Source organism: Ictalurus punctatus, chromosome 2 (assembly GCF_001660625.3).
Source record: "Ictalurus punctatus breed USDA103 chromosome 2, Coco_2.0, whole genome shotgun sequence".
Lineage (NCBI taxonomy): Eukaryota > Metazoa > Chordata > Actinopteri > Siluriformes > Ictaluridae > Ictalurus > Ictalurus punctatus.
In genome coordinates this window covers 6,765,207-6,887,903 of record NC_030417.2, presented here as the reverse complement: position 1 = coordinate 6,887,903, position 122,697 = coordinate 6,765,207, and the positions used below count along the sequence as shown (strand labels likewise).

Genomic DNA, 122,697 nt, shown 5'->3' with positions numbered 1-122,697 from the left:
GGTTTTTTAGCGAGTCTAATCTGGCCTTTCTGTTATTGAGTGTTACCAGTGGTTTGCATCTTGAAGTAAACGATCTGTATTTATATTCATGAAGGCGTCTCTTGATTGTAGAATTTAACAATGATATGCCTACGTCCTCCAGAGTGTTCTTGACTTGGCTAGATGTTGTGAAGCTGTTTTTCTTCACCAAGGAAAGAATTCTGCGATCATCCACTTTAGTTGTCTTCTGTGGTCTTCCAGGCCTTTTGGTGCTGCTGAGCTTGCCAGTTCCTTCTTTATAAGAACGTACCAAAGTTTCTGCTATCTCTCTGATAGGTCTGTTTTTGCTTTTTCAGCCTAATGATGGCCTCCTTCACTTGCACCGAAACCTCTTTGGACCACATATTGAAAGATCCCATTAAATATGTTTTATATAAAATATACATGAAATAAACACGAGGGAGACGTAGTATGAGTAATATGTAATCTTACTGAGAATTCTCTGGGCTGGTGGACTGTTTGAACGGATGTTTACCTAAGACACAACACACAGATAAGCAAGGTGTAAACCATACATGTATTTGATTAGTGCGGCAGGCCTCAGAGCGTAGGTGGATGGTCAACTAAGACACACACACACACACACACACACACACACACACACACACACACACACACACACACAGGCCTATGCCACCACGCACACACATACAGAAGGAAAACAGAACATTATAAGAATAATAAAAGGAGTATTAAGATATTATAAGGACAATATAATGATATTATGAAGTAGGGAGTACAGTAAACCACTTGCAAGCATATATACCATATATATATATATATATATATATATATATATATATATATATATATATATATATATATATATATATAAATAAAACAGAAATGTAGAGCAAATATGAAAGGAAATTATAAACCAGAAATACAGAAAAATGTGAAAGAAACTTACTCATAATATACTTGGAGGTGGGGAAGAGTCTTGTCTCACGAGAAAAAGTCAGGAGTAATACAGACGAAGGCCTTAATTTTTAAGAGAGAACCAAGAGGGGCCATTTATAAGGGTAGTTGAGTCGTTACACCCGCGAGATAACTGTGAGACCAAGGTCTCTCCGAAATGTTGTCTCGTACCTCTTTCAAACATAATGGTGTTCGGAAAAGGCTCTTTTCAAAACATACTGGTAATTTTGATAAGCCCTTTCTAAAACAGAATGGTAATTTTGATGAGCTCTTTCTAAAACACATTGGTATCTGGGTCATCCTGACCCTAAGAAAACTGTATAAATAGTTTTTAGATCATCCTTGGGACGTCTCAACTGTGTGGATCTCGTGTGGTGGAATGGAACGAATAAACCTGGACCCTTGCTTCTTCTCACTCACGGCTGGTGTCTTATTTTTCTTTCTCCAATTGAATATGTGAGTATCTGTTTCTATGTTAAGTGTCTTCAGGTAATAGGCAAAATTTGGGCCAGCAAATACCAAAGGCAAATCTAACACTTGGAATCAACTCCAGGCCTTTTATCTCCTTAATTTATCACGACATAATGAGGGCTCAGGCCGTACTTGGCCATGAAACTGCTTATCAGTCAATTGTTAAATTACTTTTGAGCCTGTGAAAATGGAGGGACTCTGTTTTACTGACTAAAGTTTTCTTTTTGCCTAATGTGTTTGCATATAATGTGGTTTTCAAAGAATGAGGAAGAGGTTGGGTGTGCCCTTAGTGCAATACAAAACATTACAGACTAGCTTACAACTGTTTTTAAAGAAAATTGTTTCATTTCAAATTTCAAGATGTATTCTTTATTCAAGGCAATCATTAAAGTGTATTTTAAAAAATGAAATTATCATTAAAGTAAAATGTTCATTTTTGCTAGCCTACTTTTTTTTCCAAGTTAATGCAGCACGTTGGTGCAGGTTATTTGTTGGTACCTCGAATAATGAAGGCTATAGCAGGAGGCAGAGCTTTCTTTTTTAAAGCACCACAGTTATGGAACAGCCTTCCAATTAGTGTTCGGGACTCAGACACAGTCTCAGTGTTTAAGTCAAGGCTTAAAGGAGCAGATCTGGAGAGCTCACGGGCATAGAGCGTTGTCGTGAACCGAGATGTTTGGATATCGGACTTTTAGTTGCCGGAGTCCCTGCTTACATTCTGCACACATTGTACATTGTCCTTAACCATTACAGGACAATAAGCATAATCTCACCCTCTCTCTCTCTGTCGAGCTATACATGCTACTCCTGAGATACCAGTGATCCTGACCCCTTCTGCTCTCCAGACCTGCCTGATCCATCCTGATGCCCTACTTCTGGTTGGAGTTCTTATCAATTGGAAATCACATGCTGCTGCTGAGGATGGCCTCACATGGTGCAGCCTAAAAACATGAAAATGACTTTGGACCACAATTCATATGAACAGCTATGCTAGGATGGCTTAGGACTAAAACTGCTATGCCACAAACAGTTTTGCACTCAAGTCTCCATTAGTGAACATTGGAGATGTTCAACAAAACAGACTTCATGTAAAAACTGTAATGAATTTTCCTGGTTACACAACTGCACTATTTGGTCATGTAGTACACAGTTTATTTATAATCGCACTATGCAGTGTCACCCAGATGAGGATAGATTCCCTTTTAAGTCTGGTACCTCTCAAGGTTTCTTCCTCATATCGTCTCAAGGAGTCCCCCCCCCCCCCCCCCCCCCACGTGTGATGTGTGCATATGTGTTCTATATCTCGAACTGTAAAATCACAAAACTATCACACCTGTAAATCCATGTTTTGTACACATGTAGGATTAATATACATATGTAAACAATAAGCTTTATTTTATAGAGCACCTTTAAAAGCAGCTTCTCAAAGCACTATACACTAAATAAGCAGCACACAGAAAAAAATTAATCAAATCGATAGTTCATAACATGGCAAATGTTTAATATTTCACCAAACAAAATAAATGCAGAAATTCATTTGGTCACTGATCAAAAATGACATTGCTCATCAAAACCATATCAGATCATTTCTAAACTACTAATCCTGTACAACTCAGACTGACGAAAATGGTTAGTAAATGAAAATTTAACAGATCCTAAATAAAACACCGTATCATCCCAGTAAAGAAAGGGTAAACATTTTACCATAACGATTCATTTCATTAGAAATAAAACCCTTAGAATCATAGTAAAAATCCCTGATAACTACTCCTACTACTTTTTAAAATAGTGTTAATGGTGCTTATTATTTTCAAATTGAACAAAGGATGAACCAGGGTAGAAAGGAAGCACGTTGTCCCCGTGTTGTAATTTCAGCCGCGTTATTGTAAACTCCTCCCGTTTGAAACATTAATCCCTACTCCTCGAACCATGGAGGTACATCTGAAGGTGTGATAACATTACAATTGCTGTGAATCATAAATCATTTCCTTTTAAACATGGGGGGGGAAAAAAAGAAATTCAGGCATTTTGAATGCCTGAATTTGAAATGAAAGGATCAAATCACAGTAAAGTAGCCTTAAGGGACTGTAATTAGCAAGAAGCCTTTTCCATTGTAAGACTCAGAAAGTATCCTGAGGATGTTATTCTGTAACCTACTTTTACACAAAATTATACTATCCAAAAAGGGTTATCATTGGGAAAATACAACCATACATGTATAAATGTGTCCAAAAAAGCAGCTAGCTATTCACAGAAATGAGGGAATAGGAATACACTACACTTCGTTTACTAAGAATTTGTACATTTACTGACATTTATACCACAGTGATGTCGAATTCTTGAATTTGACTGGTGAGATATACATCGATTACTGTTCCAGCAGAGCACGGCTGGAAAATCCCACGTTGATATGAATGTGCTCGTTGTTTTACGTTGTTTCTATAGTAACAACTGAAAAAGGGGCTTATATGGTAGACATTTCTGTGTAGAGATGTTTATTTAACATTGTTGGAAGGAGTCTCCAGTGCCAGTGCTTTGTAACCGCCAGTCTTCAGGATGTTATGACAATCTCAGTGTTATGACAAGAACAAACTGGTTTCCATGCATCCATAGCAACAAAAGGTTACTATAAATCATACAACAAGTCGGTCTTTAATAAATAAAAGCTGTTGGCATTGCTTCGGTATGAGAGGAATAAAACACTTCAGGACGTGCTGTTAAGAGAAGAATCATCTTTGGGGTGTTAACTTTAGCTATACTTCGAGACAGGCCCCATCACATCAACCTGTCATTGGTTATTTTCCAGTAACATCATGCCCAGTCGTGTTTTATTCATTACTTATCATATCATATCTTTAAGTGTGGATATTTTCCACAAATAATAATAATAATAATAATAATAATAATGTGCTGCTTTTTCAAATTCCTCACTCAAGCACACTTCGAGTGCAATGGGTTTAACATTTGTGCTACAAACCCTATATTGTGTTGCAGCAAGACAGGTGGCATTCTTCAAATGATCTTCACTTACGAGCGATGTCATAATTGGCCACAAACCAATCACAGGTCTCCTTCATGGCTGAGGAAAGAGAGTAGCAGCTGTAAAATCCACTTCGCCACATTTGCCAGCATGTACTATGAGGCATGAACGTGTATGCACTGTGCATGAACGAAAGTGAACATGAAGCAGTGGCTGATACACTGACTATATGCAGCATAGTGGTGCTTGAAAGTTTGTCACCCCTTTAGAGTTTTCTATCTATATCTATGCATAAATAAGTGCATAAATATGACCTAAAACCTCATCAGATTTTCAGACAAGTCCTAAAAGTAGACAAAGAGAACCCAATTAAACAAATGACAAGAATATTATACTTGGTCATTTATTTATTGAGGGAAATGATCTAATATAACATGTCTGTGAGTGGCCAAAGTATGTGAACCTCTAGGATTAGCAGTTAATTTGAAGGTGAAATTAGAGTCAGGTCAGTGGTTTTCAATCAATGGGATGATGATCAGGTGTGAGTGAGCACCCTGTTTTATTTAAAGAACAGGGATCTATCAGAGTCTGATCCTCACAACACATTTGTTTGTGGAACGATGGCACGAACAAAAAATTTTTTTGAGGACCTTTGAGGAAGAGTTGTTGATGCTCAACAGGCATCAACAACTAAGAGTTTGGACTCCACCAATCCACAGTCAGACAGATTGTGTATACATGGAGGAAATTCAAGACCATTATTCCCCTCCCCAGTAGTGTTGACCAATAAAGATCACTCCAAGAGCAAGATGTGTAATAGTCCACAAGGTCACAAAGGAACCCAGGGTAACTTCTAAGCAACTAAACACCTCCGTCACGTTAGCTGTTAAAGCACATCAATGTTAAACGTTGATGGAGTCCATCATCAGAAGAACACCGAACAACAATGGTGTGTACAACTATGGCAGGGTTGCAAGGAGAACGCCACTGCTCTCCAAAACGAAAATTGCTGCTCTTCTGCAGTTTACTAAAAGATCATGTGGACATGCCAGAAGGCTGATGGAAAAATGTGACCAAAACAGAACTTTTGGTTTAAATGAGAAGTGTTATCTTTGGAGAAAGAAAAATACTGTATTGCAGCATAAGAACCTTATACTGATCCCATCTGTGAAATATGATGGTGGTAGTTTCATGGTTTGGACCGGTTTTGCTGTATTCTGAATTATACCAGCAAATTCTACAGGAAAATGTCAGGACTCCTTTTCATGAACTGAATCTCAAGAGAAAGTGGGTCATGCAGCAAGACAAAGACCCTAAGCACACAAGTCATTCTACTAAAGAACGGTTAAAGAAGAATAAAGTTAATGTTTTTGAACGGCCAAGTAAAAGTCCTGACCTTAATCCAATAGAAATGTTGTGGAAGAACCTGAAGCAAGCAGTTCATGCGAGGAAACCCACCAACATCCCAGAGCTGAAGCTGTTCTATACTGAGGAACGGGCAAAAATTCCTCCAAGCTGATGTGCAGGACTGATCGACAGTTACCACAAATGTTTAGCTTTCAAGGGGGTCATAGATATGTAATATTGGATCACTTTCCTCAATAAATAATTGATCAAGTATAGTATTTTTGTCTCATTCGTTGAATTTGGTTCTCTACATTTAGGACTTTTAGGGTTTGAAAATCTGATGATATTTTAGGTCATATTTACACAGAAATACAGAGAATTCTGTATGTAGTAGATTCTGATCGCGTGTCAAACAAAATATTCTGATCTTTCTGTCATGTAATAAAAAAAACAAACAAACAAGGAAAATCTAATAACATTAATAGCTGGCTATTGTTATCAACTATGAACAACAGTTCCATAACAAACATCCCCAGCTTACTCAGCAACATTACATAGAAAGCTTTACACACAGCTCTACATGGAATCTGGTTAATCCTGTTATTAACTCGAGTGACATAGCTGAGATCAAAACACCAAAACAGATACAGATAATAGAGCTGTGCTGCACCCCTAATACGTACTCTTGTCTGTGTCTTTCTGTATGTGGTTTTTACCTTTGTGGAAAGGAGTGAAGCTGAAGTCAGGAAGGTACTTGCGGAGTTTAGCGTTGCTGGCTGTTTTCTTGAACTGTCCATCAGCTTTACTTGTATCATACTGAACATCAAGGTCAAGGTCAAGTCTCAATATGAGCTAGGTGGCTGCTGAAATCAGATCAGCACTTGATACAGTCATTACACAGAGATCAAGGAAAAATTTGCTTATTGTGCCTGAAGACGTGGTTCTATAACTGGATCTTAGACTTAGACTGGTGATGAAGCATGAGTATCAGTTGTGCGATACTTCTCAGAGGAAGAACGTGTTAGACTTCGAAGACATTGTTCCTCTGAGACACGTGATGCCAACCAACCACATCTTTTTTTTTTTAAACTCGTAGTGTTCATGGGTGGCGTACACACGCTCTGAGGAAAGTGTTATCTGCCTTCTTTCTCATACATGAGCTCACAGATGCCCATTATAAGCTAGTGTCTCAGGGGAAAGAGAGCATGCCATCACTCCCACCCAGAAATCACAGCCAATTTTGCTCCCTTGGCTCACGTTGACATTATTGGGATTCAAACTCAGTCTTTTGCACATTCGTTCACCTCGTCATGTGCGAGTTTCAATGGGTAAAAGGATACAACAACTTCCCCTTTGAACCCCAAAGTTTTGACAACTGCATCCGCAGCTTCCTTGATGGACACTTCATCCTCCTCTCCAACTGCACATGTATGTGTGTGAAACACAGAGAGCGAAAGAGAGAGAGAAACACAATTACAGATTCATAATCTCATGGCACCAGCTATCATTTAGAAGACAAATAATATATTGGAAACACCGACACTTATACAATATAATCACCTCAGAGATTAAACACGTGTGTATAAAGTGTTTACCTGACAATATGATTGGCTCCACCTCATCATATTCTCTGAGAACCCAAAGAAAGAGTCGAGCCAAATCAAGCGAATAAATAAACTGCCGTCGTGGATGGCCAGAACCCCAGACATGCAAGGCTGTCCCCTCCTCTATAAAAAAAAGAAAAGAAAAAAGAAAGCTTCATGAAACAGACTTTACATTATATACATTAATTTCTTCTAATAAGCAGGCTTCATTTGCTCTTGCAGTGAGAATGTGTTCTTATTTCTATTTAAACAGTGTTACAAGCACTAACAATGCTAAACTGTTGAAAAAATATATAAACTTTTATCACAATGGACAGTAATTTCTGGATGTAATCAAACGTTATTAAATCTCTAGAAACAAACAAAGATACCCAAATCGTATTGTCATGCTTATGTGCTAAAGCACAGATGTCGTTTGCAAGACATACATCAACACGTCTGCCAAAGGAGCTTTATAGTTTCTAGGTGTGGTTGTTTTTCAATGCCAATGAAAGGATTTCACACTGAATCATGAGACTTAATAACTAGATCTCTAGTAAACAAAACAAATAATCCTTGTCCTGTGGATTGTTGATTCACTACAGAACAGTCAAAGTAAGGATATAGGACTTGCTCAATTCTCAAATCTGATTTACTCTAACAAGACTGCTCTGACAAGAGTTATGGCTATAATTCAACTGACAGGTTTACATTAATGTGCTCATTCCTATATGAAACATCTCGTTCATATTCGAAGTGTATGCTAGATGCTTTACAGAATATAAATCTAAGACCTCAGATCAGACAAATAAACACATTAAAAAACTAATGGTTGCTCATTTCTTTGTCGTGAAGCATATGATTGAGCAGAATGGGTGTCACGCTTCAGTGTCCTTTAAAAATATGAATTTGGCAATATCTTGGATTACTCTGCTGTACCATTCGCGCTCCGTGTGCATCCAGACTAATCATACCAGCCAAGGATGCAAAATTGTCCCGATTTCTTTTTGCAACTGCTACTGAAGCTCTGTCGATTGCACTCAAAACATTAAACCGATCAGCCATAACATTAAAACTACCTGCCTTATAGAAAGAAAACGTGATTAATCAGACCAGGCCACTTTCTCCCATCTTCTTCGTCCAGATCTGACGCTCACGAGCCCGTTGTAGGCGCTTTCGGAAGTGGACAGGGCTCAACGTGGGCACTCTGACAGGTCTGCAGCTCCGCCGCAAGCTGTGATGCACTGTGTATTCTGACACCTTTCTATCATAATCAGCATGAACATTTTCAGCAGTTTGTGACACAGTAGCTCTGTGGGATCGGATCGGACCGGACAGGCTAGCCTTCGCTCCTAACGTGCATCAATGAGCTTTTGGGCGGCCCATGACCATGTCGCCAATTCACTGGTTGTCCTTCCTTCGACCACTTTTGAAAGGTACGAACCACTGCATACCAGGAACACCCCACAAGACCTGCTGTTTTGGAGATGCTCTGACCCAGTCGTCTAGCCATCACCATTTGGCCCTTGTCAAAGTCGCTCAGATCTTTACGCTTGCCCATTTTTCTGCTTCCAACACATCGACTTCGAGAACGGACTGTTCACTTGCTGCCTAATATATCCCACCCCTTGCCCCATGCCACTGTAATGAGATAGTCACTGTTATTCAGTTCACCTGTCAGTGGTTTTAATGTTATGGCTGATGGCTGTAATAAACGGTATTAGGAGAGGGGGTATGGAACATCGTGTATCTTTATACGCAGATGATCTTTTGCTTTATTTAAGTGGCCTTTTATACCACCACACAGTTTAATGCTCTAATCTGTTGGACAGAAGGTGCATGTATGAAGCTGAACATAATCTAAAACTAACAACACACAGATTTAAAACAGGTTGTTGTTTAACATGCAAGACTTATAACCATTGATATGGTGAAGTATTTTGTCTGGATTTACAGAAGGAGTTTCGGTTGGAAGCGCGCTCGGTAATGCTTTCTGTTTTGCCTGTAAAATGAGGCTGTGCTTTGTGTGAGTGTTTGGTACGTGTGGGTGTGAATGCATTAGTGAGTGAGTGCAAGAGAGCGAGAAAGAGAGAGAGAGCAAGAGGTGATACAGTGTGCATTATTTAGGTCCTCTGTTATTCCTTAGTTATCAAGCTGTTCTGTAGTTTTGTCAATATTAAATCAATTTGGACCTTTTTCTGGTTATAAACTCAACCCACAAAAAAAACTAATTTTTTATTTTTAAATAATTTTTAAAAAAGCGCAATTAAATGTACCACATTTTCCTGCTTTTCCCACTCTCCAAACTGTTACAGCCTGGAGAAACGCTCACCCTCGTATTTGTTAATAAAAGGTCTGATGTCAGTGCTATATTCTCAATTGATGTCTTCAAGAGATCACAATTTAGTGAAAACTAAAGTCACTTACACAAAATTATTGGATGAGAGTACTAGAAAGAGTTCATTCCTCATCATTGTGCAACCAACTAGGACTTATTCGGTTTAAAGCTGTACACAGTGTTCATTCAAGCAAAGCCAGGATATGCTGGCGTGGATCCTAGTTCAGATGCTCCTTTTCTCCAGCTAATTTATAATTCAGGACTTTGCGCTTCTTTTTTTTTTTTGTCTTTAGGAAAGAGAGGGGGAAAAGAGGCTGGTGAGGGAACGGCTGCTTATAGCAGCTATAATGTAATAGATAATGGGAACCAGCTGACTCGGGGACCAGTTGACTTAAATATGAATATAAACTACAAGCTATAAACCATGCTCCATCATGTCTTTGCAACTGCCGCAAGTCATTAGAAGGATCTGGGTTTGTCTACCTATTGTTTACCTATTATTAAGTATTAAGCACCAACCAAACTGATTAAAAAGTAAATAATAACCACATCAAGATTAATAATAGTATATTTACATTACTAATAATATTAGTAATTATGTATCCAGACGTTACTGGCTTCCTCTTAAACTTCAGAAGGACACGCTGAAGTTTTATACTAAATAGGGTGAGATTTTCACATTATTCTGAATTCAAACTTGCAGAGAGATAGAATATGTATGCAACGCATGTTAGTATTTCTTACTCTGTGCTATGTAGGTCTTGTGTATAAGTCCTGGGAGAACATGGCCATCCTCTATGTTGAAGTTGTCATGGGGACCAAACACATTTGTAGGGATAACAGCAGTGTACTTTCGACCATACTGTTTAAAATATGCCCTGCACAAAACACACAGGAAATATGATTATGTATTAACATTTAACTATGTACTATAACGTGCCATGTTTATAAAAATAAAAAATAATAATTACAGTAGTAAAACAAAGCAATGTACTAGAACACAACCTGTTCCTTAATGTGATCTTTCTGTTGGTCTCTGGTGTTAATCTGAATAGTGCCTACACAGTTTTACCAGGAATCATCAGATCAAGCGAGGGTATGAACACAGTGCGTTGCATAACTATTAGCCCACACACTCAACAAAGCTGGGCTTTAGAAGAAAGCCTTTAAATGAAAAAAGCCATTTCTGAGAAATGAAGTACTGTAATAGAGACTCAACAATTTGGAAAATCTGGTTTGTTGAGACCAAAATGAACTGTTTCACCTTGCCACAAAGCATTATGCTAGGCGGCAACCCCCCGCCCCGCCCCCACGGTGAATCATGGTATGGTAGCATCATGTTGTGGAGATGCTATTCATCAGCAGGGACTAGGAACCTGGGCAGGCTTAACAGATGGATAGAGCAAAGTACAGGGCAATCTGATAAGAAACACTTTTCCAGGTTGAAGGAAAATTGACACTGGAGCAGAGCATCACCTGCCAATGAGACAACGACCCTAAGCCAGCCTACTGCCCAAGCTACAACGGAGTGGCTGAAAACTGATAACCGGAATGTTTCGCAATGGCTCAACCGAAATCCAGTCCTCAATCCAACTGAGAATCTGAGACGCCCTGTCTCTGCGATGTCGGCCTAGTTAGTGTAAATTGTTCGCATTGTTGAGGGAAAAAAAAATCTGCCATAAAACATTCTAACACATGATACAGCCTTCAGAGTTCCCTGATGCACTCAGCTACAAAAGCAACATCTAATTACTCACTTGTTGTGGACATCAATCATTCGTTTAGCATAAGAATAACCGAAGTTAGATTCATGAGGAGGACCAGTGTGAATCTGATGGAGAGACAAATAAGATTCAGTTAAATTAACACAGTCTCACATACAGTACAACAGTCGCCAATCTCAAAACACCACATGAAGACAATTCGCTCTCTGAAACGGTAATCAAATTCATTTTGATCTAATAAAATCCATAGAAAACCACACACTTCCAGGAGACAAGAAAACATTTAATCACCAGTAAGATGATTCAAAATTTACCAAGAAAAAGACTAAATAAATAAATAAATAAATAAATTCAGCAGTCTCTGAATCAAAGATCAAATCTAGTCATTTAGTCAGATTTCTGTTTACTGAAAAAAAAGAAAACATGTACAAACCATAGTCTCATCAATGGGGTAAGTGGTTTTGTCTGGGAAGATGCAGGTGGATAGGCAGGACACAACTTTTTGCACGCCAAACTCATGAGATGTGTGCAGCACATTGTCATTTATGTAGACGTTGTTTCTCTGAAAGACAATGTAATCGGTGAACATATATATTTTTAGCCTTCACTATTTTTTAAAGCTATTTATAATGGAAATACCTACCAATGATCGTAAAACGTGTGTGTGTGTGTGTGTGTGTACAGCGGGGGAAATAAGTATTGAACGCGCCAACTTTTCTTTCAGTAAATATATTTCCAATGAGGTTATTCACATGAAATTTTCACCAGACTTCAGTATTAACTCAAGACGTCTGGAAATAAAAGAATTCACAACATTAAAGTCCATAAATAAAGTTATGTGTAATAAAGTGGAATGATCAAGGACTGGTCAAATTTAGTACAAAAGTACAGGAACTCAAAGAACTGGTTTTTCATTAATGGCACACATTAGTACCACATTGGATTTCAAGGGTTTTCCTAAATTCATCCTTGTATACAATTTGAAAGATGATGGCATTGTTCTTGGTGGCGGTGCATATGCTCAGAAGAACATTTTGTTCACGCAATATTTACGACCAATATCATAATCTTACATTAAGATGCGTTTTGAAAAAAAGGCCAGTGTTGAGAACTAGATGGATTTGTGGATTCTGGATTATATTGTAAATTAAACCCTGCCTGGGAAGCCAAAAGGTTTCCTGAGGTTATTTTGGCTTTAGGTGTAGCATTAATTAGCTGCATTAATAACAAGTTAATGTAAATAAGGATAGTAAGAGAAACGTGTGTGTGTGTGTGTGTGTCTTACCCAAAAGTTAAGGTTCTGACTCATGTTTTTAAAGAGGCCGCCCACCATGGCTGCCAGATGAACGACGTGTGTTGGGCGGTGTTTCTGAAACACCGCTTTTGTCTCAGCTACATCCCTAAACCAAGAAGAGAACTGTTTTCGGCCCAAGCACAGAACAAGAACATGCTCCTTTTTGATCGTGGAATTTTCCATTGTACAGTTTCACAAACAGAAATGGTCTTGAGATGGCAGTTCCTCAAGATACAGCACTGAGGGGACCGTGAGCAAGAATGTATTTGCATTTGTTTGAATCTTTTATGCGTGTCGTCTTAGTAAACTTGCACAAGGAGCTGTTCCCGGTTGAACCAAGTTAGTTCATACAGAGTGTTTACAGATTTTTAGGCTAACTTTGGCTCAACCCGGAACAGCTCCTTGTGTAAGCTTACTAAGACGGCACTTATAAAGGGTTCAAACAAATGCAAATACATTCGTGCTCACGGTGCACACAGTGCTGTCTTGAGGAACTGCCCTTTGGATTGGAAAGTAACACTGTTCCTTTCACATGCAAAAATGATCCTCAGGGCCATTTCCAAATGCCAAATTTTGATCTCATCTCATACAACTGTGTTTGGAATTTAAAAAAATTAATAAATAAAAAAAGACGTTTACATTAAGTTGGCATCTTTGGATGAAAGGAAGATCCATGTTTCTCCTTCTCTTGCTCCTCCTTCCTCTTGCAACACTTGCTCTATGGCTTTGCCCACCAGACCAGTGCCTCCTGTCACCATCACACGCATTTTCCCAGCTTCTCCCTCCATCTAACGTAAAAAAAGTTAAACAGATTCGGTGGACTTAATCAAGAGTTAAAGGCCTTTGACAAACTGAACCTTAAACACAGTTTCCAAACCAAAATAACCGGATTTATTGAACAGCATTCTAGTATATATTCCACAACGATGTCTAATTTGTACATCAGAGGACGTCCGGCGGCGTCACGAGTAAAGAAACAGCGTGAATTACAGGGTCAGAGAAAATCTAGTCAAATAACAAAATTTACTCGAAAGGCAGGTCACATCTTTGTCTTTACAGAGCTACCAATGCAGAGAAAGAACGAGACAGAACGAAGATGTAAATTAAGTAAAATAAGAAAAGAACGTAGTTTCAGCACACGTCGAAAAAAGAACAATCAGTGCTTGATGAAGTACGTAAACTTATAAAAAAAAAAAACACACTGAAGCATCTGCCCATACCCAAAAAACTCTTTCAAGACTGGAATCGAGCAGGATAGGTTTTGGAAAGAACAGCAGCCTGGAAAGAGAACTCAGTTAAATGTGAGGATCATGTTTCGTTTTAGACTTTAAAAAGAGAAAAAAGTGTAGTGATGTAAATATTAGTCTTGCTTTTATGCTCGTACACATTTAACTTAAAACTGCGAGTTATGAATGCATTCTGATTTTGTGTCTAATTTGTTTTTTTTGGTGCGACTTGGCATCGAGAGTGCCATGTGAAGGTTATGCAGGAAGCACAACAGCTTCTCAAACACACTGCAGGTGCCATCAAGATACGAGTTACATCCAAGGCCATCTGTGCTAACCAAATCTTGTTTTTGTTTTCAAAGACGAACTCTGTGCTCTAGAAGTAGCTTTCCGTGCCGTATGTGGCCATGCTTTATTACTGCAACAAAGAGAAGCTGAGGTCTTTGTTCTCTAAGCAACTGCAAGTCTGATGCTACCTGACCCACAGTGAGATTGTGGGAATCTCTTGGGGAATACATTCTAAGCTTGTGATAGAGCTTAATAAAGAATATCTCGCTTGAGCAACTGGATTCTCTGTAATGTCTATTTGACAGTCACTCCAGGATTTTGCGATCGCAGAAATTAACCCAAAATCAAGCGTGCTCTGCAATATTCGGAGGAGCTTGCAATTTCTCAAAATTACCGCAGATTTTCTGCACATTTGGGCCAAGACGAGTCATGTGACCTCATCACAACTGACGTTCAGTCAGAGCCCTCTTTGATTCACACGCGTCGAACATGAGTACAGCTAAAAGGTCTCGTTTACCAACAAACATCACTGAGAAAGAGCGTGCAAAACAATTTCATGGAATTGCAATTTTATTCAAATGACACAGTTGTAAATCAACAGAAGCAGGATTAATGGTTTAAAAGTAAGAATATTTGGAACCATTTTGTTCCTTACTTCCTCACAGAAGTCCTGTCGGATTAGCACAGGTTTAACCAGATGACTAGCAGTAGCTGTGAAGTTGATTAGCATTTATAAAAATCTCCCTAAAATACTGTGTTAAACGGTAAATAGCATATGCTATAAAACAGAATCAAATATTGTGTGTGTGTATTTATAGCTTAGATCAATGTATAAGTTTCATACAATGTCTATGTTTGGTTTTATGGGGACAAACTGCACCATAAGTAATAAATACATGACATCCTGTGTGTGCGATTAAACAGTATATCGTGTATGCGAATGCCATTTTAGTAGAAGAGATGACACTGGGTTGTTCTTTCCCCTGTTGCTGTGTCTTTTGAAAATGTGATTATTAGCATGAGGTTAATGAAAGACCAATTCAGTTATATTCAGTCATATTGATACATATGAACATGTCACCCTCCATGCTCCAATTTCCTGAAAGCTTCGAAATCTTTTCGATAATTTACTGGATTTGATCAATTCTAAGGCTTGATAATAAATTAGCATTGTAACAAACAGGGGGTTTAGATTTAGAATAAAGGTGCTTACTATGTATTTATTGAGTTTATGATTTACATCACACATTAACTTAACGTAATTTAGATATAAAATTGTAAATGACTGATTTAAATGTTAGCCTTAACATACATTATATCACATTTTACAGGTATTACTGTACTGTACAGTACTACTACCACCACCACCACCACCACCACTACTACTTATAATAATGCTTGTATAAAATAAAATTGAGCCTACATCTTTTAAATATGAACCAAGTATTTGTATTGAATGCCCAGTTAAATAAACAACTTCTCTTCCATCTTCCGTGATCTTTTATAAAAGGATTGTTTTATATCATATTTTCCTAAAAAAGTGCATAAAAACCCATATACATTTAATCACAAGGAGTCCTACCTTTACGTGTATCCTCTGATAATCACACCTAAACTACCGCGCTGCCACGTCTCACCTGTGGGTTGGCCCGGGCTCACGTGTGGCCATGTGTATGTTACTGCCAGGGGTCACGTGTGCCGTGTGTGTGTTACTGCCACCTACTGGCTATACTGTCCTATGGCCTTATTACAAAGAATAACAACGGATTCCCAGGATAATACTAGTTGGTCAGAATAAAGAAAATAAAGATTTGCTCACATTATGAGCAAATCATGAACACTACTGGTCTGGTATGTCCTTTGCTTTGCATACCAGCTGCAGGCTCAGGCTCTTACTGCCAGAAACCGTAGTAGAGCCAGGGGCGTCCACATCAAAATACCTGAGGGATGGTGTATTATTTCAGTAAAAGGCCAAAGATTTCTGTGTGAATGAAAAGAAACACAGAGCTCCAAAGGGTGAATGTAATTTTAGTCGAATGACTGCAGCAAGGTATCAGGTTCAGGGATTCAACAAAGCACCCTAAAAAACACCGGGGTAAAAACAACCCAAATCGGGTTATTTTTAACCCAATGGCTGGGTAAATATAGGACAGAACACATTTTGAGCTAAACTAACTCATTAAGTTGGGTTGCTCATTTTACACTAAACAAATAATCGAACACAATCTGCTTTGCAAAGGAAAACTCGACTCTCAGAAAGCGATTTTCTCACAAACGCAGCTGTGAGAAAACGCAGCAACTTCCTCTTCCAAACCAACAGACGGCGCTATCGGTCAATTTACACCAGTCTCCCGAGAAGCATTACATCATTCCACAGTACAGTGCAGGTAAATGTGTATTTATTTGTTTGTAATTTTGATGCAAAGAATTAATCGTGTGTCGATACAGCTTACAATCATACACATACAATACGTAGGCTATAATCCCAAGCAATTGTATACACATAAACAGTAACAGAAGCTTGTGCCAAGAAGAAGAAGAAAAAAGGAAAAGATTGAAATTAGGATAATTGGCGCATAAAGTTGTTATAACCATCAAATAAAACGCGAAAATATATTGAGCTTGTGTTAAGCACAGACCTTATTTCAGGATTTAATAAAAAATAAAAAAAAGCCAATGCTTTAGTTAGAAAATCGCTTTTTTTTTGACTGACAATACCATGTCGGAAGACTGGTTTCAAAAGTTCTGTGTTTAATATAAGCGAGTTTGTCATTATACTGTGTTGTAGTTGTGTTTTTTATAATAATAATAATAATAATAATAATAATAATAATAATGAACCCACCAAGCAATTGCCACTAAATCTGAAGTGAGGCATTCATAAACGCGGGGGAAACACACCCCTTCCACTGCGACCACGCCCCCGGTGATACCGTTTTTGTCACATGTAGATTAACCCGTGGGGAAATTCCCTCACTGTCACCTCCCTAATAGACTTTGAAGTAAACTACTCAAATAAATAATATATTTAAGATGAAAACGTCATATTTTGATCAAAGGAGACGTTTAAAACATCCCAAAAAACCCCAGAGTGACCAATTTACAACCCAGTGAGCATTACAGACAAGTAATCCGAAGCTAAGGAAATAGCGGTGTCTTTAATGTCGTGTAAACTGCACTGTCATCATACATTTCAGCTTTTTATAGTGTACAGTAAGGGTTTTATGGGTAAATATATTGATACGAACCTTGTTTCTCTAAATAAATGGTCTGTCCGTGTGAAAACCGCTACCTCTACCTGAAGCCTTGTTTCTACTTCCGCCACCGACTGCGCGCGCACCTCCCCGAATGGATAAGGCGTTTATTCTTGACGCGCTTGCTGTTGTAAATACTTTTTGAAACGGAAGGGGGCGACTCGGAGTAACCGTCCTATGAACCAACAGGACGTAGCTGAGAGAGGAAGAAGTAACGCACCATAATAATGCTGACAAACATGAATGCTGAGGAGGAGGAGGAGGAGTTGTTGTGATCTAAAAGACGGAGGACAAGAAGATGGAATGTCCGTCCATTAAATACCACCTTCAAATATGAGAACATGTAGAAAACTCTATTGAACAACTTCTTTTTTTTTTTTATCCCCCCCCTTTTATTAAATATGGACATTAACTTTCATTAAATAGACTTCTTATTTATTGTAGGCCCATTTTGTAAATGTTAGCAATTACTGTAGACATAAGCAAAAAGGGCAAATCCTGCAAATGTTTTCATTCCAGCCAAGCAGGAGGCACACCTGATTCCACCTGTTTAATCAGTTGATCTTGGCTTTCAATACACTCAGGTGTGGCTTCTGCTTGGTCGGAATGAAAACCTGCACCCACACCGGCCATTTCCGGATAAGAACGAACACCTCTGTTCTGTAGTATATCTAGTCCACCTGGTTAGCTCATCCCACCTGAAGTGTCAAATCTATGGAATCCAAACCTGCCAAAATAAGAAATGACTAAATATATAAATAAATCTACAAAGAAATGTAATGATAAAGAATGTACTTATAAAAAAAATAAAGAAGGCAGTGGTAGCTCAGTAGTTAAAACGTTGGGATACTGATCAGAAGGTCATGAGCTCAAACCCTTTTGCAACCACTGTTGGGCCCTTGAGCAAGGCCCTTAACCTTCAACTGCTCAGATGTATAAATTAAATAAATGTAAGTCACTCTGGATAAGGCTGTCTGACAAATGCCATAAATGTAAAGAAATATAATAAATAAATGTTTACACTTTTATTTCCTTACACTTTTATGTATTATTGTATTTTTTCCACATTTTTAAATTATTTATTTATTTCCAATTATCTATTTCCATATTTATGTATTTATATATGTATTTATTTATATATTTGTACATTTATTTATTTTTACATTAATTTATTTCTATATTTCTTTGCCCATAGAGTAAAAAGGGGGCGTGTTTTATTCAGACATAGTGCTGGCATAGGCATGAGCGAAACTCTGAGGCCACATTGAGAGCTTGTGGTTTGATAAAATGGGTGCTTCTCGATACTCAAATTGACACTTCCTCATTTCCTCGCTCCTCCGTCCTCCAGCATGTGAGCTGGAAATCGATCGACGTCAACCATCTTGAAGGACATCTAAATTCTCGAATTGCACCGCGAGGAGGCGAGGAACGAGGAGTGAGGAAGCGAGGAAGCTTCCAGAGGAGCTAGGTGCGAGGATACACAGGTGTATCCTATGCAGAAGTGTTTCTTTTCGAAAAAACCTGATGCACGTATAAATTCCCACCTCCTTTATATCTGCCACAGTCAAAGCTGCGATAATTCATGTATTGTTTATTCATGAATTGTTGAATAACCCAGACATTTCATGTAATATCAGTGCATTTTGCTTTATTAAGAATCTTGTTATAAACCAAAATCAAACAACATAGCGGCAGATCCCTGGTGCCTGTACCATGAAGCCGGTTTAGGTGGCTAGCCGGAAAGTTACAATTTAGTTTGTGCCAACCCTGAGTTTTAGGTACCATGAAAGTGGCTCGGCTTTTACCGGGGTTCATCGCCATAGTAACTTACACTCCATGTCTAACCTGCGCTGGGGCAGCTGATGTTCTTGGTGAGAGAACTCAAACCCAACTTGGACCAATCACGGTGGCTTAGTGCACGTTCGCCTCAAATCTCCAGGGTCGGTGTTTGATTCCCACCGTGGCCCTGTGTGTGTGGAGTTTGCATGTTCTCCCCGTGCTGCGGGGGTTTCCTCCGGGTACTCCGGTTTCCTCCCCCAGTCCAAAGACATGCATGGTAGGCTGATTGGCATGTCCAAAGTGCCGGTAGTGTATGAATGGGTGTGTGAATGTGTATGTGAGTGTACCCTGCGATGGATTAGCACTCTGTCCAGGGTGTACCCCGCCCTGTGCCCGATGCTCCCTGGGATAGACTCCAGGTTCCTGAAGAGAATAAGCGGTATAGAAGATGGATGGAACTAATTCAACTCCCCAGCGCAAACTGTAAGAAGAGCACATACTCTTTATAAGAACATACATACTCTTTATCCCGGACATGGCCTTAAAAAACATCCGGTCTGGATTTTGAAAATGTCAGATCTTTAACAGATAACTGATAACAGTCAATGTGACACGGAGACACGTGCACGTGACATTTCAATGAAGTCTACGCAAGCATATTGATTACGTTTGTGTTTCCTAATTTTGCATGTGATGTGACAAATGCTTAAAATATAATGCTCTTGGATCCATATGCATTGTAGGCACAGTGAAGCATTATCACAACTCCTCACACTATCATGTTTGAGCTCATTCTGTTCTGTTGTCTGTACATCATAACCGTGTGTCAGAAAGCCAAGATGTCTGTTTTTAATACTTGTTAACTATACTATTTTTATATACAGGTGTCAGTTTATCTACACAATGTTTTAGAAATAGTTGGAGACTCTGTTAAGGCCTCTATTATTGTAACGTAGCATCGACTGAAGGACATTAGTGTAAACACGTAAATAAAATGTAAATAAGGGCAAATGGAGACTAAATCTGAAATGAGATGTTCATCAAGCACATATGAGTGCTATGGTCAGGTATTTGTCAAACAAACCTATTATAAAAGCTTTAGATTAAACAGACCCAATCCATCAATCTTCTATACCGCTTATCCTTATCCTTATCAATCCATCTTGCTTATTCTTACTTGTTGTACTTACTCTAACTTATCCTACAGGTTCGCGGGGAACCTGGAGCCTGTCCCAGGGAGTATGGGGCACAAGGCAGGGTACACCCTGGACAGGGTGCCAATCCATCGCAGAGCACAATCATATACGCAATCACACACTACAGACCCTTTGGACATGCCAGTCAGCCTACCATGCTTTGGACTGTGGGGAAAACCAAAGTACACAGAGGAAACCCTGCAGCACGGGGGAGCCGCGGGAATCAAACCCCCAACCCTGGTGGTGTGAGGCAAACGTGCTAACCACTAAGCCAGATCAATACCGTATAATGTCCAATATTGTCCAAAAAGTGTTACTGATTGTACTGATGGAATCTAAGTGTAATAAAATGATATAATGTTGTATGTTTTATGCATGTTTCCGTGTGTGTGTGTGTGTGTTTGAACAGATTAAGGATCGATCACATTCCAAGTTTTTGAATTTGTTTATTAAACAATGTTCAGACAGACTTACCCTAACTTACAGAGTCACCATCAGATCTCAGACCAAAAGGAGGGAGAGGGGATTTCAGCCTGATTTCATGAACAATAAAAGCAATAATGCAAGACAGACCCGTGAGCAGGCTAACGTTCCAGCAGTGATCTACAGTATATTTCTTCCCTGTCTGTGTCCCAGGTAAACTTTGTTTGTGTGTGTGTGGGTGTCTGTGTGTGTGTGTGTGTGTGTGTGTGTGTGTGTGTGTGTGTGTGTGTGTGTGTGTGTGTGTGTATTGGAACATGTGTGGTAATGTTTTTTGTGTGCTCTCTGAGTATATAGTGATCTGCCCAGTGTTTTATCTTTTTCTCAGCTCAGAGCATTCTCAATTAGACACGATTCAAATCGACTCCCTTTATTTCAATCACAATTAAAATTGTTTCGATTTACTACAATGAGAAGCAAACCTAAGTTTTTTTTTGTTTGTTTTTTTTTGTAAAGTTTCACTATTCCTTTATTCGACTTTGTGTTTACTTCTTTTATGGATTTTATATATATATATATATTTTTTTAAATATCTTTTTATATATTTTATGATGGTATAGATGAAGGTGAACATTATATCCATGACATTCCATGTGCAGATAAGTGACCCAAAAAAACTTCTGAATATTTGTTTTTATTGTCTGCCTTACTCCCTCTGCCTCTCCCTCCATCTTCCATCCTTCTACTTCACTCTACATTGCTTCTCCTGAAGGGAAGTGAGGACATAGTGCAAGGCGATGTGTTATATCAGTATTAAAAGCACCAGGCCTAATCAGTGTGTATGTGTGTGTGTTGGGGGTCTGGGGCTGTGTAAACTATGAATATATGTGATTGTTAAGATCATGTAAGTTGGTGTGGTGACAATTTCCATTAAGGAAAACTACTAAGTGGAACATATTGTTCATACATGTGCATACACACAGACATTCACACTCGACATGAGGCTGACAATTTGTTTCAAAAGGCAGTAGTAATAAACCCCTGTTAAAATAAATACAAAAAAAAATAAATTAATTATATAAAAGCAAGTAGACTGTTGTAGACAGTTATATAGGTCAGTCAGATTAAAAAAACCACACACATGTCCACACAACATTCAACAGACAAACACACAAGACAGTGCTATACACTCACATCTCCAATCAAACACATTTAGAAATGATAAAAGGGGCTAAAATGGAATGTATGTGTTGTCTTCTAAGTGTGTCTGTATGTGTTTGTACGTAAAAGAGATTCAATTTGTGCTTTTGTAAGTGTGAGTGTGTGTCAGTGCAGTAATTAGGGTTCGTGCCTCCTGTTCTACATCTGACTATACAGACTGGCTTTTGCTTGTCTGTGAATTACGTTAAAAAATTTTTTGTGTAATTGTTATGTATGTGTGGTGAATATGTCAGGGTATATATGTGTGTGTTGTAGCATACGTGTGTATGTGTATGTGTATACGTGTGTGTGTGTGTAAATAAGGTGGACTATAGAATTCCATCCATGAAGCTAGTATCGAGGTGCTGAATGAGGACCCGGATAAAGCTCATCTCTTTGCGGGTGTTCTCAAAAATGATGCGCGGGTCATCAGAGAGACATCGCAGGCAGTTGGGGGCCATCACCATTGCCAAGTTACTCACGTCCATTTTAGTGATAGAAACATTGGCGGGCTGAGCAAAAACCTGTACAAGAAATCAGAGAAACCAGGCAGTTATTATTAGGCATGGCACTTCTAGGGCAGTGTTGCCTCAACGGTTAAGGTTCTGTACTTCCAATGAACAAGACCCTTAATTCTTTCTGCTCCAGGGGTGCTGACCCCGTGCTCTGACCCCAGCTTCCCAACAAGGGTCAGTAATATATATGTAACCGATAGAGCATGCTTCTTCTCTTCTTCTTTTGGACAACAGACTGCACTGAGAGCAACGATACAGAAATACACAGCCAGATAGAGACATAATGAGAAGGAGTTGTGTTGTAACCAAATGACCAATTATATGTGGTTGCTGGGACTACGGTTGCTGCGATGGCCTTGGGACTGCAATTACCACATACAGTTTTGGACTCAGGTCTCCTTTGGTGATCAGTGGACTAGTTCATCAAACAGACTTCATGTAAAAACCATAATGAACTTCCCTTAACTTTCACACTATCCGTCATTACAAAGATGAGGACGGGTTCCCGTCTGAGTCAGGTTCCTCTCAAGGTTTCTTCCTCATATCATCTTAGGGAGTTTTTCCTTGCCACCGGTTCTCTCAATAGGGATAAATTCACACACTTAAAAACTGTATCCTGTGTTTATATATTTCTGTAAAGCTGCTTTGAGACAATGTCCATTGTTAAAAGCGCTATACAAATAAAATTGAACTGAACTGAAAAATGATCTCTCTACAGTACTGTACTGCATATAAGACAAATGATTTTGTATTTACTGATACACAGCCAACCTCACCATGCTTAATGCTGATACAGAGCATTTCAAGAGTATGCGCCGAAACAGCGTGAACTCTATTGTATCGTACATATAAAGTTTATTTACGTACGCTAAGGATTTATATACATCATCATTTTCATATCATCTTTAGAGACCAGGCCTAAATGTGAGGCATTAAAGGAAGCTCATGTGAGCGAGACAGTGTTAAATCATAAAACATAACTTGAGGGAGGTCATCAGACCTACAGTGCTGATAAGTGCAATTTGAGAATGTTCCTGCTATCCTAATAGCATTCATACTGCTGAGTGTTGTGTCAATAGACTTACTATATTAATAAGGGAATGTTACTTCGTGAATAGATTCGGATAGATTTCTATGGAGCATCACCAGACATGATCTCTAACGAGAATTCCAGTCTAGAGGCCATCTTTGAAGAACTGTCCACAGGCTTTCCCTCTAGAACCAGCCCCAACGTCCAGAGGAGTAAAAACATCTTAAAAATGAATATTTAACTAAACCTTGTTCTTCGTATACATAACACACTTACATGCTTAACTGGTGTCTTCATCTGGTGATTTTCCAGCCATTCTGGTTTAAATTAATTTACACACAAATAATAGAAAATGCAGAAGGAGAGATGGTTTCTGCACAGCAAGCTTTGATCGAAACACTGATTAAAATATAAGCTCAACTGTTCCATGTCACATGACTAAAAGATGTCTGAAAATGATACTTCACAATAATTCGCACAGTGGCATTTAGGGTTTGAAAACACCACTACGCCTACAGATTTAGAACACAAGATTTATCGAGGTAAAACCTACGACAGCACAGACGCACCCTTTTTTGATTTCACAGATAGCAAGAGAGCGCAAACTGGAAAGACTGGTGTGCACCGCACATTTCTCTCAAGACAGTACTGAGAACACAGTTGCAAGCAATTGATTTAGAGGTTTCACTGCATTACATTTACATTTACATTTATTCATTTAGGAGACGCTTTTATCCAAATGAGGAAATACAAGCAAAGTGATATATCAAGTGGAGAACAATACAAGTAGTGCTACTATACACGAATTATAATTGAGTTTTAGAAAAGCAAAGTGCGCAGAGTCGAGGTGTAAGAGCCAGAGTAGGGTTTTTTATAGGATAATGTGGGGTTGGCGTTGGCGTTAAACAAGGTTCCAGTTGTAGAGCCTTTAGTTTAAAGATGTCTGCTTGTAATGATGTCTCCTTAAGCATGAAATTAGCTAGGTAATTTACTTGAGTAAACTAACATTCTACAAACCTCACTGGTTCTTGAATCCTGACTTAAGTAATTAAGCTACTGCTGATAAACTGTACTATAAATAGTACAGCCTAAAGAAAACTCACACAGTCTTCTTGACACCCTCACAGTTGAATATTCTGCTTGATCTTCCTCATGTTCAGTGCATTCAGTAAACCATGGGGGGGTCTTCTTATGAATGTTTCTAAGAATCTAGTGGGAGATCAACCCCATATCATAATACTCTCACTCACGTACTTAACTGTGGGCATGGTGGTGTTCTTGGATAGTTCATACGTGCAGCCCTTCTTTCTCCAAATATGACAAGCTGAATTTTTGACAAAGAGTTCTATTTTTTATTTCCAAAAGAGTTCTGGTTTGTCTAAATACTCATGTGCAAATTTGTAGACTTGGAACTCTGTGCTTCTTTTCTTTTCCCTGAGGAGTAGGAACAGAGATGTTTGCTGTGCAGTTCACTGCATATTGTTCTCTGTGTAACTGTTTTTCCTGCTGCTTTCGTGTCATCCTGCAACTCTTTTTGAGTGACTTTTGGCTTCTCTGTTACCTTCTTTATCTTTAGATTGAGGGCGCTGTGAAATCTTGCATGGCGCATCTGTCCAGGGACAATTAGTTGTGACCCAAAGGATTGGTGAAACGTTAGGGGTGGTCAGAATTTCTTTGGGAATGAGCATGAGTGGTAAAAAAAAAAACAAAACAAAAAAAAAAAAAACTATTGTCCCTAACGATAAACTGTCAGTGTGGAGTTTTGTATGGCCTCCTCATGTCAACTTCAGGTCCACTAAGATCTTCTTTTAATACTTTTCTTTTAAAACTTTCAAGAATAAACTCACCAGACTCATGGCAACCTGCAGTTCTTGCCTGGTGTCCCACTGAAGCTAAACAGGGTTAAGTGTGGCCAGTATGTGGATGGGAGACCTCCTGGGGAAAGCTAAGGTTGATGCTGGAAGTGATATTAGTGAGCCAGCAGGGGGTGCTCACCATGTGGTCTGTGTGAGGCCTAATATCCCTGTCACTATAATGTAAACACAACACGGTCATTTGGATGAGGTTAAACTGAGGCCCTGACTCTCTGTAGTCATTAAAAATCCCAGGACAATTCTCCTTAAGAGTAGGAGTATACCCCAGTGTCCTGGTGAATTTCCCTCATTGGCCCTTATCTGTCATGAGCTCCTAATAATCTCCATCCGTGAATTGGCTACATCACACTCTCCTCTCCACCAATAGCTGGTGTGTGGTGAGCGTTCTGGTGCACTATGGCTGCATCATCCAGGTGGATGCTACACACTGGTGGTGGTTGAAGAGTTTTCCCGCCATACGACGTAAAGCACTATATAAAATGTAACAGTAACTAAACTTGCTGCTGTGAATGCCATGGATACTGAGCGTCAATCTTTTTCATTTAATGGCAGTAGTAGTTTATACTCGACATTTGTAATTGCATACATCTGAGATTTCTGACAGAAAAGAAAGCTATAAGGTCAGTTATATTTATAGGCATAGTAGGCCAAATGGATTTCCTTTTAAAATGGTGTCCTTTTAGTGCAATACAGATTTTACTTACAGCAGCAGTACAGTTATTTTTAAATAATTGAACTAAAAGAAAGACTGACCTGTAAGAAACGGATGAGGTAGCAGAGCACCAGTTTGTTGATGTGAGGAAGGTTATGGATGACACTGACAGCAGCTTCAGGACTGTCATAGTTAGAGATGCATTCTTCATAGTACTCATGAGGAATTACTGGATCCTCCAATTCCCTGTACCACAGCTTCAACAATGATGCTAATGAGAAAGATAGAGGAAGGACGAATTTTTTTTTTGTTAACAATTAAGTTTGTTCATTGAATTAAAAAAAGTCAGAAGTGATACTATGTAAGATAATGTTACTTCATTGAATTAAAAAAAAGTCAGAAGTGATACTATGTAAGGTAATGTTACTATACAGACAGTGAGGGGGATATAAGTATTTGGACACCACAATTCTCCAAGCGTGCGAGGGTCATTCTGATGGAGATTGGTTAGGCCATGCAAGCCCTTTCTTGAGCTATTTTGTCTGTATTTTTGGGGCTGTTGTCTTCTTGAAACATCCATCTTCTCCCAAGATTCAGCTTCTTGGCTGATGAGATTAAATTCTCCTCTAATACATTCCTCTATTCACATTTCATTTGTTGATGCTTAATGCCCCAGTACAGTTTGCAGAGAAGCAGTTCCGTATCATGATACTACCACCACCATGCTTCACTGTGGGTATGGTGTTCTTACGCACAACCCTACTTACTCAGAAAATGACGAGCTGAATTATTGCTAAAGAGTTCTTCTTTTGTTTCATCTGACCGAATAATTGTTGATTCTGCTGCTTTCAGGTCATCCTGCAACTCTTTTTGAGTGACTGATGGCTTCTTTCTTACCTTCCTTATCATTAGTCTGAGAGCGTGTTGTGAAATCTTGCGTAGCGCACCTGTTAGTCGTGCTTCGATGAAATGTGCATCTGAATATTATCAAACCAATTGTACTGACGGAGTTGTTACAATCTTTGCTATTGCTATTTATTCTTTGTGGCATGCTGCTGTGCGATACGTTCATCTCCAATAAGAAATAAATAACTATAAAAAAAAATATATATAGATTGTAGTGTATTGAGTTGTATGTAAACTCAGGAATAAGCACTGTTTGGCCACTCTAGAGATGATCTCTGGGTTAGTATTTGGTTGGCCAGTTCATTGTCCAATGAACTGTCATTGTTACGGTTGCGCAGGAAACCCAAAGAAGAACTGCCTAGCGTAGTATCAAAAACACAACATAGACTGTAGATATTATATATATCATTCAAATAAACTAGCAAAACATGACTAGAAAATTCAACTCCGTTTAAGCCTAAGCTTTACTTTCTTCGTGTTCTGTAGACGTAGAGAGGGTTTGTTTCTTCTCTTCCTATAATGCACTTGGAGATTGGGCTATTTATATTCTGTGGGAAATGGAGCACTGCAATTGCCCAAGGCTAAAAGCGTGTGTGTTTCTATGTGTGTGTGCCTGTCTATGTGTGTTCATATTAAAAAGAGAAGTGTGCGTGTGTGTGTGTGTGTCTGTGTCTGCGTGTGTGTGTGTGTGTGTGTGTGTGTGTGTGTGTGTGTGTGTGTGTGTGCCAAACTCTGTGGATGATCTGTGTATATAAGAGTAGGTATTTGTACTTAAATTTGTGTTTAAATAGACAGACAGTTATTTTCCTTCTATGATGGATGGATAATAGCAATATAAAAACAATGAATAACTATCATTTCACTTGGTGCGTTATTTTTAATTATTATTATTATTATTTTTTTAGCTTTAACGATAACCTGTTGATTTCTTACTTAACATTTGAGAATATATCAGAATATACCTGGAATGTGTGGGTCCTCCAAGCCGGTTGGTATTTTCCACTGGTCCACTTGCAACTTCAGTGCATTTACCTCGTCTATATCTCCAGGCACCCTGCCAGACAGATTCACAAACACTTCGTAACACAAGCCTTGTAGCATTTGTAACACTTTTTGTCCTAGATACAATGCTATATATTTTCATTCATTCGTTCATTCATTCATCCATCTTGAGTAAAAGCTTTAGCTTGCTCAGGGTTGCGGTGGATCCAGAGACTATCAGCTATATTTTATTCCCTCTCTATTAGTGTGCAAGAGAAACAAGCAATTATAAATGACCTATTGCAGCGAGCTGTCATATCACGGCAAACCAGTGACTACATTTCCCATCCTGCATTGCAACCTACAAACATGGCCGCCATGGACTGCAATTCCCAGAACACTTATTCATTCTAATCGCGCACACCTGCATCCAATCTCACACACTCATTCCACAGTATAAAGAGATTGCTTTCTAACAATGTCTTTGCGAAGTATTAGTGTTATCATTTTACCAAGCAATTATACCCTGTTCCTTGTTTTGTTTCATGGTTCTTGTTCTTGTTCTCATTCTCGATTTTAGCCTTGCCCAGTTTATGCCTGTTTGCCAATCACCTGACTCTTTGTCTGTTTCGTGACCTTGCTATTGTCTTCTGTTTTGGATTTGTCTGCCTGTCTCTCTTTCATTAAACTCTTATCTGCATTTTCATCTGTCCTAGCATCCTTTACATTTATTATGTGACATGAGCCTTTAAAGAAATTAAAGACTAACATACAACAAGCTAAAAACAGGAAAAACAAGCTTGCAGAATATCTTTGGCATGTTGACTTCCAGCTGGAAGAACCTGCCAAGTAATTTCCTTATAAAATTGAACAACAGTGTACCAAAGAGAATTTGAAAGTGTGTAGTGGCCATGCCAAGTATTGATTTGATTGATTGAAGTTTTTTTTAAAAATTGTGTATATTTTATGTTTGCTATATTTTCGATGTATCTTTGCCATACAGAATTCTTTCCATACCCAAGTGATGCCGAGTGATGATTAGTTTTGTAATGTTGTGTTGGTAATAAAAACTAGCTTAAATCATAAAACGCTTCATAGTACAAAAGGAATGTACAGATTGTTTGTTCACTCATTCATTGGTAAATGGTCTGAATGAAAGAGCTACTTACATAGCTCTTTTTTTTAACCTTAGCGGTTCCAAAGCGCTTTACACTGTGTCTCATTCAAGCATTCACACACTCACACCACAGTGGTAGCAGAGCTGTCATGCAAGGCACTAACTTGCCATCGGGAGCAACTTGGGGTTCAGTGTCTTGCCCAAGGACACTTCGGTATGTGGTGTCATGTGGGCCATGAATTGAACTGCCAACCCTACGATTAATGGACAACCCTCACTACCACCTGAGCCACAGTAACCCATGGAATCCGTTCATTCCGTGACCAGTTAGTGCCACGTTGTTTTTAGATTATGTATGATGGTTTTGTATGGTATGTATGATGATCTTCACATCTCACCTGAAGATACCTTCAGTTTGGTCTCCGTTTAAGCCTAATACTTCCTCTGACAGACGGGTCTGTACCCACGGCAGCTGTCGGTCAGGGTAGCGCTCCTTCTGCATTGCCATCACTTCTTCCAGAGAAGAGCCAAACATAGAAGGGTTAAAGATGGCATTCCGAGCATAAGCTACTTCCTCGATACAAGGCTTTTTCAAACCCTGCAGTGGATGGATAGATAGATAGATAGATAGATAGATAGATAGATAGATAGATAGATAGATAGATAGAGAAAGAGGACTTCTTAGCAATGCCTCCTGAGAACACATACTGGCATTTCATGAGGGCAGCTGGCATAAATACACAAGGCAATTAAACTTCTCACGCACACTCAGGCCTAGATACACACATACACTCATATGCATGTATAGGATGTATATAAATCTACAGACACCCTATATAAATATACACTGTATGTCCAAAGTTATATGGACGTCTGACCATGACCCCCATTTTGCCACAATTTGGAGGCACATGAATGTCTAGAATGTATATGTATGCTTTAGCATTACGAGTTCCCTTCACTGGAACTAAGCATCCCAAACCTGTTCCAGTATGACAATGCTCTTGTGCATGAAGACATGGTTTGCAAAGGTTGGAGTGGAGGAACTCGAGTGGCCTGCACAGAGCCCTGACCTCAACCCCAATGGACACTTTTTTCTTTTACACAAGAATAATGCTTCGGTCAAAAGCAAAAAGGAAGGGGAAGGATACATCTGGAGACAAGATCTTCACAGTAGATGAATTTAATTTGCAGAAAGTTCTTCAGATGGAGAACTATGGGTGTGTAGTCGGAGTTCTGTTTCTGTCTAAATGAATGTGTGAAAGCCTACCCAATGACATGGTTTGCCAAAGTTCAAGTGGAAGAACTCGAGAGCCCTGATCTCAACCCCACTCACCTGACCTCACTAATGCTCTTGTGGCTGAATGAACACAAATCCTCACAGCCACGCTCCAAAATCTAGTGGAAAGCCTTCCCAGGAAAGTGGAGGTTATTATAACAGCAAATGTTGGGCCAACTCCATATTAATGCCTTTGGAATGGGATGTTCAACAAGCACATATGGGGGTCATGATCAGGTCTCCACATACTTTTAGTCATATAGTGTATATGTATATATGAACCAAAATGATGGACCACAAATGAGGAACACAATACATGAAATAAAAATTGCTGTTTCAGAGCTTTTTCTCCCTGTCCCTTAGGACACCAGTACGATAGGATCTGGAAAAAAAAATCATTTTGGAGACATTCTCCTTTTAATTTTTACAGCTCAATACTTCCAGGAAAACGATCAAACATTTCCTGCTGATTCATAGAAACATCAACAAATGGAATCAAATCATAGCTATGATGCTATTTTATGGGGCCTTTAACTCTCAAGCACTACTGAAGGTAAAGAAACATGCTAAAGATAAATAAATAAATACAATTGCAAAGGAAAAAGTAGAAAGAATTGAAGGCACCAACCTTTTTCGCTCCAGTCAACGCAGCTTTCTGTAATTTGCGGTAACAATACTTCGCATAGCTGCTGACAGCCACTCCTATAGATACATGCGTATACACCGATACTGGTTATTATGGCAAAAAATGAGACGTTATGGCTTTTTCTGCAAAATCAAAATATTTTGATCAACATCTTTATTAAGTGTGCATAAGTATGTGTCTGGGTCCTACCTTTGGTGTCGTTCAGTGGGTCAATGTGCCTGTAAATGTAACCTTCCAGGTAGTTGTGGAAGCGCGGTGTAGGAGGAAAGAAGGCCAGACAGATGGCCATGAGCTCCCAGCCCCTCTGTAAGCTGTCATAACGGAAGTTCTCGGTGGTCTGTCGGCACAGCTGAATGTAAAGCTCATCACGGAGGCCTTGGTTGCTCCAGCCACGCACTGCAATCTCCAGAGCCACAACCAGAGGCTCACCTTTGCCCCTCCTGTCCCCCATGTAGGTCTGGATGTGCTTGAAGAGCTCCACGGCCTCACGCTTGACTGTACGGTCCATTGTGTGGATCATGGGCTTTTTGATAGGCTCGCTGCTCCAGGCCAGCATGTTTGCAATAGACACCTTTCTTCTGAACAGACCCTGACAGATGGAGATAGGATAAGATTAGTGTATAGATATTAGGCACATGCCAATGGTATGGTAATGTTGTTTGTACCTTTTGGGCAGCATTTAAATAACATTTGGTACTCAGTCAGCGATATCATGCTGGTGGCTTTACATACAATGCTACCTTCCAATTCGTCCAAATAAGAAAAATCCTTATGCAACCTTTCAGCTTTTATTACTATGATTTTTTTTTTTTTTTTATCTCAGGTACACCCTCTGTCCCGAAGAACTACATTATCTGCATTGACTGCTGTAATATATAATATAATCACATGTATGGAGGGCAAGTACCTGTGTGTGTTTGCTGAAATGCTTAGATGCCCAGTTCTCAATGTCAGTCTCAGAAGAGGGCTTTCGCAGGGAGAATTCTGGAAACACACCACAACTGGCACTGGGCATCATATTCCGAGCGTTCCGACTCGCCTCAAACTGTGAGCATGCACCAAGATCTTCCGACTGAGAGAGAGAGAAAGAGAGAGAGAGATGACGCAGTTATAAACAGCATTATAAAGAAATGCAATGCAAGGTGTGTCTGAACCTCAATCTGCAGCAAGACACAGAAGAGAGAGCGAGAGAAAGAGACAGAGGAGGCGGTGGAGACGGAGCTCAACAAGAGGCAGCCTCAGGGCTGAAGCAGGTCAAAGCCTGAGTTTTTAAAATAAGTCATAAAAAAGCATTCTGGAGCAACAATTCATCCCTCGCCTTCAGATTGAAAGCCTATGAAACAATGATATTCCTCTGCATACAGCTCTATCTGTTAAATAATGGCAGAGGCTTCATTATGAATGCTTCAGCATATTTTTTTTTGCTATAATTCCTGATGGCAGCAAATAATAGCAGACATACTGTAGACTACACAGAACTGTACATTTCAAAACAACACATAAAGCAGGAATATCTCTTAATAGCACCCCCAACTGTTTTGCTTCCTGAATTCTTTTGAATTATTTTGCGAATATACCATTCATGAACCTGATATTTTTAAGGTTCTATCGGTGTAACAGCCACCCTTTGTACTTTCACCAGTAACCACCAGAGTGCACCATCACTGGACTTCTGAGCAGTATGCAAAACCACGTAAACCTAGCTTGACTGCTCACTCTGTTTAAACAGCTTGTGTGATATGTGTCTTTGTGAAGTCTTTCCACAGTTTCTGAGTCTTTTTTTTTTTTCATCTGAGATATTGTTGTGAACTTGCTTTGCCCTTTTTATTCCTTTCCTGGCCTTGGATTTTTCAACCCCCTTTTTTTTTTTATCTGGAAATGACTAGAATCTGAGTCAGACTAACCTCTGATATGTCTGTCTACTCCTTAATAAACTTTGGATCTATCCCTGTTTCTGGGAATTCATTACAGAAGTTTTTTCCACAATATGTCCCTAGATATAGCAAGGATGTTCTGGTGCTACAGTGAGGAAATTTTTTTTACCATCGTCAACAGAACGATTATGTTTATATTGTGGTTAATGTTGTCATCTCTTACATGGTTCCTCCTGCTGCTAGACCAACGTTTAATAAATAATTATCATCTGAGTCAGCCTAACCTCTGATATGTCTGTTTGCTCCTTAATAAACTGCGTTTAGAACTATTCCTTTTCCTGGACATTCATTATTACAATCTGATATTTTGGTTAAAAATGAGTTCAGGTATGTAGGAATATAATTCATTTAGGCTTCAATAATCCATCCACAGATCCATTTTCTATACCACTTATCTTTCAGGGTCACGGGGAAACCTGGAGCTTATCCCAGGGAGCATGGCGCACAGGGCGGGGTACACCCTGGACAGGGTGCCAATCCATCGCAGGGTACACTCACATACACATTCACACACCCATTCATACACTACGGACAATTTGGACATGCCAATCAGCCTACCATGCATGTCTTTGGACTGGGGGAGGAAACGAGTACCCGGAGGAAACCCCCACAGCACGGGGAGAACATGTAAACTCCGCACACACAGGGCCACGGTGGGAATCGAACTCCCGACCCTGGAGGTGTGAGGAGAATGCACTAACCACTAAACCACTGTGCGCCCCAGCTTCAATAATAAAAATTTTAATTCAATAATAAAAGTAGGTAGCAACGAATTTCATTAGCGATTAGTTGGACTACGTTATTAAGCACGCTGTGCCATGCTACATCACTTCTCTGAGACTAAAAATGCATTTGATGGAAATGTCAAGTCACCATGGAGAAAACAAAACAACCAAAGTCGTCTAAAGTATGGGAACTCTTTACATTACACTACACTATTGATCTCATGACAGTAAAAAGGTCCCTGGTTGAACCATGCTTATTAATCAACATTCTTTTAAATTCCTTCGAATATACATTATTATGGTCTCCCCATAATATGTGAAATACAGTTGCTAAAAAAAAAAGTCTACACACATCTGTTCAAAGAGCAGGTTTTTGTGATGTAATTTTTTTTTTTTTAACTAGGTTAAAGCTTAGTTAAATCATTTTCACCATGATTGTGAAATTGCAGCATATAAATATGAAGTGACAAACACCCAGAAATGTTTTTTTTCGGGGAAAAACAAAAACCTCCAATACCCAGCTTGCATAAGAGTGCACATTCTTTTATATTAGGAATGTGGCAGTGTTCAGAATCAACCAATCACATTCAAACTCATGTTAAATATTAATCAGTATACATCTGCGATCAATTCAAGTGATTGATTAACCGCAAATAAAGCTGTTCCTACAGGATTATAGGAGTTTACAAAGCAGCTACGGGATCTCATTGTTGAAAAATATCAATCAAGAGAGGGTTACAACATATCTTTTTTCCAAGGCATTTGATATACTATGGAACACTGTAAAGACAATAATTAACAAGTAAGCACAGAACATCCCTCTAAAATTGATGAGAAGATCAGGAGACAACTGGTCAGGGAGGCTGTCAAGAGGTCTTCAGCAACATTAAAAGAACTGCAGCTATTTCTGGCAAGTACTACTCCCTACACATGACAACAATCTCCCGAATTCTTCCTATCTCTGGGATAGGGTGACAAGACGGAAGCCTTTTTTGTCCCTTTTGCGTCCTTATGGACATCTTTGTCTTTTTTCATTTTTCAAAAAAATTATTTTGTCTCTGTTAATGCAAACAGCATAACTTTTGCAAAAGGTGTGTATTTTTATTGGAATTTTAATATTTCACCCTCATTTGCTTTCATAAATCTATTTTAAACAAGCTACACAAAATAGTTACACTCAGGACCTCTAGGGAAAAAATGTCCCCATTGAAACCCATTCAAACTGCAATATTTAATCCCTGTGACGTTTAAGCATAAAATCATGCATTCTGTGTTAATAGGATTTTTAAATAGGTTTCAAACCATTTTTTTTTAAATGTTCTGAAATTTGTATTATTTTCTCAGGTTTAGCCTCATGGGCAACATACATGCTTTTTTTTTCTGATTCTGCTGTATTATAGAGCGCTGCAGACCAGCTGAATAAATGATGCAGCTATAACTGTGTGGGTGTGTTGATGGTTTGTATGTGTGTACTGAAAATGCTGGGTGTGTGTGAACAATTTGAAAGAAATTATATTGTGCTGGAAATCACAAATCCCACCCCATGTATATGAGACAAAGAAGGTTACTGAGCTTTGAAGATTTTTTGCATTATATAAAGAAACCGGTGTTTAAAGGGTTAAAATTCTGAAAATGAATGTTTGGTAATTATGATCAGAACTGATGCCAGTGAAAGTAGAAAAAAACAGTAATATATAATATTTCTATGACAGTTTTTTTGACATGGACATTTTTGTCCTTTATGGACCTGAGTGGTATGTTTTTATTTATTTATTTATTTATTCATTTATTTATTATTTTTAATCTGACTCTACATAAAAAATATGAATGCATCAAAATGAACATTGCTGTTAATCATTGACATATCCAAGACTTAATCATTGACATATCCAGAATTGTTTTCTTTGATTAGCATTTAGTATATGGAAAATAATTACCATTTCTTTTTTTCATAAAAAAAAAAAACAAAAAACATCTGTGGCATTATGTAAACAAACCAGCATTTAAAGGGTTACACTTCTGAGGTTTGGTAATTATGATTAGAACTGATGCTGGTAAAAACAAATCGACATCAGTGAAAGTGGAAAAAAATATTAATATATATAATATTTTTATGACAGTTTTTGGACATGGACATTTTTGTCCTCTATGGACCTATGTGTAAATTTTTTTTTAATTAACGAAAGTGTTAACCAAAAAATAAATATGCAATACATTACAAATAGGTTCTAACATGATTTAACTTAGTTTCATTTCTTTTACATCATAAAAACCTGCCATTTTAACTGGGATGTGTTGACTTTTTTTTTATATAAACGTACTACAAACGTAGCCTAATGAACATAATAAATGTAAATGAATGATGTGCAACTCTTGATCAATGCTCTAGCAAAATGTTCTCTGTTGATTTATTTGTTTAATAAGCAATTTCAGGCCCACGAGGCTATGCCATCTCATTTGTTTTTCCTCCTGCTAGTTCTCCGTCTTGTTTTCACAACCACCGAACGAATCAAGATTTGATTAGAGCATTAAGCATGAATGCATGGACAGAATGCAAGTACAGTATGATATTGTGGACACTCTAAATGTACGTATATGTGAATACGTGCAAGTTACTAAGAGAGAAGACGAGGTAATGTCAACGTCTGAAGTAAATCCTTATAGCAGCTCACCGCAGTCAAGGCTGTAGAAAGTGAAGTGTTTATACTATAGGAGCTGAGTGTGTGTGGATGTAGTATATTCGAACTACACAACATTCCTAATTTACAAGAATTAACTAGAAACAAACTTTCTGAAAGTTGTAGAAAAAATGTAGAAAAAATGACATGAATGTGGTCAGATTGACCTTCTAATTCAGTATCTAAAGATGATATGATTACTACTGCAGGACTCTAGCACTGACCATAGACAGGATTGTGTGTGTGTGTGTGAGAAAGAGCGAAAAATGCTGGGAACGCTGGAACGTCAGATAAAAGCTCTAAAATGAAAAGACACTAATGAATGCCTGGCACGACAAACAGTGCCTTGAAATGAGCCTCTGATTTTCCACACCTCTTCCAGTCTAGGGTCTGGTCCATAGAGTGTGTATTTTGTGTGTGCGTTTATTGGATATTTGTCATATAGCTAAAAATGTGCACTAAAAATGTGCACTAAAAATTCTAGTCCTTTAACGTTTGAATAATTAAAAAATAGAAAAGAAAGCATCCCTAGTAATGGATAGCATGATGTACACGTGTAATGTAAATGTATTTGCGGAGAACAAATGATTATTGGGATAAGAACATGAATTGAAATTTGCTTATGTGCAGTTTTTCTGTGTTATACCTGTGAAGGATGCAGGTAAGGCTCTGGTGATGCCAGGTTGGTTTGTACAGACAGACTCTTCTCTAACAGCGTTTGAGGAAATGCAAGTCTGTCTAATGTAGTACGTTTCCAGTGGCCATCCTGCTGGGCTAGAGCTTCATCTTCGCTGAATGCCCGCACCACAGGCCCTGGCAGTGGCAAAGGTGTCGCGCCATCGCTTTCATAACCGTCCTTAGTACCACCTCCCAAGGCACCACCTCCTCGCTGTTGCATGAGCTGCTGGGCTTCCCAGGCGAGTCGTGCTTGTGTGAGTACTGCTCCTACTCCCACCCCAATACTCTCTCCCTCCCCTCCAGGCAACGAGGGCTTGCGATTTTTACGTTTTCGATTAGCGCCACCACCATCATGGCTGTGCTGTAGTGTAAAAGAGCCACCATAACACATTCCAGCAGGTAGACCACCCTGTGCAGCCTTTCCATAGCTTAAAAATCGATCTGTTGTCCGGAACCTGGGAGAGGAGCCAGATTGTTCTACATACACAAGCTGCTTGACATATTCCCGCCCTGCTGCGCTGTACTCCCGCCCACCAGAGCTATAATCACGCCCACCAGAGCTGTAGTCCTGTCCACCAGAGCTATAATCACGCCCACCAGAGCTGTAGTCCTGTCCACCAGAGCTATAGTCCCGCCCTGCAGAACTATAATCCCGCCCACTAAAACTGTAGTCCCGCTCTGCCTGGTTGGAGATCTTCTCAGGAGTGGAGCCTCTTTGTCTAGTCAACACCAGCTGACCATAAGGGGATGGGCTTTGTTTAGGAGAATGGTAAATGCCAGGCTTGCGTGCTGGCGACCTATCGGAGGCATAAAGGCCAGGGTCACAATGCATATCAGTGGGTGGTTCTTCATAAATGGGTGGGGACTGATACTCAGAAGGAGGCTCCTCATAGAGTGGGGGTTCATAAGCATAGCGTGGCGAAGGAGGCTGAGAGTCACCGGAACAACGCCGTTGAGTTCCGCCAAAGTCGGCTCTCTTCAAAAAGGGAGACTGTGATTGCCGACGGTCAGGCAAAGCATGGGGTGTGGTTTCTGCCTCAGGCAGGGTGTTACTAGATGAGCGTCTGGAGCGTGGGGAAGAGCTGGAGTATCCGTTACCCTGTGACAGGAAACTGGGCTCCCTGTCGGATACTTTAATCAACATCCTGTCCTTACTTGTCGTCCCCCATCTGAAACTGTTCAATAAGGAGAGACAAAGACATTTTCACAATTACATCATTTACTTATGACACAATATATGCTGAAAAGTATGTGGACACCTGAACATCACACCCATACGTTGCCACAAATTTGTACGCACACAATTGACGACAATGTTTTTGTATGTTGAAGCATTACAAGTTCTCTTCACTGGAACTAAGAGGAAGAACCAAACATGTTCCAGCCGGACAATACCCCTGTACACACAGCGACACGGTTTGCCAAAGTTGATGAAGAAGAACTCACGTGTCCTGCACAGAGCCCTAACCTCAACCACACTGAATACCTTTGGGCTGAGCTGGAACACCGAGTACACCCCAAACCCCCTCGCCTGACATCAGTGTCTGATCTCACTAACGCTCTTATGGCTCAATGAGCACAGATCCCCACAGCCACATGCCAAAATCTAGTGGAAAACCTTCCCAGAAGAGTGGAGGTTATTATAACAGTAAATCCGGAATGGATCGTTCAACAAGTACATATGGGTGTGACTGGTCAGGTGTCCACAATCCTCTGGCCATATAGTGTAACAATGATATTATGTTCTAGATTTATAAGCTTACTTTAATCAAAGATTTGTGCTACGTTGCTTTTAGCATGATTTCATCTGGGTCTGATTTATAAACTGTCCTAGCACATCCCAATTCACCCTCATATACATCTAATTTACACAAAACACCGTAACCTATACAGGTGTATTGATATTAAGTCAATAAAAATAATTCAGCAACAGTTATCCTAGATCTGAGCAAGTGGGGAAAATACATTTTAATGAACCCGAGGTTGGTGCAAATAATGATGTTCTTTTCGGACGCAACAAAAAAGCTTGAGAAATGAAACCAACTGAAGTGTTAACACACTTTCAACAGAGGAAGGGATGGTTCAGTATGTTTGTCCTTTGCAATACTTCGTTTTTACTGAAATTAATGGGATCGTGTAGATGAACATAGACAATAAATTGTACTGTTTACTTTTTGTATAAGTTATAGAATTAAAAGTACTTGTAAAGAAAATGATACGTTTAGAAAGCACTGTTTATGGCTATGTTATTATTCATTTTAATACCTGAATAAGCCAAATTAAGCTGAAGCCTCATTTCTAAATACTTACAAAGAAAAAACAAAAAAAGCAAATCCCTTATATAAGGTAAATAAAATGCTGAAAGAAATGGATTGGATTAAACGGAATAAAACCATGTCTGGCTTTTTCTGGGTTGATATGAATTGAGGTAATCATTTGTGTGTGATGCATTTCTCTGAGCTGCCTGCTTGTCAAATAAAACCACGCATCCAGGTCAGAGCTTCATGGTGGCTCTTGTACTTGAATGCACCGATTTCTCAACTGTAGAACTGACAAGCTTATAAAGATGCACAACCGAGACGTTTACACATTAGCAATTACAAACGACATGACTGAAACAAAACCCGATATCTACAGCTATTTTAGTACAATTGTGCAATTGTGATTATTAATGTTGTTTCATTTTTACTGTTATTACTTATATTAGCTCTACTTGTCTTGCTATAATTATTGGTACTGATTTTAATCATTTAATTACAAATGAAGCATTTTTCAGGTCGTTCAAATGTTACTTTCAAGTTTACACACACTCTGACCAGACTGTTCTTGGAAATTTGTGCATGTTAATTTTACCATATACAACTTTGATGAAACAGGGCCATTGTCTATACAAATCCAAGAGTTCTTGCCAGGGATTAAAGTGTATAGAACAAGCCTTTGCCTCTTGGTATTAAAGTAAAGCAGTGAAACAGTAGTCTAAAATCAATTCAACACTCTCTTACAGCCTGAGAACTCCCCATGACCAGACCTGCTGACACAGCCAAGACTGTGTCAGTGTGTGTGTGTGTGTGTGTGTGTGTGCTTCATTTAGAAGTTGGGCAGCTCATCTCTCATGCACGCTCCCTCTCTTTCTAATTACATTTTTTTCCTCAAGAAAGAACCTCCTAGAAAGGGACCAGTGTTACACTCTGGTCATAAATAATTCATGGTATCTGAGCTGCTAATCAATTTACACATTCTTTCTCCCTCAATCTCGCGCTATTCTGTCGCCCACAATCGGCAACCCCCTCCTGTTTCCTGAATCTTTATAAAAGCATTGAAGCAAATAAAATTTCAAGTCCACCAACTAAATTGCAGACTACGTGTAGCATATTTGTATCTGTACAGTGCCCTCCACTAATAATGGCACCCTTGGTAAAGAAGGCTGTGAAAAATTGTCTTTACTGTTGAACCTTTTCATCTTTTGTTCAAAAACTTCACAAAAAATACTCCGCTGTCATGGATATCAAACAACTGCGAACACAAGACGGGTTTATCAAAAAATAATCTTTGTTAAATATAGGTTTGCAACAATTATTGGCACCCCTATGGATTCAGATGAGAAAAATGTATTTGAAGTATATTCCCATTGATATTTAAAAAAAAAATAGTACACCTGGGTGTCAAGGAACAGAAAATTGTTCAACCATGAGTTCCTGTTTCACAGGGGTATAAATATGAGGTAACACATAGGCCAAATTCCCTTAGTCATTTATAACAATGGGTAAGACCAAGGAATATCGCTGTGATGTGCAGCAAAAGGTTACTGAGCTGTGGAAGTGGCTATAAGAAAATTGCACAAGCATTGAAAATGCCCATTTCCACCATCAGGGCAATAATTAAAATGTTATGTATCAACCTGGAATTGGACGTGTGTCTATATTGTCTCAACACACTGTGAAAGGACGGTTCGAGTGAACAAAAAATCTCCAAGGATCACAGCTGTGTAGAAGTTAGTTGTGTCTTGGGGTCAGAAGGTCTCCAAAACTACAATTTGAAGTCACCTACATCAACACAAATTTCAAGAAAAAAGTCTCTACTCTCATCCAAAAACAAACTCGAGTGTCTTCAGTTTGCCAGACACTACTGGAACTTCAAATGGGATCGGGTTCTATGGTCAGATGAAACCAAAATAGAGCTTTTTGGCAATAAACACCAGAGGTGGTTTTGGTGCACACAGAGAGGTAGCCATATGGAAAAGTACCTCATGCCCACGGTTAAATATGGAGGTGGATCTTTAATGTTTTGGGGCTGTTTTTCTGCCAGAGGACCTGGACATTTTGTTAGGATACATGACATCATGGATTCCTGAAAACCTGACTGTCTCTGCCAGAAAGCTTAAAATGGGCCGTGGTTAGATCTTCCAGCAGGACAATGATCCAAAACATACATCAAAATCAACACAAAAATGGTTTACTGACCACAAAATCAAGGTCCTGCCATGGCCATCCCAGTCCCCTGACCTGAACCCATAGAAAACCTGTGGGGTGAACTGAAGAGGAGAGTCCACCAGCGTGGACCTTGAAATGTGAAGGATCCGGAGAGATTCTGTATGGAGGAACGGTCTCAGACCGCTTGCCATGTATTCTCCAACCTCATCAGGCATTATAGGAGAAGACTCAGAGCTGTTATCTTGGCAAAGGGAGGTAGCACAAAGTATTGACTAAAAGGGTGTTGCTGCCCTAGCCTGCCTTGCTCCCGCCTCCCAGGATGACATCACTGAGTGGCGGCCATATCTGAAGAGGAAGAAGATATATTCTATATTCACAATTCTATATTCGATATTCACAGTTCTATATTCTGACTGCTGTTCTGGGTTCTGACTCTTGCCTGGGAGGTTGACTGTGATTTTGGTTGTTCCTGTATCTGGTTGTGTATACTCTTCACCAGTGTATACACGTTTGCTTGGTTCACTGGCGGTAGGGGTGTGGCTGCCATTTCTTTTGGGAGAGGGTCCTTTTGTCTCTGTTTTTGGCTTAGGCCGTTAGGGAAGTATTTGTATTTTCTTTGTTATTTAATTTTTAGGTACGCTAGCTACCTATCCATAGAATCCTTTAGTTTATTATTTTGGCTTTGGCCCACCCTGAAGTTATGCCTGGTTTGGTTCTTTGTAGAGTTGTATGTATATAATCCTGTGTTTTACAATACACCACAATTTTGTTTTGAACAACCTTGTTGTGTTGTTATTCCTGGCTCCCTCATTTTTAAAGGTCAAATTCCATTTGAATCCCGAGCTGGTTACTCTGTGCGGCCTAACCTAGACTGGGCCATAACAGTGTCAGTAATTGTTGCACAACTATATTTAACAAAGATTTTTTTTAGTAAACCCGTGTTTTGTGTGCAATTGTTTGATATCCATGAGAGCCGAGTATTTTTGTGAATTTTTTAAACAAAAGATCAAAAGGTTATAAAATAAAGACAATTGTTCACAGTGTTCTTTGCTCATATTTACCAAGAGTGCCAATAACAGTGGAGGGAACTGTATGTATTTACTACTCAAAATATGTTTTCATTTGGATTTAAACTGGATATGGGCGTGGCCTGTATGGGAAGGTTTTTGTTTTAACACTGGAAAAAGAAGTTATTTTTCATAGTCAACAATAGCCATCTAATAATCTTTTTAATGTATCTACTGTTTCTTATGTCTGAACATTTTGGGCTACTGTCAAGTCTTTTTGGTGTCAGCAAAATTCCCACCCAAATAATCACACAAAAACATTTGCTCAGGCATAAGATGCATTTTTCTACTTTATATCAGTCTCTTCATAGGAACAAGTGAACAATTCTGATTTGCAGTATGATTCTGCAATACATGGATAATATACGCAGAAACTGGCAACCCTGAAGTTACGCTGTGCACAGAGCTGCATATCTCTGTTGGTTTCTCCACAAAAAAAATTACTTAATTATTTTAAACTTCTACATCGTGCCCGTTTTTTCGTCATATTTAAATAATCATCTTCCATCATCAATAAAAATATTATCAGAAAATAATGTGTGCATTATAATGAAATGCTTCTTAAACAACTCCAGAAACGGACATAAATCTGATCAAATATTATTAGATGGTTATTGTTGTCAAAAGTTTACATACCCTTGATTCTTAATACCATGTGTTGTTACCCGGATGATCAACAACTGTTTTTTGTTTTGTGATTGTTGCTCATGAGTCCATATATACACAAAATAATAATTTACACCGATCATCTTGTTCACAAGTTTACCCCCCCCCCCCCCGACTCTTAATGTATTATGCCACCTTCTTGTGCGTCGGTGAATGTTTGCACCTTATGTAATAGTCGTGTATGAGTCCCTCAGTCGTCCTCAGTGTGAAAAGATGGATCTGAACATCATATACTTGCTGTTGGAAAGGAGTCAAATATGCAGATGATGTTGGAAAAGCAAAGAATGTGCAGGACCTGGAGGATTTTTCAGAAGAACAGTGGGCAGTTTAACTGCTCAGGACAAACAAGGGACTCATGAACAACTCTCACAAAACATAAACACAATCGTTGATCATCCAGGTAACAACACACACAGTATTAATAATCAAGGGTATGTAAACTTTTGAAATGGTTCATTTAGTATAAATTCAGTTAGTACTGTATCTTGTAGACTATATGTAAATATATGTTATGTGAAATAGCTTATTCAGGGCTGGACTAAATAAACAACAAAATGCTGTTTTTATGATCCCTCTTAATTTTTTTTTAAATTATGAAAATTTAGCAAATTCTGCAATGTAAATTTGAGCACAACTGTATATACACATATACACACGTGGTGAGAGTCGCATTGTTTTAAATAAGGCTACTAGTTTGCTTATATTTTAGGAAACGGAGCCAACTAGATTCATTACATAATATCGTGGGCAATCAAAATCAGGTACAATCAAAAATAATAACTGTAAAGTATAGCTGACCAATTATTCACTCGAGCGATGAGGATCTGTCAGTTTCAAAAATCACAGACAGTGCTGCCAATTTTCCCCAGTGTTTTCCAGTGTTTTTGGGGGGCAGAGTGGTGGGGGGCCATGTCCATGTTGGGTTTAAATCCAAATACAGATACAATTATTTGATGCACTAAACATACAGATACAGATCATGTCAGATACAGGTAGTATTTGGGAAATGTCTCACTCCCTGACTGATAACAGATCTGTCGTCTATCTACTCAGACTGAATTTCAGCCAAACAAAGCAATTTTAAAAAGTATATGCCGAATAAAGTGTATACCGGTTTGAATTATTGTTCTTGAGTGTTTGATTTTAGGATTTAAAGAGTTGTCTGCTGTCGTTTTCTTTTCTCTCTTCTCTCTCGCTCTCTGTCTCACCTCTCTCCTTCCTCTCTGGGTGCCGTTTTATCCTCCTGCTCTTGTGACGAGGTGGTGCTGACAGCGCTGCGAGCAGGGCTGCTGTCAGCTGATCCACTGATCACCGAAGCAACAGGAAGCGGTGTGTCTGTGTTCTGCTTGAGCGTCTGGAGCTTGGCGAGGGGAATGATGTCGCATCCATGTGGGCGGTGCCAGACAGTGCGTTGGGTAGAGGCATTGTAATAGTAGAAGCGTGAGGTGTTGGAGTCGAACAGTTCCCACCACTGGTCTGGGCCGCTGCGTTTGATGTGCACACCAGCTGGCGCATCCCACACACATTCGCCCGTCAGCAGGTTGGCGTACATGCGTTCACGTGTGCGAGGTTCAATGATCTCCACCCATTCCAACCTGAACACATCAAATCATAAGCCATGAAAAGCCCATTTATAAAAATTCATGATAATGGAACACACAAAAGGAAGAGCCAGCTAAATTTAGTACAATTTAAGATGAAGGATGGGGAAAAGGGGAGTGAGTCACCCATCAATTGGGTTGATGATGTGATGCAGTCTGTTTCTGTGAAACAGAAATTTTTTTGGCCTTTTTTAAAAAATGTAAATGCATAATAAGACAAAACATATCTAGTATATCTGTACAGTATGAACCCACCTTGCATTTATCTTTTTATACATTAGTTATCATTCATTACTTAGTTGAGTCAAAATATCATGTGGGGTGACCATTATCTAAGCATTAGTGCAATTTTGAAATTGCTCTAAAAAATTAATTTTTCTTTTGGCATATTTGTAATTTAAAGCTCGTAATTCAAATAATTTTTTTTTTTAAATTCAATTAAATAACAAAAGGTGACATCATTGGTGGTGACACGCCAAAGCATCTGCGTAAACATCAGTGGAAAACAGTGGAAATCTAATTATATCTATATTTTTCTATATGTAAATCTATATTTTTATTGCCAATTTTATAATAGACGTTGTACCCCGCCTTGTGCCCAATGCTCCCTGGGATAGGCTCCAGGTTCCCCGCGACCCTGAAAAGAAGTAAGCGGTTGAAGATGGATGGATGGATGGATGGATGGATAAAGCATTAGCTGCACTGCTACACTGTTATGGACTGAATAGTGGAGATATGTACTGGTAGTGGTGATATGTAAATGGGAGTCATAACTGTATATAATTAAAGGGCTGTTTTTGCAGCTGAGTTTCTAGGATTGAGAGTGAAAGAATGTTTACCAGGACCTCAACCTCTTATTTAAACAAACAAACAAACAAACAAACAAATAAAAAACAGAAAGGGCTTATTAACTTTCTTCTGTTTTGTCATATACCATGCATTTAAAATTGGCTATTTAAAATATAATTTATTCTCCAATATTGTACATGACTGTTTTAGATATCAGTGAAGAAAAAAGACCTTCAAATGACCTGCTAAAGACTGACAGAAAGAAACACAGAGAGAAATGCTTGTATATTATATATATATATATATATATATATATATATATATATATATATATATATATATATATATATATATATATATATATATAAAACACAAATGTAAAGAAAGTTTAAAGTTTGTGGTTTAGGAAATATTTGTCTATGATATTTCAGACGTGGTTTAATCTGTTTGTTGTATTGAATTTATTGTTTATTGATCTTTCTTTAACTGTGCATGCTCTTCTCATCATGTGGTGTAACCAATAATTGCAATAACCATATTGACATTACACACAAAACACCTATATTCTGTGGCTGAAATATTAAGCACTGATAAAGTATGCTGAAGTGGATATTGATCTTGTACATTTTTAAATCAGTTTTATGGGTAAAAAAAAAAAAAAAAAATCTGAAGTGTACGAACACTTATCGGACAAAAACAAAAGTTCCTGACTTACCCAAATCAAACTTCATGCCTGCATGTTTTTCATCTGTTCTTTTAATAATTTGTATAATTTTAAAGCATATTAAGAAAATGCATTATTTGTAGGGTAAATCAAGGTTGTACCACATGATCATTTTTAAGACTGTGGCCAATTAATGTTAATAAAAACTGCTAAATTTGCATACGTTTATGTTCTTATACAAATGAATGTGTACACCATATTCCAAATCTTTCAGCAATTGTCAAATGTATGCTTGATTTTTATATCTTAAAATGTGACCTTTCAAAATCCTTATTCATCATGACTCAAATACACAGGCACACACACTCACACAGTATGAGTCATGGGAGAACTACTAGGGTTGTCCTGCTCAGGTCTTTTCAGAACCTGCACCCACCTGATACTATCGTAAACAGTGAATCCTTTCTCTTATGTGTGCATTAGTGTATATTCACTGGTTTTGTTTGTTAATCTGTGCAGTTCCATCAATCACCTGATGATCAAGACAAATCCCTCAATATAATTTTTCCAATCCCTTAATGAAATCTCATTTGTACTGGCTAACGTGAGCATTAAAAATTGATGAAAAGTGTTTTTGGGAAGCCAGACAGAGGGTAATTTAATCCTGCTGGATGTCTAAAGTGTATTTCCTCTCTATCTACTGCATGTGCAGCAGTGAGCGCATGCGGAATATAGTCTGGTAATCAATATACTGTGACCTAGTGACAGGCAATACAATTAGATTTTTTTTTTTTTTTTTAAAGTTGACGAATACTTACACATGCCGCCAGATCTATATTTCATTAACCATGCATATACAATGGACTAATCTTGTCAAAGATCATTTTATCTGATATCACTGCATCCCCATGTTAACATTAAGAAAACGACTAACTAACAAACACTAGATGTCAAGGTTTTCAGTTCAAACACAAGCATGTACACATTTATACTTTATCATTTCTATTTTAAAAATGTACTTTTAAATTGGTCCGGGAACTCCATTGTCACTTCATGTTTCTACCATCAAAATAAATCACAGTAAAGGATATCTAGACACTTGAGCAGATTTTGTAGACACTTCAACAGATGGACTTGTGTGTGAAAGGTCTTGTTTGTGTAACTTTGTGTATTTCTCAGAACTTTTAACACACCTATATTGATTGCTGAAAAACAATGCACTTACTACCACACTCTAATTTTCTTTTCCCAACTGCAAACTCAGCATCATGAGTACTATCAAGTTTCCAACATCTCAGTGCATAAGGATAAACTTTTTTATCTCCATTTCTGTCATCAAACTAGCTAAATCCAGTTTAAAAACCAGACTCACCAGCCATATCATCTTTATTCAAATATGTCTCTTAGACAATATCAATCTTAAACAAATAATCAAATCAAATAATAACCCTACTACAGGTCAATGCAATCCACTCTCTCGCCAAATATAGCAGAACAATTTTGAGAGAAATCATCTGTAACTGTGTAAACGTGGTGAAAAAAAATGGACTGTTTTAAAATGAAAGAGGGTACTGATTGTGATCTCTGTTTTAAATGCTGTGGTTTAATCCACAAACTCAATTCATTCATCTCCCTGTTTATGAGAAAACTGAAAAACCAAGAAGATTGCCGCACTTAAGAAGACTTGTGAAAGCTACAACGCAAAAATCTGCATGTTCTACCTGCTCATTATATTTATATCCACAAGATCGATCCTTAATCAAAGTATTAACTGCTATTGAAGACAGTAAGGATTTTTTCCCTGTTGGCTGAGGCTGCATTATTCTGCATTCGAGGCGATGTGTAATGTAACAGGTAAAAACCACCGAAAATTCTCCCTCAACTTGTTAACTACCATTTCCTTCTCTGTTACCATAAAACTTCACATCAACATGGCCACTCACACTTTGAACACTATAAAGTTCCCCTTCTCTACTTTTAAATGAGTTTTTAGCAGTATTGGCTTTAGAGGAGTTAATATACAGACATATTACTTGGCTAAATATATAACATTGACATACTAATCACTGTTTTGAGAAAGTAATCATCGACATAAGAGTTATCACTAATGTAAGCTGGCTAGCTTGTCATTAACACTACTCGCTATTGTCCGCTGTTGTTGCTGTTCTGCAATTTCACCCCAGAATGTTGCATGTACGTTTAAAGGTCACTACAGTAGAACAGAACCAATAGCCAGTCGGGCCTGTAACTGTAAAGGTGAAGTTAAAGTAGATTTATATGAGCTTTACGTTCTAACAGAGCAAGCAAAAGACACACTTTTATGTAGACGTCCATGGTTTTTTTTTCACTGTGCACATCGAACATCCCAAGGTGAGAAGTGAAGTTATTACAGCTTGCAAATTAACACTTACCACTTCTCAAGTCAATGATTTATGAAAGTCAATGAATACCTCTAAATATAATCCCACTAAATCATTCATAACATCTTTTTTTTTATCAATACCTTGGAAGGAAAAATGGAGAACAGAAGCTCAATCCAGCAGATAATGGTGATACCGCTGATGCTAGTTTCTGTCTTTTCCCCAAAATACACAGACACCAATCCTGTATGTCTCATTATACTGTATTTGCACGGTAGTTGCACTTTTTTAAATTTTATTATTCCCTTTTTTTTTTTCAAATAATCATTTGTTAATAAACTTTTGGAACAGGATTTCAAGTTAGTCATTTGGAGTGACTGAAAGATGACTGCAGTGCAGTTTGGACCAGCCACGGATACACTTGACTTTCATAACAATGTAACATAACTTTTATTTCGTGAAAGCCTAAACATGTACGTATATTAAAACAGAGACATTCTTGCTGCCCAAATTCAGTCCCAACCCAAAATAACGCTAAATACATTAGCTGTGAGCTTACCAAGCCATGTTAATTGTTTAACACCTCCGACAATCACTGCTGTCTCACCATCAAACACTCAGACTTTCTTGGTCTCACTATCAGAAGCCGAAGTGTACAAGAGTCTGAGTTGCGATAATGGAAGGCCAAAGCGGTCACATAGAAACAAAACACAGTTTTGTATGAAATTTTAAAAATATGAATCCTAATTGATTAGTTTATTACATAATGTATATGCTTTAATAAATGCATTCTTTATAGTTCTCGATTGCATTAATGCAGATTGCATACATTATCTATTAAATAAATGATATTACATTGATAAAGTAGATTTTTCTATGTAGTAAACCAAAACCTAGTTGCCTCTGCCAGTAGGTTAAGACTTGTCAATAAAATAGTTCAGAACATCCATAGTTCAAACAAATTACCAGAGAGGGTTGTGGGAAAGTCTATGTTTTGTAATCTCATATGAACAAACCAAATGTTATAAATAAGATTGGAATGTTCTGCATAAAACAAGATTCTCCAATATCCTTGTATAGACATTACAGAAAGAGACAAACTTGGTAACCATGATGACTTGGTAACCATGACACGAAGACTGTTTTATTCTGGTACTTTATGGTAGCTATGTTTGACTTTTTACAAGTATAAGGTTGATTTTGTTTTTGTCATATCCACAGCGAAGCACTGTGAGCTGTAAAAGGCTATACAGTATGTGCAATAAAGGAGAGAGATGAGGATTTGGTTGCTGATAGCTGATTAAGTGCAGATAGAGTATAAAGTATAAAGTGGTGGTGAGTTAATGGATGTTAATGCGCGAGAGGGACTGGGTGAGACTTTACAGGCTGGCATAAAACTCTTCTGAAGTCTGATTGTCTGCCAGGCACAGGAGTGTGAATGGGGTGTTAGGGGAAGGATAGGATCCTATCCATACGAAGGATAGCCCTTTGAGGGTGGGTAGGCCACTGTCCAGCATAGATGTGGAGCATGCAGGAACCAGTGGTGGCTTGTATCTTCTTTTTTTATATGAGCAATTCAACAAATGTTAAACTTCTTAAAGTCCTCATTTACAACTCCAATCATTTTAAATTCTTCTAAAATATGAATCCCTTTTTGCGTGACCAGTGATTTAAAAAAAAAAAAAAAAAAGCCACTATTTGAGAGATATAAGCTGAATTTCTTTTGATGCGCTCACTGCCCCACCAAGCTTCCATAGAGTTGTTATTACACCCAGTGGTCAAAAATGAGAACTGCAACAAGAGCTAATAGAAGCCCACTGAGACAGGATTCACGCTGCCCAACGCTCGGGGGAGGAGCAACGGAGACACATATTTGCCAGAGTTTAAAAATACAACACACTTGCCAAGATATTGTTTAATAGCAAACGATTGGAATTAAATCTAATAAATTACAGAAAAAAGGCAAAGTGTAAGCACAGTGTGTCTGTGATGTACAGAACCATTTCTACTGTAAGATATGTAGCCTATGCCTATGTGCACGGTGGCTTAGTGGTTACCACGTTCGCCTCACACCTGCAGGGTTGGGGGTTCGATTCCTGCCTGTGTGTGTAGAGTTTGCATGTTCTACCTGTGCGGCGGGGGTTTTCTCCGGGTACTCTAGTTTCCTCCCCCAGTCCAATGATATGATTGGCATGTCCAAAGTGTCCATAGTGTATGTGATTGTGCCCTGCGATGGACTGGCACCCTGTCCAGGCTGTACCCTGTCTTGTGCCCCATACTTCCTGTAGGATAAGTGATATAGAAAATGGATGGATAGCCTATATTGCAAAGATTGAGAGAGGGAAAGGGAGATTATTGAGTGAATAATGTCTGTACATCAGATATAAGTAAGAAATATTTCCCCACAGAAGTGCTGAGAAAAAGAAGAAAAATGTGTCTCTCTTTTCCAGTACCTAATTTTATTGATTTATTTTGCTATATTCAGGTCATTTGTGTGGTTTTTGAGATGTTTGAAATGGGCTGTACATCTTGCTGAAACCGGTAAACCCTGGTAAATTATATTACCTCGAACACTGTTGAACAAAGGTACATCTAAACCCGCCTGAAACAACAGACTGTATAGACTGTATGCTAGATAGTAGTCTATAGCATATTGTAAGTCAGGTGTGATAGCGTCTCGACTTAATTTTGTTTGAGGGTATGTCATTATTAATGTCATCCTGCAACACGTAAATCTATGGGCATGAGTCGCTCATGGCACAAACATAATTAAAGTGAAAATGAGATTTTTCTTTTTTATGTCGAAGGCATGGAGAAGAAACAGAATGCGTATGACATTTAGTTAAATGACATTTAGTTAATGTAGTCCTACAAGGGAAAGGAATATTGAATGCTGGTCAGAACACATTAGCTGTGACTTTTGAATTTTCAGGTTATCATTTCTGATGGTGTAGAGGTGAATCACATTCAACTGCAAGCAACAGAGCCGGTCTGTGACCTCCGTAGTTTAATGTTTAACAGGCGACAACAAAAAAGCCGCAAAGAGGGTGCCAAAAAAGACATAAACTGGCAGCATGACAGTGACCTTGTCAGTGACGACGTTTACATGGACAGCAGTAATCTAATTATTGACCTTATTCTGAATAAGACAATATTCAGATTAAGGTGTTTACATGAGTCGCTTTTAGAATACTTCTTTCATGTAGCCGTTTTACATGTTATAGAACATTACGTCATTACGTCATTATGTCCCCACGCCACGCCGTCCGACGTCCCTCCAGAATTTCACGTATCAACATACAGTTCATCTTTGTTATGGTACCGTATACAGTTCTGGGTGTTTTTATTTTTAATTTCCGTTAAGTGCAGTTAATTATTTGTCATATTTAAGTGCAGTTAATTATTTGTCACGCTGTACGTGCAAATAGACGACTGCTTGAAACCGTGGGCTGCGTCCCAAACCGCGTACTTACCTACTATATAGTAGCTGAGATACATGTATTTCACCTACTATATAGTGGTGGGACGGTTTGGGACACAGCCGTGCTCTCGTTTGCCGTCAAACGGTTGAGCGCTGCCGTGTGTGTATGTGTCCTGTCGCAAAATGCGGTGAACACGCTCACACGATGTTAATAGTGTGATTAAGGTGTGTACATGTCTCTAATACATGTCGATAATGCGACTAAAACAGGAATACTCCACACGCCTTAATTCCATTTGTGTTTACTTCGCGTATGACTTTATTTGGATTTAGGTAATAAAAAATTGCTGTTTACATGGTAGTTTCTTAATCAATCGTCTTAACCGCGTTAACCGCGTTGGATTATTTTTGCCCATGTAAACGTACTGAGTGTTATTTTTTGTAGACACTGATTTTACATGGTACAGGAGTAGACTTGCTTAACCAGATCGCAATTTTGCTGGTGTTCATTTGTGTGTCATGTCTTTTGTTGTGGTCTGTGCATGTCTGGTATGGAAAGGGGGTGGATGTCATGTTAAACACCCCCCTGAAATATATTCCAGGTCCAAATGCTTATTCCTGGATGGTTAACATAACACACATAACATAGCACAGCTGATTATACATGTCTTTTCAATTCAAGAGTTTATTTTCATAGTAAAAGTGGCAGTTACACTGTACAGTGAACAGAAATGTTATGATCATTACAGCACAATTACTGCACATTCAACGTCCGTTAACATTTTCATGCAGTAATTGTGATGTTTTCATGTTCGTAACTATAGTAAGAAACTGGATTAACCAATCAGGATGGGATCAGATCTGACTACACTCTGGGTTGAAGGATATCTAGGTGACATCCAATGAAATACCAAAGGTTTAGAAAAAGTAACAGTAGATCTAATTTTATATGATAAAAAAAATAATTTTCTTATATTACACATATTGTTACTTGAATCATTTTCAGTGGAACTGTCATAAAGGTATTTTCTATCAACGTTATTAATTTTGATGCCACACAAAACAAATCGATTTAATTGTACAGATCAAGCAGTGATTTTTATTTGCTACCGCAAGAGTTTTTTTTTTTTTTGGTGACTGTTGCGGCCAAAAACGTTTGATTTTGCTGCGACTTTTAACAAAAATTTGTGATGCAACTTGCGGAGTTTTTTGTGCTTTGTTGCTGTGAAATCGCAATTGCACAAACTTTGTTTTGCACGGTCTTTCGCAGTGATGTTTGTTGGTAAATGAGACCTTTTAGCTGTACTCGTTTTCGACGCACGTGAATCGAAGATAGCTTTGGCTGAATGCACGTTGTGACGACGTCACATGACGTGTCTCGGCCCAAATCTGTGGAAAAATTTGCTGTGATTTAGAAAAACTGTAAGTTCCTCCTAATATTGCTGAGCTTGCTTGATTTTGTGTTCATTTCTGCGATCGCAAAAACGCTAAGTCCTGGAGAGACTGTCCTATAGAGGGCACTACGACAAAATTCATCAGACAAAAATGATACAAAAGGTCTTTCTCTGTTGGAAATAAACCTAGCAAAAGCAAGCACAAGACGATTCTGTAAGTTAAACTACTTTTTTTTTTTTTTTTTTAAATCATCGTCATCAGCCCTTCTTTATTATCAATCATTAGATTAGAATTTTGGGAAATTTGTATGCGTCACACAAGAGCTCTGATATGTCAAACGCCATGCCCCAACTTCAGGTACAAAAATAAGTCTAGCTGCACAGTGACTGGCAGGAGGTGCAGCCAATCAGGAGAGAGCGAGAGAGAGAGAGAGAGAGAGAGAGCACAAGTGCAAGAGGGCAAACAAAGCAAACTGGAGTAAGAGAATAAAGTAGTGTCAGAGAAAAAAAGAATTCAGGATTGATATATTTAAGGCAGATCAAAAATACAGATTTATTCACTGACTTGCACTGGTGAAGGACATTCGGCTGATTTATCCTTACATGTTGGGACCAACTGACATTTGACATATCCAAAGTGTTTTCATTTACTGTTAAATTCAATTTAAAAAATCAACATAGCATAAATAGCTACGTACAAATGCTATGCTACACACGCAATGACGATATAATAGGTGTCTGACAATATATGTTACAACAGTGAAGATGAAAAGAAAAAAAAAAACAATGAAGCAAAAAAAAAGCATCCCCAAGGAACTTTGTGTGTGTGTGTGTGTGTGTGTGTGAAATGGAGTCACCAACAGAAACGAATGCGTTACTCAGAAATCCCTGTGGATTAAAGGAATAAAAGAATTAATTAATGCTCACATTTATGGGCAGAATTAGACTACATTATTCTTTCTAAGCAATTAAATGTGCCACCAGCTAAAAATAGGATTGCAGTGCAATTCCCTGGGTGAATGGATGAACCTATGCGTGTGACTAAATATAAGTTTCTTGCTCGGAGATTCACTTAAACATTCATAAGTCTGAGGCTATCTAAGTAAAAGAAGAAGAACTGATATGAGCCTTTAAAACAGCGGAGACTATACTGAGCTGAAAAACACAACCTTTCCCAGGGCTTCCTTAAAACGTTAGCGCTTACGATCCATAACAGGTTCAAGGGAATCACGGGAAACTGCTGCTTAAATAGTCAAGCTTCTTTCAAGCCTGCATTGCAAAAACAATATCTAAAGCTCTGTTGCGTAGCAGATGTGACAAATGCTCATGATATCTGGCTCCAACGTGGCATTCCAGAGACATTCAAGACCTAAAAATGGTGACCATCTGCTTTGTGCATGGGTCCAAAAATCCAACTGTGCAACTTGGAACGTCTGCCTCACTTCAAATAGCCACGTCGCATCGGTGAGAATGTGATTATTACATTCGAGATGCCTTTAGATTAGTACACGTTGTAGACGCTTTTACCGGTTAGTACGTTCAGGATGCCTAGTCGTGTCTATTTGCCACCTCCTACTCATGCATGCTGTGGTATACGAATTAAGGTGGAAAAATCCTTGGCATTTTGCACAGATTTGAGGCTATGCTTGGTGCGTGAACTGCTGGGAGGAACAGAACATGGAAGCACAGATCTAGTTTTGGAAAGAGATACTGTATGTAGCAGCTGCAATCTCTATTTCGAGTATTTAATGCAGTCATACAGAAAATGTGGCCTATAAATTCCTTATCATTTAAAGTGTGACTATAGAAATAATTGACAGATCTGATTTTTGCCACTAAATCAACAGTAATACAGTATAAATTCTAGCCTGTCTAGAAAAAAATCAGACACTGCATATCCAGGCATATGCATTATTATTATTTGTTTGTCGCATCAAGGTGTGTACCGTGTGTGTATTTGTTTCGTGATGCCGACGGGTCCGAATTCATTCTGTCACATGTACATGCTGCCGTGCTCTTATGTATTCTGATTAAAAGAGGCTCTTTGCAATGAATCGTGACAAATTTCAGAAGAAAACAAAGCATGGAACTGACACATGAAAATGATACACATTTGAGGAAACATTAGCACACTACTAGTGATGTATCCTGATGAAATCTATTCAGTAAGCAAACTGAACAGTGTGTAATGTGCATAGCAGGTGTTTCAAGCGTTGCGGCGCTGAGAGGGAGCCAAGTGTGAAGCTTTGTTTGCTTCCTAGTGTGCTGGCTCCTACACATTTTCTTTTCTCAATAACACAGATACGTTAAGTATACTGAAAACATCAAGACAAAAGTGTGTATGACTCATGCATCTGATCTCTTACTGCTGTACAATGTTTATGGATACATTTGCATGCATGAGATTAATATCGTGTCTGAATGCACAATGACTCCACAACACTTCTAATAGTGGTGAATAGTATTATTATTCTTGTTTTATGCCTAATCACATAACGTGGCAAAGGGACTACCAATGAAAATTCGCCTTCGGACTAACTTGGGTACGTTTACATTCATGAATGTTGATTAATGCACACTGTCCCTTTTGAAATAAATAAATAAATAAATAGAAAATAGTAGAAACACAAATACATTATATGCCCAAAAGTATGTAACACCTGACCACCACACACATATGTAGTTCCTCCTCAAACTACTGCCACAAAGCTCAAAGTACACAATTGGATGGAAAGTCTTTGTATGCTGTAGCGTTACAATTTCACTTCAATGGAGCTGAAATGTCCAAATCTTTTCCAGCATGACAACAGCTCCATGAAGACATGGTTTCCCAAGATTGGAGTGGAAAAACTTAAGTGTCCTGCAAAGAGCCCTGACTGTACACCTTTGGGATGAACTGGAATGCCGACTGTACCCCAGACCTCCTCACCCGACATCACTCTCTTATAGCTGAATGAACACAAATCCCCACAGCCACACAGCCACTAGTGGAAAGCCTTCTCAGAACAATGGGGGGTTATTATAATAGGAAAGGAGGACTAAATCTGGAATGGGACGTTCAACAAGCAGATATGTTATGATCAGGTGTCCACAATCTTTTGGCAGTATCATGTATGTATAGTTAAGTAATATACAGTATGTTTTTGGCAATATTGTGTATATTATACTCAACTGCAACCTGTCAAAGGAAGCATGATCTCGTTCTTAAACAAAAAAATGGTGTAAAAGTGGGTTGCAATATGTTAAGTACTCGCTAATTAAACACTCTAATTAAAAAACAATTATGAGTATCAGTTATGATCATAGCCTCTGGCTGTTCCACAATCATCTTAATATAGGAGACTAGCACTAAGACATTTTACTCAACGGGAATCCATTATGAAAGATGTACTTCTGGGCTGCATTAATTCAATGATCCACTTGTTGTGAATTATTGAACTTGTGTTTTGTAATTCAGGACACTTTTGCCAAGATGATGGACATGATCGATGCCCAAATTATTTGGGCAAATTATTTGGGACAGAGAGAATCTTCAACAAGCACTTAAAGTGCCTTGCCCAGGGTAGTGATACACAAAGCATGACTCACTGGCTAGGGAAAGACAGTAATACTGACGCTTTATGATCCCCCTGTGATGCTGCATTCTCGCAGTGGGGAGTGAAGCAAACGCCAGACATGGTTTCTTATCTCTCTGGGAATAAAAACGTAAACTTCTTGGTTGTAGGCTGGTTTTAAAGCTGCATTGGCAATATTGACACAGCTGATCGTATGGAGACCTAACTCTCTGCGTAGTGCGTCCACCCGAGAGAGTGACTGGGCTATTCCACACAATGTTCCACTTTTGTTGGAGCGGTTATGTAAATGGTAAGTGGTCTGCACTTATATAGCGCTTTTATCCAAAGCGCTGTACACTGTGACTCATTCACCCATTCACACACTCACACCAATAGTAGCAGAGCTGCCATGTAAGGTGCTAACTTGCCATCGGGAGCAATTGGGGTTCAGTGTCTTGCCCAAGGACACTTCGGTATGTGGAGTCACGTGAGCCGGGAATCAAACCGTCAACCCGATGATTAGTGGGCAACCCGCTCTACCACCTGACCCACAGCCGCCCATTTTCATTCAAGAGCACATTGAAGCTATGCTCTGATCATAGTGAACACTTCCTGGCTGCAGAAATAGTAGTGCTGAGAATAAAATATTTTGAATATAGTCTTGTATTTTGTATAAATGTACAATAAACCAAATATAAGATTATTAAACTGATTAAACTTTACAAAAATAAAATAAAATAATAACTAATAATAATTTCAAGCTTGAAATAGTCTTGTTCTATAGGCAGGTGCTCATTTTAAGCATTTATTTCTAGAAAGAAGCAAAATAGCAAAATTACATTTTGATGTAATGAGAATATGAACATTTAAAGCTTGACATTAGTACAAATGACTAGAAATTGGTTTACTAATCTTATATTTGGTTTGTTGTGATCTTATCATAGGATATAGTAAACATATTTGCCTATATTCAGCTGATATTTGTACTTGATATCATTGTTTTACAGCATGGACTGGTTATTTTCCCCACTCCCGCCCACTCACAAAGGAATTTTCCACTTCCACGAACACTCTTGACCAATCCCACCCACTCCTGCAGTATTTTATACCACCCACAATTTAAAGCACAATGACCCAGACCAGGATAAAGCATCTACAATAGCATATTAATCTTAATAAACGTATCACCCCTGTTGGGGAGGTGCATTCAGCAAGAATTGCCTGTTCCGCACAGAGAACCGGAGCTAGCATTACTATTCCTTATTGTGCTTACATTTGCTCTCACTCTCCCACACAAATACAGTAGATCGATGTGCATGTAATGCCAGCAGGCCCTCATCCTAAATGAGTATGTTAATAAAGACATGAATCACCCCCCATCAGTGTATGACCTGTGACTCAGGCCAGCCGCCAATGAAATTCACCACACCAGATAGAGCCATCCTTTTGACAGTATCCTAGCAACCACGGTCTGTGCAAATCCATGACCCTCATATACCATGTCTAGCGCTACAAAAATGTTCACACACACACACACGAATCCATGAACCCACAAACACACATACAGGCACAGAAAATTACGAGGATTTCATCTTTCTCTCAGTCTACATGTGCCTCCCCTCCTCTACCTCTCTACCACTCTCTATTTCTCTTCCATGTCTTTCCTGCCCTCTCTACCCTCCCTATCTCATTTTCTCTCCTTCTCACTTTAGTCTAGCCATCAGTTTTCATCCCAGTGGTGCTGGCTTCAAACGGCGACCGAAACATTACTGGACCTGTATAGCGCCGAGTCTATGTGACAGGACTGCAAATGTAAGGAATTTAAAACATGAGGGTTTTTATCTCTGGACAATCACCTGCTCTCACGTTATTTTTTCCTCTTATATTTATATCTTCTCTCTGGATCCTATTCCTACCAATTCCTACACTCAGCTATAGAACGGTACAACAAAACGCTGTAGATTAGCATCTAGATTCCTGGTAATAACTAAGAAATAGAGTCTGTTGGATCTGGTTTGTTATATGTTATATAAAGTAAGTTCTGCAAGCCAGAAATCTACACACCCAGAATCCATGTATCATCCATTCAAACCAAGCATTCAAATCCTCTCAGCTTTTTCTCATTTTCCATTTCTCATTTTCTGTTCTGATCAGGAATACGAGAAATACGAAACATGAAAATCTAAAGATCTAAAAACACCACAAAGGTCAAAGCAGGGAGAGGTGTGAGGAAAATAGCGAAAAGACATTGGGGGGAAAAGGCTGTGTTTGGAATGACATACACTGATATATCTGCCAATCTGGATTAAATGGGTGTGGAGAAAAGTTTGGGCATGAACATCCATACATTTTTCAAAAGCCACAACTTGAGAAGGAAACGACAAGTGGATGACAACCTTCCAGAAATGGCAGGTTAATAAATTAGGTAAATTTGTTGAGCCCACAATATCATTGTGTTTAATCTAGGAAATTGGCCTCCACTTGTCTCTTCTTCCAGGTCAAATCTAAAATAGACTAATATTGTAAAACAGAAAATTCTGAGATTGTCTGATAAAGTAAAAGTAATTTTTTTTGTAAATTCATAGCAAACGGGGAAAAATTGTAGATTCAGAAAGCTAGTCATTTTTCATCCCCACCCCAAAACAACTGTGTATCGAATAAATGCTACATGGCTTAACCATCCTATTTAACCACAGGCATTTCTCAGTGCAAAATGAATTACATCTCTAGAAATATTTAAGTATTATTGAGCTTCCTACTATTAAGCAATACACACCAATGTTCATACATTGCTACACTACTGAGCTAATGCACTCCATAACTGTATCTGTAATGACAGTCAAGACTTTGGAAAGTCACCAAAATCACTCTTTATAATTATTCTGTCATTCAGCCTTTACAAAGCGCCTTAAGCTATGTAAATTGTGTCACAGACTTAAAATCCTTGAAGTGTACAGTACTGCAAGCAGAAATCCATAGCTAAGGTTACTATGAGTTATTCCACGACTTAGATTCTGTTCTGCAGGAAACATTTTGTCAGTTCTAATATTAATTGTTGACAAGTTGTATAGTGGGTTTGTGTTACTGTATTTACAATATATTAGATTTAACAAGTCACATTGAGTACACAGATATTAATTAATCTGAAAATGTTATTCTGAAAACTGTAATATTCTGATCAGACGGAATAGCAAACTATGCACGAGCTAATGTTACGAGGAAAAGACGAAAGAAACATAGTTTATAGTCAGCCGATGCGATGTTAAATAAGATTGTCAAACAATCATTTTGTTTATTAATACTAAAACAAAAGATTATGCGAAAGATCTCAGTAAATAATTCTGTATAATCTCATTGGAGGAGGCCAACTAGAATCATAATTCTGCTCATATATTGTGTGAAACTACCCACTTCCCCTGTTTATCACATAGTCTTCAATGGGACGAAATAGGCTTGACTTACATAGGCTTGACATACATAGTGATGCTTCTATGATTGGACCAAATCGGAAATCTCAGCTTAACTGAAACAAATAGCCAAGTTGAAATATCGGGAAACCGCAAAAAATGTGTCCTAAATCTATGCTGATGCACCTTAACAGACGGAATTAGATAACTAAGAACAATATGACAATAAAAGAAACACAAGACTAAACAATGTTGAGCATCATTTCTGAGGGGTACTCATTTTTAAACCCCCTGACTTGCAGTACATATGATAATGCACATTAACTGTAAGGCATTTTTATGCATTGGAAATAGAGCTTGGTGCATGAAAGTTTGGTCCAAGGGCAAAGGGCTTTTACTGACACCAAGTCCTGTATGTCTTACAGTCTGCCCCAAAACTGAACATCCATATACTATGACAAGGAAACTGGGATTTTCAGTCACAGTCTAGCATTTAAACTCTCTTTAAAGACTGACACAGATTTCATTCACATTTTCCTGCAGACATTTTAGTGGCTGCCATGTTCCAGGACCTGTAAGTGTATCAAAACAGTCATTAGCCCTAGCCTTCTGAGACCTCAGTGTTAAAGTGTGTTAGGTTAACTGTCATTTCTTTCTAATGGTGAGGCCTAAATGACATTTGTTGCTGTAGTGTGTTATTTCTAAAGTAGCATTTCGGAATCCAGTTATTTAACGATACAGGTTGGTGTGATGCGTTTAAATATACAGTAAATGTGTTGAAGATTGCTCTAAGGCAAACGGATATCTGAACAGACAAACCTCCATTTTTTCACAGTGATAGCAAGTAGTCAGTTTAACGTTGAAGAAGATCAAATGGACGGGTCGATTTTATCTACTGTTTGATGAATGGTCATAGCTAGAATTGATTCAACAGGTCTACCTGGACATAACGGCTCTGCCTGCAGAGCCACTTATCCATAATCAGCTATCCTGTCATGTGATTAGATTAGCAATATGGCCCAGGTAGGCTACATTAGCTGTGTTTCCAACCAAGTTGCGAATTTAGCTTACGTGAAAAATTGGTATATCACCAAAAAAAAATCTACCAATTGGAATATCTACCAAAAAAATTGGTTGAATAAAACCCTCCAAACCTTATGGCCTTATGGTAGAGTATGGTATGGTACATTGTGGTATGCTGTGGTACAGTATGGTACGGTATAGTACAATATGATATGGAATGGTATGGTGTGGTATGGTACAGTATGATGTGGTATGGTATGGTGTGGTATTGTACAGGATATGATATGATATGGTACGCTGTGGTGTGGTATGGTATGGTGTGATGTGGTATGGTACGCTATGGTATGATATGGTATGGTGTGATGTGGTATGGTGTGGTATGATATGGTATGGTGTGGTATGGTATGGTGTGATATGGTATGGTATGGTATGGTGTGGTATGGTATGATATGGTATAGTATTGTATGGTGTGATATGGTACGCTATGGTATGATATGGTACGCTATGGTATGATATGGTATGGTGTGGTATGATATGGTATGGAGTGGTGTGGTATGGTGTGGTATGATGTGGTGTGGTGTGATATTGTATGGTATGATACGGTATGGTGTGATATGGTATGGTATGATATGGTACGGTGTGGTGTGGTGTGGTATGATATTATATGATATGTTATGATATGATATGGTGTGGTGTGGTGTGGTATGGTGTGATATGGTATGGTGTGGTGTGGTATGGTATGGTATGATATTATATGATATGATATGGTATGGTGTGGTGTGGTGTGGTATGGTATGGTGCGGTATGATGTGGTGTGGTGTGGTGTGGTATGGTATGGTGTGGTATTATATGATATAATATGATATGATAGGATATGGTGTGGTATGATATGGTGTGGTGTGGTATGATATGGTGTAGTGTGGTATGGTATAGTGTGGTATGATATGATATGGTGTGGTATGATGTGGTATGATACAGTGACACACAGCATATGTGGACACAGCTGCTTCAATCCATACACAGACACCCAAGGTCTGCTCAACTTCAGCAGATCTTAGCCACCCATTGACATGATTGCAGTGCAGTATATGAGCCGTCCATAGCCTATATATTGTCTCTTGTCTGTAGCAGTAAAACAGTGACTCAAGGCCAAGAGTAATTCATACTCACCAATAAAGTAAAGAAGGAAACAAGGAAGGAAAAGGAAGGAAGGAAGGAAGGAAGGAAGGTGCAGCTCTCTTAATTAATGCTATGCAATTGACATTATCTCTAGATGATCACAATGAATACATATAAAACGACAGCTCTGCCTGGTGACTGACCAGTGCAACCAGTTTAAACCATTTTAGATTTCCGATCAAACATAAATAGCACTGAAATCCCTGGAGACGCTGATTATATGATTACATGACTGTAGGCTACGATTGATTGCATGATGGCGTGCCGCAGGTTGTCTCCATCTCCACCGGAGGAAGCGCGTGCTCGCGCTGAATCTGCTGCTGCCCTGTCCATGTCTCTGTCCCTGTCTCTCTCTCTCCCGCGCGCGCGCGCGCCCTGTGAGTCGGTAAAACGCTCAAATGCCATAAATTGAGGCCACGTTTTGACCATTATCATCATCCAATGAACAATGAAACTCATGTGCGGATATCCTTGAGCTGTGGCTATGGGTGTGGAGGATGCCCATCGAGAGTGTGAGAGAGAGAGAGAGAGAGAGAGAGAGAGAGAGAGAGAGACCAGCATGATGTTTATAACGAACGGTTGCGTGATGTGCGGTGCGATGGTCTGATCCCCACCCACCGCGTTAACTTAATACTGCCCTCAGATATGATGAGAATGACACCGCTGCGGTGGAGAGGCGTCTCATCCAGGGTGTAGGCTAATACCGGTGCACTGCGACCCTCAGTGAGATGAAGATGGATAGATGGATGGATGAATATGACACTGCTAGACAACGACAGAAGCACCCTTATCGCAGTCCTTATCCCCGCTTCCTCAATCCCTGTCATTAACCTGCACGAGCGGGTGCAGAATGCGGCATTATTTATTTACCTTTCCGCCATGGTCCCCTTCCTTTTTCCTTTCGCCTGTTATAATCCCGAGAAGGTAATCCACAGATCGTCAGTCATGGTGCTATAGGGGGCTCCGTCACCGCAGTACAGATATCTGGAGCACGCGCTGTATCTCGCCCCGCGTCTCCGTCACCACCGACAACCTGACGTCATCTTGCGCTCTTGTGGATGGTGGATGGTCGGCGGGTTGCCATGGCATCAGTGCAACGCCGACCTTTATGCACAAATGTTTATTAGTAATAGTTGTTTTGTTTTTGTTGTTGTTGTTGTTTTTGTAGATTTGTAGTCTGAGGATTTTATTTAAAGGTACAATAGTCATTTAAATAAAGTTCTTACTAGTACAAATAACCTGGAACAATATGTAAAAAAAAAAAAAAAAAAAAAAAAAAAAAAAAAAATTTTAATGAGAACAAATCACAACTGAAGCCATGAGTCCAGCACAAGTGTACTTTTCTAGGAGAAAACCTGTCTGGAAAACTGTGCTCTGGTCCCCAGTGCTTGTTTGTGCAGATTTGGAATTTGATGATTGGTGTAATTTGTTATTATTTTTGTTTAAAGATCTTTTTTTGCCATTTAGTACTGAGATATTTACATTTTTACATTTAAATTACAGTTTACACCGATCATCCTGTTCAAATGTTTACACACACACACACACACACACACACACACACACACACACACACACACACACACACCCAATGTATCCTGTTGCCTTCTTGAGAATCAGTGAATGTTGGCACCTTTTGTAACAGTTGTGTACGAGTCCCTCAGTCGTCCCCAGTGTGATGAAGTGAAATGTGCAGAACTTGGAGGATTTTTTCCTGACGAACAAGGGACTCATGAACAACTCTCACAAAACATAAAAGCAGTCATTGATCATCCAGGTAACAACACACAGTATTAAAAATCAAGCGTGTGTAAACTTTTGAACTGGTTCATTTGTGTAAATTCAGTTAGTATTGTGTCTTGTGGACTATATGTACATATCTGTGATGTGAAATAGCTTATTCAGGGAAGGATTAAATAAATAAATAAAAATGCTGTTTTTATGATCCCTCTTATTATTAAATAAGAGTTATAACTTGGCTTTTGAGAAGTTGGATGTCTGAGTGCACTTGAAAGTGATGCCATGGCAGATTTTGCTAATGCTAACTCATGCAATTCTGGTGAAAACACCATAGGTTCTGGGGTGGAGGTTTGCGTACATGCACAGGAATCGGATCCGGGTTCAAGGAGTAAAAAAAAAAATATATACCTATATATATATATATAAAAAAATTAAATAAAATAATTCAAATCTTATTCAACACCAGCTTTTTAACTGAGAGCTAATTTTGCCAAATCTTATCTAACGCACCTTTAAGGCTACTGTAGGAAATATTATTAAACCACAGCCAATATGAGGGTGATTTCAGGTAGACATCAGGTAAACTGGAACAGTGGGCTTCAATGAGGTTGAGGTCACTCGAGTTCTTCCACACCAAGCATATATAGGCTACATAAGATGTACTACTATATATAAAATAAACATAACATTTGTTCAAATTATGTACACCTGTTTATAATTTAATAAACACATTACAGTGGCTTAGAGGTTAGCATGCTTGCCTCGCACCTCCGGGGTTGGGGGTTCAATTCCCGCCTCTGCTCTTTGTGGGTGGAGTTTACATGTTCTCCCTGTGCTTCAGGGGTGTCCTCCTGGTACTCTGGTTTCCTCCCAAAGATGTGTATTGTATGCTGATTGGCATTTCCAAATTGTCCGTCATGTGAATGCGAGTACAGTTGTACCATCCAGTGTGTACCCCTGGATGGTCATGGCCTGAGTTCCCTGGGATAGGCTTCAGGTTCCCCTCCAACCCTGTGTAGGATAAGTGGGATGGAAATGGATGGATGGATGGATGGATTTTCAAGATGTCCTAATTTACCAACATTTCAGACGAGCATGGTTCAGGTTGATTTGGACAGTTTTAAAATACAATAAGTGAAAAAAGGAAAAGTGATATGATGTAATGGATGCATGAAACACCCCACAACTAGAGCTTGGTATCGTTTAATAAGATACTGATATGAAAACTGGATTTTTTTTCTTGATTGTTTGAATTATGGAATAAACAAAACACTGAAATGAAACATGTGACAACATTTTGCATTTAAAACTGTATCAATCCTACAAGGTGGACTCATGCAGTTTTTTGCCGTTTTGGCTTATAAAAACACCATACAGTCCCTCCAGGGTTTTGCGACTGCAGAAATGAACACAAAAATACCTGTCCTTCACATCCGTATGTGGTTCTTCCCCAAACTGCTACCACAAAGTTGGAAGCAGACGATTGTATAGGACGTCTTTGTACACTGTAGTATTACAATTTCCCTCCACTGGAACTAAGACGCCCAAAGCTGTTCCAAAGACATGGTGTGTTAAGATTGGTGTGGAAGAACTTGTGTGTTCTGCACAGAGCCCTGACCTCAACCCAACTGAACACCTATGGGATGAACTGGAACCCCGACTGTACCCCAGGCCTCCTTGCCTGACATCACTAACGCTCTTGTAGCTGAATTACAGTTATAGTTATAGAGCAATTTTCTAGACACTCAAAGCTCTTTACATAGTATTGTGGGGGTGAAATCTCCTCAGCCACCACTAGTGTGTAGCAACCACCTGGATGATGCGACGGCAGCCATAGCGTGCCAGAACACCCACCAGCTATTGGTGGAGAGGAGAGTGATGTAGCCAATTCAGGGATGGAGATTATTAAGGGGCCATGATAGAGAAGGGCCAATGGATGAATTTTGCTAGGACACCAGGGTTATACCCCTACTCTTTTAAGAGAAGTGTCCTGGGATTTTTAATGGCCACAGAGAGTCAGGACCTCCATTTAAGGTCTCATCCGAAGGGATGGTGCTGTTTTTACAATATAGCATCCCCATCACTATACTGGTGCATTAAATCCCACACAGACCACAGGGTGAGCTCCCCCGCCTCACTAATACCACTTCCAACAGCAACCTTAGTTTTCCCCAGGAGGTCTCCCATCCAGGTACTGGCCAGGCTCAGCCCTGCTTAGCTTTAGTAGGAAACCAGGCAAGAACTGCAGGGTGATATGAACACAAATCCGTACAGCCACACACCTTTCCAGAAGACTGCAGGCGAAGGGAGGTGACTACATATGGAATGGGATATTCAATAAACAAATATGATTGTTCTCTTCAGGTGTCCACAAACTATTCTTCATATAGTGTATCTTAATTCACCCTATAGTTTAGATTCTCTATTGTGTCTAGGCTACATTCCCAAAGCATTGTCATGTCGCATTTAAACCTTCTGAAAAAAACAATCGCCTTGTTCAACCCTACAGAAGACCTGTTAGCTGACTGTAAAGAAGCAGACAGCGCCATCTAGTGTTACGATAGTTTAATGAAGTTATTGAACATGAGCGATATTGAATTATGCTAGATAAATGAACCCCTTTTCACCAAAAGGCACCAAGCACAATATTTATAATTAGAACATCACTTATGAGATGTGCGTCGACATATTGTGCAATGTACCCTGAACTAACTAATGCGGAACTAATGCGCAGCTTCTTCAGGTTCCGCCGGACTTTTTATTCAAGTCGGACCGCGCCGCTTTAAAAAAACATTCCCCAGTGTTATTATTTTGTCGCGTCTATGTCGCATGCGTAGAGAGCCGGTTATAATTATCAAAACTAAGCTTTAAACCTCGGGTATGATTATAACCCGGGTATGTGTTTGGAGAAGCGCGATGCGGGCCAAGACACCAATCGTGTTTTGGAGAGGACATGGCACGTACACACAGGGTCAGAGTCCTGAGCCGCGTATTCGTGAATACTTCTACTATCTTGATCATCAAGGCCAGGTATACAGCCTGTACGGCGCATGTAGTCTTCCCCTGAATAGAATATGGTCTTGTTCAGGTCACAAATAAATACTTACAACTTTAAAATACCCTTATATCCTATCACTAGCTTTTCCTGGATGATACCAAGGTGAAGAATTTTGTCACCTGTTTTAAAGGTATGTGTCTCTGACTTAACAGGTCCACTCAGATCACTTTATCTATCCATCCATCCATCCATCCATCTTCTATACCGCTTATCCTTCCTTCAGGGTCATGGGGAAACCTGGAGCCTATCCCAGGGATCATCGGGCACAAGGCGGGGTACACCCTGGACAGGGTGCCAATTCAGATCACTTTATAGTGTATTTAAAGGTGCAGTAGTTAAAAAAAAAACTATATTAAAATATATATATATATATATCTTACTAGTACAAATAATGTGGAAAAACATATAGAACATGATAACAAAAGTTTTTAAGTATATTACGTGGCTGAAAAATCCCGTTTGGAAAACTGTGTCCAGTCCGGAAAGCTCGTTTGTGTTTTGATAGGTCTCTTGTCAGTCATGTTATAGACACCGCCCCCAATGTCATCACAGTTTATCAACGAGCGAAAACAACACCTCGAACAGCAAGACATTTCGCATGTTTATAGAGCTCTAACTCTGCTTTTGAGCAGTTAAATCTCCGAATGCGCTTGAAAGTGATGTCATGGCAGTCCTAGCTAATGCCGACTCTAGTGAGCATGGTCATTTTTAAAGTTTGTGTACATGCAGTTGGAAAACTGAATAAAAACGCAAGCATTCGAACGGCCAAAGACATATTTACGACCCAGGCTTGCTGATATGACGTCGCTCACTCAACAATGGCAACTTCGGTACAGCAAGCTGAAGTGCAGAATGATGTCATCAAAATTGTTGATCCGTATCGGTGGTAGAGAGAGACTGTAAATTCTGAATGCATATATCTTCTAAATGCGAAATTTTGTCGTTTTGGAGCAACACTAGCTTATAGATAACGTGTTCATGCTAAAAGCCGCAAAACTTTCATTTCATGGTTACCTTTAAATAGCTTATGATTTACAGTATATACAACTCTTTTGTGTGTATGATTCACATGCCATCTAATTACATGACTCGGCAAACATTTGCTCGCACCTACTCCTCTTTACATGTTATAACAATAAAGACAAGCGAACGTTTGTTATATTTGAGATTCTTATGTTTTAGTAACTGCCCTTTGCCTTGATGACATCTTCACACACGTTTGGCATTCTTTCAGCCAGCTTCATGAAGAAACCATTTGAGCTGCTTGTTCAACAGTCTTGGCGTCAATTCCCCACACGAGCTCTTTTTTTTTTTTTAAATTTACTCTCTGGTTCAAATAGATCCAAGCAATTTTGATTGGGTTTAGGTGGGGTGAAAGTAAAGGCCATTTAAAGCAACTTCACTACTGTTTATATATGTATATGTGTTTGGGAACAAATTCTAAGCACTTAAGCTCAAGCCATTAGAAGAAAATGTCTTCAAGATCAAACGGTATATGAATATTGATAATAATAATTGATATAGACATGTTGGATAGGCAACAGGAAGTAGAGTTGGAAATTGTCATTGAAAGTGTACACTCGATACTTGTGTTGGTTTGTGTGTATCATTGAAATCTGTAATTTTCCTCTCCTCTGTTACTCCCTCCAGATCAGCAGTTTCTGGTTTTCTTTTTTAAGCATTTGAAAATCAATCGAAGCGACCGCTACCAGCAGCACTTCCCCTTCCTTTCGTTGTGTGGACGTGAGAGGAACTTCCTACGTTGTGATGATCAGCCAATCGTATTTACTCATTTGCTGTCTGAGACGGGGCAAGGGGCACATCTGTCCTATTGTGGAGGTGGGACTAAACTGACCTTTCCTTTCCAACCTCATTCCTTGTTCATGCATCCAGACAGTGGCAGAGTGTACCATCCTGCTCCTGAGCTCATAGGGGGTGTTGGATTGGTACGTTCTGCATTGGCCATTGAGTTCAGCTCTCACTTTCACTACTCTTCAGGTCAAGACAGTTCTGCCCAACCTACTCATTTCCTGTGGGCTGGGCAGCATTATAAACTGACTAATGAGCTTTCAAGGCATTTCGCAGTGAAATAGAAAGCAGTGTTTCATTTATTTGCGATAACTCCCAATACTTATTACGAAATACGCTTAAGAAACCATCATATCACCATTTTTGCCAGAATGCTTACTGTAAATAAAACTCTTAAGACATGTGTTATGAATATGTATATATGTATGCACATATTTGATCATTAAAAGGTTTTGATCATAGGGGTTTCAATGTATCATTTATATCATGTACAGTGTAAGAAACCCTTTACATTTCTCAGGCTTTATATGCACCAAAGAATGTTAAAGGATAGAGTATTATTTTGTATAGTAAAACAAACTAAATTGCATTAGTTGAAGAAACAAGGTGTTTTAAACATAAGCTACTTGGTTACACTTTCAATAACAGATTTAGGATGAATTCAGACATTTAATTATACTATAAAAAATATAGGTCTATACGAAATAAATATATAAAAGCACACGGTATATTCCTTACACATGGTCATAACACTCGTACGTGCTTGTTGAACCCTTTGCTGTTATAATAACCTCCATTCTTCAGGGAAAGCTTTCCACTGTGGCCATTTGAGTTGTCATAAGAGTGACATTAGTGCGGTCAGGCATGTCACCATATGTCCTCATACTTTTGGCGATCCATCCATGTTCTATACTGCTTACCCTACACAAGGCGGGGGACACCCTGGACAAGGTGCCAACACATCACAGGGCACAATTGTGCACACATTCACACACTAAGGACAATTCGGAAATGCCAATCAGCCTACAACGCATGTCCTTGGACTGGGGGGAGGAGCATGGGGATGACATGCAAGCGCCGCGCACACAGGGCGGAGGTGGGAATTGCTGTAGAGTGAAGATGGAGAAGAAGAAGCACACTCTAGATGTACTGATCTCAAGGCTTAGTTGAAAATGGATCCCTATCCCCCATATAGCAGATTTTATGGAGAAAATAAAGGAACTAGTCCATGCATGCAAAAAGTTGTACCTTAAATATTAATGGTTACTGTGCCTCAGCTTCTCTTAGTGTAGGCACCCTATCTAGTGCACTGTGTGTCAAACTGGGCAAAAAAAAATGTTCCTAGGGAAAGGAACTAAGGGGACTAGGGCGACAGGCTTTTAATATTGCGTACTACTGTAGTGCATTAACCATTTTAGCACAAAGGAGCAGTCTAGAAAATTCCACAGAAACCCCAATGTTTGCAGTTTCATTAGATAGAATAAACCTTAAAACCCAAACTCTGTGTTAAAGTATAAGCATATGTAGTGAGTGTATTTACTTTCAGCTCTTCGGCGTGTTTTCTCGCCATCTCGGCCAGCGTCTTCTGGTGAAAGACCTTCAGGCACCCTTTCTCAGCAGTCAGCTCCAACAGTGATTGATATATATGTGTGTGTGTGTGTGTATATATATATATATATATATATATATATATATATATATATATATATATATATATATATATATATACACACACACACACACACACACACACACACACACACACACACACACACAAATATATATACATATATACACTGCCCATCAAAATATTTTTCTTCTCACATTTTAGAATAATAATAATAATAATAGTCATCCAAACTCTGGGATAACACAGATGGAACTATGGGAATTGAATTATGTTGTGCTAAAAAATACAAAATAAAATCACAATAATTTAGTATTTTAGCATCTTCAAAGTAGACTCCCTTTTTGCCAAGAATTTCCAGAATTTTTTTTTTATTCTTGGCATTTTCTCAACCGATTTCTTGAGCAGTTTCCCTGAGATGCTTTTTAAACAGTATTAAAGGAGTCCCCACCTACACTGGACTCTTATTGGCTGTTTTTCAGAATATTTCTCTCCAAGTCATCTGTTTAAAAAAAGATTTTTTGTAAATAAAATGTTAGTTTTCTAATGAAAGAAATGAATATGTCTGCACGATTATATTTTTGTCTATTATTTTGTCTATATTTCACACGTTTAATCACACACCTTCAGATCAAAAGGGTTTTAAGATCATGAGAAACAGTTCAGTCGAGCATCTCCGAACTTTTGACTGGTAGTGTATGTGTGTGTGTATGTATGTATATGTATGTATGTATGTGTATGTATATATATATATATATATATATATATATATATATATATATATATATATATATATTAGTTTTTACTGAATTATTCTTCATTTACATTGTACTCATTTGATTGACAAAAAGAAATCCTCATATGAAATTGAATCCTACTGTTCTAGTCTCACTAATGAGGTCTTACAGCTAAATAATCAGCTGGAGAGCTCAAGTTCTGACCTGGTTTCGGCCTTGCGGAGCCTCAATCTGCTGAAGGTAATTCTTCTCGATGTCGTCAACCTTCTTGTTGCAGTTCATGTCCTTCTGATTCAGCCTGTGCTCGTGCAACACCTCCAGCCACCTCACCTGCTTGTTAGCTTCTTGTAAACTCTGTTCTAAGAGTTGTAACACAGAAAAAAATGCGAGGGACTGGATATCAAATCAAAGGCTCGGGATGACGCTTTGGGCATTTTATCCTGCATTTGTGTCACTATAAAACGTTGATTAATTTTCAGTTGATCAAGAAGGGTAGTGATGTACTGTATTGTTGCAAAGGCAAATCACAGGTATATGTTAACGCACTCCATCTAATACGGCATGGTTTCTGTAGTGATCTTCCACGCCTAAGGCCAATTTATTATTATTGGGAGGAAACCAGGAAACCCACAGAGAGAACATTCAAAACGCCACACAAACGGTCACCTGACCCGGGAACTCTGGAGCTGTGAGGCAGCAGTGCAACCTGCTGCACCAGTGTTAACACCATTCCATCACTTTCAACAATACCAATGTCACATTTACCTTTTTCTCCAGATGGGTTTTGACCTTTCCTCAACTTTGCTGTAGAACGAATGAGAAGCATTCCAATGGATGTACACCTGAGGGTGGATGAGCAAATAATTCCATACAAAGGAAAAAATCGACTGAAGCGGTACATCCCCAGCAAGCCGCATAAATAGGGGTACAAGGTGTATATGCTTTGTGACTCAAAAGGCAACTTTGAGTTCCACACAGTCCGGATACTACCAGTCAGTGGAATGCCTGATCGGGGAGCCAGCAACAACATAGTTCTACGACTAGCATTCATCATACCCCTACATCAGAAATTCAAGCTGTACCATGACAACTGGTTCAGAAGCATAGGCCTTGAAGTTCAAATGGCAAAGAGAGGGGTCTACTCACAGGTGCCTTGGCACAGTGAGAACCAACAGGTCGAAAGGTTTCATGCTGAAAACTGACAAGGAAATGAAAAGGACTGGACAGGGCACTTTTGATGAGAAGTGAGCCATGTGTGAGGATGTGCAAATAATCACAAGCAAATGGCAAGACAACAGCACTTTGGATAATGGTGTGTGATAAATAAATAAGTCATAAGTCGAACTATGATAAGATGATGGATTTTATTTATTGAATTTCACTACATAGATCTAAAAGACACTGTGTTGCTAATAATCAAACCTTCATCACAACGTGTCTGTGATCAGATGAACAGAGCATGAATATGTATAAATTTATTGTCATCACTAATTTAGATCAAGTTGGAATTCAGTATATGCGATACTGTGCAGCTATTCATTCAGTTTCTGTCACTTTCTAGATCACATCCTGACAAACGTATACTGTGATATATTTTTTGGGAACGTTCTATCGAAAAATATCACACTCGAAATAATGTGTCAATTTAAAGAGTGCTAATGTTTGTAAAAGCTATAGGTATTAGGCCTTCTAACTAAGCCGTCTAGACTGTGGCTGGTTCATATTTCTTTGTTGGTCTCTGCTTCCCCGTGTTTCGCCTGTTGCAGTCTCAGTCCTCTCTCCTCTCTGAGCTTGGCCTCTTTAAACTCCTTTTTGACTTTGTCTAGCACGCCCGGGCTGAAAATCACATCCAGTGCTGTCATGGCCAGAGCTTTGGCAGTACGGAGTGTGTAAAACTGAGCTTCATTTGCACCTGCGACCAAAAGAAAGTCAAGGTTAAAAAAAATGGTGGTTTTGTATTTCATAAGGAACATTAAATGGCATTGAGTTGACGCCAATTTCCCACTTTTCAGATTAACCAGACATGTTTATTGTCCACAGTTGCAATAAGATGAGCTATGAGCCTAATCAGTATATGTGTGCTTCTATTGAATTCAGCTGGATAAGTGATACCTTATTAACAAAAGCTTCTTTTTTTTTCAAAAGTTTTAAATCTGCCTCTATATAAATTTTATATGCAACTTTTGGTCATGCAGTCATCCATCCATCCATTTTCCATACCGTTTATCCTACGCAGGGTTGCGGAGGAGCCTGGAGCCTATCCCAGGGAGTTTGGGGCACAAGGTGGGGAGAACACCCTGGACGGGCTGCCAACCATCGCAAGGCACAACCACACACACGTTCAAACACTACAGACAATTTGCGAATACCAATCAGCTGGGGGAAGAAACCAGACTACCCAGAGGAAACCCCCGAAGCACGGGGAGAACATGCAAGCTCTGCACACACAGGGCAGAGGCGGGATTAGAGCCCCCAAACCCGGAGTACTGACCATTAAGCCACCGTGCAATCTAGATCTAATCTAATCCGATCTATGGGAAAAGTATCACTCTAATTAGGAATTTGTAGTAGACCTCATATTTATGTTGTAGAGTTAATACTAGCATTGTCTATAGGTCTTTTATCTACATGCTTAAAGGCTTTACCCTGTTTAATAAAGAACAGTAGAATTTGCCACTTTGAGGACAGATATGTTTTGCGATCATGTGCAGTCAATACAATGGTAATAGACAAGAAAGCAAATTTTGAACTTTTAAGAGATAGTATCCTTCAAATAATAATTGTAATTTGTTTTTGATTGTTTATGATCCTCATCAACCGTGCCCTGAATTAACTGCTGGTACACCAAGACCAAAACAAGCGCGCACTGGTGATGATGTCAGTAACCCGTGGCCATGATGTCTCAGTTGACAGAAAGATGTCAATTTATATTTAAGATAAATTTATATTTAATATTTTCATTGTCATTATCGCCATTCTTACAGTCAAAGAGGGGAAATAAGCTTAGGGATAGTGATTACAAGGTACACATTCATTGCCTACGTCAGACTTGTCACTTCCTGTTAATAAACCAATAGCGATTAAGCTTACAGTGGAACAGACAGCCTTCACGAACAATTGAAAAGACCTTTCAACACGCCCATACCTTTACTTTCGACACGCCCATTACTCTGACCTGCGGCGACCCACACTTGCACTTGGTTGAATGTGGAACATCACATACACTGTAGTACACTGACAGAGGGCACTGTTCCTCAGACTCACCAGAGGCAGCTGTATATTCTGTGGTGTGATTCAGCGCCTCAGAGCCAATGTAGAAATAAGGGTGAATCCCTGGAACTGCATGAGTCACGTTCCCGAAATCTGTAGAGCCTGATTTGGACGGGATTGAAATCACAAAATTAGCTTGTCTTAGACAAAACATGACCTTACAAGCAACTTGCACCTTTCCTAACCAATATACAGTTCAGTGCTCGCATTGTTTGGCCTAACAATTAACTTTAATAATTGTATCAATGCTATCAGCCCCTCAATGAAGGGACATAAGTGTAAGTGTAAGTGTAGGTATGTGAGAGGATGATGATGTTAATTGTGGGGACAAAGCCAGCATAAAATAAGAAGCTAATCTCCCTGAAGAAGGGGGGAAAGATTGGGATTTGCTTGCATGGTCTTCTCCTAAACTCCAAGTGCAGAAGATGGCTTCATGTATGTGTGTTAGGCAGCTTGCAGAGTTAAAGTTAGAGATGGATGAGACAAGATATAGTTCAAATCAAGGGCTATATAAAAACACAAATATGCAATACATTAAAAGTCATTATTAAAGTATAAATGGGAGGCAAAATAAGTGATGGTATTTGAAGAAGCCAGTCCCATGGACAATAACAGCTCGATGGATCGAGCAATCTGGATAGAAGAGCAAACCAGAGGAGGTCTGCCCAGATGGTGGGGGCTGAGATAGCTGAGATAAAAAGGAGAAGGGACTGGAAAAGTGTGAATGGTGAATGAGGAAGTGGTTGGGATGTAGAAGTTAAGGAGGGTTGAGAAGAAAAAGGAAAGGAAGTGAAGAGCAAGGTAAGGAATGTCATCGTGATGTGGGCTGGCGTGGTGACATCACAGCAAGCCAAACATCACAGTGCTCGGGTGTCTGTGACAGGTAGTGGGTGTCATGTTCACTATGGAAAATTCCCCCCAGTCATCAGAGGGTACACTCACTCATATTTGTAGACTGCCCGTTTTTCTTCCTTGTTTGTGCACACCTGTTTTGTGTTCCCCTAATTAGTTATCCAGTTTAAGTTCTGTTTTCTCCTCCTTAGTTGCCAAGCAATATATGCACTGTCCTTCTTTATTACGAACACCTGTATACCTGCGCAGTTATCTAATCAACCAATCACCCATCCATTTCCTATACTGCTTATCCTTCAGGGTCACGGGGGAACCTGGAGTCTATCCCAGGGAGCATCAGGCACGAGGCGGGGTACACCGTGGACAGGGTGCCGATACATCGCAGGGCACAATCACATACACATTCACACACCCATTCATACACTACGGACACTTTGCACATGCCAGTCAGCCTACCATGTATGTATTTGGACTGGGGGAGAAAACCGGAGTACCCGGAGGAAACCCCCGCAGCACGGGGCGAACATGCAAACTCTGCACACACAGGGCCACGGTGGGAATCGAACCCCCGACCCTGGAGGTGTAAGGCAAATGTACTAATCCCACCCGCTTCAGTTAATGTTCACATCATGAACAAAAGTGTGATCTCTGTGACTTTGAACATGGCATGGATGTTGTTACCAGAATTGGGGTGCTAAGGCAGGCGTTGGAGAGCAGGTCCTTCCCCTCATGTTATTAAGTTATTAAGTAGTACAGTTGCAACACCATTCCACCCCTAGTTAGCATGCTAGCTTATTTCTTTACCAGAAGAATCCTTAACAGTAATGAACTTCATGCCAAGAGATTTCCCATTCTCCTCATACAGGCCTTCCAAAGTGTGGTTCCTCAGGATTTCATAAAACTCGTTCCTTGCAAACAGAAGCTCAACCTGTAAGAAACAAGCCTTGGTTTAATTTCTCTAATGATGACTTTTAAAAAGCATATTAACTATACAATTATGTCCGATTGTCCTAAATACATCTTTGAAAATTATGAAACAAGTTGTATATTTTTGTTTCTACAACAGCACAGCAGAATTCCTAGATCTGATTGGTCAGAAGGGGTTGATTAATCTTCTGACAATAGGTTTGGATGCATGATTAATCACGTTTATATTGATTGATGTCTAATAAGGTACAGTTTCTATAGTAAGAGCTAAATTATAGGGACTTGTATAGCAGGTGCCCACATAATCTAAACCTAATAACAAATAGGTTTAAAAATATCTTTTTAGTTTACAATAAGAAATACATCATTATTGATATGGTGCGTTTTTCACCATCAGGAGACGTTTATTGAACATTTATGGAAGGAGTTTTCAGTGTTAGTGCTTTGTAACAGACGGTATGTTTTCCACCCCAAGAAATCCTACATCCTTGCTTATTTTCCTATAACAGCACACAATGTTGTACTTTTCTCCTTACATACAAGATTTATAGATAAACATTTTACAAGTTGTCCTCGGTGCAAGGGATTTCAGTTTCTAAGTTTCTGAACACAATGCTTAAGGTGTTTACAGTTCACTAACCCTGCATCCTGTGGCCAGAGCAGCAGCTTGAAAACAGGCCTCAGCTTTGGCTTTGATTTTGGGCAGGTCTCGGTGTGAAGGGGTGCGTAAGTAATATTCCAGCTCACTGTAGTCGGGGATGATGTTGGGTTTCGCACCTCCGTGCCTTATTATACCTGAGCAAGACACGCATAACTCAGCTTCACACTGTTCTGTATATAATGTCCGGTGTATTTATTGGTGTATCACTCTTGTAGATTTGTACATCACTCTTTCTGGTTATCAGGCTAAGGATGCAAACTCACCGTGGACCCTCCAGTCAGGTCTGAGCTGCTGGCGGAGTACAGACATGTTACTGTAGGCCAAGACGGCCGCGTCTAGAGCGTTTACACCTTCCCAGGGATATGCTGATGCATGAGATGCACGTCCATGGTACTTCACTACAAGGCTGCAAAACAATATGCAACAAAAGAAAGCTACAGAGAGGTAATATGTACAACGATGCAATTATTTCTGCCAATTATTTCTGCGTAATCATGCCTGTGTCATCAGGAGTGTGTTCTTCATCAGCCAGAGAAGCCTTAACACATGTAATGTAGATGATGTACAGTTTGTCCATAGAAATGACCATGACCAAGTGTCTAATGTGGCATGCTAGGTCATTTTGTCTGACAGCAGTTTGTCATTATTAGATTAGAGTTGTACCCATATCATATTATGTTATGTAATGTATAAAATATTTAGTTATTAAGTTATTTTGGACCAATTTGGGACACAGGGGAAAGGACCAGAGTTGTAGACTTTGAATGCATCTGACTTTTTTATTTTTTTATTTATCTTTTTTAGTTTTCTTTCACTGTGCATTGCACTGATTGATCGGTAAAACCGATCAATCGGCAGTGATTGCTTGAACTATGGGTTATCGGCAAAAATCCACACGGATAGTTTTTCCCAGATGTGTCCATTGCGGGAGCAACTGAGAAGGCTCTATTGTCATTATACAGTACAAGAGCGGCCTCTAGAGGCAAAATAAACACTGACAAATTTTGTTGTGTTATTTGAAGTGTTGTTTGATTCGTTTTTGGATGTCTCATTTCATTTGTTATTTGGAGTGTTACTTTTTGGTACAGTTTGGATGTATATTTTTTATTTACTTTAATATTTATTAATAGTTTATATATATATATATATATATATATATATATATATATATATTAATATTCATACATTTATTTCATGAAAAATAAAGTTCAGCAATATTTTACTTTGAGCGTTATGTTTTCATGTTTTCGGTTGATTAATTGGATATTGCCCAGCTTAGTTATTGGTATTGTTCAAACCCACTATCAGTCAACCTCTAGTTGTCATAGTATTGCAAAAGGTACTTTGTCTGTGGTAGTGCCAGCTTGTTATCCAGTTACCCAGTTTGTATACTGTATGTCCCCTTTGCCCAGGAATCTGTTCTGGGACTCGGCTGAAAGTGGCTGTTTCATCTTTGTAGTCACACACTGAAACTGGAACTGCCAGTCCATGGGTCTAAATATGAGTCTAATACTCACAGAACTCAAGAAATACTCTTATATTTAAATACTCTATGTAAATACTCTTGAATTTTGACATACTTTTGATGTATGTGTGGCAGTCTGGAAAACTCTGCGAAAATATTGAGCTTTGGCCAACATTGAATTCTGAATGACATGGATTTCTGCCTATACTACGGATTTCTGCTTATAACTTGCTTTGACAACTTTAACTTAAGAAACATGAATGTGTTTTAACATTATATATTGATTTATTTACTTTATAATCTTACTTATACAGTCTGCAGAGATTATGTGAGGTAAATAAGGATCCAGCTCAACAAAATGGTCACTCACTAAAAAGATGCTTTTTTAATACAGTGAACGTTCCACTTTGATCAGGTGGTTGCAGATGAAAATAAACAGAAATGTAATCAAGTCGGTTTGTAAAAACGATCAGCTGTCAATTTATCCACCATGCCCTTGCGTCGTTGCTGACACTGTAGAGATGGCAGTGGACAGAGTTGTAATTTTTGAACTTTGCAAATTTTGTCAATAGACAAAACTCAGTGAATTCATCAGGAATTGTTTCAGCACTCACCAGTGAAGTGAAGACATGGTCGTCATATGTCGTGACTGAAATGATCTCAACTGATAAGACTCGTTAGACTGGAAACATTCAATGGCTTCTTAAATAACGCATGGATAATTTTATGAACGGGGAACGTGATATGTAAACAGTTCTTGGTCGAATAATTTTGGACTCTAATATATAATATTGAATTACTCATGCTCTGCCACGTCTGGGATGTAGGTAGCATCCTCCTGCGAGGGATGAGCCATAAACACCACATCCAGATCCTCAAAGACTCCTTCTTGCAGCAAGTCCACCTTCCCACCTCCATCCTCTTCAGCTGGAGTCCCCAACACAGTTACCTAATAATTCAGACAATTCATCAGACATTTGATAAGTATAGCTCAGTGTATGATCTAGTACATATACATGAATGACAAATTAAAGGAAAAAACTGTGGCTCCGTTATGCCATAAGGGCATTTTACTGACATGCTTCGGCTCCACTTGTCCCCTTAGAGAGAGAGAGAAGTGTCTCTGCAAATCAGTACTGTTTTCCTGATTGATCACCTTTATCCTATGAGGAAACGCTTCTATCCTAATGGGAGTGGTCTCATTCGGGATAACCTTGTCCCCATCCACAACGGCACAAGGGCTAGCTAAATCATTTGCTGAATCACATGCTATGACCTTCACTATAGATTTTGAAGTGATGTGATAGACAGCAGTCACCACCACCACCATCCTATAGAACAACTGAGGGATTTTTTGTTTGAGAATGGTGTTTATTGCTCCAGTACAGTTCTAGAGACTTGTAGTAGCTATGGCAAGGTGCACTGAAGCTGTTCTGGCAGTTGGTGGTGAGTACAAACCCCTTACTAAGACACATTATGTTGTTTTTTCCCACTTTAATTTGTCAACATTTAATTTATCTCAGTTGTATTTTACACACTGCTATACTAGTCAATACTGCTGCTTAAATATAAAATTATTAGTGTCATGTAATAGTTTTATACAGACAATCACTTGCACAATATGACATTTTCAGTATAAGACACTAAGCTAGCTAAATATTCTCCTTACAGATAATAGAGTTACACTGGGGTTTCCATCATCAGTTCGCATCCTGAACAAAAAAATATACACTACCAGCCAAAAGTTTGTGGACACTCGACTGAAATGTTTCTCATGATCTTATAAACCTTTTGATCTGAAGGTGTGTGATTAAATGTTTGAAATCAAACATAGGTTTGTAGACAAAAATATAATCGTGCCAACATACTCATTTCTTTCATTGGAAAACAATGAAAGAAATGAATTTTATTTACAAATAAATATTTTTTTAAAACATATGACTTGGAGTGAAATATTCTGAAAAGCAGCCGATAAGAGTCCAGCGTAGGTGGGGACTCCTTTAATACTGTTTAAAAAGCATCTCAGGGAAATTCCTCAAGAAATCGGTCGAGACAATGCCGAGAATACATTTCTGGAAATTCTAGGGAAAAAGGGGGTCTACTTTGAAGATGTTAAAATACTAAATTATTTTGATTTATTTTAGATTTTTTTTATCACAACATAATTCCCATAGTTCCATCTGTGTGAAAGAATGAGTGTGTCTAAAGTTTTGACTGGTAGTGTATATATACATTTTTGAAAATCTTTGTACTTAAAGATACAAGTTACAAGTATTGTTTGCATAAAAAAAAATACTTGGATGGGAATAATCACATCTAGGCTTAGTTGGCACACCTTGATTGGCACAGGCCATGTCTCCCTGCTCTCCAGCGCTGCCTTCAGGCCCACTGCTGCTGCAGCTCCGCACTCTGCTATCAGGTTGTGGCCGCATGCGTGGCCTATAGCGGGCAGAGCATCGTACTCACACAGGAATCCCACATTAACAACAGACTCACCATCTGCTCCACTTACAGGTCCCCACGTGGCCTGAAAAGCTGTTTCTAGTTTATAGTGTGCCTCCACGGTCCATCCTTGCTCCTGTGTGAAAAAGCGGACCAGAGTATCATGGGCCTGTCTTTCCTCATATGCCAGCTCTGGATGGTGCCATATCGCATCTCCTAGTCCATGGAGTTTGTCCTTGGCCTTGTCGATGGAACAGCAAACCTGCTGCTTTAGTACTCGGAGTTTATCAGCCATACTGTAAGAGGACCACAAGAAATATGAGAGAGAAGAACTTACCGCTCTCTGTTACTGAACTTTATGGGTCAATAAAACCTTAAAGCAGACTTTTATTAAGATAAAGGAGTTCACTCTTCAGAAAAGTCAGCACTCAACTTTAACACGCTTCACTCGTATCTGTAATGTGAGCTGTTTTCTGATAAAGCCACAGTGAAGTCAGTGAAGTCCTGCTTAGATTTATTCTTACTCTTCAGTGTCACAAAAAGCAAGGTAACAGCACTGCTTCAAATCACAGAAGTAACTACAGGAGACGTGTGCAGAGGAGCTGAACTGAAATCTTGTGCAACAGCATGCCATGAACTTCGCACTGCTAGGTGTTATAAAACCTTTTCATGTCTATAGCAGGATACAGCCGCAAAACAACCTGTAAGGGTAACAGTGCATATGTTAAACTTAAAACAGTCTAAGTACATAAATAGCACAAATATACATTCTCAAATAAATCTGAAAATGGGTGTGATATATATATATATATATATATATATATATATATATATATATATATATATATATATATATATATATATATATATATCTTTTCATGTGACAACACTGAAGAAATGACACTTTGCTACAATGTAAAGTAGTGAGTGTACAGCTTGTGTAACAGTGTCAATTTGCTGTCCCCTCAAAATAACTCAGCACACAGCCATTAATGTCTAAACCGCTGGCAACAAAAGAGAGTACACCCTAAGTGAAAATGTCCAAATTAGGCCCAAAGTGTCAATATTTTGTGTGGCCAGCATTATTTTCCAGCACTGCCTTAACCCTCTTGGGCATGGAGTTCACCAGAGCTTCACAGGTTGCCACTGGAGTCCTCTTCCACTCCTCCATGACGACATCACGGAGCTGGTGGATGTTAGAGACCTTGTGCTCCTCTACCTTCCATTTGAGGATGCCCCACAGATGCTCAATAGGGTTTAGTCCATCACCTTCATCCTCAGCTTCTTTAGCAAGGCAGTGGTCGTCTTGGAGGTGTGTTTGGGGTCGTTATCATGCTGGAATACTGCATACTGATCATGCTCTGCTTCAGTATGTCACAGTACATGTTGGCATTCATGGTTCCCTCAATGAACTGTAGCTCCCCAGTGCCGGCAGCACTCATGCAGCCCCAGACCATGACACTACCACCACCATGCTTGACTGTAGGCAAGACACACTTGTCTTTGTACTCCTCACCTGGTTGCCGCCAAACATGCTTGACACCATCTGAACCAAATAAGTCTGTCTTGGTCTCATCAGACCACAGGACATGGTTCCAGTAATCCATGTCCTTCGTCTGCTTGTCTTCAGCAAACTGTTTGCAGGCTTTCTTGTACATCATCTTTAGAAGAGGCTTCCTTCTGGGACGACAGCCATGCAGACCAATTTGATGCAGTGTGCGGCGTATGGTCTGAGCACTGACAGGCTGACCCCCCACCCCTTCAATCTCTGCAGCAGTGCTGGCAGCACTCATACGTCTATTTCCCAAAGACATCCTCTGGATATGACGCTGAGCACGTGCACTCAACTTCTTTGGTCGACCATGGCGAAGCCTGTTCTGAGTGGAACCTGTCCTATTAAACCTGTCCTATGTATGGTCTTGGCCACCGTGCTGCAGCTCAGTGTCAGGGTCTTGGCAATGTTCTTTTAGCCTAGGCCATCTTTATGTAGAGCAACAATTCTTTTTTCAGATCCTCAGAGAGTTCTTTGCTGTGAGGTGCCATGTTGAACTTCCAGTGACCAGTATGAGGGAGTGTGAGAGCGATGACACCAAATTTAACACACCTGCTCCCCATTCACACCTGAGACCTTGTAACACTAACAAGTCACATGACACCGGGGAGGGAAAATGGCTAATTGGGTCCAATTTGGACATTTTCACTTAGGGGTGTACTCACTTTTGTTGCCAGCGGTTTAGACATTAATGGCTGTGTTGAGTTATTTTGAGGGGACAGCAAATTTACACTGTTACACAAGCTGTACACTCACTACTTTACATTGTAGCAAAGTGTCATTTCTTCAGTGTTGTCACATGAAAAGATGTAATCAAATAGTTACAAAAATGGGTGTAGTCAGGGGTGTACTCACTTTTGTGAGATACTGTTTATATAAAATTGATAATTGTAAGTATGAACAGTGGGGGAAATAAGCATTGAACATGTCAATGATGGGTAAAAGCAAAGAGCTCTCCCACGACCTTCATAACCTTATTGTTGCAAAACATATTGATGGAATTGGATACAGACGTATTTCTGAACTTCTGAATCCTCCAGTACGCACCACTGGGGCCATTATCCGCAAGTGGAAGCAACATCACTCCGTCATCAACCGGCCACGCACAGGAACTCCTCGCAATATTTCTGACCAGGGAGTCAGAAGAATAGTCAGAAGAGTAGCCCAAGAGCCAAGGACCACTCGGAAAGAGCTCCAGAAACACTTGGACGCAGCAGGTGCCATCGTCACCGAGAAAACAATAGGCAATGCACTCCACTGCTCACGCTCACCCCGCAAGACTCCATCACAAGAAAAGGCACGTCGAAGCTCGTTTAAAGTTTGCTACAACTCATTTAGACAAGCCTAGGAAATACTGGGAGAGTGTAGTCTGGTCAAACGAAAGCAGAATTGAACTTTTTGGCTGTCATACTACACACCATGTTTGGAGAAGAAATGGCACTGCACATCACCCTAAAAACACTATAACAACAGTGAAGTTTGGAGTGGAAGCTTCATGGTGTGGAGCTGTTTTTCATCGCATGGTACTGGCAAACTTCATATAATTGAAGGATGATGAATGGAGACTTTACCAGGAGATTCTTGGGAAGAATCCCAAGAAGAATGGGAAGAATCTTGGGAAGATCTTGCCCAGATCCTGGGAAGAATCCGCTGCTATCCACCAGGATGATGAAGATGAGACATGGGTGGAGCTTCCAGCAGGACAACGATCCAAAGCATACAGCAAAGGAAACTCTCAATTGGTTCCAGAGAAAAAAATCAAGGCGTTAGAATGGCCCAGTCAATCACCTGACTCGAATCCAATTGAACAAGATTTAAAGACAATATGTTTAGAAGAATGGGCCAAAAATCACACCTGAATACTTCGACCATTAATTTCTTCATACAGGAAGCGTCTTGAAGCTGTCATTACAAACAAAGACTTCTCCACTAAGTATTAAATAAATTTCAGTTAGCGTGTTCAATACTTTTTCCCTGTGTCATTCCACTTTATTACACATAACTTTATTTATGGACTTTAATGTTTGCATTTCTTTACATGTGCTGATTTCTTGAGTTAATACTGATATCTATTGACACATTCAATACTTATTTCCCCCACTGTATATTTAGGGCACACAGTGGCTTAGTGGTTAGCACGTTTGCCTCACACCTCCAGGGATGTTCGATTCCCGCCACAGCCTGTGTGTGGAGTTTGCATATTCTTGCAACACCCTGTCCAGGGTGTACCCTGCCTTGTGCCCCATGCTCCCTGGTATATGCACCAGGTTCCGCATGACCCTGTAGGATAAGCGGTATAGAAAATGTATGTATGTATGTATTTGCTGATATTTTAATCCATTGAAGAGACCAAACGAAGCACTGAATACTGCTTAAAAAGAAAGGACGGTGATAAGAAGGAAAACTTGTTAGGTGCATTAATAATATTATACAGACAGAGGGCGCTACTGTTCATCTTTCTTTTCAGACTCACCAGCAGTAGCTGTTTATTCTGCAGGAGGATTCAGTGCTTCAGAGCCAAATTAGAAATAACAGTGAATCCCTGGAAAATTATGATTCATGTTCCCACAATCTATACGACCTGACACAATCACAAAATTAGATACAGATACTGGCACTGTGTTACACCCCTACTGTAAATACTAATTAGTGTAAATGATAACGTAGACTTCTTTTTTGTGGCTATGTCCATTACGTTATAAAGAGTACTCGAATCGAGATATTTCTATTTCTAACTCCTTGACTGTCAGTATGCATAACTGCAATGCCACACCAGTTATATGAGAGTGGTGTATATAGCTGTATCTGGGACAAATAGCATTTGGTCTAATCCAAGTTTCTGTAAACAAGCTACATTAAATCGCTGAGCAGTAATCTGATCATCATAAGCTTCACTACATGGTCAAAGGTTTGTGGACACCTGACCATAACAGCCATATGTGCTTGGTGAACATCCCATTCCAGATTTAGTCCCCCCTCTGCTGTTTTCACAACCTCCACTCTTCTGGGAAGGTTTTCTACTAGATTTTGGAGTGTGGCTGTAGGGATTGGTGCAGCTACACGTATCAACATACCATACCATCATCTAGCAAACGGTTTGTCTTGATTCGGGGTTGTCACCTATTAACTACAATAGTGCTAAGACTATGAGGTATGCTGTGGCCAGACATGCGCTCAAAAGTGATCAAACTGTCTATTAAGCCCACACTGTGTTCAGAGCAACACCTGGACATCCAACAATTCAGCAGAAAACTATTCCGCATGGATGTTGAGGGTCAAGTTTAGGTCCTCCACGATGTGCACACCAAGGAATTTTCACTCTCTCCACAGTTGAGCCATTGATGTACAGTGGAGAGTGATCACCACAGGTCCTCCTGAATATGTAGATTGGTAGATAGATTAGTGACTTTGCATCTCTATGTGTGCTGCTTCACTACCTTCCTAACATGTCATTGTTGCTGATGAGTCCCACCACTGCAGTATCACCAGCAAACTTTATTCTGTGATTTGACCTGGGATTTGAAGCATGTTCGATTATGAAACGTGAGCAGTAACCCCATTCAGAAAGTCCAGGAACTAGTCTTAAGATCCAGTTCTTACTCCTCGTTCAGGCCCAGCTGGCTCATATTTCCTAATAGTCTGTGGGATGACTGTGTTCAATGCTGTACTGAAGTCTATAAACAGTATAGAATAGTTTTTATTGCAAAAGTCTTCACAATATTATGTGTACAGGGGATGGTGTACTATAAAATTTGGAAAACAGAAAACACAGAGGATAAATTTATTTGTACATTTTGTATAATGAATCCTTCACTGGCCAGAAATGGCTTGTTTGTGTTGTTGGCATTAAGAGTCAGGACACAGTCATAGGTAAGATTGTGGTGAGGCCAACTAAGCAAAGGTCACTTAGGCTTTTAATAGTTGTTTTCATTGGCACTGGTATGATGTTGGCTGTCTGAAAGCACTTGGGGACAGTGACCTGAGACAGGGACGTGTTAGTGTGTTATTAGTGTAAGTATTAAATAAATTGCAGGTAGCATGTTCATACTTTTTTCCTGTGTCATTCCACTTTATTACACGTAACTTTATTGATTGACTTTAATGTTGTGAATTGTTTATATTTCCGGATTTCTTGAATTAATACTGATGTCTGGTGAAAATTTCATGTGAATAACCTCATTGGAAATATCCATCCATCCATCCATCCATCTTCAACCGCTTACTCCTTTTCAGGGTCATGGGGGAACCTGGAGCCTATCCCAGGAAGCATCGGGCACAGGGAGGGGTACACCCTGGACAGGGTGCCAGTCCATCGCAGGGTACAATCACACACACACTCACACACCCATTCATACACTTTGGACATGCCAATCAGCCTACCATGCATGTCTCTAGACTGGGGGAGGAAACCGGAGTACCCGGAGGAAACCCCCACAGCACGGGGAGAACATGCAAACTCCGCACACACATGGCCCCGGCAGGAATCAAACCCCGGACCCTGGAGGTGTGAGGCGAACGTGCTATCCACTAAACTTTTGAACAGGACAATCGGTGTAAATTGTTAGTATTTTGTCTTCTGGGAGACATGTAACTATCTTATTTAGCATCTGAAGGGCTGTACTAAATGAAAAAAATATATATCTTTAAGCAAAATAACAATTTACAATGATCATCCTGTTCAAAAGTTTACACCCCCCCGGCTCTTAATGTATCGTGTTGCCTTCTTGAGCATCAGTGAACGTTCGCACCTTTTGTAATAGTCGTGTATGAGTCCCTCAGTCGTCCTCAGTATGAAAAGATGGATCTGAACATCATATAGTCGCAGTTGGAAAGGGCTCAAATATGCAGAAGATGCTGGAAATGTAAAGAATATGTAGGACCTGGTGGATTTTTCTGAAGAACAGTGGGCAGTTTAACTGCTCAGGACAAACAAGAACAACTATCACAAATCAAACACAGTCGTGGATCATCCAGGTAACAACACACAGTATTAAGAATCAAGTGTGTGTAAACTTTTGATAATAAATTCAGCTATTATCTTGTCTTGTGGACTATATATAAACATCTGTTATGTGAAATAGCTTATTCAGGACAGAACTACATAAAAAACAACATGGGATTTTTCTGATCCCTCTTATTTTAACAGTATTAAGATTTAGCAGATTCTACAAATTTTTGGCCACAACTAACATATATATATATATATATATATATATATATATATATATATATATATATATATATATATATAAACACACACACACACACACACACACACACACACACACACACACATATATATATATATATATATATATATATATATATATATATATATATATATATATATATATATATACATAGCCCCAGGCAAAAATCATGGAATCACCACTTATATGACTCGGCTTTTTTACTTCATAGCAAATAAACAAATCACAGATGTGACACTCAATCACTCAATGTTGAGGAAAAAAGTATGGAATTTCTAAAACAACCACCAGCACAAATCTAAAAATGCTAATTATTCTGCAGTTAAACGAGAGTGCTTACTCACCTTAACCTTGGACTTTTTCAAAGGAAACATTGCCCCAACACGAGAGTACTCAATTGAAACAATGGAAAGGATGATAAAACTACTTCAAGGAGGAAATCCAACACGGAGTGTGGCAAAAGATGTCGGTGGTTCCCAGTCAGCGGAGTCTAAAATTTGGTGCAAGTATAAACAAAATGGCAAGGTTATAAAGGGAAAACATACGGGTAGACCAAGGAAGATATCAAAGCATCAGGATAGAAAACTCAAACCAATACGCCTTGAAAAATAGAAGACGCACAACAAAACAAATGAAGAACAAAAGTGTGGAAACAGGAGTCAATGTTTGTGACAGAACTGGAAGACATCGGCTGAATGAAATGGGATTTACATAGAGAAAAGCCAACCGAAAACCAGCACTAACACCTAAAGTGTTAGTTACAGGTTACAGTGGGCTGAAGAGAAGCAATCATGGAGTGTGGATGAAAGTGATATTCAGTGATGAATCACGAAACTGCATTGGCCACGATGATGATGCTGGAACTTTAGTCCGGTGCTGTGTAATGAAATATATAGACGACTGCCTGAATAAAACTATCACATTTCCCCACTCATTTATGATCTGGGGTTTCATGTCAGGTAAAGGACTAGGGGGGACCTCAACAATCATTACACAGGTGTACACTTACGTTTTGGGACACTTTTCTCATTTCATTGATAGAACATAGGTTTGATGGTGATGAAGTCATTTTTTCAGGTTGATAATGCATCTTTCCACAGAGCAGAGTGTTAAAGCTTTTCTTTTTTGTTGTTGTTGTTGTAGTTCTGTTTATTTTATTTTTAATTAGACTCGATATTTTTTATTAGCTATACAATTAACTTTGTTGCACAGTATTGTTATTAATTAATTAATCTATCAAATGTGATTCGTGTGACATAAAACAGGGGATTACATTAAAATAAATTAATTAATGAGGGGAAAAAGCAGCAGAATTTGGTCTTTTGAAACTCCAAAATATTACTTTTACAATTTATGGGGAGAAAAAAAAAAAGATAAAGATTAAATTTAAATAAAAAAGGTGATAGTTATATGTGGTATTGTTCTATTGGTGCAGAGCTATGGATATGTAAACATTTCCTTTTTTCTGATATGTTTTAAGGGAACTTGGTGAAGTGAATATTTAATAAATACTCAGGTAAAGGTAGTAATGTTTTTGTTTTGTAATATATTAATACAAGTCCTCACAATTTTGCATGGTGCGCCACAGTTTCTTGCCTTCTTGAGGCTTTAGATTTTAGGTTTGTAAGACGCTAATGTTCTATAACGCACAGTGTTATTTTAACACTTTTGAAGTTTATACCGTCAGGACTGAATGTCTGAGTGCAACAACAACAACAACGGGGTTTATTAAATGAGTCATTAAATGGTTTTTAAACCTCACCCATGTTGTTATTCATTATAATATATTCATTAAGTCTAACGTGAGCACTATTTTGCTGGTGTGTTGAATGTTACGGTTGCTTCCTGACACACTGCTACGCTAACAAGCGTGGTCTGGTGAATGTGAATTACGATCAGTTAAATCAATTAAAAACTTGACTTTTTCAAAGCAAAAAAAACCCCCTGTCATTAGGTGTGTAGCTGCGTACTGATGTGAATCATCTCAGCTATAACTCACACTACTCGTTAGGAAACCACCTGCTGCACTACACGCATCAGCCGAGGCAAGGCGGCCCAGGGTAAAACAGCTTATACTGGGTGTTAATTAGCATGAAAGCACGACGGACGATCTTTTCAGTAAAGGAACGTGACGATTTTTTTTTTTTTGGGGGGGGCAACCATCACCAGCGTTTAAACGCATCAAGATAACATAAAGCACTATATTTGGCTAGCTGTTAATAAAGACTAACCAATGACTTGTCGGGGCTGCAAACAAGACGTACTAGGTGTTCAGTAGAGGATAAAGAGTACAGCTACGTGACGTCATGTTTTAACACTTTACTAGCTATTAAGCCTCTTCTCCATATTACATTATATTGGCTACCACTTTTCATTATTTTATTTTACTTATTGTCAGTGATTGATATTGTCAGTGATTGAACAAAAACACTGGAATGTGCAGCACATCGCAGCTTTTACTCGCTCGGCGCACTAGCTAATGAATTGAACCCTGATCGTCCCCTGATTAAATTTACACTACATTACTAACGAGGACTAATATGAAATCAGTTCATGTTGCAAAGACACAACATTTGATGTCCATAATTTCTGTAGCTACATCATCGTTGTTCGCCTTGTTGATAACATTATACGAGCGAAAACACTTGAGATGACCTCAGAGTCCACTAAGTGTGCACTAAGTGCTGGAAATAGAAAGGAATTAAGTGTAGAACATTGGACATGTACAGTATATCTGGCCTTGCACTACATAGCGGAAGGGGCGGAGTCGTGACTAATCAAAACTAGACATTAGCGTTTTGAGACACAATTCACTACTAGATACGATGATATAGTGTATAGTGCATAGGGTGTGATATGAGACACAGCCGTAGTGTGCCTTGTGGTGGTGGTGCACTCAGAATTTAGAACCGGACCGTATATGTGCATAGAAATAATTCCTCGTAGGTATCAACGAGAGTTCGCTGCTACCTTTTTCCGATCTCGTTCTGTCTGAGGAACTGAATGTTGTTCACGCTATCGGATAATTCCGGATATTGTTCCACCGAGAGAATGTAATATCTGCACTGCGCCTCCCGCGCTCGCCAGCGCCCTCTGTCGTGCTAACTCCAGCACTCGCGCCCTCTCCTATCCAGAGGCTCCATAGCGCACGTGAAGGGTTAACATACCACACTGCAGCTCCAAGTCGGCGAAACGCCGCGTGCGTCCGCCCATCGCGGCCGTCGACTAGAAACACTCACGTTGACGCCGTTCTCGAGCTGCTTACGCCCCGTCACGAGCCGAAGTTCCCGTTTTTACAAAGTTTTTACATCCTGAATTTTGCTGATGGGATAATTGTTACAGAACGTGTAGAGGTTAAACGGTGCTGGATTTTTCCCAATCGTTTCCCATAACGTGATATCTGAGGAGGTCCAGCGGCCGGTAATGATGTCGTAATCCCGCTCCCCAAAATAAATGAGCTTGGTCGGTGGTTCATAGAGGCCGCCATGGAACCAGAGTACGAGCTGGAGATCAGGGTTCGAATCGGAGTAAACTTCTCCATACAACGTGTAGTGGATCTGCTTCAAGAGCGCTCCGTCGCTCCCAAAAACCACTAGCGGCGTGACGGTGTTGTCACAAGCTTCGTAAAACTCTTTTCCACTGCTGACCTCCATGGCGGTGTTAAAGCTTTTCTTCAGGAAAGGCATATTTACTCAATGACCTGGCCAGCAAACAGTCTGGATCTCAATCCAACTGAAAATTTATGGTGGAAATGTAAAAAATTGGCCCATGATGAGGCTCGATCCTGCAACGCTGATCTGTTAACCGCTATCCAAGAACACTGGAACCAGCTTGATGGAGAATGTTGTTTTTTCATTAGTGAAGTCCACGCCTCAAAAAATTCAGGCCGTCATAAAAGCCCAAGGAAGAGCAACAAAGTACTAATTGTTACTTTTTTCCTCAACATTGAGTGATTCTATAATTTTTTCCTCTACTTGATCTTGAAAAACTCCTAAACCAATAATTAAAAGAATTTAATTTCACTTGTCTGAGGTACGCTTCATGCAGCCGGAACGGTAACCCTATTAAACAAAAACTTTTGCGTCACATCTGTGATTTGTTTATTTATTACGAAGTAAAAAAGCCGACTGAACATCCTCCAAGTGTGGTGATGCCATAGTGAGTGTGTGTGTGTGTGTGTGTGTGTGTGTGTGTGTGTGTGTGTGTGTGTATATATTAGATTTAAGACAAACACAGAAGCAGCACATAAACTCTAAATGGTAGACATCAAACATGATGGTCCTTCTAACTCAGCTGGGATAACCATAATGTCTTGTCTAATTCATATACCATTCGTGAATCAGGGCTCGGCCATCTACTGTTCAAGAGCTTTGAGAAAAGTCTGCCAAGTGTTTCACCAATGGAAATTACACAAAACATTCTACGAACCACCACAAAAAAAAAAAACACCACAAATGACAAAAAAAAAAAAAAAAATTCAACACAATGTAAAGGGGATGGCCAAATTCTTTATTTCAATACTTCTAATTAAAAACGTTCATAACGTTTCTCAGACCAATTTAATACGTGTGGACGTTACTTCTTTTTGTACTTTTAAAAACAGGCCAAACATTAAAATCAGTGTTGCAACAAAATGTGTTGGATTTTCACGAATATAAAAATGTCTTGGGTTTAGCTTAGTCAAAAGGAAAAAGAAAAAAAAAAAAAAACAAAGAAAAGAGGATGGTAGATGCCTGACTTTTCACTTTTCTCCACAGACATGTCAACACATCACGACCACAAAATCTCTCACAGTAAACATCACGTCCTGTCAAAATACAACATTCTGAATCTAACAAACCAGGCAAATGCTACAGAAGGAAAGAAAAATGTCCGTTACCGGAACGATTGGTGCGTGCAGACTGGTACAACAAATCGTTTGTTTTCAGAAGTGCCGTTTGTGATTTGTCCATTTGCTTCAGTTGGAGGCAGTGTCCATCATACAACACCACAGTCCTTTCGTTTGAAACTTCCACTCCCTTTTATTAGCTGCATCCCCTTTCCAGGACAGTCCACGACGTAGAAAACTCATTCAGCCGTAGCACCGCACACTAGTTCATCCTCACATCTTAAAAGGGACCCGTGTTGGTTTTTCAGTCTTGTGCAAAACTAAGCAAACATTTCACATGTAACGTGCATCCCGAGACGGCTCGCTGTGCCTCGATCGGTACGCTTGCAGCGAGCATACCATCGCTTCTTGATGAAAACGTCGTCGTAAGCTTCAGTAACAAAACTAGATTTACTCTGCTGTTAAAATAACATCCAAAAAATATACACATATATTACATGTCTTACATTATTTACATGTACACAAGTTTTAAAAAAAAATTAACACAAGGTCTCTTTCTAAAGACAAGACATCTTTGACATTATCAAAAATTCAACACTTCCTGTTGCAACAAGCTTCCAATCTTTGTTTTTCCTGACGGCATGGAGTCAATTCATTATAACTTTCTTTTGCCTGAGACTCCGGGGACTATTTGTTTCCGCTGTGAAGGTGTGTACACCTCAACCGATCCGGGGTTTTTTTTTATTACTACTGTTGCCGTTTATATAATTGGAGTCACGGCTTGGACTGGACCTTCAGTATGGTTTTCAGATGCACGGACATCTGCTCCCGGCTGCTGTCGGAATGTTTGGGGGCGTTTTCACCCACCCAGTGGCTCGGTGGCTTGGGCAACACACTCGGCGAAGGTGGCTCGCTAAACTTGGCTCCTGCATAGGTCTTCTCTGCATCTTTAAGATTATCATCAGATGAGAGTTCAGTGTTTGTGTTTCCCGGGGCGTCCGCTGAGCTCAGAGGCCTCTTCCTATCCCTGTTCTCACATTTGATGTGCCTGCTCCTTTGAGTGCGTGTGTTCAGGTTAGGAGCGCATGGCTTGTGTTTGTCTGCGCTGTGTGGAGACGGCCTGCTCGGCTGATTTCCCCTTTCTCCCCTTCCCGTTTTTGATTTCAACAGCTGAGGACACACACAAAAAAAAATTATAATCAGACTCTCAAATAGCAAGGTATGGGGAAACGAATGGCATCTGGCCTTGCAGTCATGACCAACATTTCAAACTGCACGTAGGCCCTTTATGCCCCTCCCCCTTGCCAGGCCTTCCTTTATTGCTCTGGTTCGGTCTTTAAACACTCAGACAGATAAGCACTTTGACACAAAACAAATACAGTGTGACCTGATTAGAACCCTAGATCAGATTTTAATCCATCACTGTTGATTTTAATGTCGTTCTCTTGCTCTTACACCTCAATCTCGTTAGAGATGAAAAGAAAGGAGTGTTTCAGACCAATAATTGTGTGGCATAGGGGTATTAGTCCTGAACTATAGACTACACTTACACATGGGCTGCATGATTAATATTTTAATTGGAGTCATCAACTTCTGGCTGTCTTAATTACCTATAAATTTCCTAACGTTGTTATAAAGCGCTCTTTGTGTTTTTCCATGCGTGTCCTATCTGTGTGTACACTGTTGTACTGCAAATTCATGGTATCATCATCATAAGCATAATCACGACGAATAATCTCATGTGATTATGGTTAAAAAAAGTCATCGATACATATTTACATAACTAAACTAAAGATCGGACTTTTAGATCGGTGCAGTAGGTAAGATTATTAGTTGTTTTTCCTCTTCCAAGATTAGGTCTAACAGTTGGGTGGGTTGAACATTCAAATGTCTGCGAAACTCCGCCCCCCAGATCTACAGTATCCCCTTAGAGCATGCTGCTTTCGTAGCCTTCTAAGTAGTAATGGCGTCACTATGTCCCAACTCGGCAAGTTTGATATGCGAAGTGGTTAAAAAAAGGGGGGGTATCTCTACGAAGACGTATCTTGTTTTCTTCCTCTGTCCGAGCTCATAAAGCTACTTTAACAATTCCCAATATATAGTGAACTTCAAACAAACATTTTGGACTGAAATTGCAGCACAACAGCGGACAATCCCAAGTGACAAGAAAGTCAGCTAGTTCCAATAATGATTACGATGATTACCTTCTCCAAACTGCGATTAGTACGATCAACTTAACCAAGTACTGTATCGCTGTGTTGACTGGTCTAAAGGCAATACTGCTATAAACTCGTGTAAACAGACGGGGGAACGTTATACTGTTCACAGTGTGAGCGGCCATGGTTAAGTTGAAGGAATTGGTCAGTTCAATTTCACCGTGAACTGATATATTCTGTGGCCTTGACCAATTTGAGGCAGAACATTACAAGCTGTGACCTCACTTTGAACACAGCAGTTAACAAAAAAAAAACATGAAAAAAATAGAAACCCTCATAGAATTTGTAATGTTTTCATGAAAATTGTGTTGGTTTTAATGGAAACTAAATGGTCCCTCCTTCTAATTTGTAATGTCATTTGTAGTGGACGCTATTAGAATTTCTCTGATGGTTTCTACTGCTGTTGTTTTCTTTTTCTTCAGCAGGGGAAGGTCTATAAAATGATTGACAGGTGGCGCATCCAAACATAAACAAGACTTCCGGGCTGGACGTCATATTTTCTAGGTGGCGTTTTTTCAACAACTTTACACACGAATTAAAAGGGTTACTGTATGTTTATTTTTAAATGTTCTACATGTGTGCCAGGTTATTTGTAGGAGTAAGGGATACAAAAAATGATTATTGTACAAAACGGTGTATTAGTCACTCACCTCTTTCTTGGATGTTGTTTTGAAGTGTGTCGAGCCACTCGGTGCAGTTCTGCTGGCCGGAAGCTCGGTATTATTGCTCGGTGATGTGGATTTAGCGTCACTGCTGCTGCTGTTATTGTTGTTGATGTCGGTTAAACGTGCTGTGTTGTTCCTCAGAAGCACCGCCTGTTTCTGGTGCTGTGGAGCCTGGTTATGGGCATTCCTGCTCTGTAAACGCACCCTGTGTCCTCCTTTCTTCAGCAGAGCTCGTCTGGAGGACTTGTTCAGGTTTCCATAGGAAATCACCAGAGTCGGTTCGTTGTTCTCGACGTCGTACAGGCTCGTTTCAACACCAAGCGTTTCCCCCAACATGATTTCAAAACTGCTCGATGGAGGATACATCAGATACGAAGCGTCCAAAATGGCTTCCTCTACGCTAACGCATAACAAGATAATAATAAGACGCTTCCAGAGCAGCAATCAGCTCAGCGATTTGGATAAATTCACAGAGTTAGAAAATGCTCCGAGTGAACGGATTCGTTTTCTTGAAACAATAACGACTTCGTCGGAAAGTTTAGAGCCGAAAGTTTTCATCGAAATGGCGTAGCTCGAGACGAGACGAGTCGAGTCGAGTGGACTAAAATGGCGCAGCTGTGCGCGAGTTTCCGTTTGTAGCGAAACAACCTCAGACCACGCCCCCTAGCTCCGCCCCTCATCCACGGAACAAAGACGACCTAAAATAGACTTGTTCCAGTGCTAAACAAAAAACCCCCCACTAAAAACCGTGTTTTGAGTGTTCTTGTCTAGATGCCTTCCCGCAAAAAAAGTTTAGAAAATATCCAGTGCTTCAAAATGATGATGAGGAATGTTTGTGTTTTGTAGCACGTGCATACTGAAGCCTTCATTAGCAGTAATTTCATTTAACTGTGCGGTTAACATATATATATATATATATATATATATATATATATATATATATATATATATATATATATATATATATATATATATATATAAATACTGTGTGTGTATGTAAATATTTTCAGTCTGGAGAGAGTCGGACCGCCCTTAACCGAGATCACGTCATTAACAACGAAAGAGAGGATGTTCCAAATATGGTCATAGCATCCGGTGCATTACGTAATCGAAATGAGGAAGCAGCTGTTTTTTTTCTTTTTTTAACGCGTAGAAAACCCCAAAGACTTTCCAGGATTTCAGCAAACGTTAACAAATGACCGTCACACCTGTATGTGCTTGTTGAACAACCTTTTCCAGATTTATTTCCCATTTGCTTTCATAACAGGGCTTATGTGAGGACTCCACTCCAACCTTGTCTTCATGGCTTCACAGGTTGTGCTGGAACAGGTTTTTGGGCCTCTTAGATCAAGTGAAGGGAAATTTTAATGCTACAGCATACAAAGACATTCTAGACAATTGTGTGCCTCCACCTTTGTGGCAACAGTTTGGGGGAAGAACAACATATGGGTGTGATGCTTAGGTGTCCACATACTTTTGGCTGTATAGTGTATTTGATCATTTTCTGCTTGTTTAAGCCTACTGTTCTGGGGTTGGGGGTTCGAATCCCACCTCCACCCTGTGTGCACAGAGTTCGCATGTTCTCCCCCGTGTTTCCTCCGGGTACTCCAATTTCCTCCCCCACTCCAAAGATCTGTTGTTGCTTGATTGGTGTTTCCAAAGTGTTTTTTCCATGGTGTGTGAATGGACGTGTGAACGTGTGTGATTGTGCCCTGTGATGGTTGCCCCCCCCCCCCCCCCCCCCCCCCCCCCAAGTCCAGGGTGTCCCCCGCCTTGTGGCAATGGATGAATAATAATAAACCCAGATGTTTTGTGTATGCTTCAGAGGTATCGTTTTTTGGCTTTACTGCTCCTTCACTGCTTACTGTGTTGAAATGATACACACTCTATACTGGAAATAGGATCGTTTGCAAAGAAAAATGTAGAAACACTAACATGCTAAACAGCTGGAAGGTCTCTGCAAGAGCTCCTGAAGATAAACTTTAGTGATGTTCATTTGATACATAAGAACTCTTATAAAGCCCCTTCTAGAAAGCTGGAGAAAGCCTGTCATAAATACACAACTATGAAGGTAGGATAATGCCATAAATGAACAGAAATTAACCCCCAAGCCCACAAAGGTCAGTGCCAAGAGGCTTGTGCTGTTTCTAACAGGGTGTCTTCAGTTGAACCTAGAAACTGGATATTGGTTTCAAGTCACATATATTAAATTACTGTGTGTGATTTTTCTTTCTTTTTTTCTTTTTAACCATGACAACTAAATATCATTATCATGTTATTAGCATTTAATAATGTTCAATAATTAAATATTATTAATTACTACTACTAGTAATAATTTGGTACAGTGTTTGCTGCGAGCTCTTTGTTATTATCCGGTGCATTTGTCTGAAGTACAGGATTCTGAACAGTTTACATGTTAGTTACATGTCAGTTGCATCAGGGGTTTTCAGCTGCGGTTTTATGAAAGCCCAAAACAGCACAGCTCAGTCCTGATTGGTTCAGTTTATCAGTGATTCATGTCTGTTCGTCACATATGACCTGCAGAACTGGTACTGATGACTGCCTAGCATAAAAAAACAAACACTTAATGCTGGGGTGAGGCTAAGCAACAATGAATACAAAAACACAAACCTAAATGTATTGTATAACAAATATGCATTCTTCAGACACTTTATTTCAACACAAGTTAGAAATAAGGTAGAATTTGTCAAATAAAAAGACTGGGCTTGGTGGAAAAAGATGAAAGTCTTTATTATTTTGGAACAATCCATACACATGAAATAAGTCAGTCTGAGTATTTGAAACTTTACAATATATAATTTTAAGCAGGAACTAGCACTCATCTAGCACACTGAATCCTATGATTTGAACACACAACCTTCTGTTCACTCTCTCAGGCCTTTAATGAACTCCCAGCCCAAATTTCCTTGGATATCAAGCAATAAAACACAGGAAGGTGTGCTGTTAAATGAAAATAATCAACGATGGGTGGTGGGATGTGGCACAAAACAAAGCCGAGTTACTGTTGCAAAATTCCTCAGTACCAAGAGGTGCGTTAACCAGGAAGCTGCAGGGATGTCTGTAATACTGATCTGAAGATGACAAGACAGGACCCAGTGGTGCCAGTGAAAATGGAGGGCAGTCCACTCCTACCCATGTAGATATATTATCCACCGAAAGCAGTGTGAGTGTGGTATGTTGAGACAGAGCCACCTGACCACGCTGACACGTACAAGGTGAGAACATGAGAACAGATAGTTGTTGTCATTTATATATTACGTCATATGGTCATTGCAAGATGGAATCCAGGTGTTAAAATGTTGCCCTTGGTGGTTAGGAGGGGTGATCCATACATCCATCTATGCATGTTCTATACCGCTTATCTTACACAGGGTCACGGAGGAGCCTTGAGCCTATCCCAGGGAGCTCAGGGCACAGGGTGTCCCCCTACAGTCCCTAAAGGACTGTAGGGGGACACCCTGGACCCAACTCATTACAGACCACAATCACACACACACACACACACACACACACACACACACACACACACACACACACACACACACACACATTATAGGCAATTTCGTAATGCCAATCAGCCTATAACGCATGTCTTTGAACTTGGGGAGGAAACTTGAGTACCTGGAGGAAACTCAGTTACAGAGAGCTGACACTGGAGATTCCTTCCAAAAATGTAACTTCCCTGTGTAATATATGAACCTGAGATTTGCCTCGCAGCTGGAACAAGTGTTTAAAAAATCATCAACACCTTTGGGGGCACAGTGGCTTAGTGGTTAACACGTTTCCCTCACACCTCCAGATTTGGGGGTTTGAATCCCACCTCCGCCCTGTGTACCAAGTTTGCATGTTCTCTGGGTTCTCTGGTTTCCTCCACAGTGTGTCCATAGTGTGTGAGTGTGTGTGTGATTGTGCCCTGCGATGGGTTGGCACCCTGTCCAGGGTATCCTCGCCCTTTGCCCCGAAGTTCTCTGGGATAGGCTCCAGGCTCCCTGTGATTCTGTGTAGATGGATGGATGGAATCAACACCTAATCAGTTCAAATTCAAGAGAATTCAAAAGTGCTGTGGTATAATAATAATAATAATAATAATAATAATAATAATAATCCATCCATACCACTTAATCCTCTTCAGGGTCACGGGGAACCTGGAGCCTATCCCAGGGAGCATGGGGCACAAGGCGGAGTACACCCTGGACAGGGTGCTAATCCATCGCAGGGCACAATCACATACACACTCACACACCCATTCATACACTACGGACATGTAGGACATGCCAATCAGCCTACCATGCATGTATTTGGACCGGGGGAGAAAACCGGAGTACCCGGAGGAAACCCCCGCAGCACGGGGAGAACATGCAAACTCCGCACACACAGGGCCACGGTGGGAATCGAACTCCCCGACCCTGGAGGTGTGAGGCGAACGTGCTAACCACTAAGCCACCGTGCGCCATAATAATAATAATAATAATAATATTGAAAATCAATGTAAAAGTTCCATAGCCTAGCATTTCATAGAGAATCTAGCAAGTGTTTGTGAGTAAATGAAATGCTTAATGCACTAGAAACGATGACGTTAAACCCTGACTGATGTGCTGCTGAACTTCTTTTATGATTATACTTTACGACTAGCAGTGCTCATGAAGATGACTCAATTTTATTGTGATTATAAACCTGGATCATTATTGGGAGATGAGAATTCCACACTGACACGTCAGCATTTATATCTACATGACACATTAGTATTCTGTATCCACAACAGAGGCCAGTAAGGGAAAATAGCTGGTTGTTGTGCTCAGAGTCTCGGTTGAAGGAGCTGCAGAAAATCTGCTAGGCAACAGACACGTCTGTGAAATTGGGGGAGATTTTTAATGTATGGGAATTCTAGCATCATCCGACTGTGATTGTTCGGAAACATTCTCCCTGAAACAGCCTACTTGAACAGCGGTCCTGATCGATAGAATGCACCATAGTTTAATTCAAAAAGGGCATTGAGTGAGAAATTTACATTCACGTGGCACCATAATGGCATTTGTTTAATCTAGGTCTGGAAAATGTTTTCACACTGCACGTGTCCTAGAGGCCAATCTTTTAGAGACATTGGGGGTTTTTGCATGCTTATGCTGAAAAAAAAAGGGTTGATCATAGGTTGCTAACAGAGGATTAACAAAGTGGGTCATCATGGGAATTTATGACTCATGCTGAAGTCCAGAATGATGCAACCTAGTAAACGTACTAAAACAAAAACATTTACTTGCGCTCTGTTGCAAATGTTTATTTGTAGATGAAACTAGTTTACTTTGAATATGGTTTACACAAAACTACTTTGAATCTGCATTACTGTCTGCATGACCAAACACATGTACTACCTTTAATTAAAGAAAAAAAAAATTAATAATAACTTTCCTCATTGATTCGACAAATTCAGTCTCTGGACTCCCTCTACTGGTTGTCATTATTTAGGTCCTACCACTTAGAAGTTGGTGTGAAGCTTCATCACTCAATTACGTTCAGTGATCGTTTTATCCTGTCGTGGGATCCCGGGAACACTGGGCGTGAGGCAGGGATACAACCTGGATGGAATGGCAGTACATCACCGAGCACCACACACACTCTTATTTACACCTAGGGGCAATTTATCTGAGCCAATCCACCTAGAGGCATGTTTTTGCAAGGTGGAAGGAAACTAGACAACCTGGAGCGAAAAACAGGAGAACATGTTCAAAAATTACTCACAGACAAGCTCAGGATCGAACCCTGGGACCCTGGAGTTGTGAAGAGGCAACACTACCCACTGCACAACAGAGAAGTTTCATAAGTGTAGAAACTGATACCAAACCAAATTTCATACGTTTCATGATTGTTATTTATTTATTTATTTTACAGAAGTACAGAAAGGCTTTGAGCTATTTTGACTTTTTAGTGCCGTTATCTTGTCTTCACAACTCATTTTTCATGTTGTTGAACTGCATGATTAGGCACACATGCTGTTCATCATGGATGAGCACATCCGTTTTACTTTATTCAGGGACTGTCCCAAGAGGAAACAGCTGTATGTTTGTCAGTGCTAGACTATTTCTAAATTAGTGTTTGTCACTTGAAAAGGCGTCTCAGAAATCTGCAGCTCTACGGTCATGGACATTATAGTGATCATGAACAGATGGTCAGCTTCATTTCTAGTCAACTTGAGGGACCGGGAAGTCTCCATGGTTATCCCATGACGTTTGCGAGATGCCACCTTAATGGTTTTGCGGGTCACAAAACAAATGGTGAGAGATGTACAGATAAACCTGGCCACAACAGTGTAGGTATTCTACTGCTAGAGTATGATCTTGTGAAAACAACTTTCTTTTTAAAAATATCATTATTACTGTTTGTTTATTAGTTTTTATTATTAGCAACCACAAAATTCAAAATCGAGATCCGCTGCAATTAAGAGCATCGAAGAAAAAGAAAAATACACAATAAAACAAAAGAAAAAATTTATACAGATCGCCAAAGGTAAAAAATATATACAGTGTACACACACACACACACACACACACACACACACACACACACACACACACACACAAACATATATATATATATATATATATATATATATACATATATAGTGTAAAAGTCTTAGGCACCATTTTTTTTTTTTAGAACAAACTTAGATTTTTATTTTATGACCTACATTATTGAGTCAGTACAAAAAAACATTTTAGCTTCCCAAACATTAGTTTTATAACACAAAATTAAATGTTAAAAGAAACATGTTTGTATGTCAGTGTAGAAAGCAGCGTATTTCATAATAGACGCTTTTCAGACAAAAAACACAATGAAGGCTGCTGGGTTTTGCTGCAAAAATAAGAAGCGAGTGCACAGTCAAAGTCTCCAGAAGAACCGTGGCTGGTTCTGCAAAATACTCAATAAATCTTACAGCTCATTTCCTTATAAAACTGTACAAAGTGTACCTGAGACTACTTTTTTTTTTTTAAGCAAAGCGTCGTCAAACTAAATAGTGACTTGTTTCATTTATTACTGTTTATTACTGCTCTTTATAGTATTATATAAAATGTAGAAACATTTATTTTTGAAGGTATCTTTGCTCTACAGCATTTCTTTTGCACACTATATATATATATATATATATATATATATATATATATATATATATATATATATATATATATGCTAATAAACTTGTACATTTTCTGTCAGTAATATTTTATTTCTTTCTACATCAGCAAATTACACCTGTCTGATGTATATTGTTAGTAAAAAAAAAAAGATAGAAAATAAAGTTTGTAAATAAGAAATAAACAAAAACATTAACGGGCCCTGGAAATGGGAAAGGGCTCCTGTAATGCCTTGTTTTTCCTTTATTAAGCCTTTTTAAAAAGGGCTAGAATTTCTTCACAAATAAGCAAGAGTATATATGTGCCAAGTATACTGCTAAATAATCCGGTAAATATCTTGTTTGGTTTGTTTAAAAAAAAAAAAAGACACGAAAACAAGTTTCTCCGTGACTTTGATTCTCTTATTTTGCGTGAACAGAAAATCACGTGACCTTTCCGCTTAGTTCAAACCACTGTGTCGATACCTAAAGGATTCGAATCACCTGCTGTGTCGAGGTTACGTTGTAGTTATGGCCCATTGAGTGAGTGAGCTAGCGGTCCGCGTGGTGTTTGTTTATTTTTCTTTTGAAAACATTGGTTTATGAGCACTGAAAAACAAGCAGGAGGCATGGACTGGTGGATAAAAAGTGGACGCTAAGACGGTGTGAGCTGTAATTCGGAGCCCGAGTCGGAGTTGAGCAGCAGCCCCGCGCTGGAGAGCTCATCTCCGGAGGAGCCTTAACGTCAGTGCTGGGTTAGCACAGAGGCAGAAAAATAACACACACACACTGCAGCTTCTTCTTATCTGTTAGAGACCATGGCGCACGGAGGACCACCTCCTCGATGGCTAAACTGTCCCAGGAGAGGACAACCTGTAGCTGGTGAGCGTCTGTTGTGTTAGTTTAGCTATCCAGTACACCACACTTAGCTTGCTACACCATGTATTAGCACAGTTCTGCCGAGAACTAGCTAGGGGTTTATTTTAATCACAGGAACAGCATTTGTGTCCGTCTTAAAAAAAATAAAAAATAAAGTATCACACCGTAACAACGCTAATGCACAGCTCAGTGGTTTCACTGTTAGCATGTTAGCCGTCTAGCTTAGCTTCAACGCACTACAAGCCTGAGCTAGCTATGTTCATGAGCCATGGTGCATCAAAAATGTCAAGAAACATACACTAGTTACTATAAATTCATGTATATTACTATTACTGTTACTACTACTCATCATAATAATAATAATAATAATAATTAATAATTAGTAATAATAATAATAATAATAATATGATAAGCGTTGCTGTTAGAATCGTGATGTCAGTGACTGAGTGTGTAGCTGATAGCCGACGTGGGATTCACAGTGCGACTGATTATCTAAAAAGAAAAGTCTGTCTTTTTAAAATGTTTTATATTTTTTATTAATAATTAAAACGCGAAATTATTTAACGAAGAATGTCAACGGTCGCAGCTGAGCCCCGAAACCCCGCCCCTCACTGCAGCTCCTCCCCTTCCCTGTCTTTCTAGCCAATCACAACCCCGTGTGGCCGTGGCTAAGCCTTTATTTCAACAGCCCTGTTCAGATCGGATTAGTTACTTATTAGTCGATCGGATTAGTTATCAGTCAGTATGTTTACATGGAGAACAATATTCTGATATTAACCCGATTAAGACGATACTCTGATTAAAAGCTACCATGTAAACAGCGATTATTGATGATCTTAATCCAACTAAAGTCATACTCGAAGTAAACACAAATGGAATTAAGATGTGTGGAGTATTCCTGTTTTAGTCGCATTATTGAAATGTGTTACAGACATGTACAGACCTTAATCACACTGTTAACGTCGTGTGGGAGTTTTCACCGCATTGTGACAGGACACGTACACACACGGCAGCGCTCAACCGTTTAACGGCAAATAAGAGCACGGCTGCGTCCCAAACCGCGTACTTACACACTATATAGTAGGCGTAATACATATATACTATATAGTAGGTAAGTACGCGGTTTGGGACGCAGCTCACGGCTTCAAGCAGTCGTCTATTTGCACGTATAGCACGACTAATAATTAACTGCACTTGAAGCTTTCGTAAACTTAAAAATAAAACCACCCAAAACTGTATACGGTACCATAACGAAGATGAACTGTATGTTGATACGTGAAATTCTGGAGGGACGTCGGACAGCGTGGTGCGGTGACGTAATGACGTGTGCCGTTAATCGAGCTATGTTCTATAACATGTAAAACAGGAACATGAAAGGAGTATTCTAAAAGCAACTCATGTAAACACCTTAATCAGGATATTGTCTTATTCAGAATAAGGTCAATAATTAGATTACTGCTGTCCATGTAAACGTCTGTCATCGAGATGATACGGTATAATTACCTCCCAGAACATGTCTCACATGATTCTGCTCCCAAATATCAGGCATCCACCTCTGATCACAAGATTACATAAGGTTTGTGATAGTGTTTTGTCTGTGCGCGCTGCAGGTAATTTATTATATTGGGGGGGGGAAAGAGCCACCGTGCCTTCCTCGTGTGCAACAGCTTCCATTTGTATTGATACTTTGTGCAAGTTTCCCCCAGAGGTGACTATTTTATTGTTCATGGTTAAACACCATTCAGTACGTTTACATGGACAACAATAATCCGATATTAACCTGATAAAGATGATACGCTGATTAAGAAACTAGCATGTAAACAGCAATTTTTAATTACCTTAATCCGATTAAAGTCATACTCGAAGTAAACACAAATGGAATTAAGACGTGTGGAGTATTCCTGTTTTAGTCGCATTATCGAGGTGTATTACAGACATGTTCACACCTCAATCACACTATTAACATTGTGTGGGAGTTTTCACCGCATTTTGCAACAGGACACATACACACACATGGCCCAGCGGTACACACCGTTTGATGGCAAACGAGAGAGCACGGCTGCGTCCCAAACCGCATACTTACACACTATATAGTAGGTGAAATACATGTATCTGAGCTGCTATATAGTAGGTAAGTACCTGTTTTGGGACGCAGCCCACGGCTTCAAGCAGTCGTCTATTTGCACAAATAATTAACTGCACTTGAAGCTTTCGTGAAACTAAAAATCAAACACCCAAAACTGTATACGGTACCATGACGAAGACGAACTGCATGTTGATACGTGAAATTCTGGAGGGAACGTCAGACGGCGTGGAGCGGTGACGTAATGATGATCGAACTATGTTCTATAACATGTTAAATGGGAACATGAAAGGAATATTCTAAAAGCGACTCACGTAAACACCTTAATCACAATATTGTCTTATTCAGAATAAGGTCAATAATTAGATTACTGCTGTCCATGTAAATGTCGTCATTGTTGAGGTACCTAATGATTTCCTAACATAGCAGTGATGTAGAGATATTTCTAATACGTAGTAGGCATTTGAAATTAAGTTTCATACATGTTATTTATTTCACTTCCATCTTGAAATGTTATTCTCGGTTTTATTTTGCAGGTAAATTCTTACCAATGAAAACCATGTTGGGTCCCAGATACGACGACATGGTTCCAGAGGAGAACAGGTTTCATCCGAGCATGCTGTCCAACTACCTTAAAAGTCTGAAGGTATGAGTTTGTACAAACCCTCTGTGAAAGAGAACTTAAGGTAACTTAAGGGACATCACACTATAAGGCAGAGACAAAAGCGGACGGGCCTGCTGTTATAGGGAAAATAACACGGGTGTGACATGTGCTTCACATTAATTAGCATTCAGTTAATAACGCAGCTAATGCAATTGCACTGTTTGAACACCAGAGGTCCCAATCAGCACATTCCATAGAGTAAAATACACAGACTAGCCATAACATTAAAATCACCTGCCTAATATTGTGTAGGTCCCACCTTGTGCCACCAAAACAGCTCTGATCTGTCGAGGCATGGACATACAAAACCTCTGAAAGTATGCTGTGGTATCTAGAACCAAGATGTTAATCCTGTAAGTTGCGAGTTGTGGCCACTGTGGATCGGACTTGTTTGTCCAGCACATCCCTCAGATGCTCGATCGGATTGAGATCTGGGGAATTTGGAGGTCAAGTCAACACCTTGAACTCTTTGTCATGTTACTCAAACCGTTCCTGATCAATAATTTTTAGTGTAGCAGGTGCATTATCCTGCTGAAAGAGGCCACTGCCATTAGGGAATTCCATTGCAACGAAGGGGTGTACTTGGTCTGCGACAGTGTTTAGGTAGGTGGTGCACGTCAAAGTAACATCTACATGAATGCCAGGACTCAAGGTTTCCCAGCAGAACATTGCCCAGAGCATCACACTTCCTCCGCTGGCTTGCCTTCTTCTCATAGTGCATCCTGGTGTCAACTCTTCCCCAGGTAAGCGACGCACATGTACACGACCGTCCACATGATGTAAAAAAAAAAAACATGATTCATCAGACCACGACCGCCTTCTTCCATTGCTCCATGGTCCAGTTCTGATGCTCACGTGCCCACTGTAGGAGCTTTTGGCGGTGTACAGGGTCAGCATGGGCTCTCTGATCGGTCTGTGACTACGCAGTCCCCTACGCAGCAAGCTGTGATGCACTGTGTGTTCTGATTCCTTTCTATCATTACCAGCATGAACATTTTCAGCAGTTTGTGCTACAGTAATTTTTCTGTGGGATCGGATCAGACAGGCTAGCCTTTGCTCCCCACGTGCATCGATGAGCCTCGGCCACCCATGACCCTGTCACCGATTCACTGGTTGTCCTTCCTTGTACCACTTTTGGTAGGTACGAACCACTGCATACCAGGAACACCCCACAAGACCTGCAGTTTTGGAGATGCTCTGACCCAGTCATCTAGCCATCACATTTGGTCCCTTGTCAAAGTCGCTCAGATCTTTACGCTTGCCCATTTTTCCTGCTTCCAACACATCGACTTCGAGAACTGACTGTTGATTTGCTGTCTAATATATCCCACCCCTTAACACGTGCCACTGTAATGAGATAATCAATGTTATTCAGTTCACCTGTCAGTGGTTTTAATGTTAATGCTGATCGGTGTATGTAGAGAGCACGCTGGTCATGTGATCGCATTCTTTTATCGACTTTGGAGCTCTATTTCCAGTTAAAATTATGCCTCAGGTGCTGCAACGAAGCTCATTATGTTTCATTTCTCGGGTCAGAGACTTTGCTTCTTCAATCAAATTTTTGCGAGAATTTACAAATATATATATTTATTTATAAGATATGGTGAACTTGTAGTCCATTTTGTTTACAGTATTAAACCTGTAGCAGTTTTATACAGGCAAAAATGCACATTGTTTTGCATCGTTTAAGGTTCAGAAATAATAATAATAAAAATAATGTTTTCAGCTGTAATTTTTCTTTATTCAAATTGCATCAAATCCTATATCATCCCACCCGTAGAAAATAATCAATGACAGGGTGGTGTAATGCTGCTGAAGTACTGTGACCACACCAAAGTTGATTATTCTCCAATAACAGCACTTAGTGAAGTGTTTTATTTCTGTTACACCACAGCAGTTTGTCAACTGTTAGAATTTCTATGCATCCGTCACTAGGTGGCGGCGGAGACATGGCGTATTCGGGTTGTCCACTTGTCCGTATGTCCCAGTTGCTCATTAGCGCGATATCTCCGGAGCGCCTGGTTGAATGTTTGTAGGATGGACTTATCATCGTAACCAGCAGATGAACTGATTAGATTTGGGATTTGATCCAAACAGGGTCAAGGTCGCAGCTAGGTCAAAAGTTTGACATCATTTTTCTTTAACCACTTCCTTCACATTTGAAGTATATGGTAAATTTTCGTTGTTGAGTTCAAATTGTTAGAAATGAAAGAATCACATCATACTTGTAACCATTTAATGTTGCGCAAAACAAGTTAGTTCCTGTTACCACTTACAGTTTAACAGCTGTGAACAGTCGCTCCCTCACCAGCTGCTCTTTTTCTTGTTAATAAGACAAAAAAACCACACACAAGACTTCCACAAAAAAAAAACCGGAAATGTACCGGATGGAAATGGAAAACGTACTCACTGACGCTGGAGTCTCCTTCCACCAGTGTTAAATACATTTCTCCTAACAGAAAACTTGTGCTTGTGAAAGCTACATTTACAAATACATTTTCACACAGGCCCAGTTGCTATTGGATAATACCAACTTGAGTAAATAACATTATCATTTAAAAACTGACATTTGTGCTTCCTCAAGTTGCCTATGTTTTAATTTCTGAAACAATTTAGTATGTGATATACGCAAAAACAGAAGAAATCAGGTTGGGCGCAAATACTTTTTCACAGCACTTCATGCTGATTTAGTGGTTCTTATGCCGATATACCGTACAGTCTTCTTGAGATCTGAACATACTCCTAGGAACGATACTGTAAATGACACGTGTTACACAGCAGGAAAAACGTTTCTTCTTCTTCTTCTTCTTGTCCCCAGGTCAAGATGGGCTTGCTGGTCGATCTGACGAACACGACACGCTTTTATGACCGAACAGATATCGAGAAAGAAGGGATCAAATACATCAAACTTCAGTGTAAAGGGTATACTTCAGCTTTGTGTATACTATTTAACAGGGGTTCTCAAACCCTGTTTTTGTATTCAAAAAGTATACAATATGAACATTGAACCTATTTTGAAATGCGCTCAGTAATAATTTGTCTGTATTTGAAACGTTACCGAGCTTTTTATCCCTAGCCTTTCCACTCACAGAACATGATTGGTCCAATCTAAGATTATTCATTTGGATTAAACTAAATATAATAACTTTTTTTTTTAAGGGTGGGTTACGATTTCCACCGCCCAGACTTGTGAGATCGTGTATAACGTGCATTCGTCATATCGCGCCCCCAAACGATCGACGGCATCTCCTTAGCTCTGATAGGGAAACGAAGGGGGCGTGGCCAGACATAGGTAACACTTGACGTGTGCACGTTATGTCATCACAACGGAAAATCAACCGGAAGCTGTTTACGAGTCGGCGCGAGATTTAGTCGTTTTTTTTTTTTGGTTTTGTTTTGGGTTTTTTTGCTTAATTACCCGTTAATGTCAAGAATGCTGTAAACTGAGGTTGGGATTGTGAATACGCGTAACAAGTTTAACGTGTAACTATGCGTGCACGTGCCCTGTGGTGAACGGGGGCGGAGATACTTATCGAATTCTTGCATACTGAAGTCACCCTGATAAACAATAATTCAATTTAATATGGTTCGAGAGCGAAGACGTTCACAGCTTCACATCTGTTCAGCAGCACGGACAAGATGTGTCCGAGAAAGATGTTTTGAAGTCAGGGAGCTGGTTTGTATATGATGAGGATCGTATGGGATACAAATAGGCGAAAAGGAAGCACGTATTATGAAATACAGCACACTTTAGTCGTGTCGATGTTAAAGCTGCAACGCCTTTCCATGGACCCGGTTTTTCACGAAAACCTCCGCTGTATAGACGTGACCTTCTTTGTGTCATTCAGCTATGTTTTTTTCTTCTATCGTTTATATGCAGTAAAGCATTTTCCTTTCCAATGCAGCCACGGGGAATGTCCCACTGTAGAGACGACAGAGACGTTCATCAGGATATGTGAGAACTTCGTACAGAAGAATCCCACCGAACTCATAGGCAAGTTTTCTTTAATCGTTTTTGAAGTGATCAACTATGCTACATCTCTTCAGCAGGGCTTCGCAGAACCGTTTGGGCAAACGACGACGAACGGACATTCTGAACGTTCCGCGACCCCCAGCCTTAAACACCCTACATTTCTTTTTCTAATTTCAGATTTATAATCTAGAACTGCGGTCACATTTAAACATTTTATCATGTCAGTAACATATGTACAGTGCCCTCCGCTAGTATTGGCACCCTTGATAAATATGAGCTAAGAAGTCTGTGAAAAATTGTCTTTATTGTTTTGATCTTTTGTTCAAAAATTTCACAAAGATTCTGCTCTCATGGAGATCAAACAATTGCAAATACGACACAGGTTTATCCAAAAAAAGATATCTCTGTTAAATATATGTGTGCAACAATTATTGGCACCCTTTTAGTCAATACTTTGTGCTACCTCCCTTCGCCAAGATAACAGCTCTGAGTCTTCTCCTGTAACGCCTGATGAGGTTGGAGAATACATAACAAGGGGTCTGAGATCATTCCTCCATACAGAATCTCTCCAGATCCTTCAGATTTCGAGGTTCACTCTGTGCACTCTCCTCTTCACTTCACCCCACAGGTTTTCTATGGGTTTCAGGTCAGGGGACTGGGATAGCTATGACAGGACCTTGATTTTGTGGTCAGTAAACCATTTTTGTGTTGATTTTGATGTATGTTTTGGATCATTGTCCTGCTGGAAGATCCAACCAGGGCCCACTTTAAGCTTTCTGGCAGAGACAGTCAGATTTTCATTTATTATCTGTTGATATTTGATAGAGTCCATGATGCCATGTATCCTAACAAAATGTCCAGGTCCTCTGGCAGAAAAACAGCCCCAAAACATTAAAGATCCACCTCCATATTTAACCGTGGGCATGAGGTACTTTTCCATATGGCTACCTCTCTGTGTGCACCAAAACCACCTCTGGTGTTTATTGCCAAAAATCTCTATTTTGGTTTCATCTGACCACAGAACCCGATCCCATTTGAAGTTCCAGTAGTGTCTGGCAACCTGAAGACGCTTGAGTTTGTTTTTGGACGAGAGTAGAGGATTTTTTCTTGAAACCCTTCCAAACTGCTTGTGGTGCTGTAGGTGACTTCGGATTGTAGTTTTGGAGACTTTCTGACCCCAAGACGCAACTAACTTCTGCAGTTCTCCAGCTGTGATCCTTGGAGATTTTTTGGCCACTCGAACCATCCTCTTCACAGTGCGTTGAGACAATATAGACACCCGTCCAATTCCAGGTCGATTCATAATATCTCCAGTTGACTGGAACTTCTTAATTATTGCCCTGATGGTGGAAATGGGCATTTTCAATGCTTGTGCTATTTTCTTATAGCCACTTTCCATTTTGTGAAGCTCAACAACCTTTTGCTGCACATCACAGCTATATTCCTTGGTCTTACCCATTGTTATGAATGACCAAGGGAATTTGGCCTGAGTATTACCTCATATTTATATCGGTGTGAAACAGGAAGTCACCTTCCTCGTTCCTGTTCCTAGACACCCAGGTGTACTAATGAAAATGTAAAATATCAATAAGAATATACTTCAAGTATATTTGTTCTCATATGAATTTATAGGGGTGTCAATAATTGTTGCACACATATATTTAACAGACATTTTTTTGGATAAACCTGGGTTGTGTTTGCAATTGTTGGACATCCATGAGAGCAGAGTATTTTTGTGATTTCTTTTGATCAAAAGGTTAAAGAATAAAGACACATTTTTCACAGCCGCCTTTGCTTATATTTACCAAGGGTGCCGATATTAGTGGAGGGCACTGTGTGTGTAACGTTGGTGACTATAAACTAAAGGAATATTCCTTGCACAGGCTTATTTATCAGTCTAATGTTAAGTGTTTTTGTAGGTTGTTATAGGAAAGCCCGAGGTTTTCAAAATGCGAACGCTAACTGTCATAGGAAACTCGGTTAGTGTTTAATGCTTACTAACATTGCAGAGAACTAGATACGTGTGCAGGTCACATGGCAAGTACCAAGTCATCGAAAGTCACACCTTCTTGTGCTTCTAGACTAATTGTTTCTAAAAACATTTCTGTATTGAAATCTCAGCACATCGATACATTTATAAATGTCAGTCAGTGCAGGTTTGAACGCTAAACTTATCTTTATGGTAATGAACACATGATGATGGATCTGAGCAGTTTACGCTCTACTGATTTACACCACAGTGAATCAGTATAATTGTAAGATTTGAAGCTGACTGAGGTGTGAAATATTCACACTACGATCTCCTAGCTTCTAAAGATCACCGTGTTAACTGACAGTATCGTCTTTACAGCAGTAACGGATGTTGGAAGTTAATGGGCTAAGGTTAAGTGAGAACTGGTTTTGGTACACTGTAGACAGAAGAAAGAGGTGCCATCATCCTCTTCTGATTCTTCATAAAGTAAATCGCGCACGTCACACCTCCCTCCGCTGACTTCCTGTAGCCGCCTGCATGAAATTCAAGGCCTCGATGCTCACGTACAAGACCTTGTCTGGAACAGCACCCCCTCTACCTCATCACTCTCCTTGAGGCTTACGTTCCCTCACGCAATCTAAAGACCTTCCGCGTGGCTCAAGGTCCCTTTCCAGAACCTTCAAACTAACTGTTCCTCAGCGGTTGAATGAACTTCTGGACTGCAGAATCGGTCACTATCTTCAAAAAACTGCCGAAGACCCACGTCTTCCATGAGCACGTAATTAACCCCTAAAATGCCAACCCCACATTATTTTAAAAAAAAAAAAAACACCTTACACTGGCTCTTAGACCTCGACTCTGCGCACTTTGCTTCTCTAGAACTCAATTATAAATGTTGTAAGGTAGCACTGCTTGTATTGTTCTCCGCTTGATATATCGCTTTGGATAAAAGCGTCTGCTGAATGAATAAATGTAAATATGGGAATTATTATATGGGAGCAGCAGAAAGTTTAACCAGTCCTGGAACCTCATTGTATGATTTAGATCAGTGGTTCTCAACTAGCGTGGAGAGATCAGAAGGGGGGTGCAGATTGTTTTCAAGAAAAGAAAAACACAGAAAGGGCATCATTTGGGTTCTCTGTGTATTTTATTGTTTTTCATAAAAGAAAGAAAAAATAACCTGTATTTTCTTTTTGCTAGGGAGAGGCGGAGCTTAGCCTGCCTTTTATCTAGCTGTCAGTGCAGACCAGTGTTGCCGACTTAGCGACTTTTCAGTCCTGCAAGCGCGAGGTCCTGCTTTCCCTCCGCACTCTCACCTCTCTCTGCGTTTGCGCTGTTCAGTGCGTGTCTGAGAGCCGGAGATAACTATATCACGGATAACGAGACGCGCCCTTCCTCCACATTTACATCATGCTTATGCGAATGTTTTTAGAATGCAAGACGAATGTAATGCAACATGTTTTACATGTAAAATAGTCCAGGTTATTACAGACTAGTTCTCTTGTTCAAAGTAGTTTTGGTGTTCAGAAACATTTTTGATCATTCATGTTCCATAGCTGTCCGTTATATAGTTTTATAAAAGTTATTTTAAAAAATCATAAAAATTATGAAAAGTAATTTAAAAAAAAGTACGAAAACACAAAATAAAAATCTATCTATCAAAACAGAATATATATTAGGTTTATATGTGTATATTTATTATATATATTATTTTATATAGAATATAGATAATCATCTGGTCTCCTTCAATATGAGGATGGGGTGTGTGCCACATGATAGGTGAGGCGTGGGGGGGCTTTAGTTACAAAAGGTTGAGAACCTCTGATTTAGGACGAGTCCCGAGGGATTGGGCTGCGCATTTGCAGACGGACACGAAAGAAACGAGAGCCACTGGAGTAAGGAATTTGATTGTGTTAAAACATGAGCGAAGGTATTAGACGGAACTGCGTGTTAATCGTTATCTGGAAAATGGCAGTAATGAGGTAACCATCCGACCGCACACCGGGACTAAGCATTTTGAAGTACAGCGTTAAATACATTGTGACATGTTCTCTTTATTGCTCAGTTGTACTCCGTTATAGAAAAATAATCAACCGCAACGCAGACGGCGCGTCATGAAGAGTGTTTCATTCCCCTTATATTAGTTCGTCAGTGATTGTGTTATTTTTACTACGACACACAGTTACAAATTTTAAAAAAAAATCTGTTTATGAATTTTACATTTAATATTGTGCCACAAGTTAGTTCCTGTTCTGACTTACATAACAATAACGGCTATAACCAGTCGTTCCCTCGCCACCGTCCCGTCCAGAGTGTTTCCAGTATACGGAGCGTCTGCTGTAAAGTCCAGGGTAGGATGTTACTATAGAAGTGATAACATTAATATAAATATGAACCTGTAATTTGCAGGAACTACTCTCTGATTAATCAACACCTTCTGACCAATCATATTCGAGAATTCATCAGAGCTGTGGTGTCTTTCAGAGAAGCTCTTAAATGGATGCATGTAAGTTTATCGGTATAGTTGTGCTTCACTGGTAAAGATGATGTCATAACAAAGGTTAGCTTAAGGTGTGTACGATTTTAAAAAACAAAACATTTTTATTAAACACTGGTCGCTGAGTTCGACCTGCCCGACTGTAAACTAGGGCTGCAACTAACGATTATTTTGATAATCTGTCGATGATTTCTTCGATTAATTGATTAGTCGGATTGAAGTTCCAATTTTTATTTCCTGTATTACGTGTTATTTCACATCCTGCCCGATGTTGTCCTTCAAACATTGTGCAAACTAAAGGCTATGAAAAAGGTATTAAATGTATCTATGTGGGCTATGCTAACCATCCTGCAAAGGCTTTTTAAAAATATTATCATTATATTTTGAAAACAAGAAACAGCGGATTGTCCACAAGCTTTAAAGCAGAAGAACAAAAGCACAAGCTGAGTGTTAACTGGTAAGAGGTTGAATGTGTTGCAGTAACACACACATTCACTCGTCTGAACACAGAAACGTTACTTTATTCTGTAAATGTATGACACTTCTTTAGAGCTGCAACAACTAATCGCTAATATTCGATTATGAAAATCATTGTCAGAGATTCTCATTATGGATCAGCTGGTCTGCGCGCGGCACGGGGTGCGCTTACTCACTACGTTGCGTCTGTTCCGAAAACACGCTTCGGAGAGTAAATACTAAAGTTGTGTCCCGAAGGAAGCACTGTGCACTGTGTACTCTACCGTCTAGTGCAGTGGTGTTCATAGTGGGGGCCGCCAGGGGGCGCCTGGGGGCGTCAGCAATTGTGCGAAAAATAAATTTTCACTCTCAGGCAACCACACACACAATCAATTCCTAATGTAATGTAAAGATGTAATTATTAATACAAAAAAGGGGGATATATTCAGAAGTCTGTATTTTTAATGTGTTTTAAAGACATCTTGCAAAAGGGGGGCCTCGGTCAAATGTTTATGCCATTTGGGGGGCCTTGCTCTGGAAAAGTTTGGGAACCAATGGTCTAGTGTATGAATTTTAGGAAGGTACTATCGTCTCCAATGGAGCACTAGTGGTTTTTTACTAACTGGAAGTATGAGCCGTTTCCCAGTCAGTGGCGCATGACGTGATCTATTAGTATCAAGGCCGCGGTGTATGCTCCTCACGCGCCGTGTAGACGCGCTGATGCAGAGTGGGAGTGTAATGTCTAATTAAAACACTATGATCAAAGTAAACAGAAGTAAAACAACATGCCTAAAGGCAGTGAGTAACAAGGTGCAGTGAAAGGGAGTTTTTATTATTAATTCAGGACTGTAGATTAATTCTCTGCTTTTTGTGCATCCATACTGCATACATAAATACTGTTACATAATATAAGCTAATAATTATTTATATATATATATATATATATATATATATATATATATATATATATAATTATATACACGCACGCACACACTTATTAGTTTATTTTATATATAAGAATTTATGCATTATTTTTATGGATGCACAAAAAGCACAGAATTAAACTACAGTTCTAAATTAATAATAAATATTCCGGTGTGTGTTTGTGTGTATTGGGTTCTTTTCAGTTTATATAACTGGACAAACATTTGTGTAAAGTTTTAGTCTGAAGTTTATATTTGTAACGCTCAGTTTGTGGATTTTATTTTAAATAAATGAAATAAAAAAGGTTCTGAAAGTTTGCCCCGCCCCCCCATCCGATAATCAGAAAAAAAAATCAACCAACTAATCGATTATGAAAATATTTGTTAGTTGCACCCTTTCACTTCTTACATTTCTATACAATTCCACGTTATAACCCCATCACAGTTACTGCTCTCATACAAAACACAATGACTTTTATTTCTAAATATCGCTAAATGCAGCATCAAACAACATATTTCATCAAAATTCGTCATCAGTTATTTTAATGATCGATTATTATGGGTTTTATCGAATTGTTGTTGCAGCCCTATTGTAAACAAATGCTGTAAACAAGATGGAAGTGTTTGCTTGTATTATTAGTATTATATAATATGATTTTAAGTATTTTTAGTGGCTTAGAAGTGAGTGGAAATACCCTTTACCCTGAGTGTTCATTTCGCGCTCCCATCTGCCCATGCCCTGGTCCTTTTATGGAGTTTTGTGGGCGTCACTACATGCAAATGAGCCGCGTCGACGTGCTCCGCGCTGTATCAGTGAAACTTTTGTAACTCCAGTGGAATATTTTCGGTCGGCTTGGCTGACACAAACATTTACACACAGCTTTACTGAAAGATTGATAAATAAGGAACATTAGTTGTATATTGAGGGAGAAATCATCTGAAAAATAGGTGCACTAATGACCGTGTTCGAGTGTAGAGCGCACCATATGTGTGTCCTGTAAAGGAATTTCACTTCTTCCTGTTGCATTTTTATGTATTTATGTGTGGGGAAAAAAGCTCCACGTTAAAGGTAGAAAATGTCCAGTAGAGGGAGCTAGAGTAGTGTCAAGTGGAATACATTCTCTTTCTCCTCAGCGTATGGTATCCAATATTGGACAGTTTTTAGTATCGCCCCCGGTAATAAAGAGGAACATATTAGAAATGATAGTATGATGCCAAATCTCATATTAAACATCCAAACAGAGATTGAAGGGAAAAATCCAGCTGGATTTCTTTTCCAATCTGAGAACTGTCCGAGTGTAGTTCTCGTATTGCGATGGAAAGATTTGATTGACGTTTCTCCGTCGAAGACTTGGACCGAGAAGCATTAGAGCCGAGCCTCCATCCTGCAAGTTAAGAAGTTGTTTTGGGAATATTTACACCCGAGCTGCTGATATGAATGAAAGAGATGAATAAATCATCGTATTATTTATACATATTTCTCTCTCCAGCTCTATTTCACGCTAAGGAATTAGCGTCTATTACATTAAGATCTGTGCATCCGGCGTAATATTTCTGATAAGGAATAATCTTTTTCCTAACCGAGGAGACACGAAGCCATGTGATGATCATTTCCGTGCGTAGAGAAAAGATTATAAACCGGCGTACGTGGAAATACGTGTGGATCAGTGTGAAGAAGTGTCCTGTTCACGTTTAATTAAACGATTCATAACGCTGCAGAGAAAGTATTCAAAGAGTAAATCCCGTGTTTATTAGGACCTGGGAATGTCTCCATTTCTGAAGGGAATCGAACACGACAGCGCGTGCCATTTTAGGAAATGCAAGAGGAAGAGTTCCTGTTATCATCCTGAAGCTTTTATAATAGACCACTTGATTTAAAAAAAAAAAAAAAAAAAATTGTTTATATTTTTCTAATAACAGCACATCCCGAAGTAATTCCACAGCAATTTACCACTGATTATATACGGCTTTTTTTATTTGTTAATAACTTGCACGTCATGCTTTTCATCCGTTTATAGTTTCTTTACACTTATGACTCTCATTTTCACATGAAATATTAATAATCTTGCAGCAATTCACATTTTGGGAAATTTCTGTGTAATATTCTAATAATTACGTATAAGATTGCATATGGACAATTTTCCTTCCATCTAGAAATTGATGTATTATTATTTTTTGGTTCTGAATTGGTTTTGAGAAAGTTTAATGTGTTATCACCTAGTCAATTAAGTTTATAGGTTTTTATAAAGGAAATTGACTTTTATATCCTAATGACACATACAATGACTTATACAGTACTGTGCAAACGTTTTAGGCAAAGAAACGCTGTAGAGCAAAGATGCCTTCAAAATAATGAAATTCAATGTTTCTACGCTTTAAATACCATAAAGAATAGTAAATGAATCAAAGGCAATATTTGGTGTGACCAGAAAAGGTAGAATTAGTGCGGTTTTATAAGGAAATGAGCTGTAAGTGTTATCGAGCATCTTACAGAACCAGACACGGTTCTTCTGGAGACTTTGACTGTCGCACTCGCTTCTTATTTCTGCAGAAAAACCCAGCAGCCTTCATTGTGTTCTTTTTGTCTGAAAAAAGGTGTCTCTTGAATAATAATAATAATAATAATAATTTAAAAAAAACATTTAATTTTGTGCTGGAAAACTAATGATAAGATGTTTTTTGTACCGACTCGATAATATAGAAGTCATAAAATAAAAAATCTATAATCTAAAAACAAAGTTTGTACTAAAAAAAAAAGGGGGTGTCTAAACTTTTGCACAGTACTGTATATCAGGAAACACTTTTCAGGGACAGCAAGAAAATTCCACTTCAACCGAAGTCGGGAAGGTTCGGCAAGTGACGCCAAATCAAAATGGCTGCTCCCAGTATGAACGAAGTAGCACTTTATACCTATAGAGTTATTCTCAATATATATATTTCTTCAAATTGCTGTGTTCCAGGCAATACAGCGGTCGCACGTCGACGCAAACAATTATATTAAAAAAAAAATTCTGTTGTTTTTATATTAGATCATTATACTGTTCAAGACATATTAAAGATGCAGTTCATGATTGTGACCAAAATGCTGGATTCAGTTCAGAGATCAGATCCGAGCAAAAGTGATCCAGGGTCATCGGGTTGGGAAGCACCAGAGCGTACACCGCTTCCCCTGCTCTCCAGTCAAACGGTTACACACTCGGGTAGTAGAGGGAGCAAGACGAGAAGGAGAAGATATTCTGTCAGGATGATGAAGACAAACCTGATTGGACCGTTTTCTGGTTTCCGGATAAGGCTTAGGCTGTCGAATGAGCACCAGAATATTGTGTAGAGGAAAAAGGAAAAATACGGCACGATACCGTAGAAGACAGGAGTGTTCAGTGCTACATAACTAATAAAGCCTCTGGTCTTCACAACGAGACCCGAAAGTGAAATATATCCTGGTTTAAACTCTGTACTGCCAACACTTCCTAATCTGATTGTTCTTTGATTGTGTGTGTGTGTAATTCTATCATATTTCCTATAAGAGGCGCTCTTGTGGTTCTGCCAAACCTTCACAGCCCATCCCAGAGGGTGGAATACATGAATTTTATTATTATTATTATAGTTGCGGTGAGAGGCTTATTGCTGCTGCCTTGGAAACGACCTCCCTGGGGCACGGGGAAGGGGGCCAACGTTGAGCCGGAAGAGAGGGGCAGGAGTGGGCATGATGAGGGCCGAAACCCCATCTCTGAGGACTCTGTGAAGCAGACGAGACTGTCCGTCACTCGAACGAGGACAGCGTCTCTAACGAGGCGGGGGTTGCTCGGCGAAGGCGTGTGAGCACGGAGCGTGCGAGACCGCTGCGGAAGAAGACGCCGATGTTAATCCAGTCCCTTTCGGTCATGAACCTTTGATTGTTTCAGAGTTTTTCCCCTTTTCACGTCATTACTTCCCGTGCTCCAGAGTGTGTGACTGCGCATTCAGACATCGTTAATGAGGAGACCAGGTTAACGCTATTTTTAAATCGCGCCGCTTGGAACGTCTGTTGGGATTCGTTACGTTTATTAAAGATTCTTCAACCTTCCCCTTTAAATTAGGAGTTGAACTTCGGGCCTGCTCTTTGCCCTTAATCAAACGATAAATCAAAGTGTTTTCTTCTCTCCAGGCTACAAGGAAGCAGCCGATGCATTTATTCATACTTTTTCGGCGTTAAGGTTCTCCCACACGCGCGCACTCGGACAGCTTCGGAAGGAGTTTGACTTGCGCGCCAAGTGATGGACAACTTTGAAAAGCGTTCGTGCTCATGCTGCGTCACGGGGCAGCGGAACACACCCGGAAGCAAGCTGCGTCCGTTTTCTTTACGCGCACACGACCTCACGGATGCCCGCGATCGGGGGAGAAGGAGTACGCCATCCCTCCCACCCAGAGAGCACTAGTAGTTAATATCAAATAACTAACATTACACACAAGGATCCATGAATTGTCTTCCAACCCATAATAGTTAGTTTGAAGAGCACACGTTTGGGCTTGGCGCTAGCCACTATTCTATGATTATAAGGGTGTAATAAATATTTTGCACAAACATCCATCCATGTCAAGATAACCGTTCTGGTGGAAGTTTGAGGGGGAAAATGGTTCAAGACGCATCAGATCAAAGGGTTTGTGCGATGACTATAGCGTGGCATTACTATAATCCAGACAGCTGGAGGCCTGAGCTTCGCTTTCCTAAATAATAGGTGAGAACACCCGCGTTTCCCTCGGAGGGCAGAAACTCATCAGTGACCGAAATGGCCGAGCGAGTCGAGGACGAATTAACGAGCGAGAGAGGTGAGGTGTGAACTAGAGAGAGAGGGAGAGAGAGACAGACATAGGGGTCACCTCTGACAGTGTGAAAGTGAAAGGGAAGGGCTTTGTTAGCGAGTGTAAAGTGGTGGGGGAGGAACAGAAAGGATGAGGAGTGTTGGATAGAGCGATGAAAGAGGATGTGAAGTGGCTTGGGGGACGTGGTGTTTGATCAGCAGCCTGATCTGAAATACACTACATCCATCACATGATGATCGCGGGCCATAATGAGATTGATTTATACAGGAAGCTCACACACCGGTTGGCATGAGGGAGCAAAGAGCTGTGTGTCACTCATGTGTACTGTCTGTTCCCCCCACAGGTGTCCACTGCACTCACGGCTTTAATCGGACAGGCTTTTTGATCTGCACCTACCTGGTGGAGAAAATGGACTGGAGGTGAGAGGCTGTGTGTGTGTGTGTGTGTGTGTGTGTGAACTTGTTTGCTTGCATCATTCGCCCACCTATTCATAAACGGGTCTGGAATACAAACACTAAAAGATTCATACGCCCTTTCCGTCCTCGCCATATCGCAGCGTCGCAGCTTTCCGAAGGGAACGGCAGCTCCCATGTATCCCTGTGTTCAGACGGTGACATGGACTTGCCTGTGGCATTGTCCTTCACCATATTCCTTTGAGGAAACACCGCGCACTTGTTCCACTACTTCTCGAGTAATCTCAAGTGAGGTTTGTTCGGAGAAGAAACGTAGATTTCACATGCTTGATGCAATTCTTTTTTTTTTTCCCTCAAAAGGAGTGCGTTCAGGCAAAAGCAACGCGAGATTATTATTATTTTACGTTTTAAGGATGTGTCATTTAATTACATTGAGTAAAGGTCACCTAAGCTTACTAAGGTAAGCTTTGCAGCTGTATACAGTATAGCGATCATTATCTCTCTCTTCAGGACATCGAGGGCAGGATCCTCCTCCCCCTGCGTGAGATCGTCGATGGGTTTCTATAGGTGTAATGTGTATTCTCGGTGAAATCAGTCATATGACTGATGCTCTCTGTAGAGGAAGAGGTAATGGGGAGATTCTCCAAGGCCTTTGCGGTACAGCATAAATAATTCATTGTGGATGTATTTAGGCTTTGAGACACAGCTGCAAGTGGCTTGGAGAAGGTCACGGCTGGATCGGAAGTGTGTGAATTCACAGATTGAAGTGACACACACCTGATTTTCTGCCTTAGCGTGATAGATTTTTTTTGTAGGAAGTCAGATCTTTTCGAATCAGAACTGATTCGCGGTCTTAGACCGGATGCATGTCCGCCATGTGGCCATGTGACGTGAACGGCGAGATCGGAGTTCGCGTGGATTTTTCCCGACGCGCATGCTCCTCGGAGTCGTCGTCATCTAGCGACGGCGGCGTGTCAAAACAGCAGTGGAGGATAATAATAGATTGACTTGAAGAATGGAGAAATCTGGGATTTATGTAATAGTTTTGGGAATCTTTAGCAAAACTAAGGAACGGACTACTGCGGTGAAACAATAACCCGAGAAATGGGTTCCTAGCAGGCATGAACATGACCTGTTAAAATAATCCGATCCAAACAGAAATGTGGAAATGTACCAGGAAAGCTTGTAACGTGAACACCACCATGATCGGCTCCTCCAGGATTTT

General features: G+C 39.6%; 6 protein-coding genes and 1 long non-coding RNA gene across 15 annotated transcripts in view; 3 read left to right on the top strand and 4 right to left on the bottom strand.

Annotated features, from left to right (window-relative positions):
• Positions 1 to 2,908: 2,908 nt before the first annotated feature.
• On the bottom strand, positions 2,909 to 17,603 carry LOC108258558 (GDP-L-fucose synthase). Of its 3 annotated transcripts, XM_017457302.3 has the most exons (11): positions 17,457 to 17,565; positions 13,915 to 13,972; positions 13,334 to 13,482; positions 12,686 to 12,800; positions 11,834 to 11,962; positions 11,434 to 11,507; positions 10,421 to 10,554; positions 7,351 to 7,482; positions 7,096 to 7,175; positions 6,472 to 6,571; positions 2,909 to 4,507 (listed from the first exon to the last, which is right to left on the bottom strand). In XM_017457302.3, exons 3-11 carry the CDS (start codon positions 13,480 to 13,482, stop codon positions 4,452 to 4,454), a joined length of 969 nt encoding a protein of 322 aa, XP_017312791.1. In that variant the 5' UTR covers positions 13,915 to 13,972; positions 17,457 to 17,565; the 3' UTR covers positions 2,909 to 4,451. The 3 variants fall into 3 exon arrangements, with proteins under 3 accessions (XP_017312791.1, XP_017312774.1, XP_017312783.1); XM_017457285.3 differs by lacking the exon at positions 13,915 to 13,972 and having other exon boundaries at positions 17,457 to 17,603; XM_017457294.3 differs by lacking the exons at positions 13,915 to 13,972; positions 17,457 to 17,565 and adding an exon at positions 15,791 to 15,903.
• LOC128635259 (uncharacterized) lies at positions 16,262 to 20,809 on the top strand. The gene is made up of 2 exons (XR_008398195.1): positions 16,262 to 16,595; positions 20,449 to 20,809. It is a non-coding gene; the product is annotated as an uncharacterized LOC128635259 (long non-coding RNA).
• Positions 20,810 to 20,869: 60 nt separating this feature from the next.
• Positions 20,870 to 66,907, bottom strand: arhgap39 (Rho GTPase activating protein 39). Its single transcript, XM_017457314.3, has 11 exons — positions 65,136 to 66,907; positions 63,498 to 63,731; positions 44,444 to 44,830; positions 37,041 to 38,247; positions 31,965 to 32,129; positions 31,247 to 31,646; positions 31,040 to 31,113; positions 29,531 to 29,730; positions 27,997 to 28,088; positions 26,230 to 26,399; positions 20,870 to 22,581 (listed from the first exon to the last, which is right to left on the bottom strand). Exons 2-11 carry the CDS (start codon positions 63,506 to 63,508, stop codon positions 22,387 to 22,389), a joined length of 2,901 nt encoding a protein of 966 aa, XP_017312803.1. The 5' UTR covers positions 63,509 to 63,731; positions 65,136 to 66,907; the 3' UTR covers positions 20,870 to 22,386.
• A 212-nt stretch (positions 66,908 to 67,119) lies between these two features.
• On the top strand, positions 67,120 to 69,695 carry c2h8orf82 (chromosome 2 C8orf82 homolog). The gene is made up of 3 exons (XM_017484522.3): positions 67,120 to 67,397; positions 67,507 to 67,555; positions 69,076 to 69,695. The coding sequence occupies exons 1-3, from the start codon at positions 67,248 to 67,250 to the stop codon at positions 69,516 to 69,518; spliced, it is 642 nt and encodes a 213-aa protein (XP_017340011.1). The 5' UTR covers positions 67,120 to 67,247; the 3' UTR covers positions 69,519 to 69,695.
• Positions 69,696 to 72,943: 3,248 nt separating this feature from the next.
• LOC108256501 (peptidase M20 domain-containing protein 2) lies at positions 72,944 to 92,324 on the bottom strand. 5 transcript variants are annotated; one of them, XM_053687156.1, is made up of 10 exons: positions 90,948 to 92,324; positions 88,322 to 88,467; positions 87,516 to 87,621; positions 81,109 to 81,511; positions 79,574 to 79,722; positions 77,572 to 77,714; positions 77,288 to 77,442; positions 76,525 to 76,648; positions 74,863 to 74,970; positions 72,944 to 73,510 (listed from the first exon to the last, which is right to left on the bottom strand). In XM_053687156.1, the coding sequence occupies exons 4-10, from the start codon at positions 81,508 to 81,510 to the stop codon at positions 73,317 to 73,319; spliced, it is 1,275 nt and encodes a 424-aa protein (XP_053543131.1). In that variant the 5' UTR covers position 81,511; positions 87,516 to 87,621; positions 88,322 to 88,467; positions 90,948 to 92,324; the 3' UTR covers positions 72,944 to 73,316. The 5 variants fall into 5 exon arrangements, with proteins under 5 accessions (XP_053543131.1, XP_017308943.1, XP_017308928.1 ...); XM_017453454.2 differs by lacking the exons at positions 87,516 to 87,621; positions 88,322 to 88,467; positions 90,948 to 92,324 and adding an exon at positions 84,339 to 84,500; XM_017453439.3 differs by lacking the exons at positions 87,516 to 87,621; positions 88,322 to 88,467; positions 90,948 to 92,324 and adding an exon at positions 81,740 to 81,934.
• A 141-nt stretch (positions 92,325 to 92,465) lies between these two features.
• Positions 92,466 to 96,307, bottom strand: pnrc1 (proline-rich nuclear receptor coactivator 1). Its single transcript, XM_017453478.3, has 2 exons — positions 95,672 to 96,307; positions 92,466 to 93,975 (listed from the first exon to the last, which is right to left on the bottom strand). Exons 1-2 carry the CDS (start codon positions 96,050 to 96,052, stop codon positions 93,580 to 93,582), a joined length of 777 nt encoding a protein of 258 aa, XP_017308967.1. The 5' UTR covers positions 96,053 to 96,307; the 3' UTR covers positions 92,466 to 93,579.
• A 6,977-nt stretch (positions 96,308 to 103,284) lies between these two features.
• The window catches only part of rngtt (RNA guanylyltransferase and 5'-phosphatase), a 130,238-nt gene continuing 110,825 nt past the window's right edge, over positions 103,285 to 122,697 (top strand). For 2 of the 3 annotated variants that reach the window (XM_017452662.2, XM_017452656.3), the window contains exons 1-5: positions 103,286 to 103,694; positions 106,311 to 106,420; positions 109,257 to 109,360; positions 110,344 to 110,432; positions 121,403 to 121,478. In XM_017452662.2, the coding sequence (XP_017308151.1) occupies positions 103,631 to 103,694; positions 106,311 to 106,420; positions 109,257 to 109,360; positions 110,344 to 110,432; positions 121,403 to 121,478 (443 nt within the window). In that variant the 5' untranslated portion in view covers positions 103,286 to 103,630. Of the gene's footprint in view, positions 103,695 to 106,310; positions 106,421 to 109,256; positions 109,361 to 110,343; positions 110,433 to 121,402; positions 121,479 to 122,697 lie in introns of all 3 variants that reach the window. The other variant, XM_053687151.1, reaches the window with a different exon arrangement.

Bases quoted from the DNA above. Each gene is read 5' to 3' on its own strand.
- LOC108258558 (XM_017457285.3), bottom strand. From the start codon at position 13,482: ATGGAGGGAGAAGCTGGGAAAATGCGTGTGATGGTGACAGGAGGCACT. The intron at 12,801-13,333 runs GTAAACGTCTTT...TTCTTGGTTTAG, and splicing joins TCCAAAGATGCCAACTTAAT to GGATGTAGCTGAGACAAAAG. The intron at 7,176-7,350 runs GTAAACACTTTA...ATACATGTGCAG, and splicing joins GGAGCCAATCATATTGTCAG to TTGGAGAGGAGGATGAAGTG.
- arhgap39 (XM_017457314.3), bottom strand. The intron at 32,130-37,040 runs GTATAACACAGA...TCTCTCTCTCAG, and splicing joins CTTACCTGCATCCTTCACAG to TCGGAAGATCTTGGTGCATG. The intron at 31,114-31,246 runs GTAGGACCCAGA...ATGTATCTATAG, and splicing joins CCCACTGAACGACACCAAAG to GAGTGGCTGTCAGCAGCTAT.
- c2h8orf82 (XM_017484522.3), top strand. From the start codon at position 67,248: ATGATTATAACCCGGGTATGTGTTTGGAGAAGCGCGATGCGGGCCAAG. The intron at 67,398-67,506 runs GTATACAGCCTG...TCCTATCACTAG, and splicing joins ATCTTGATCATCAAGGCCAG to CTTTTCCTGGATGATACCAA. The intron at 67,556-69,075 runs GTATGTGTCTCT...TACTCCCTCCAG, and splicing joins TTTTGTCACCTGTTTTAAAG to ATCAGCAGTTTCTGGTTTTC.
- LOC108256501 (XM_017453439.3), bottom strand. From the start codon at position 81,849: ATGGCATGCTGTTGCACAAGATTTCAGTTCAGCTCCTCTGCACACGTC. The intron at 77,715-79,573 runs GTAATTCAATAT...ATTGTTTTGCAG, and splicing joins CCAGACGTGGCAGAGCATGA to CCTTGTAGTGAAGTACCATG. The intron at 74,971-76,524 runs GTAAAGAAATAA...CGTCCAAATCAG, and splicing joins TACTGTTAAGGATTCTTCTG to GCTCTACAGATTTCGGGAAC.
- pnrc1 (XM_017453478.3), bottom strand. From the start codon at position 96,052: ATGTATCCTCCATCGAGCAGTTTTGAAATCATGTTGGGGGAAACGCTT. The intron at 93,976-95,671 runs GTGAGTGACTAA...GTGTGTCCTCAG, and splicing joins AAACAACATCCAAGAAAGAG to CTGTTGAAATCAAAAACGGG.